Source organism: Eumetopias jubatus, unplaced genomic scaffold (assembly GCF_037043125.1).
Source record: "Eumetopias jubatus isolate StellerSeaLion01/CBP00866 unplaced genomic scaffold, mEumJub1_p1.0 scaffold_5, whole genome shotgun sequence".
NCBI classification, from domain to species: Eukaryota; Metazoa; Chordata; class Mammalia; order Carnivora; family Otariidae; genus Eumetopias; species Eumetopias jubatus.
The window spans coordinates 153,544,606-153,684,002 of record NW_028274811.1 but is presented as its reverse complement, the minus strand read 5'-3'; the positions used below and the strand labels follow the sequence as shown (position 1 = coordinate 153,684,002).

General features: G+C 62.1%; 2 protein-coding genes and 1 long non-coding RNA gene across 3 annotated transcripts; 2 read left to right on the top strand and 1 right to left on the bottom strand.

The window, feature by feature from the left end:
* The first annotated feature begins 37,721 nt into the window (after window positions 1-37,721).
* Window positions 37,722-65,588, top strand: NKD2 (NKD inhibitor of Wnt signaling pathway 2). Its single transcript, XM_028090021.2, has 10 exons — window positions 37,722-37,745; window positions 37,830-37,866; window positions 38,181-38,260; window positions 61,415-61,475; window positions 62,569-62,696; window positions 63,086-63,181; window positions 63,577-63,724; window positions 63,934-64,018; window positions 64,660-64,787; window positions 65,029-65,588. Exons 1-10 carry the CDS (start codon window positions 37,722-37,724, stop codon window positions 65,586-65,588), a joined length of 1,347 nt encoding a protein of 448 aa, XP_027945822.2.
* A 5,629-nt stretch (window positions 65,589-71,217) lies between these two features.
* SLC12A7 (solute carrier family 12 member 7) lies at window positions 71,218-113,026 on the bottom strand. Its single transcript, XM_028090002.2, has 24 exons — window positions 112,842-113,026; window positions 96,748-96,839; window positions 96,237-96,359; window positions 93,649-93,795; window positions 92,459-92,513; window positions 91,300-91,430; window positions 90,389-90,630; window positions 89,523-89,734; window positions 89,006-89,173; window positions 88,383-88,481; window positions 87,830-87,887; window positions 87,071-87,245; window positions 85,623-85,741; window positions 85,271-85,369; window positions 84,694-84,813; window positions 83,938-84,042; window positions 83,394-83,562; window positions 81,028-81,223; window positions 80,557-80,726; window positions 80,343-80,474; window positions 78,265-78,372; window positions 77,092-77,270; window positions 74,023-74,156; window positions 71,218-72,915 (listed from the first exon to the last, which is right to left on the bottom strand). The coding sequence occupies exons 1-24, from the start codon at window positions 112,987-112,989 to the stop codon at window positions 72,824-72,826; spliced, it is 3,273 nt and encodes a 1,090-aa protein (XP_027945803.1). The 5' UTR covers window positions 112,990-113,026; the 3' UTR covers window positions 71,218-72,823.
* LOC114198551 (uncharacterized) lies at window positions 112,216-115,033 on the top strand. Its single transcript, XR_003607136.2, has 3 exons — window positions 112,216-112,550; window positions 113,952-114,060; window positions 114,764-115,033. It is a non-coding gene; the product is annotated as an uncharacterized LOC114198551 (long non-coding RNA).
* The last annotated feature ends 24,364 nt before the right edge of the window (window positions 115,034-139,397 follow it).

The following is a 139,397-nucleotide window of genomic DNA, read 5'->3' as shown; positions in this document are numbered from 1 at the left end:
AGGAGTGGGACACTCGGGGCCACACCACCAGCCCTCCACACGGGTCCGCTGGGTGGGGAGCGCCCACCTGGTTTTCTCTCCCTGGGCTACCCTGTTGGAGACGGCAGCCCGAATGACCCCCTCAAGGTCAGCGGCAGTGTCCCTGTCGTGGGCCCGCCTTCCCCATGACCGCAGCAGCCCCCAGGCCCTCACAGGATGCCCCACCGTGGCCGTGGGGGCTCCAGGCATGAGGAGGACCCCCCCCCCGTGGGGCCGGGACCAGGTGCTCTCTTCTCCTCTGTCCAGACCTACCTGTCCTCCCGGACAGCTGGCTGATGACACTGCCCATGGCCGCGAGGTGAGGGTCCCAGCAGGGAATGGGAGTGGAGGGGAGGTGTGCTGCCTCCTCCCCCTCAGGGCCAGGGGGAGGGAGACAGCGACCCTGGAGAACCTAGAGGCCCCCACCAGGACCCTCCCTATAGGGAGGATGGCTTAGTTATCCATTGCTGCATGAAATTACCACCAGAACTTAGCAGCTTCTAGCCACAGATGTTTATTGGCCCTGAGAGTGAGGGCTCGGGACTGGCTCCAACCTGTGGTTACTCTCGCCCGCGGGCTGGGGCCGAGGCCACCTGAAGCCTCCCGGGGCCGGGCTCAGGTGCCGGTGCAGTTGGGATTGTTAGCAGATCTCACTTGCTCACCATTGGTGGCCAGAACCCTGGCCACTCACCAAGGGGCCTCTCCATGCAGTGGCTCAAGTGGTCCTCGAGGGATCGAAGCCCCGGTGTCTTTATGACCCAGACTCAGGTGCCCTCTGTCACCTCTGCACACTGTGTGGGGGTCACCAGGAGGCAGACGTCCCTGGGGCAGTCGCCCTCTGGCCCCCCGACCTACCTGCCCCCCACAGGCCTCATCTCCGCTCCTGGCAACAGCGGGCTGAGAGATGGCAACCCCATCTCTGTTCATCTAGGGTGGGATGGCAAGCTCCCCTCCATGTGGGCCCGGCTTCACCCGACACGCAGGCACAACTTCCAGAACATTCTGCCACGGACCCGGGGACCCAGAGGAGACCCTGGCCACACACTTCTGAAGCCCGCCAAGCAGAGGTTGGGAGCCCCTGGCCCAGATCCGGTCCCCCTGCAGCCGACATCCCCAGCCCTGGGCCCCTCGAGCCCATTCCTGTGGCCAGCCAAGGGACTTCTTCGGCTGTTTGCTGGGGAAGTGTGGGGGTCCGAAGGGCCCCATGTCCCTTGGCCCGATCCCTGTCTCTTCGGGACAAGCTAGCAGCGTTTCTCTTGACGTAAATCTCTAAGAAATACCATTGGTCTCCTGTGCATCTTTTGGAATTCGCTCCATCGGTCAGAAGTCAAAGCCCCAGTGTCATCAAGATGCCCCTCTGACTTGGGAGTCTGGAGGGGCCTGGATTTCCGGGGCCCTGCTGTCTGTGTGGGGGGTTGTAAGACCCGCCCCCCACCACCTTGAAGGCCTTCGTGTGACCCAACAACTCTGCAGGCATGGCTCGGTCTCTGCAAAGCCTGGGATCCTCCGTGTCCTGTTCCAACCGTGCTTTCCGGAAGGCACCGTGGACTCCATCTCTGCTCAGAAGATGTGTCTTCACTTCAGCATCGTTGGCTCAAGAGGCTGGGGTCCTGCTCCTCCTCTGTCACTGCGTCTGCAGGCTCGTCTCCCCTCATGGCATATGCTGTCAGCAGAGAGCAGAAACGGGTCACCTCCACTCTCCTCCTGGGCGCCTCCTCAGCCGCATGTCCTGCCCACCAGTGATCTCCATGACCTCTGTGGCCTTGGAAGCCCTCCACTGGCCGCCCCACCTAGGAGCCTGCCCCCGACAGAATGCCCCCAACAGGACCTTCTATCTCTTGATGCCCACCAAGGGCTTGGCCGTGGCATCTCCTGCAACGACCCCAGCACGAGTGGCCAGACCTCACAATTTTGTGGGTCGGGAGTCTAGGAGCTGCTTTGTGGAGGGATGGTGCTTGTGCCGTGGCCCTGCCGTCATCTGAGGCCGCGCTGGGGTTAGGGTGCAGGCGTCCCCGGCCGCTCACGGGACAGCTGGTGGGCTGCAGACTCCCGTGCTGGCGTCTGGGTCTCTCATAAGACACATGCTGTTCTCAGGACACAGCAGCAGGCTCATGCAGAGCCATGACCAGGGGACAGAGAGCACGCGATGGAAACAGCCATGTCTTCACAGCCTGAGCGCAGAAACATGCATCAGGCCTCTGCTTGCGCCCCTGGCCACGCACACCAACCCTGGACGAGGTGGGAGGCCTGTCCAGGGTGTGCACCCAGGAAGCCAGGCTGTGGGGCTCCCCTGCCCCCGGTCTAGCCAACACAGGAACTGGTGCCTTCACACAGGGCATGGCCGAAACATTTCCAAACTAGGATTACATTGCCTTTTTTTTTTTAAGGTTTTATTTATTTATTCATGAGAAACAGAGAGAGAGAGAGAGAGGCAGAGGGAGAAGCAGGCTCCCAAGGAGCAGGGAGCCTCATGCGGGACTCGATCCCAGGACCCTGGATCATGACCTGAGCCAAAGGCAGACGCTTAACCATCTGAGCCACCCAGGCACCCCGAGGATTACATTGCTTACACGTCAATTATATCTCAGTAAAACTGGAAAGAAATAAGTAGCTTTAAAAAATAAAATGAAATATGAGTATATTGGCGAGGAATCGGACAAGGCAGGTGGGGAAGGCGGGAGCCCCGTCTGCACCAGGGCTGTGGGAATGTGGACGGCAGACCGCGTGCTCCCACCAAGCCAGCCACTGCGGACCACGGCAAGCCGGAATGGTCCAGAAGGGCAGTGGGCAGCGGGTGCTGCTCACGCCCTCTGCTCTCTGTTTCCGCGTCAATGGCTGCTCCCAACCTAGACCTCAGGGGGCATTCCCGCGAGTTTGTCCAAGGCCCAGGTCTGTCAGGGCAGGCGTGCTGCCTGGTGCATCATGGTGGCCTCTGCATCTTTGAGCAGAAGCAGGAAGAAAGTATGTCCACGCTTGCCAAGGACGCCTTGGTCACGTTCTACTGACTGGCCCAGGGTGCCGAGCCCACGGAGGCGCTTCTGCTGTGCTGACCCTGCCTGCCATCCCGTGACCTCCCGTGGCCTGTGCCAGGGCCCACGGCAGGGAGCAGTGGGTGATGCAGCATGGAGAGCAGAGGGCCGAGCGCCCACCACCCACTGCCCTTCCGGGGCTTTCTGGCCGGCCGCCCTGGCCTGATCTTTTTTTTTTTAAAGATATGTATTAGGTCACCTTTATTTTGGGGGGGGGATTTTATTTATTTATTTGAGACGGAAATAGCCAGAGAGACAGAGCGCGTGCACAAGCGGGTAGGAGAGGGAGAAGCAGGTTCCCCACAGAGCAGGGAGCCCGATGCGGGACTCAATCCCAGGACCCTGGGATCATGACCTGAGCTGAACGCAGACGCTTAACCGACTGAGCCACCCAGGCACCCCCTAGCCTGGTCTTCATGAGCTTTTCTTGTTCGTGATTTCAAGGATTTCAAATGGCAGCCGTGGCAGGTCCAGCCTTTGTATGTTTCCAAACCGGCATCTTACCGCCAAAGGAAGTGTTGGGGGGGCAGGACGCAGCCCCTTTGTCTGCTCCAGGGCTCAGGGAAGTCCCAGGGAGCCCGGGGGGGACGTAGAATGCCTGCACAGGAGGTCCACCCCTGCGCCCACGTGGTGAGGGCCGGGGAGCACCCGGCAAAGGAAACCGCTTCCAGGAGGCCGGGCAGCAGAGCTCTACCCGAATCACACGGAAAGCCCTCGAGCCCGCGGACCCGGACACCAGCCAGCCACCCCCACCGCCCTTCTCCCGGCTCCAACCCCGCACCCAAGGGACAGTCCTTGTGTGAGGTGGCGCCTGAGGGAAACACACTGTGTCCAGCATGGCCCCTCACCCAGCTCTCGCAAGCCCGCTGTCTCCAGGGCGGCACAAGGTGAAGACGCCACGTGCGCGTGCAAGCACCTTCTGTGAGCATTGGACAGAACACCACTTGGTTTAGCTTTCACCACGTGCCTTGCGGAGGAGAGGGGCACAGGTGTGTCTGATCCACTCCCACCTGGGCGGAAGCTGCCTGGCATGGGAGACCCCCGGGCCCACCTCCCTCCCTGCCCGCTTGGCTGGGAAGGGAGCTACAACCCCCTGGGAGGGGAGGGCACATGTGAGCACCAAGTGGACCTGGGGAAAGTCCCAGGGGCTTTGTGAGAGGAAGGGGTCTTCTCGTGTCCATATATTGTCACTTACAGGATAGCCGCCTCCCCACTTCTTGGTTTGTGTCGAACAGGTGGCCTGGGACATGCCCCCTCGCTTCCCGAGGACCCACATCCCCTCTGCTCTGCTCAAGCCCACGGTCTTCTCTGAGACGTCCCCAAGCACGGAAATGGGCCTGTCTGCTCACCATCTGCAAGAACGCACGTCAAACCAGGCAGGAAACGGGTCACAGCACAGAACCCCACCAGAGGCAAGGGGTGGAATCATTTAGAGCATTTGCTCTGGCCACAGTGGAATAATTCTATCTAAGAAATTCTCAAATGTTTGCAAATTTAGCAATAACCTTTTAGATAATTCATGGGTCAAAAAAATAAACCACAAGGAAAATTGGAACACATTTGAACCAAATGATAAAAATATGACAAATCAAAAGTGGAATATGCAGTAACTTCATAGCTTCAAGTGTGAATATTGAAGGGAAGAATCTAGAAACAAGGCCTGATTATCCATCTTCAGAAACCAGATGGAGAAAAGCAAATCAAAGCGGATGAGAGCAGAAGCAAATCTACCACAGAGACAGGACAGAGGCTCACGCATAAAAGCCGCACGAGGAGCATAGTTTGGGAAGGTCGACTCTTCGTGGGGACCAACGGTACTGACGCAGCAGACGAAACGCACTGCTTACAAATGTTCTGTTTGATAGAAAGTAAACACAGACACGTTCCCAGATGCTCCAGGGACGCTGAGAAGTACAGCAATGAGATTTTTCTGAGTTGGGTTTGAAAACACAGAGGAAATGGACGCCTTCCTGCATACGCACGATTTTCCAAAGCTGACACCAGAGAAAAAGGAGAAACCGGAGTCCCCTGAAGAAAGGGGATCAGTCATTTAAAATCTCCCCACAGAAAAGCCTAGGCGTCAGTGGTTTTCCTAGCGAATTCCTCCAAACACTGAGGAAAGACTTAACACCGAACTTTCACAAACTGCTCCGTAGGATGGAAAGAGGACCTGCCCCGGAAGCCGTCCGTCCCCCTCAACCTCCGCCCGTGCGGAGACAGAGGACACACCGCGGCCGGTCAGGCTCGTGGGCTCGAGCGCAGCAACCCCCACGGAATAGCCAACCAAACCAGGTAATATGTTTCCTTTTCCACGTAAAAAGGATAATAGTCAACAATCAAGTTGTATCCTCCAGAAATTCATGGTTGGTGATTCCACCTATTAACAGAAGAAGAAAGGCATATACTCGCTTCAGCGGATGTTTACAGGAAGCGGTCGGTAGAGGTCGGCACCGCTGGGACAGACCTGTGAGGCCGGCAGGACAGAGCTCGGGCCCAGCCGGGGCCCAAGGAGGAACAGGCCGAACTGGCGCTCTCGGGAGACCACGAGAGGGAATCCGAATGAGCCTAGGTTACCGGAACCAGCAGGTCCACTGGGCAAGGTTATCGGCGCAGGGTCAGTAGGAGAATCACATTTCTGTGTCATGGCAGAAAAAAGTGCACGTTTCCAAACATCATGCTTTCAGCAGCGTGAGTGCAGGGTTAAGTCTCACCGAACCTACACGTTCGACCTCGATGCAGAAAACCGAGCCCTCATAGCACCTGCGTGGGGCTCAGCTGGTGAAGTGTTCGACTCTTGATCTCAGCTCAGGTCTTGATTTCAGAGTCGTGGGTTCGAGCCCTGCATTGGGCTCTGCCCTGGACATGGAGCCCATGTTAAAAGAAAAAAGGAAAGGAAAGGAAACAAAAGGAAAGGAAAGGAAACGAAAGGAAAGGAAAGGAAAAAAAGAAAAGAAAAAATCCCGAGCCCACAGGGGCATGTTCTAACCAAACAGACTCTGATGGGAACACCCGAGGTGCCAGCACAGGTTTCTGGATCCTGGGGAGGGTCCCGGGTTCTGGACACTGTCCTCAAGCCGGCAGTCGGGGGAATGGAGGCCACTGGTGGAGGAGCCTCCAGAGAAGAGGGTGGGAGGAGCAGCCTTGCTGGGCGAGGACGCTGGGCTCACGGTTCTTCAGGGACCTGGGACATGGCTGCCAGGACAGGGGAGAGAAGGCAGGGACAGCTGCGCCCTGCCCGCTAGGAAACACGGCTGGTGCGCCATGGCAGTTTGGGTTCTGCTCTCCCTGAACTGTGGCATCTCTGGGCACCATCACGGTCTCTGCCTTGTCAGTGCCCACAGGACCACTCCCACAGCACGTCCCAGGGCCCCCTGCTCTCTGCAATCCACCTGCTTGGCTCTCATAGCCCGCGGAGAAGGCCAGCCCTAATGGTGACACCCGTGTGGCTTCCTGCACCCTGTCCCTTGTGCCTGCCCCCTGGGGCCTGTGATGTCCACCATCTGGCTGCTCAGCGAGGCACCAGGGTCGGCGTGAGTTCCAGCAGGCATGCCACACTCCCCTGAGCACATGGATCCGGGCACTGCGTCAGAACCCGGAGGACAGCCCCCCTCCACGTGCTTAGTGTGGTCGCTGCCCATGGTGGGGTTTGCCGCCCACCCTGCCCTCCCCGTGCTGGCTCCAGACCCCTCCTGTGGTTTCCTCGGTCGGCCCCACGGGCGGCTGGGCCACCAGCACCGGGGCAATGCACCAGGTGAACGGGCCAACGACCTCGGAGCACATCCTCCATCCGCGGAGCTGGGGATCGGCCGGCGAGCACACGCTCCTGCAGAAGGGCCTGCTCTCCAGGCGGGAACCCGCCCCTCATGCGGCCCCATGGCCGAGCTTTGCTGACAGTGCACCCGCGTGCGCTCCCACACGAGAACGTTGACCCCCAATCGCCTTACAGCCAAACGTCCCAGCGACCTCGCTGGTGGCTCTCGCGGCGACAGAAGCGGCTGGCCGGGCATCTACGGCAGACGTGTCCCCGGCTGTGTCCCCGCAGGTGTCGCGCCGCACACAGACCTGAAGCTCACTTCCTGTTCGGTTCCACACGGGAAGTGGTGAACACAGACTCTTCCAGTCCTGCTCCCACGTTAGGAGCAGCTACCCCAGGGAGCAGCGTGAGAGGTGGGGGGAGGTCCACGCCCAGGGTCTGACACCCCATAAGTGTGCCCTGCCAGAGGCCACTCTGCCCCGTGGTCCCTCTACGAATATTCCCTTTGGGTCAGGTAGCATTTGTCCATTGGCATCAACCCGTGTTTTCGTGTGTTAGTTCCTACCCAGGTGGCTGGCGAGCTGGGCTCCAGGCAACGCCGGCCCCACGTCTGCACCCTCAGGAACGCTGGCGGGAAGGACGGCTGGCAGGAGGGGAGGGGCATGAATGGCACAGCAGGGGCTTTGCCTGCGCCCCCGCCCACCCACAGCGGGCCCAGGCCTGCTGGCCACTGCCCTCGGGAGGCCCGTGGAGGCACGACGCCCGGCTACGGTGATGCTGGAGCATCCTACCGTGACGGTGCCCCATCGCCAAGCCCCGAGCACACAAGGCATGCGACCGGTGACTCCGTCCTTGCCTCATTTGACGTCATGGTGACGCCCACCAAGAACAGCTTCCCGACGCAGCTTGGAGGTGAGGACAGATTCCCCGGAGACATGCGGGGCGTCTGGGTCAGCTCTGGGCCGGGGCACTGACACTCAGCAACTCACATCAGCAAGGGCGTTTATGTGATGCATGGGAAAGGGACCGTGGGCCTCCGGGCAGAGCCGCTAGCCACCACTGTGGTTCTGCTCAAGGCGCGTGGCAGCTCCCAGCGCAGGGGCTGACGCCCATCTCCCTCACACACGATTCAGTTAACACTCATTCTGTTTTCGGTTTCCGAGGGCATTTGGGAGAAACTTTGTCCATAGCCAAGCCTTAAACCAAGGTTTTCTAGAAAATCCCAAATGCAGAAGCTGATGGCTCTGAAGACTGATGCTCAGTTAAAGCAAAAGTTTAAACATCATTTGCTAAATTTGGGGACGCTCTCAGTGTGGACCCCTAAATTACTGTCTAATCTTTGCTGACCCCGCAAAGCCTTCCCCTGGGAGAGCAGGTTGATCCCCTGCACACAGGAGGCTCCGTTGGTGAGGCAGGAAGGCCAAGGACATGCACACACCCTTTCCCTCAAGATTAAACACTGGGCCACTGGTGGGGTTTCAAATCTGAGCCGGAAACATGTTTATTTTTTCTCTTTGATGAAGTTCTGCTGTTTCTTGGGCTTTGAAGTTTATTTTTCTCATTAAATTGCATTAATTATTTCTGAAGTTTATACTTTTGCCCATGACTTTAAGGCTTTGTAGAGAGCGTGACATGCACGTAGACTCAAATAATTCAAAGAAATGGATCCAACAGTTACTTTAAACTGGCAGCAGAATGCAGCACCCAATTTGTTACCAACTTACATGCTATGGTCTAGAACTAATTTTAACTTCCCCTTGAAGTTGGAATTCAAAACCTCACTCGTGGCCCCACATGGTATTATCCGAGGAGAATGTTCATTTCATAATTTGAAACAAGAACCTGGATCTTTTACGAGGCCCAATATTATTTCCATATGAGGGAGCTGAGCTGAAAGGAGCGGCTGATCAGACTGCCGAGCGCTGTGCCGCCCGGGGCTGCAGCTTCGGGGCTGTTTCCAGAGCCCAGTGACGGCTCTCCAGGGGCACGCGGCCTCCTCTCTGAGATCTAGCCCGGGGCACGTGCAAGGCAGACCTTGCTCCCCGGGTCCCTGGAAACCTGCCCCTGAGTGCTGACAGGCACATCATCCTGGCGGGGCTGGGGGTGCTCGGTGTTCCCTCTGCACTCCGTCTGAGCGGACGCCCCGGGGCTGCACAGAACAGACACTTTCCTGAACACCTGCTTGGGGGAGGGGCTCCTCCAGGCCCTGAGGCTCCCGCAGTAACATGAAGCCCCCTCAGGAGGGCCTGTCCTCCGAGGGCCTCGTGGGTCAGAGAAGGGTAGCGGGAGCTGCCGTGTCTCGTCGGCCCACGGGGTTGCCCCCCACGGTAAGGCAGGGCCGGGGGCGAGATGCGGCATCCGCAGAGTCATTTCAGTAATTTTTGTGGGAGGAGGGTGGAGGCCGTGGTGTGAAGTCAGAGGCCACGCCCTTTCTCCAGCTCTATGCGCACTGGAACCACGTGGCTACTTTTGTAAAACCCGTGATGTCCCGGCTCTACCTCAGATCGATAAAATCACAGTCTCCAGGGCTGGGGCCGGGCATCTGTCTGTTTTGAAACCCCCAGACCATTCCAAGGGCAGCTTGAGGACCAGCCAAGTGGGTGTGTGGACAACACCACACATCTGGGCCACAGCCGTGAATGCAGAGTTAGGGGGCTGCCAGGAATGAGGTCCACAGCAGATGTCAACCGTGCCCATTACAGGCTCGTTCAGGAAACAACCGTGTGTGCGCGTGTTCATGCACACCCCTGGAAACAGCCGTTATGTGTGCACATTTGCGCACGCCCAGGGGCATCTCCATCAGAGCAGGCAGGGGGACAGGGGTGCACATAAAGCGAGTAACTGAACCAGCAAGGATCAGACGAGAGGAGAATGGCCACATGTCCTGACTGAGAAGTCTGAAACGCTCCGCACCTGAGCGCTGAACGGTAAAACAAACATACAGCAGTGGAGCTATGGAGGATTAGAATAAAGACTGACGGATACTTTTATTCCATGGTCATGCACACGGCTTGTATCTTGGTGTTTGAGATGAAGTGGGGATCAGTGTCAGTTTTCCCCAAACCACATAGAAAACGACCCTTCCGGAATGCTGTCCTACCAACGGTGGCTCCCTGGACCCCAGCATCCACTGCAGACTTTGCCGTGATGTTGCCGTAGTCCCATCCGTGGTCCCCATGCTCCCAGAGCTCACAGGGAAAGCTACTCTTTCTTCTCAGAACGTTCCTGGTTATGATTGAATTCTTTTTTCCAAATGAACTTAAGGATTATTTTTTTTATAAGTTTCCAAAAGCTGCCATGGGGATTTAATTGATGGACTGATTTGAAGAATGTACAGCTGAACAAGAACTCCTGGAATGATGACGCATGCCTACCTTCCTGCACGGGGCTCAGTGGGGCTTTCTCTTCTAGGGTTTGCCTCACTGAATAGTTTAGGAAGCTGGCTGTGTGCTTTCTGAAGCACCATGAACAGGGCCTTCCCTCTACTGCATTTCTGACAAGTCGCGTTCCCCGGGGAGCCCCCTTGCAGGCTCTCTGAGAGCGGCGGGCTCTGCCGGGCTGGGCTGGCTAGGGAGGGGATGCCACCTCCACAGGACCTGCCCTCCTTCCAGAAACACCACCTGCTCCGAGGGGCGGGAGGCCACGTGCTCACCTCCAGCAGCAGCTGTTCCTCACGTGGTGGGGTCGTCTGGGGACAGCACATCTGATCGGGACCCTGTCCTTCTGCAGCACCCCCAGGACCAAGGACAAGAAGGGACCCCCGTGCTGTCCCAAAGGTTGTGCCGGGGGTGTGGGTCAGGATGAGAGACCATCAGATTCAGGTATGAGGAGCCACATCCCCACCCTCAGGAAACGTGTCTCCTCCCAAAGATCCAGCCGTGTTTGGGGAGAATCGCAGGGGCCAAGCTTAGCCATGGAGGGAGGGTCCACAGAGGCAGGAGCTCCAGCGGGATCAGGACTGGCACCCCCTCCCCACACGCCAGTTTCAGGCCACGCACAAGCTGGGTCCAGCTGTCCACCCTCCTGGCACAGATTCCGTCGGCCCCACTTGCCACGTCTGGCCCGCGGGGACCCACAGTGGACGGCTGCTCGCAGGGTCCCATGGCTGGTCCATGGGCCTGATTCCCTTTATGCCTTTGCTTTCGATTTCCTATTCTCACACGTTTATCCACGGGCCACCGAGGCTTTTCTCACCTACGTAGAGTCCGATCAGACCACCCCCCACCCCCTCGCCCGCCAGCAGCTCGGAAACCGCGATGCCACGGCCTGAACTTCAAATGTCAGCTTTGTTTCCACAAGCGGCCAGTTGGCGCTGCAGAAATTCCTCGCACTGCCTTTTAAGACGGGAGCCAGTCAAAAAAGTTCTAGTTTACTTGGTCTGTTTTCCTGTCCTCTGCCTTCAGTAGAAACCGTTTCTTATGCCTGCAATCGATATTTAATAACACTGCAGTCAAAGAGAAATGCCCGCGGCTCGCTGAGGAGCGTGAAACAAACGGAGAGCCGGCGAGGAGAACCGTGCCAGAGCGCAGTCTGAAAACACCAGACTCGGGAATGCTCGAAAATAAAGATCTGATTGTGCCTTATTTATTTCCCTTGTTCCATCTTGGCTGGCGAGTCTCATGAAACGCTTTCCTGGAAAACAATGCATTCTTCTTTCCGAGAGCTCTTTGGACATACCAGCAACTCATAAAGGGCCCTCTGTGGGGCCTGGTGCCCAGGGCTGCGGACGGCCGGGCTAGGGCAGCACCCACTCAGCCCGGGGCTCCTCTGCTGTGTCCTCACACCACCGACTCCTCATCCTGGAACCCGGTGGCTGGGGCCCCACACCAGGGTGAGGTGGGCCTGTGGGGCAGCCTCTCTGAGACCCCCGCTCCTTGGCTCACCCCTGCACTGGGGCGGCACGCACACCTGGGAAGGGTGGCATGGTGCTGGCCAGCAGGTGCCGTCACGCCCACGGCCCAGGCTCGCTGCAAACATGCCGACTGGGTCATCTTCGCAGGTGGTGCCGGGTCAGCTGTGTATCTGCACGGGAGGGAAAATGAACCTTGACCCATCCTTCACATCAAGCACAAAAATAAGATGGAGCGCGAAGCTCATGAATGAGAGTGGTAAGCCTTCTGCAAGGCGCCGGGAACCACGCTCACGACCAGGGGTAGGTTCTGCAGGCGGGCGGAGAAAGCACTAATGCGACTCCATTAAAATCAAGAGCCCCGTCCATCCGAAGACCCCACTGGGGCACGCCGGGGGCTCCAACCCCAAGGAGATAGACAGCGACCCGAAAACAGGCCAAAGGCCAAACCAGCACTCCCCAGGCAAGGACGCCCCAGTGACCAGCAAGGGCAGGAGAAGGGGCTCTGCGTGGCAAACAGCCAGGGGAAGCACCAACGAACCCCCGAGCGGACCCCCTAGGTGCAGGTGGCAGGTGTGGGGAAGGTCAGCCCCAGAAGGCACAAGAGCGCGGGAGGCTGGGGACAGTGCCTGCCGGCTGGACACAAGCCTGCCCCCGGGACCAGCTGCACATGCGGTGCGGTCAGAGGCCAGCACCCCATGTCCGCTCTGCTCTGGGAGGCTGAACAGGGAGGCGAGCCCATGGCCACGAGCCTTGGAGCCGCGGGGCGTCCAGGCCACATCTTGACTGGGGGGTGGATACGCGTGCGGTGCGGTGTGATCACACTCTCCCATCTCTCTCGGGATGAACAGATCCGCGCTGTGAGCCTCCCCTTCCCTGGAGCGCCAGACCGCAGATGTGTCTGGGCCGGGCCGGCGCCCCCAGGAGGTCAGGGTCTGGCATCTCCAAGGCCCCTGCTCGTTCAGTTCCCTCAGGTGAAGAGTCCCTGAGAAATAAACCACAAAGTGAGAATGTTCCCAGGGACACAGTCAGTCTCAGTTTTCCAATCTGACCACAGCTGTGGCCCCTGGGCTCCCAGGCCCTTGTTCCCTGGGGAGGGGTGGGGCTCAGACGCCCATCCTCACCTGTGCTCCTGCCTGACAGCTCCCGAGAAGCTGGGGAAGGCACTGAACATCCCTGGCAGCCTCCAGGAGGTCTAGAGCAGTGCACACCCAGGCCGAGCCCAGTCAGACACCATGGACACGTGGCCTCCAGAGCTGGGAGGCACAGCAACCATGGGAAGCTCCCCCTCAGGATACAAAGGGCCCACAGTTCCCGGGGTTTCCTTCAGCACAGAGGGCCTGGAGAGGCAGGGGGACAGAATGTGGCTGCTATTCTTCAATCAGGACCAGGGCCCGTCCCCAGACGTGGCATTTTCCCTAGAAGGCTGGGGTCTTGGTCTGCAGAGACAGCCTAGCCTACCCCCCGAGGGGCCGGAAGCAAGGGGTTTGCACTGATGACTCTCTGCTGTCAACCCGTTTACACCTCTCCTTGTGGCCCTGAATCTCACACATGTCCACTCTGCTGTCCTGGATATTTTGTTGTCAGCACGGGAGAGGGGCTGTGCTGGCCGTTGTGAGAGGCTGTCCCTCGGGCCTGCCCCCTTCAGACCAGAGACCCTACACCTCCCCAGCTTGGCCTGCTCACCATGTGACTCTGCTAGCAGGCATGTGTGCATATGTGGGTTAGTGTGTGTAGGTGTGTGCACATATGTGAGTGTATCGTGTGCATGTATGTGAGTGTATTGTGTGAATGCATTGTGAACATGTGCACACATGTGAGTGTAATGTGTGTGCATGTGTACAAGTATGTGAGTGTATTGTGTATGCATGTGTACACGTATGTGAGTGTATTGTGTGTGCATGTGTACATGTATATGAGTTTATTGTGTGTATGCATGTATGTGAACGTGTGCACATATGTAAGTGTATTGTGCGTGTACATGTGTATACATATATGAGTGTATTGTGTGCACATGTGTACAAGTATGTGAGTGTGTTGTGTGTACACGCATGTGAGTGTATTGTGTGTGTACGTGTGTGCACGTATGCGAGTGTATTGTGTGTCATGTGTGCACATGTGTACAAGTATGTGAGTGTATTGTGTGTGCGTGTGTACACATATGTGAGTGTATTGTGTGTGCATGTGTACACGTGAGTGTATTTTGTGTGCGAGTGTGCATGTATGTGAGTGTAGTGTGTGCAAGTGTGCACATCTATGAGTGTATTGTGTGTGTGCATGTACGTGAGTATTGTGTGTGTATGTGTGCATGTGTTGAGTGTATTGTATGTGCAAGTGTGTACACCTGTAAGTGTAGTGTGTGTGCACGTATGTATTGTGTGTGCATGTGTGCATGTGTGCATGTATGTGAGTGTATTGTGTGTGCGTGTGTGCACATACATGAGTGTAAAGTGTGCATGTGTGCACATATGTGAGTGTATTGTGTGTGCATATGTATGTATGTGCACATATGTGACTTTATTGTGTGTGTGCATGTATGTGAGTGTGTTGTGTGTGCGTGTGTACACGTATGTGAGTGTATCATGTGTGCCCATATGTGAGTGTATTGTGTGTGCATGTGTAAACATACGTGAGTGTATTGTGTGTGCATGTGTGCACATATGTGAGTGTATTGTGTGTCCATGTGCACATATGTGAGTATTGTGTGTGTCCATATGTGCACATATGTATTATGTGTGTATGTGTGCATGTATGTGAGTGTATTGTGTGTATGTGTGCATGGATGTGAGTGTATTGTGTGCATGTATACACATGTGAGTGTATTGTGTGTGCATGTGTGCACATATGTGAGTGTATTGTGTGTGCATGTGTGTGCATGTGCACAAGTAGGTGGGTGCACTGTGTGTGGGGGTGTATATGCACATATGTGGGCTTACATGCTGAACCATGCCTGGCATCTGCTCCTGGCCACACTGCTCTAGGACCCCAGGTCGGCCTGCTCCTCCTGGTCTCCTGAAGCCTGTGGGAGGAGCCTGACAACACACTATTGACATTTCCCCCATGAGAAGGGTGGGGAGCTGGAAAAGCAGGGTGGGCCCATGCCCAGTGACTGTGGGCCATGGTACATCAGGGAGGGAAGAGCCAGTGCGAGAGGCCCTGGGACAGCTGGTCCACAAGGTTGGGGACAGCACAGTTCAGCAGGGGCTCAGGGACAGTCCTGAGAGGCGGGCTGAACTCTGTAGGTAGAAGGCACAGAAGCCAATGGTTCTGGAGGCCTGGTGAGGGTGGGAGATGCTGACGGGAGCAAGGGAGAAGGGGTGGGTGGGCTGCAAGGAGGGCAGGGTCCTGGGGTAAGCAGAGGGGCAAGTGAGCCTGAGCTCAAACACATGGTCCGCTTCCAAGAGGTCGCACCAATTGCAGTGACCCAGGCGGCCTGCAGGGAGGTGGCGTCACAGGCTGGGTGTTCTTCCTCAGCTGTGTAGAGTCTTCCTGGAGGTCACCCTGCTCTTCACAAGGGACAGCTCCCTCCTGGTGAAATGCAGCATCTGCGGGATCAGCACGAGAGCATGCAATCCTCCCAGCGTCGGTGCCTAGTGCTGTCCCACCATGTGGCAAAGCTCCTGTCCCATGGCATCTGCAGGACACGCCAGCCCACTGCAGGCCCCCAGCTGTCCTTCTATTAAATGTGGGGTCCCCGCACTCTGCAGGGGCCATCCTGCTGTGCACCCCACGATGACTATGCTCTCTTCTTTCTTGGTCTTTCGGGGTTTTCAGATCCTCATGCACAGTTTCTGAACGATGCCTGCCACCTGCCCTCCCCTCTGCAGACCAGCTCCTGGAAATCGCCAGCCAACCCCGCCCGGTGCTTCCTCCTCTCCTCACGTTCACATCTGTCCCCTCTCATCCCAGATGCGGGGCTCCACCACATGCCCCTGCTCTGCCCAGTGTGTCTGCAGAAGCAGCTCCCTGCGACTTCTTGGGGAGGTGGGACATTGTAGGAGAAGCTGCCCTTCCATGATGGCCAGATTGGGTGCACGTCTTTTCTCGACTCCAAGTAGGTAACCCTAAAGCACCCAGCAGTTCTTCCCACAGGAAGCAGGACCCAGAACAAAAAAGAGGCGTTCTTCCAGGCACCCTCCTGGACAGATGGGCCACCCACCCGCCTGGGGTTCCCTGGGTCCCCCAAGGCCAAAGGGAGCCATTTGCTGTTCTTCCAAAGCCAGAGCCTCCCCAGGGACAGGGATGATATTGTGTAGTTGGTCTTCCTTCCTCCTGCGACTTCACAGAGAACCTGCCTTTTCTCTAGAGGCTGGCAGGACTGCTCACACCATCCCCCAGTCTCTGCCTTCAGTGTCCTTCCAAGCCACGCAGGACCTTTCCATGCAAGGGCCTTGTCCTTTAGGTTAGGCTCCTGGGGTGGGGGATCTTGTCCTCAGGGTCAGGCTCGGGGGGGGGGGGACCTTATTCCCCAGGTGAGGCTCCTGGGGGGTGCTTGTCCTCAGGGTCAGGCTCTGGGGGGGTCTTGTCCTCAGGGTCAGGCTCTGGGGGGGACCTTGTCCTCTGGGTCAGGCTCTGGGGGGGACCTTGTCCTCTGGGTCAGGCTCCTGGGGGGGGACCTTGTCCTCTGGGTCAGGCTCCTGGGGGGTGCTTGTCCTCAGGGTCAGGCTCTGGGGGGGACCTTGTCCTCTGGGTCAGGCTCCTGGGGGGTGCTTGTCCTCAGGGTCAGGCTCTGGGGGGGACCTTGTCCTCTGGGTCAGGCTCTGGGGGGGACCTTGTCCTCTGGGTCAGGCTCCTGGGGGGTGCTTGTCCTCAGGGTCAGGCTCTGGGGGGGACCTTGTCCTCTGGGTCAGGCTCCTGGGGGGTGCTTGTCCTCAGGGTCAGGCTCTGGGGGGGACCTTGTCCTCTGGGTCAGGCTCTGGGGGGGACCTTGTCCTCTGGGTCAGGCTCCTGGGGGGTGCTTGTCCTCAGGGTCAGGCTCTGGGGGGGACCTTGTCCTCTGGGTCAGGCTCCTGGGGGTGCTTGTCCTCAGGGTCAGGCTCTGGGGGGGACCTTGTCCTCTGGGTCAGGCTCCTGGGGGGTGCTTGTCCTCAGGGTCAGGCTCTGGGGGGGACCTTGTCCTCTGGGTCAGGCTCCTGGGGGGTGCTTGTCCTCAGGGTCAGGCTCTGGGGGGGACCTTGTCCTCTGGGTCAGGCTCCTGGGGGGTGCTTGTCCTCAGGGTCAGGCTCTGGGGGGGACCTTGTCCTCTGGGTCAGGCTCCTGGGGGGTGCTTGTCCTCAGGGTCAGGCTCTGGGGGGGACCTTGTCCTCTGGGTCAGGCTCCTGGGGGGTGCTTGTCCTCTGGGTCAGGCTCTGGGGGGGACCTTGTCCTCTGGGTCAGTCTCTGGGGGGTGCTTGTCCTCTGGGTCAGGCTCTGGGGGGGACCTTGTCCTCTGGGTCAGGCTCCTGGGGGGTGCTTGTCCTCTGGGTCAGGCTCTGGGGGGGACCTTGTCCTCTGGGTCAGGCTCTGGGGGGTGCTTGTCCTCTGGGTCAGGCTCTGGGGGGGACCTTGTCCTCTGGGTCAGGCTCCTGGGGGGTGCTTGTCCTCAGGGTCAGGCTCTGGGGGGGACCTTGTCCTCTGGGTCAGGCTCTGGGGGGTGCTTGTCCTCTGGGTCAGGCTCTGGGGGGGACCTTGTCCTCTGGGTCAGGCTCCTGGGGGGTGCTTGTCCTCAGGGTCAGGCTCTGGGGGGGACCTTGTCCTCTGGGTCAGGCTCTGGGGGGGTCTTGTCCTCAGGGTCAGGCTCGGGGGGGGACCTTGTCCTCTGGGTCAGGCTCCCAGTGTCCCCTCCCCATTTACCTGCTATCCTTAAGCTCATCAGGCCTGAGGGAGGGTTCGGGTAAAAGGGAGAAAGGGAAAATCGTTTTCCCTCAGCTTCTCTGTAGCATGAGCCCTCGTGTTCTCAGAGCCAGAGGGAGGTTCTGTGTTTCCTTTTCTTTCCTGAAAGAAGAAAACACAGGTTTTCTAGCACAGCCTTCCCGGAGAAGTGACAGGTCCTGTGACAGCTGATTTGTAAAAACTCCTTCAAAAGCGAACGAGCTGCTGTCGCCGGTGTCCTGGCCGAGATCCCGTCCTGGTCTGCGGCGGCCCCCGTGTGCGCCCTCGTACGTGCTGCCCGACTGCTGGGGTCGAACCCACGGCCTCTCGTGCCAGGACACCATTAGTCAGCGTTCAGCGTGGACTTCGGATTCCTGCTCCTTTAAAGCAGGACGAATGATAAAAGAACCTAAATCACAGAAACTCGGTTCTCAAGAACCAGCTCTTCCCTCTCAGAAGGATTTCCGTTTCCTCCACCTGCGGGCGGAGACGTCTGCCTGGAGCTCGTCGGTCCCTTAGAACCAGAGTGAACAGCTTCAGGACTACTTAACCAGTTGACCAGGCCTCTGAGAGGACTGAGAAGGACCCTGGCCCCGGATCAACTCGGAGCGCGTCCCTCCATGTGAGCCCACAAGCGCTCGGCCATCTGCCTCTCCTTAAACTTGTGCTTGTTGCAAGCTTTCCCCATCTTTACAACAAGCACATGTTTCCTGTAAAAAGTTAACATTCAGAGCTGAAACAAGAAAAGTCCTCCATCCTCCTTCTAATAAAAGTAACTTCTGCTAACAATTTACTGTGCGTCTGTCCAGACATTTGCCCGGCATGTGCAGAGAACCGCAGCAGAGCGTGTGGCCTCGGGTGTCCTCCCGTGGGAGGCTGCGTGGACCTGGACCACGTTTCCAAGCTGCGTAAGCTGTCCATCAGGTGGGTGTGACACACACGATTTCCCTTTGGTGACAGTTACGGAGTTTCCCGTGATCTCATCTCTCTGCATGCAGGGCACACCCCCAAACACTGTCACACACACACACACGTGAAGACGCGTGCCAACACGAGGCTATCTGTGGAAAGTTCCCGTGAGTGGTGCCCTGGCCCGAAGGACCTGCATCAGTCTCAGTGCTGAGCTGTGCCTCAGAGGTGCCGTGCTCCCAGCTCAAGCATTCCCCAGCAACAGCCTCGCCTCCCGAGAACGGGTCACTGGCCAGAGGCCCCTTCCTTCCTCACTACTGTGTCTAGCACCAGCCCATGATCCAAGCCATCACTACACATGTGAGCTCATGCTAGCGCTGGGCTCGACACAGTCCCCCCCAGAGCCACTGGCGGTCAACAGAGCCAGGCTGAGGTTGAGGGGCTTCTGGAAGGCCATCTACCTCCCCGTCTCAGCCCTGGCACAAGTCTCCATGAATGTGGCGTCACTGTTCCGGCCAACAGACATCAACGTTACAAACAGAACCAGACTCGGTCCAGCCTCGGTCCTGAGTGGCGGACTCCCGTGTCACCCCAACACCATGTCATCGGTCCCAAGAACCCCCAGGGCAGACTCGGTGGGTCTTTGCCAGCCCACGCCGCAGCATCGGGGACCCGGCCTGGACCCGGCTGGGGCAGCAACTCGAGCGGACTTGGCCCTGAGTGTCACCTTGGCTTCCCTGCCACCCGCAGGAAAGACGGGATGGGCACCATGGTGCCACGGCGGCCCGGCCATGCGGTGTGGTCCACGGAGGACTCTCCCGGCAGTGCCAGCCCTGCGGTCAGCCTTCCTCTCTGTTCTGCCTTTATTTGCAAATTCTTCTCGGGAGGCGCTTGACCAGCGCTTCCCAGAAACTGGTCCCCAGGCCAGCAGGAGCCCGTAATGAAGTTCTCCTCGGTCCGTGGTCAACATGAGATAAGTCGTGCCAGGGAAGTTTCTTGGCCAGGCCACAGGGAGTTCACGGAAAGGCTGTCCTTTTCCTGAGAAGCTTCTTCCCACTTTCCCCATGAAGAAGGACGAGGGGTGACAGGGCCTCTCACCCACAAGGGCCGCCCCTGACAGCGTCCCCGCACGTCCAGATGCTCGGACTGTCCCCCTCCCTTGTCCAGGCCGTTCTGACAGCCACAAAGAGCAGTGTGGCACGAGGGCCCTGCCCAGCCTTCCTCCCAGGACCACGGCTCCATCAGGGCCTCCTGGTGTCCGGACCAGGGAATGTGGTGCTTGGAGCCGCATGCCCCTGGGGAGCCCCGTCCATCACCCCAAAAAGCAGAGGTGAGCACAGGGGAACGCAGTGCTGTCCACAGTCAGAAGACCCCAACCATACCCATAAGGCTCCTGACACAGGCATGGGTGCCTCACGCACATAAATCTGACTGAGCCACGTTTCCACCATGACATGACGTGGATGCTCATCCATGAAGTAGTACAACCTTATCTTCTAACCTGGGTGTGGAAGGTCCTGGGGGGGCGGTCCTCTGAGACCAAAGCACCCCCCAGGCATCCAGACTGCTCAATTCATAACAGTTCCCTCGAGCAGATGTTACAGACTGAAGGTTTGTATCCCCAGTTTCATACACGAACCCTACCCCCCCGGGTGGTGACACCTGGAGGCTGGGCCTCTGGGCGTTGAGGCCACAGGAGGTCACAGCTGGAGCCCAGGAGGAGGGAGCTTGTCTCCGCAGCTCCCCCTCTGCCCGTGAGGACACCCAGAAGGGGCGCCCTGGCCCCCAGACCGAGAGAAACAAATGTCTGCTGTTGACGAGCTGCCCAGCTTGCCGTGCTCAGTGGTGGCCGCCCCAGAGGGTGAAGGCATTACAGCCCCTCCAGGATCTGTCAATTCTGCAGGAAGAGCCGATTCTCTAGATGTCATCCATGGATGCAGGTTTAGACAAGTCACTCTGAAAGCTTCCTCATGCTTTTCATTCTTTCATTCATTCATTCATTCATTCATTCAACAGGTAAGTACTGAGTGCCTGCCCTGGGCTGGGCAGCAGCCCAGACACTCAAATGCCCAGGCTTTATGGAACCTACAGTGGCCAGAGGGTGTGGACGGGCAATAAACAGACACACAAGGAGAGGGAGGCTTTGCAGATCAGTGGCATGGCCCCTGAGCAGGAGGGGAAGGAGCCTTCATGCAGAGGGGCTGCATATGCAAAGGCCCTGAGGCAGGACCGTGGTTGGCACACTGCCACATGGCCACGAGGCTGGTGCTGCCGAGGCAGAAGAGACACGGGGGCAGCAAGGTGGGGGTAGAGTCAGAGGGGTATAGACGGGGAAGTCTGTGCAAGGGCCCTGAGGCCAGTGTGGACATTCGGCAGTTACTGCTAGGGAGACGGGAGATCTCCCGGGGCTTTGAGCAGAGAAGCCCTGGGGGCAGCAGGGAGACCCAGGCAAGGCTGTGGCTGTAGCCCGGGTGGACCAGGCTGGGGGAGCATTGGGCCCAGCCGGGCATGGCGAGGAGTGGCTGGAGGACTCCGTGCTCTGGAGGTGGAGCCAAGAGGTTCACTGGTGCTGAGCTGGGTGTGGGGTGTGGGAGGCAGGAGCAGCTGGGGAAGGGTGAGAGACAGCAGACTGTGGGGCACGGGGGTTGGGCTGGGACGTTCTGAGCATGCTGTGCCCTCTGCACATACACGTCACTGTGGCTCGCTCCCCCCACTTGCTGTGGGCACCAGGGTGGCCTGGGGATGCTCCTTCTTGGTATGCACTGGATCCAACGGAGGACACCACCTGAAACAGGCCGGTCCAGTCTGGGAGGGTCCTGTCTGAGCCGTCCCTTCAAAGCCGGACCACGATCTGCCGTGCTGTCCTCGGCAAATTCAGCCCGTGCTTGTCTAGATAAGTGTGTGCATACAGCTGTACACACATGTTTAGGGGGCATGGATGGAGGACACTTGATGGCCTCCAATTCCCCCGGACCTTCAGGGGGACACAGCGAGAGCTACACACATGGGCTTTTGGGATGAAGAGCCCATCCTGCTGTTTGTTGAACACACGCGGGGCACTGGCCGTCGGGTGGGCCTGGGCGCCAGGAATGGACTCGGCGGCCAAGGGCCAGGGCCCGTCCAGGCAGGAGCACAGGGAGAAGACCGCAGGAGCCGCGGCTTCCAGAGACTGGGATGTGGCCACTCCCCCGCCTCTGGCCGCAAGCCGGGCCTGACAGAGAAACGGCCTCCTGCCAGTGGCTCCAGGGGCACCGCGTGGACAGGGCCCAGAGAGGCCTCTGCCAGCGTAGCTGCGGCCACTGGCCCAGGGTGTGTCCTGCCACGTCCCACGGCCCCCCGGAGGGAAGTCAGAACTGGCCTCGGGGACCTTCAGCCTGGAATCATGGAGCGGCTGCGTGCCCCAAGGAGTCTTAGGGGGACCTGGGCCAACCGCGGGAGAGGGGGCCTCAGGAAAAGCACAGAACACCCCTCCCTCCACGCCTCCTCTGGGTGGGGCTCTCTGGGAGCAGGGCCTCGAGGCTGCCTCTGCCCACCCCAGTGTCCCCCCTCTGGATGCCCATCCTGGGCCCCTCCACGTCAGCTCTGCCACCAGAGCAAAGGTCCTTGCACGGCCCACAGGAGAAGGTCTTTCTCCAGCCCTGGGGCCCCCAGCACGCACTCACCCACCCCTGCAGGCACACATCCTCTGCGGGCTACAGACTTGTTCTTGGCCTGAGGTCCAGGCCCCCCTCCCCTCCTGCTGAGGCTTGCGTTTCAGGGCAGCCCTGCTGGACTCCCAGGTGGTCCAGCAGGGCCGGTGGCCCTGGGGACATGGTGGGCCTGTCCACACCCAAACTGTAAAGCAGCCCACTCCAGTGGGCAGAGACGCTGCAAGAACCAACACAGTTCAATTAAAGAAGAAACGTTAAACTTCTGTAAATCAGGAAAAGCTTAAACAAACCTAAGAGGAAATGGGGAGAACATCCTTCATATGTGAAAAGCTCTTACCCATCAACAAGAACAACACCTCAATAGAAGCAGAAATGTAACTGCAGACACTCAGCACCCATGTCAGCCTTGACCAGAACTGAAGAAACTAATACAGAAACAAACCAGGATTTCTGTTCTTAGTCCATCCTGGTTTTGGAATGGGATGGCCTGGCCTATGTGCTGCTGCCGGACTGTGAACTGGCAAGAACAAGGCTCATCACTGGCTTGGCCCCACTCGGCCCCCTCACTGCTTTCTCGTCGGCTCTTAGGACACCTGGTCCCCCACGTGCTGGCTGGCGGCAGCTTCTGGAGCCAGGTGGCAAGGACATTCTGGGCAGAGGGCCACACTGACCTGGCCCAGCCCGACTTTCCTGCATCAGTGTGCGGGGGTCCCCAGAGCCACCCAGCATAGGCAGGAGGAAGCTGCAGGCCACGTCCCTGGCCCGAGGCAGTGGAGTCACTGACGCTCCGGTCGAGCAGTGTGAGCTCCCGCACCACAGAGGGCTTGGCTCTGGAAACACTGCTTGCAGATCCCATGGGCGCTCACCGGCTCCGGAGCCAACACTTCCTCAACATGAAGGTGCCGGGGCCTATGGCGTGGGAGCACGGCGGCTGGGCACAGAGGCTCTAATAGGGTCGGCAGCACTTTACAACAGAGATCCAACTCCAACCCAATATGGCAAGACACAGAAGAGATCTTCATTTTACCAAGAGGACTCCACACAGAGGCCCACACCGGGAACGGCTCCCCTGCCTGGTGGAGAGCCAAGTCCATCTGGGGCCCCTAAAGCCCTGTGTGCCCCTTCCCGCGGGCCAGGGGCCCTGTGTGGGGCACACCCCCTGCCTCCTTAGTTAGGGAGTGCGCATGTACCTCTACCATGAGGAGGACAGGTGTAGGCCTGCGGGTCCCAGGCGGCGGCTGAGAGGCCCATGGAGCAGCCCAGCTCTGGCCAAGCCGCCCGGCCGGGCCAGCACACGAGAGCGCCGATGGCACATCATTGCTACTTTAGCCCCTGGTGGGGCGGCGTGCGTCACGCCGGGGGCCTGACTGACACAGCGCCTTTGAACCCAAGTAGGCACACACCCTGTTCTCTCCACCACTTTATTTTCTTCACAAACCCTGCATAGTGTTCATCTATGCGTTTATGGTCTGATGCTCCGCTTGGCGGGTGGCGGCCTGGTCTCTCTCCTTCATGGACTGGTGGACACTCAGTCAATACTAGTGGACAGCTGTACACACGAATCTTCCTGGACACGGACACCCTCACCCCCCACCGCCCCGGGGACGTGCCTCCTTCCCCGCTAGCGAGCCCGGGAGGTGCTCTGGTTCTGGGCCTGGTGAGTGATGCAGTGGTGACTATGCAGTGCACATGTCGTCCCCCGGACACAACCACTGGGCCCAAGTCCAGCCTCACCGTCGCTCTGACGTGCACCCCGCACAGCTCCCCAGGGCACAGAGGTGCGGGGAGGGTTTGGAGCAGCTAATTCAGAGACAGAAGGGAGACCGGCAGGCACAATGGACCCCAAAAGACAGAAGGGCGCTCAGGTCGCACAAGGAGGGCGATGGGCTCAGAGGCTGCATCTCCAAAATGGGCATCTGTGACAGTGCAGTCCAAGAGACCGTGCTGGGGGCCCGCCGTCCCTCGGGGCAGCCTGGCTGTCTGTATGGGCTTGGGCCCAGCAGTTGGAGTAAGTGGAGACTCCAAGACGTAGCCCTCCGGTAGTCGGCGGAGCCGGGGCAGGCCCAAACTCACACTGAATGTGTCCTTGGGCCCCGGGGTCACAGAGGCCCAGGCAGGGGCTCTCCCGCTCGGGGCCACCCAGGACCCCAGTAGCCTCGTGGTCTGAGCTCCTCAGCAGCAGGGTCATGAGAAGGCCGGGGCTGGGGGCACAGAGAGCACAGTGACCCACGCGGTGGATGCATCTGGGAATAATTCACTGAAACCTGGAGCCAATGTCCCCTGGTGAGAGCCAGCGGTCATGTGTGAGCATGCTTGCTGTTTACATTTTATGTCTTTCAGAGACAAACTGTGCTTTTTAAAGCACTCAAGAGCGGAATTTGACACCAGTGACCCAATATGCAAGGTTTTCCTCCTCCGCTGGTCAAGAAATTTTCTGAGTATCCCACATTCGTTTTTGCGGGATCTTCCAGCAGCTACACCAGCAGCACAGACAGGCCCGCTGGCTCCAGGCCGAGGGAAAGCCTGTCCCCATGGTGACACGGAGCTCAATTCCAAAGGATTCTTCCTGTAAACACAGTGAGCACCCAAGGTGACACTGGGCAGACAAGCTGCGTGGGCACACAGCGTCAATGGGCCGTGCCATCTCCCCGCATCTGGACAGGCCTAGCAACACTGTCCCCCTCGACGGTCTTGGCACCCAGTTGCTGGACCACAGATCCCCTGATAGACACACAGACTTGAGCTCAGTCCAAAGGAGAAGAAGGGAAACTCTCTGAGGTCTGACCCCTTCCTCCCAGATCCCAGCTCTGGCAGCAAAGGCTCCCAAGCCCAGCCTCGGCTCTGGGCAGGCCCTGTTCCTCTGAATCCTGGAGTGTCACTGCAGCCTTTCCCCATGCGGAAAACCTCGGGCTGCTGGCTATGGGCCTGAGTCGCAGGTGTGCTCCGCCTGGGCCTGGTTCCCAAGGTGGGAAAATGCGGTGTCTGCAGCGGAGAAGCCAAGAGAGTGTGGGAGGAGCAGTACTTAGTGCTCTATGAACGGTGACACACTGTTCTTCTGATGCTTGCAGGATGACCACTCTGGCGGCACCGAGCAGTGTGGACCCACTCCTAAGGGTCCCAAGCCTCAGCTGGGACAGTGTGTGTGGCCCCAAAGTGCCCAGCCAGGGTGAGGTGGGGGGAGTGCTGTGGGGGGCAGCCAGGGGCACCTTGCTGCAATCCACCCCCCGGGAAGGGCATTTCCTGCCGGCCACCTCACTGGGCACAGGCGTGGGAAGGACCCTGTGCAGGGTCTCCCTGGACACCCAGGAGGGGAGCTGCTCCGTGGGCATCACCAACCTCAGCACCAGGTCACAGCTCACCCCAGCTGGACGAGGGACCTTGGGTGACAGTGCGCACCTCGACCAAAGTAACTCCCGGAAACTGGACAACTTGACCTTGCAAGGTTCCTGCTGAGGACCGCAGCGCACAGCGACTACAATGGGGCAGGCGGGCCCAGGGCAAGGAGGGGCTGGCCCTCTGCTCCTCCCTGCCAGAGCAGCCCTCAAGAAACAGCCAGCAGACGCTTCTCCCCGGGGAGGTTGGAGCAGGGCCTGGGGACTCCCCTCGAAGACCTGGGGGCGCACGGAACTTCCCGGCCACCAGGCTGGGTCACCGCTGAGGATACTGGAGGCCCAGCGCGCCTCTCCGCCTAGGAAGTTGTGGGAGAGCAGGATGGGTGCCTGACACGCCCCTCGCCCCGCCCTCCCCGCCACGCCCCCCGCGTGGGACGACCCGACGCCACGCCCATCTCCGCGCCACGCCCCCTCTGTGCCACGCCCCCGTGCCGCATCCCCTCGGTGCCCCGCCTCTCCCAGCGTCTGGCCCCGCCCCTGCCCATCTCCCTGTGTCATGCTCGGTCACCTGGGGATGCTAGCAGCTAATTTCCTGGGGTGCTCGTTGGCCTGCTGTCCAGAGCAACAGGGCTCAGCCACTGACCTGGTCTGTGGTGTCAGGAAGGGAGTACAGAGTGGGCTTCCCTGCATTCCAGCTCCCTGGGGCGCTTTCCCTCTGGAATGTGGAAATCGCCCTATTTTCCTCCTGCTCATCAAGGTTCCCTGGAAAACCTACCAAATGCCTGCTGTCAACACCCCTTCTCCAGGGCGAGGCTGGGTGTTCCCAGTGACCCTGGATATTACTCCACAGATTAGCAGTTTTCATGAATAACCAAGTATTTCCAGGTGCCTCACACACTGGATGTTTATCACACATCTAGCATTCAGCGATTAAGACACCCTTCTCCCCACGGAGACCCCACTCCTGGGGAGAAAATGGGGGATGGTGCTGGTGCCCCAGAGCCCCAAAGGACAAAGGTGCCAGGATTCAGCTCAAATGCTGGAGGCAAACAGGCTCCCCTCTGTGGGTCCCAGGTGTGTCAAGATTCACATTGGGAATGAGAGAGATTCCTCTCTCCCAGCTACTAACCCTAAACAAACACCTGGTCTCATCCTGGCTCCTCCCACATCTGGGAGGTAGACAAGCCTGGCCAAAGGGTTGGGGTCAAGAGGGGGAGGGGAGAAGGGAAGAGGGAGGGGGAGAGAGGGGAGGCGAGGGGAAGGAATGGGGCAGAAGGGAAGGGAGGGTCCTGCCAGCTTCCATTCCTCCAGCCCCACCTCTGAGTGGCCGCATTTTGCCTCTGGGCTCCTGCTGGGGGACAGATGGGGGGTCTTGAAGCCAGCACCCCTCCCACGCTGAGCCAGATGTAATTGCCCTGCTCCTTTGCAAGAACCCCTTGTTGGGTCAAAAAGCTGGCAGCCTCAGTTCCCTCCTGGAGGGCTGGGAGGGCTTCGGGAAGAATCCGTCTCCTGCTCTCTGCCCCTTTCCAGACCATGGGTGAGGGTGAGGGTCTTCTGTCCTTGCTCTGGGGGAGCAGGTAGTAAGTCCTGTCTCCTTGACTCAGGTTCAGTGGCCGTGAATTATAGTCTTGGTTCTGTTTCCGTGTGTTTGGGGAAAGGTTCAGTGTTGGCACTGACTCTTAAAGCCCTCAGATCTGGAGCTTTCTTAATTGGGGGTTGCCACCGAGGCCAGAGGCCACATGGACGCATTCTGGAGGCCGTGGGTGGGGTGTCGGTGTTGAGGGCAATGGGGGTGACAGTAGGGCTGCACGTTGGCTTTGGTGCCCTTGGGCCCCCCACCCTGTCAGACGCCCTCTGCCAGGCGGAGAATCTGGGTGGGGGCTTGGAGGGGCAAGCAATAGAGGCAGGAGCCGTCTGCACAGGAGGGACGAGCGGACACGGCGTCGATGTGTGGCCCACACACTTCCCTCGGGATTGGGGCTCAGTCAGCCTCCCGGGGCTGGGACCTGCGGTCTCTCCACGCAGGCTGGCCACATGCACATGGCTTATCACCCTTGGTGCCCCCATGCCCCTTTCAGGGCATCTGGGCCCCGGCTCCCACCCTCGTGGGCTGCACACTGTGGCCCGAGCTCCAGCTGGTCCCCACACCTTGGCACAAAGGGGTCTGACACAACGTCTGTCACAGTCCCGTGAGTCTCTCCCTACCGTGCGGCTGGAAGGACGTCAGGTCAAGCCCTGACACACACCATGGGGCTCATCCTGCTCGGGGCCTGGCCCATGGCCAGAGACCCTGCCACCACCTCACCACCTTCACCACCATCACCCGTTCCGGGCATCACCTGCGCTTCTGTCCCTCCAGCACCACTGGCCAGGCTGCTCCCTTGTCTAGAACCTTCAGTGACTCCACATTACCTACCTGTCCTGAGCCCAGACCTGAGTCCAGCCTCACAACAGCCTCATATGCCTTTTGTCTCAACTCTGCGCGGGCCACGGCCCCCTGCCCACCCTCAGCCTGAGTAATGTCCCGGACCGAAGGTCTCCTCCCAGATTGGGACTCTACGGCTGCCTCCAGCCCGGGCCCAGCCCCCTCCCCGAGGTCTTCGCTCTGCACCAGCCAGACACCACTTTCCTCCCCCAAGCTCCCCTCCAGGACAAGTGTTTGCAGGGCCCCCACTACACAGGTTGTGCTCAGCCCTCCGTGGGTCACCTCACTTAGTGCTTTTCCAGATGTTCTGGGCAGATGCTGCCCCCACCCCACCCCCTCCTGGCACATCCTGGGAGCTCCTTGTCCCTGCACAGATCCTGGCTCTTCTCAGCTGACCCACCCAGTAAATGGGTGCCGTTGGCCTGATGGAACGCTGTGCCCTCGTTCTCCACCGGGACACTGGGGCCGAGGGCCATCTCTCTGCAGGACTCTGGGGGGCTTCTGGGGATTCAGCCTGGGACCCACCGTGGGGTGTGAGCCAACAGAGCTGCAGCCCCTTGCCCTCTTGGGTTTCCAGAGGCTGAATCTCCCCATTTCTGCAGGAACCCCAGTGATCTGTGAAGGGGTCTTAAAGGGAAAGTTGTTAGTGGGGGGCAGTTCAGAGCCATCCTGAGGGTGGGACCCCATTTTGTGGCAGGCAATGGGAAGGAGGGGTTGAGCACTGATGTGCCCGTGTGCGGTGCCGCCCCCTCCACGTCTCTGACTGCACTCCCGGGTCTCCTGGGACTGACTCGCCCCACACTGTGTGGGACCCCTGCGATGGGCTGGTGGCCGTGGAAGCAGACCCGCACCGGCAACACGGCTTGTTAACTGGGCGCTGGAGACGACATGGGGCTGTGTGTGCACCAGAGGGGCAGGCAGGCACTTGTCTGACAAGCCCCTGGGATTCTGAGACGGGAGAGCATCTGTGTCTCAGGTCACCCTGGCAGCCCCACGGGGAGGAGTGGACACAGCGGCTCAGAGGTCCGTTCTCACGGCTGATGGGGAAGCAGGCACAGAGCACCTTCTGTATGCACTCTGGCCCAGGGACTGGGTGGGAGAGAGGAGCTCTCAGCCTCGGCGGGGCCGCCGGCAGGATGGAGGAAGGCGTCCGTGGCGAGAACCATCGCAGCAACAGACATGGGCAGACGTGGCTGTCCGTGGGCTGTCATGCAATGGCAGAACATTCTAGAAGGACCAGCCATTGCCTGGCCTTTCCAGATTTGAGCCTACGTCCATGACCTGGAGCTGACCGTTCTCCTGCTCATGGCGAACTGATTAAGGCCAGGTTGGGAGAAGGGCCACTCTCACCACTCTCCCAGCAGTGCTGTGGGCAGGAGATCCGGAAGAGGCGTTCACAGCGTGCATGGCAGGCCAGGTGGTCTGAGTGTAGAGGAGACGGGCTGCGTCTGTGCCCTGAGGTCTCTGCGGCGCAGCTGTAGGGCGACCCCATCGCGCTGCCCCACTCCCTGTGAGGTCCAGCAGGGCATGGGGGTCCTGCAGGCAGAGGACCGTACCCACATGCGTGAGGCCGGACGGAGTGTGCTAAGCTCTGCCCCGCAGGAGGTGAGGAGGAAGATGCCCAAAATGGCCTCCTCCACCCAGAAAGGGAACATAGAAATTCCATTTCCTGACCTGGGGGGTGGCTGATGGGTCCCCCCAAGCCTTCCCAGTGCTTCTGCAGCTTTCAGACCAGCATCTTCTAACACCTGGCTGAGTGGCCGCCCACGCGGCCGCACACGAGCACAGGAGGCCCACCAGACACAGGTGCCTCGGGGCCATGGGAGAGGCAGTGTGCCAAGCCCAGGTGTGTGGGAACCTCCCTGCCCAAGAGCACTTCTCTCCCCTGCCCACCCATGGACAGCCCCACGGATCCTTCCGGAAGCAGCGACAGCCTGAGTGGGGAAACGCTGAAAGATGTGGAAGAGAAGATACCAGGCTTCCCAGGGACGGTCCAAGCTGCCTCAAGGAGCTGCCCTCTGCTGCAGGACAACGCGCCACCCAGGCTGTCGTGGAGCCGCACAGCCACGCTGGTCACGTGGACAGCTGCATTCCTGCTCCCCGGTGCCTCGGGGAATTCCAGCACAAGCCCGGTACATGGGCCGTGGCTGCGGCTGACACTGGCCTCAGTAGCCACCTGAGCCGTCCATGGCAGCTCGGTCACCTCGGGGCCTGGGCGCCGCGCAGCCAACCACACTCAGAGCTGGGGGAGGGGAGCCAGACTGGCAACTCGCGCATCTGATCCACCCTCGTGGCAAACCGGGGAGGCGTCCCTCCACATTAGAGCCTGCAGCAATGGGAAGAATGAGGGCTCCTAACCCCCAGGTGGACACCAGAGACACATGACCTGGTCACTGGAGCACATCCACGGCGCCGCAGCATCCACCGCCTCCCGGAGACCCTCACGCTTCCTTCACCGCTGTGCAGAGTCGGGCCTTGTTCTCAAAATTAAGCAGGCGGGTTCCAGGAAGGTGCTTCTCAGGGCCATTGCCATCTGTCCTGCGTCAAAGACGACTCCAGCCAAAGTGCTTACAATGGCCTGTGGGTGCACGCTCTGACCTCGGGGACTCCCGGGCTCACTCATGACTTCCACCTGCTCTCTGACTCCGAGCTCACAAAGCCCTTGCTCACACCTTAGTCTGTTTTGATTGTGATTAAAACAAAACAAACAGGGAAACCCATAAAACAATGCATATGAAATTATGCTGAGAATATTTTTGAGAAAGTGTTTTGTGAATTGGGTGCGTCTGTCTGTTTGGTGGGGTGGATCCCAGCACATAAGTCTGCAGGAAAGATGTGCACAGGTATTTCTCTGAAGCTGAGAGTGGCGTCTCCTCCCCCAACCCAAAGCACAAAACCAGCCTCGGTCTCTTGGGGGCGACTTCCCTGGAGAGGTGCATAGTTACACCTCCGAAACGGCCGGGGTGAGTGAGAGTTGGCGTAAATGTAGGCGCATTAGGACGCAGGTGTGAGAGCCTCGGACCCACTTCCCTTGGATGGTTTTAATGGGGACGCACCAGAAAGGCTGTCCCAGTGTGTTTGTGATTCACAACAAGCTTGCACGTGGGAACCCTGAAAAGAGAGAGGGGAGCATGTTTGAAACGCTTGACCCTGTGTTGCATTGGCCGCGGTGAGCCGGTGCCCAGGAAGGAACCCAAATGCCGAAAAGCACTGGTCTGCCTGGAGAACGGGGAGCGTGCAGGCCATCCTAAGTCAGTGTCCCACAAGCACACGCCTCTGGGCCATCCATCAAGGGGGGGGCACCAGAGAACTCGGGGCTGGGGGTTTGTGGGCCATTCTGGGGTTATTCTATGCCCCTGACAACGTAGCAGCCTGCTTACGAAACGTGGAGCGCACCCCACAGGAGTGGCTCAGACTCTGACACTGTCCTCGGGCGTGTGACCGATGCGTCCAGGCTGCCACCCGCTGGAGGGAAACTGGCCCGGGGGCTCCCTAGTGGGCTCTGTCTGTCCTAGCAAGCCCCATCGGCGGGGGTGTGAATGCGGGTCTTGCTTTTGGCCTCGGGGGCCTTTTCCTGTACCGGTGGACAGAGCACTCCGAGGGAAGGGCGCCCCGCCTGAGCGCGTGCGTTCTTTGAACTGAAGCTTTGTGCAAAGAGATGTTTCTTCAAACAAGGCCCATCTGCGCTGCGTTGTGACAACAACTTGCCGTGTCTTCCAGAAACTTCCTGTGGCCAGGAGGTGAGGGGAGCTGAGATGCAGCTCACAGGCGGACAGGATGGCGGCTCCCGGCCGCACACACCCCTCCAGCCTTGGCTGCTGCCCGTTTCCCACCTTCTGCTTCTTTTCTGCCAAGAGGCAGAGACGCTGGAGGTGTCGCGTGTCGGTCCTGGGGCTCAAGTCTGGCTCTGCACACACAGAACGAGGCAGCCTGCTCGAGGGGAGGGTCCCTGGCCACAGCCGGCAACCGCTTTTCTGTAAAAAGTTTCTAGTGTGTGGTTATGGTCTGAGGTGGACGCCGCATCACACCATGGACCCTCATGTGGCTTCTCCTCAAAGGCGGTGGTGGACGGTGGCGGTGACCACCCCAACAATGACAACCACAGGGGCTGACACGCCCACCGCTCTGGACGGCTGTGTGCTCCAGTGGGACGTTTGTACTTTGCTTCCAAAGGCTCGCGGTGCAAAGCTGGTCCACTGGACACTCGCCTCCCAACGCCCCAGCCCGGGGCTTCCGCCCCCTGGCGCCGGCAGGAGGGCCAAGGGGAGGAGCGGCGGGCACGCAAGCCGCCGGTGGGCAAAGGTGCAGTGTCCCCGTTTGGATGAAGGGGCCGCCAGCCCGCCCCATCCCGAGGCTGCGCTGGGGAGACTGGCACGCGTGGGACGGACAGTCCAGCTACCCTCCCATGCCCACGCGCCGGGTCCCGGGGCCGCTGATGTGGTCGTGCCTGAGAAGCACTCGGAGAGCACGTGGTGGTCAGTGTCACGGACGCAGCACCAGTACAAACACAATGCTGGCGGACCAGGAGGGCGGCAAGGAGGGGCCGCCCCAGAGTGGGAATGTCAGGCACCTGGACCAGCACCTAGCATATGCCTGCTGATGGGAATGACAAAGGGGATGAGGCCACATTTTGCTGTGAAGGGTCACAGTGCGCTCGAGGTCTGAGTCTTAGAATGCTCAAATCAGCAGCTTTGCAAGGCCCTGGAGCGGGTGACCCAGGTTCTAGAAGGATCCCAGGCGGGCTCTGCCTCACCAGGCCGGACGGTCAGAGAAAGGAGGAGTCTGGCGGGCACCAGGGTATCGGGGGCCACTGCATCTCAGGGCCATCCTTTGATCTGGGCCTGCAGAGGGGTGGAGGTGAGGTGGCCGCCTAGGGTGTCCAAAGTAGGGGGCAGGGTTCTGGATTCAGCTCTGGGGTGCCCCATCCCCTGCTGCACCAGAGAGTGACATCCTTCTGGGCACAGCCACGGTGAGGCTGGGGCAGTGGCACACGTGACTCCCGGGGCTTCTGGGGGGAGCTAGGGAGGCGTCCACGCCTGGGCACCCGGGTTTTGAGTTAGAGGACCACCCCTCCACCCGGTAATGGGAGTTGCTTGTTTCTACCGATGTCTCCCTTTCGACGGAGGGCAACTTCCTGCCCTGATGTTGTCCGGGGCATGGGACGTGCCCCGTGGAAGCCGTGTCCAATGACACTGACTTGGCACGTGGTCAGATTTCTGGCACCGCTGCCCCTGGCAGCCAGTCTGTGAGGAGCCTGAAAGACTCCTCACTTGGAGGCTCCTCCTTTGAACTAAAGCAACTGATCAGTATTTGGAGCAGATAAAGGACTTGTCTGTGCTGTCTCTCGGGAGCCCCAGCCTGGCCAGGCGTCTGGCGGCCACCCTGCAGCAGCCTGTGGGGCTGGGAGGTGGGCCACACAGCACCCCACTCAGGGCGCCGTGGGTTCGCACAACACACAGGACTCGGCTTGAACCAGCTTCCCCTGAAGGATGGATGGCCTGTGGGGCCCAGCAGCTGGGTCCGTGCAGGAGGCCTCGGCCTCGCCGGGAGCTGTGGCCACCGTCGCCTGACCCCACTGTGTCAGCCGGCACCCAGTGCTTTGGCTGAGAGGCCCGTGAAGGCTCAACATCAGGACCAGGACTGGCCCAGTTACGAGATACGAGTTTTAGTATTTTTATGGAAGGAGGGGCCTCCAAAAGCCAAAGTGCCTGCCACCCACAGGGCCCCTGAGAGCCTGCAGACCTGGTCTATGCCAGTAGGTAGGAGTTCGAGACGGATGCCCCCAGGGAGCGGCCTCGGGCGAAGGACAAGTGGACACATCTTTTCCAGGCCGGCATTCCGCACCTGCCTCCTGAGCTCAAGCAGCAAGTATGTCCCCAAATCGGAGGCCGGTGGGGGCATGGTGATGCCTCTCTCCTGGGTGAATTTGGATTCTCTGATGATGATGGCCATCGTCCCAGTCAGGCCAGATGACTCTCTTCTGCTAGCACAGGGGTGACCAGGCCGCCCACACTGCCCTGTCTTCCTGCCCCGCACCCCGGCCGGTCCCCAGGAGCCTCCCAGTGAAAGATGCTGGTCTTGCTTCTTCCCCGTTGCTGGGTATGGGTGGGGCTGCCAGGAGCTGACGCGGGCATCTCTACACCCACAGAGGCCATCCAGAGGTATCTGGCTGAAAAGGCCCTAAATGTCTTGGTGGGTGAGAGGCCTGCCCGGCCGCCTACAGTCGGCCTGCCTCTGCCCACCCTTGGGTCCAGCCTGTTTGGACCCCAGTGAGTCAGAGTCAAGTTTCTTGGGGCTTTCTCCAATGGCTGGCTGTGCTGTGCCCCACCTGCGGCCACACAGGCAGAAAATTAAACATTAAGACCCAAAAAGTTCCCAGGTGTGCCATCGAAGGAAAGCAGAAACAGCAGAAGGTAAAGTAAGTAAGTTGGATTATGTTAAAATAAAACCCGTGCTTCAACGGAAACCATCAGAAAGTGAAAAAACAAGCCACAGAATGGGGAAGAATGTCTGCAAATCACGTATTTCAGAAGCGACTTGCATCCACAATATGTAAGAACTTTTACAACTCCACAAGAAAAAGGGTGAAGGATCTGAACAGACATCTCTCCAAGGAAAGTGAGCGAAAGCATGCTTGATGTCATGAGCCACCACAGAAATGCAGACGCACATGGGTAGACACCATGCCACGCCCGCCGGGCTGGCTGGAATAAAAAAGTCAGGAACGAGGGTGGGCCGGCTGTGGAGGCCATGGGAGCCACTGTGTGGCTGGTGGCACTAGGAAGTGGTGCGTCCTCTGTGGAAAACCCACCGTCAGGTGGCTCCTCACGAGGTTAAACAAAGGGCTGCCACATGACCCCACAATTACTCCTCCAGGAGAACTGAGAACACATTCCCATAAGGACTGTGCATGAATGCTCACAGCAGCCAAAAAGTAGAAAGAACCCACTGTCCATCAGCAGAAGAATGGGGTCTGTCCACACAGCAGAACATGATTCAGGCATAAGAAGGAACGAAGTGCTGACCCTTGACAACCATGCAGGGACTCTGGGACATATTAGGCTGAATGAAAGAGGCGGACGAACAGCCACATGTCATATGGTTCTGTTCACACAAAATGTCCAAAACGCAGAGGTCCACGGAGACAGGAAGCAGGGAGTGAATGGGAGATTGGGGGTAAGCGCTAAGGGTACAGAGTTTCTTTATGAGGTGACGAGAATCTTCTAGAATTGACTGGTGATGGTGGTGTGCATCTATGAAGAGCCTAAAAATCCGTGAATTGTACACTTCAAGTGGGCGAGTTGTAGGGTATATAAGTTACATCTCAGTAAAGCTGCTAAAGAAGAAATGCAAAGCCTTGGCCGGGGAATCCAGGTCAATATGGACCATGTGTGAAATTTCTGCTTTACAATCCGGCTCTCTCTGTGTGACAAAGCAGATGTGATGACAGATGCTGTCCAGAGCAGGGCCCGGCCTCAGGTGTGGCCCCAGCAGTCCAGGGCCACCTTGGGGAGGAGGAAGAGGGCAGTGGACTGTAGGACTGCTTCAGAGGCACCCTCATTCCACCTGTCTTCCCAGGACACACACTCATCGTCCCGGCCCTCGACAAAGACCAGAGCCTCAGCCAGAAGGAATGCGACTCTGCAGGCCCCACCAGCACCCCTGGGCGGGCGTCCCAGCCACCCTCCCCCCGTGGGAGGGCAGGGTGGCGGGCTTCCCGGCGTCTGCGGGGCTGAGCTGTGAGTGAGGACAGAGGAATCTCCATCACACGGCTCCACACACGAGCATATCTGCACAGGAGTCGCACGCCTGCCCTTGAGCTGGTGTCTGCTGATGGTTATAAACATGTGCGTTTGGAAGGGCTTCCATTTCCAAGGTGTCGCAAACACAGTAATAGGACACATGGAGCACAGAAGATGACAGATTGGCCGACTCTAAGTTGGGCATTAAAAGCTGTATGGGTGGATGGGAGGCTGAGGAGGGGCTGGGAGAGCCTGGGAGGGCTGCCCAGAGGTGGAGGGTCCTGAGCCCTGGGGCCAGGGGCCATACGGAAGGCACTCCTCTGCCAGCCCAGTGCCTGGGACGTCCGCGGCCGGCCTTCAGCTGGGCTCCTTCGGCATGCATCGCCGGGATGGCCGGGAGCCAGGGTTACCCATGGCACGCTTCACATGGCCTGTATTTGCGCCCTGTGTGCAGCCTGGGTCCTGGCTGACGGTTGGTGCGGGGGTCTGCCGGGGTCAGGAGTGGGACTCTGATTCGATCGCAGTCTGTGGTTGACGAGCTATGCCCTTCGGGCTGCTGTAATGGGGGGTTAGCACCCGCCCCTCGCCCCTCGCCCCTCGCCCCTCGATGGCTGAGAAGTAGACAATGATGCTTGGAAAGCACCCTGAGGCTTGGCTGGATGTCAGCTCATCAGTGCGTGTTGCCCCAGGGTAGGGGGGTGGGTAGGGAGGGTCCAGGCAGCAGTGGGGGCTGCAGAGGTAAGCTGGGGAGTCCCAGCCACATTGAAGAGGTGGGCCAGGCCTGGGCAGGTGAGGGACCTTGGGCGTAGCAGCCCATCTCCAAGGCTTGGAGCTGGCACTGGGTCATGGTGAGGATATTCACAGAGATCAGAAATGGGCGAGTGACCACGGGGTGACAGACACCTGCAGAGCTGAAACTGCTCTGGGAGACACAGGAGCTTGGTGGGCAGGGAACGCTGAGGCCAAGTGAGGGGAAAAGTCGTGTGGGAGCAGCAAGCTGGGGTCCAGGGCAGAGGTGAGGAAGGATGGTTTTTCTGAAGGCAAGTGGAGAAGAGGGGGAGGGGAGGGGTCCTCCCAGGGCGAGGGCTGCAGGGAAGGGCACAGATGGGGTGCTGAGGGGCTGGGCATGAGGGAGGGGTCAGCGGAGCACCTGGACGATTCTAGGAAGGAGGCAGAGCAGAGGAAAGGGGTGCAGGTGGCCCTGTCCTTCACGGGGAGGAGGCGGAGTACAGGTGACCAGGGCTGTGGCACCCCAGGGCCAGCTGATGCCCTCCACCATTGCCCAGAAGTCCAGCCAAGGCCAAAGGAGAGGGAACGCAGGGTGTGCCCAGCACGCGCAGGGTGCTGGTCCTTTCTTGTCCTTGATTAATGGGAGGCAGAGTGTGGGGCTGGGCCTTTGGAGAAGAAGCCAACGGCTTCATAGAAGCCAGGACAGGACTATGAGTTGGTGCTGTCTGGAGACCCCTCCTTGGTCGCCCTCTCCAAGTCTCTCCCCGCAGACCTCCTATCCTCTGGCTCGCTCAAGCAGCTCGCCTCCCACCCCCGACCAGCTACGGTGCAGATTGTGTTTCTGAAGTCCTGGGCGGTGCCCCGGGGTCCTCTCCTGCAAAAGGAGGTGCTCTGGTCTCCTCTAGAATGCGGGATCCCGACCAGAGATGGCCTGATGAGGAGGGGGGTCGGGAGCTGCCCCCAAAAGAATCCGCCCGACACCGCGGGCCACTGCAGCCCCTGCCCACCCTCATGGCGGCTTGTCCCAGGGCCTCGCGCTCGCGGGCGCCGTTCTGCCACGTCCCCATTTGGCAGCCCCCCCACCCGCCCCCGAGGGCTCGCGGGCAGAGTCGGCCCGCGGGGCTGGTGGGGGGCGGGCGGGCGGGTCCACGGGCGCCGTGCGCTGCGAGCGGCGGCCGCTGGGGGCGCTGCGGGGGCTGCACTTAAAGCCCGGGAGCGGGCGCGCGCGCTCAGAGGGAGTCGGACCGCCGCTGTCGCCGCCGTGGCCGAGCTCGCCCGCGTCCCCGCCGCTGCGCCGGCGCTCCCAGCCTCCCGGTTGCTCCGGCCCGGCGCCCGGTGCATGCGACCCCCGCGGACGCCCGGTCCCGGCGCCGGAGCCTCGACTCGCTTCTGAGCGCGGCGCCGGGCGCGCGGGCGGCGGAGCCCCGGGGCGGCATGGGGAAGTGTCACTCCAAGCACTGTGAGACGCGGGCGCGGCGGGCGGCGGGCGGGCGCGGCCACTCACTCTCCCCCGCCTCCCCCCCGCGCTCCGGCCGCGCCGCGGCCGCCGCAGCCCCCCAGCGGAGAGAGAGCCCCGAAGGTGAGCGTGCCGGGCGGCGGCCGAGGCGCGAAACTGCCACCGGCCGGGACCCCGAGCCCGGAGCCTACCGCGTCCCGCCCTCGGGCCCGCGGGGTGTGGGGACGATGCCGCGGGGTCTCCGGGAGCGCGCGGGTCCCCCCGCTACCCGGACCCCGGCCCGGCCCTGGACCTGAGCCCTGAGCGCGGGGCGCGCGGAGATGGGATGCGCGCGCCGGGCGGGTGGGACACGGCTCAGGCTCAGCGTCTGGGGCTCACGGCGCGTCTCCTTCTTCCTCGGTGGCTCGTTTCCCGCGCGTCGGCTCGCGGTGCCGCAGGGGACAGCTTCGTGGTGTCCGCGTTCGCGAGTGGCCGCAAAGGCACGGAGGACGCAGAGCGCAACACCGGCAGCAAGCAGGTAGGCCTGTGGGCCAGGGAGTCGGGGGTCAGAGTCGTGACCCCGCTGGGACCCCCGAGTGGGCATGCCAGAGCGATGCCAGCCGGACCCAGAGCCTGTCCCTCCCCGGCCTCTGAGTCTCAGGCTAGGGTCTCGTGGCAGCAAGCCTCAGTCTCCCAGGCTGGAGGCTTTGGTGGGGAGGGTTGGCCATCCATGTGTGAGGGTCACTGGCTGGGGTTGGAGACCACCATGCCTCCCACGTGCGACCGGGTGACCACCAACCTGCAGAGGGGCCCAGGCTGTGGGTGCTGCGGCGTCTGGCTCAGGACCCAGTTGACCCTGAGAGTGGGTTTGAAAGGTGATCGATCGGTCTAGAAGCAGAGAACAGCCCAGCCTGGGGTACCAGAGGGACATTGAGTAAACTAGACCCACACATATGTGCCAAGCAGGACCAGGGGGTCCTTACACGGTTATCAGCGTCCATGGGAACTGGATCCGTTGGGATGGCAGAGACCCCTGCTCGTGCTGGCTTGCCCCCTTCGGAAGCCCTCAGCAGCAGAGTGCACCAGCTCATGGGGATGTCCGCTCCCTTTTTAGAAGGACGTCCTTCTGGCCGGTTGCTAAAGAGAAATGCTAAGTGTGTCTGCAGACACTTGTGCAGTGTCCTGAGAAGGGCTCCAATATGCCCTGAAATGAACACTTGCTGGAGTTAGAAGGTTCATGCCTTCTGGAAGTGACGTTTCTGTGCGCACCCGGGAAGGTAGGAAATACTTTTTAAAGCATTTTCTGGGTACACCATAGCAACGTTGGCTGGACGTGTGCTCCCCTGTGTGGGGGCCCAGGGCAGGACGGCCCCAGGGAGCAGCCCAGGTCTGTCTGTTTGCTTTGCCAGAGGGAGGGGGCGTGTCGATAAGGGGATGGGGTTAAAGGCTCGGTTTTGCATGTGATCAGATCATCTGCGTGTGCATTCACATCGTGCTCAGGCCGGGGGGCCTTCTCCTGGGCGCGTGGGTACAGGGCCTGACACTGTGCGTTGGGTCCTGGGCGGTGTCTGGGTGAGTGCCCTCACTTGTTCAGAACATGGCCGTGACACTCCAGGCGTCAGCAGCTGGGGCCAGAACAGTGTTTCCGTCTGATGGATGCCACACTCTCGGGACATTTTCAGGAGTGGGGTGGGGTATCCCTTTCTATTTTGTCCCCTCCGCTACAGTCTGAGTGTTTGTGTTCCTCTAAAATTCTGATGTTGAAACCTCACCCCTTAGGTGACAGTGTTGGGGAGCTGGGGGCTTTGGGAGGGGATCCAGGCATGAGGGTGGGGCACCGATGGCAGGGTTAGTGCCCTTACGAGAGGCCTCAGAGAGGTGGGTCCCTGTTCCGTCTGCCATGTGAGGGCGCTCGGGAACACGCCATCTAAGAATCAGAAAGGGGCCTCACCAGACACGGAATCTGCGCTCAGCCTGATCTCGGGCTTCCAGTCTCCAAAACTGTGAGAAATAAATAGCCATGTTCCTAAGCCCCCCAGCCTGTGCCATCCGAGTAGCCCAAGCTGATGTGGAAACAAGGTGCTTTTAACACCAAGCTACAGAAAGAGCACAATCTCAGAACACAGGGTGCCCCTTCCGTTAGATACATTCTAGCTGAAGATGGCAGCATGACTACTGTGTCTCCCGCAGTCGGCTGTGGGGGTGTGAGCCTCTAGCCAGGCACCGGCCTGGCATTGACCTCCGGCCCGGGTTCGCCGCACACTGGCAGGATGCACATGTGTCCTTGCTGCCGTCACCCAGCGACCCTGGGGCGGTTCCTGCCCAGCTCGAGCTCTGTCCAACACCCCTGCTCCCGGTTCTGCCCCGGGAGATTGCTCAGTCAGGGACAGTGGGGGGTTGGGTCGTACGTCCCTTCTGCCCAGCGTCCTGCAGCCTTCTCCGTGTGTGGTGTCCCGAGCTGTGTCCTCCCTGGCAGTGCCTGGCAGAGGCCGGCCTGGAAGATGCAGCACCCCCGGGAGGGACACGGTCCACTCTGTCTCCATGCAGACTGCGGTGCCCTGTGCTGAGTAAGAACGGTGCCAGATGACCTTGTGGAAATCAAATGTGTGTCCACCTACTGTCACCTGCCCTCTTCCCCCCCAAAACAAAGGAAATGAGGTTGGTTTTGCCAGCAATGCTGGCTCCTGGCGCCTACTTGGTGCACATCAGAAACACTCACCGATATTAGCATTTTCTAGGCAGGTGGACTGCCTGCTTCGAGGTCTAGTATACTCGTCCTTGCTGATTCTGGGAAATGCTGCAGTTTGATCTTGGCAGGACCTGCATCACTTCCTTGCCAAGTGCCCCCTGAAGGGCCAGGGCTGTGCTAGGGTGATGTGGGATGCTGGCAGGTGTGGCATGGAGGATCTTGGAAGGGGAGTAACTGAGGTTGTGCATGCATGAAAATTATGAGGAATGAGGGCAGCAGGGTCTGGTAACAGGTGGGGACAGCCAGTGGTCAGCAGGGTCCTGGTTGCAGGTGGGGACAGCCAGCGGTCAGTAGGGTCTGGGTTACAGGTGGGGACAGCCAGTGGTCAGCAGGGTCCTGGTCACAGGTGGGGACAGCCAGCGGTCCGCAGCGTCCGGGTTAGAGGAGGGGACAGCCAGCAGTCAGCAGGGCCGTGGTTGCAGGTGGGGACAGCCAGTGGTCAGTAGGGTCCTGGTTGCAGGTGGGGACAGCCAGCGGTCAGCAGGGTCCGGGTTGCAGGTGGGGACAGCCAGCGGTCAGCAGGGTCCTGGTTGCAGGTGGGGACAGCCAGCGGTCAGCAGGGTCCGGGTTACAGGTGGGGACAGCCAGCGGTCAGCAGGGTCCTGGTTGCAGGTGGGGACAGCCAGCGGTCAGCAGGGTCCTGGTTGCAGGTGGGGACAGCCAGCGGTCAGCAGGGTCCGGGTTACAGGTGGGGACAGCGGTCAGCAGGGTCCGGGTTACAGGTGGGGACAGCCAGCGGTCAGCAGAGTCCTGGTTGCAGGTGGGGACAGCCAACAGTCAGCAAGGTCCGGGTTACAGGTGGGGACAGCCAGTGGTCAGCGGGGCTGTGGTTGTAGGTGGGGACAGCCCTGTCCTAGAAGCATGCCCTTCCCTCTGCACAGTTGCTCACCATCTGCCTGCAGATTTGTCATTTCTGTAATGTTCGCAGAGGCTGGCAGGAAATGTTCAAAGGGCAAGAATCACTAACAATTGAAATTTTGTTGCAAGTGAACACATTTCCTTTAAGTGAGCTAAAAGGGGATGTTCCGCCTAACTCCGAGCTCGAGCTCGGGAACTCTAGAGGTGGCATTTTAACAGACACTCGCTCGTGTTGTGGCCAAGACTGCTGCATAGGACCCTTGAGCTGGCCTCGCGGGATGTGGCTGTCGAGCCCCCAGGGCTCTGCCCATCTTGAGCAGACCTTAGCTCCAAGGACGCACATGCCAGTCCCACACACGTGTGTCCCCCCCGGACAGGCCGTGTGTCTCGCGGCACATTGCATCTTAACCACAGGCAAGCGTTCATCTGAAATCTGGGGGCTCAGCCCCGTGGCACCGTGTGATGTCTTCCTGGTGAGCCCTCCCCAGAACCAGGCTCCAGGGCCTGGGACCCTGCAGGTCCTGCCACAGGCTTCACCCTTGCCCCACCTGTGGGGGAATGCAGTGTCCACCCCGGCCCGTTGGCCGCCACTCACCTGCCCGCCTGCTCAGCACATGGCCAGAGGACATGGCTGCAGTGGGACAGGCACATCTCAGGGGAGTGGCTGTGGCTTCTTCTAGAGATTCCTGGGAAATTCTTCCCACACCGGCCGCAGTCAACGCAGAGAGCTTGGTGTGGGGAGTACACCACACGCTTGCAGGACAGTGTGTGTCCTGAGACTAGCGTGACGATGCCATTGGGCTGTTGCATGGGCCACGGGCCTCGTGGAAGGAGCGGACTTCCCTGTATGACCCTCAGTGGGACAGGTGGCTGGGGCTCCGCAGGCTGACCTTGGGTCTTCTGTGACCCATGCCCTGGGGATGCTGTGACCTCCTGGAGTCCTGGCCTGTGGGGTGTCTGGTATCAGGGCCAGGAGCCCTCTGCTCTCCTTTGGGTGCCCACTGTGTGCCTGGCCCTTGGGTACCAGCACTGTGGCTGTGTCCTCAGACGTGGCCCTGCCACGTGGCAAGGTGGCACAGATGTTCGAGGTCCAGAGGAGCCAACAGTAGTCATACTGGGGACCCAGGCTTCGCTGAGCCCCAGGGGACCCCTCCCCAAGGTCGGGTGGCATCAGCCCCTCACCCCTACCCATTCTTCTGAAATTGCAAATGCCCCCCCCCCCCAGCCAGGGCCCCATTCTGCCTAAGGATGAGCCCAGTGATCCTAGCTAGTCCACGTCTGAGGAGCCACCGGAATGGCCCCAAGCACCTGTGCAGGGGCTGGCTGCTCTGAGTGGTTTCCAGTGGTGGAGGGGCTAAAATTTGCCCCACGGCCTAGCTGGAAGCGTGGATGGATATAGTCTGCAGGCGGGACTCCTGAGGAGAGGGAGACCCACCATGCCCACATGGTCATCCCCTGGGTGCTGGGTGGTCTGTGGCCTGCAGCATCAGACACTCCGGAGGGGCCGGGGGACACCTGGAAGGGCCGGACGCCGTGAATGCAGTGTCCACCCCAGTCAGGTCCCTGTGGAGGGCGGTGGGGCTGCTGTGGGGGCCACTTGGCCGCCAGGGGGCAGTGTGTGTGCCCGCTTCTTGTGTGTGCGGGCACCCTTATGTCGTGTGGCCAGGACTCTGGGGTTGACCAGGCGAGGCTGCAGCCGGCACGCCAGCCTTGGGGCTAGGGCACAGGATGCACCTGTGTTGGCCGTGGCAGGGCCATGGCGGGGCTGTGGCGGGGCCGTGGTGGGCCCAGAGGCTGCCCCTGGGGAGCAGAGCCTCTCCCCCATGCCAGGACGGTGGTCATGACTGAGATGCTGGTCTCCGGAGAAGCTCCCAGGAAGCTGTTGGGGACAGTGCGTGCAGCCGCCCGCCCTGGGGACACTCAGGTGTGCGACGGCCTGTGCCCTCTCGGGCAGTGGCTTTAGGGAGCATGGAGCCTCCATATCCACGGGCACACTTGGGGCAGCTTCAGAGAAGCCCTGAAGCAAACGGGACAGGTGTGTAAATGGAGGATTCGGGAAGCACCAGGAGCGTCCACACTCGGGAAAACAGTGCTGTGGTCTCCTGCCCACAGAGCGGAGGACCTGCCGTGTGCAGAGGCCTCTGGGCCACTGCTCACACAGCCAGGCTTGCTGCTGGTGAACCCACGGCTTCCGGAAGCAGAGCAGGCCTGACGTCGACGGCCCTCATCGTGGGCGCGATTAGCTGCGTGCACACGCGGGTGCCACACTCAAGTAGCTCCGTCACCTGTCTCTCCTTCATTCTGCTGGAGGCGGCGCTCCCACGGTTGGAATAGCTCTGGGAGGGTTGCTGGTTAGGACCCACCAGACCTCGTTAACTTTCACGGGGGCATAAGCCCAATGCCAGAGCCGCATAAACTCCAGGTGTCGGGGTTGGTGGGGACCTGCTGCCCCACTGGTGGGTGCAGCCGTGCCAGGGTGGCCATGGGGCTGGCTGGGCCAGCATCTCTGAGCCAGTGTGAGCTGGGGATAGGGTCTTGTAGGGAGAGTGGGGCCCAGAGAGGGGTTTGCCACCAGCACACCTGGTTTGCTTCCCCTGCACGATGGGGTGCAGACCCCCTGGGGCCACCGAGCAGCTGGGGCTTCCCACGCACGTGTTCGGAGGGTCTGGCCACCCTGCTCTTCTCAGGGAAGACCCCTCGGCTCCTCCTGCCCCTCCACTCCCTCTCCGGTTCCTTTTTTCTAGGGTTTGTGAGAGGTTGGCCAGCTGACCCTGACCATCTTGGGGTGCGGCGTCCTCTGGGTCTGTGGGGACATCCACGTGTGCATGCTGAACCCAAGAGGGGCTGGCCACCACCATAGGGTCCCTGAGTCCCCAGATGAAGTTTGGGGCAGATCCTTTCCTGATCCCACCAGGAGGGTTTGGGTGATTCTTCAGTGAAGGAAGCTGGACCCTTCTGTGCGCACCAGCCCCAGTACGTTTGACGGTGCATCTTTCTGGAGTCGATCAACAGCTAATCAGTGTAAGCACATGCCGGGAATGCCTTAGAATCAAGTACTGAAGATAATCATGTAAAAAAGCAGCCTGAGGGGATGCCCGGCTAGCTCAGTTGGTAGAGCATGAGACTCTTAAAAAAGCAGCCTGTGTTGCCACGATTGCCTAAAACCACAGACATTTATCCCGTGAAGATTCTAGAGGCCAGAAGTCCGAAATCAAGGTGTCCACAGGGCTGTGCTCTCCCTGACAGCTCCAGAGGAGGGTGCTTCCTTGTCTCTTCAGCCCCTGGGCTTGCAGCCACACCTGCCTGATCTCAGCCTGGGTCTACACGTGGCCTCCTCCCGTGTCTCTGTGTGTCCCCCCTCTTCTTACAAGGATGTCAGCCACTGGTTAGGGTCTGCCCAAATCCAGCGCCACCCCCATCCTAACCGAGCACGCATGCAAAGACCCTGTTTCCAAATAAGGTCTCATTCCGAGCTTCTGGTGAGGCATGGGTTGTGGGAGGCACTGTTCAGCCAGGTGCGTCACCCGTGGACATGCAGAGGCCCTGTTTTCTGTGTTGTGTGGCCTCTGAGGGACTAACAGCCACGGGCAGCAAAGCTCTCTGTGGAGGATGGGGCTGCCTGCACAGCGAGGCGTCAGCGGAGGTCCTCATTCTGAGGCTGCCCCAAGGACGTCCCCACACCCCCACCGAGCAGCAGCTGGAGTAGCTCGATCCCGGTGTTTGCTGATCCCAGAAGGCATCTCCACGTTCCCGTTCCCCGCTCGGGAAAGCAGAGCGTTGTTAAGCCGGGCACGCAAACAAGTGCCCGGTGTCGGTGTGTGGGACACAAGGGCCGTGCTCCCCAAATGCCCCCCTGGCTCCCAGGCGTGGCGGGCCCCCAGCCGGGTCAGCTTTAGTGTTCTTCCGTGGCCAGCCTGGGAAGGAGGGCGGCTAGCAGGGGCCGCTCCCACCGAGCCTGTTGGAAGCAGGATCGTGACACGGTCGCCTTGTATCTGGAACCCCAGTGAGGAGCTCAGGACAGTTTCAGGGCGTTGAGTTGCCTGACTCAACAGGAAAAGCCTTAGGAGGCCCCTGCAGACCAGGGCAGGCCCTGCGCTGGGCTGACTCTGAAGGGTGCTCCGAGTCAGCCACGTTAGCATCGGGTCCTCTGTCCCCAGCCTGTCCCTCCCACATCCCCGTCCTCGGGAAGCCCCTCAACTTGGGCTCTTGATGCCGAACCGGCCATTTCCACCCCCTTCCGCTGTGACCCACTCCTCACTCCCTCCCCTCCCGCCAGACCTCCTCCACCTGCCTCCCCCGCCTCGGAGCTGGGGGGGCCTTGGGGACACAGGGCTGATGCCAGTGCCTCCTCAGTGGAGGTCTGGGAGGCTGACACCCCTCACCTGCATCTCACCTCTGAACCTGCTCAGTGGCACCCACTCTTCTCCTGCTTCCTTCCTGGTCCTGCCCCAGGGCCTGTGCGTGTGCTGCCCTCTGCCTGGAAGCCTGTCCCCACAGCTCGGCTCACTACCTCCCCTCCTTCAGGTGTCTACTCGCGCGTCACCTCTCTGGAGGCCTTTAAAGACCCCAGCCTGGACCTTCAGACCCTCCCCACTCATTTCCCCCCCAGGTGCTGGGCTGGTGCTCCCCAGAGAGACCGTGGGCCTTCGTAGACTCCGTTCTGCCTGATTTGTGCAACTTGACCCAGCGGCACCTGCGCGGTCCCAGCGTGTGGGGTTGCTCTGAGTCTGCCTTGTCGAATTTCCACTCAAGGTGGGGGCCATCCTCCCTCGCTCTGGACCCTCCACCATGCTGACCATGACCTGTACGCGCAGAGCACTGGCTTTTGTCAGGACCCTCCCCCGGGCTGCATCTCTGCAGAGAAGCCTGGGTGGGACGGGTGGGTTGCAGGGCCTCGCAGGGACCCCACCCATGTCCCGGCAGCCTCAGGGGCACCCCGCCGGCTCCGCTCAGACTGAGTGCCTTCAATCCCCCGTGCGGTGCCAGCCGCAGTTTGCTCCGGCGACAGGCAGCCCTGAGCAGCCGGAACAGGAAAGATTTGTTTTCCTTTCATTCTGCAGTGTCTTCCAAGGAAAGCACAACTAGTTTTAAGCTCCAAAATCAGAGAAGGGAGGAAGCAGGGCATGCTCTAACGCAGAAACTGAACCTGGAGACATGTTAGCGCCGCCGTACAGCATCTCGGAGGTTGGGAATTCAGATTGCGGCCCGGACTCAGCAGCCCTCCCTGCCCCTGCTGGGGAAGGTGAGGCCGCCGGCCTTTGTCCCGGCACCCCTGCCGCGGTGGCAGGACCCTCCCCAGGCCTCGGCCTTCCTGTAACCATGGCTCTCAGGTCCCAAGTCTGTGTCCATCTGGGACTTGGCCTCTTGCAGGAGCTCAGGGACAGAGGAGGCCTGGTGCAGCACTCTTTGGCTTCTCTCTGCCTCACCCTGACTCTCCAGAAGGACGCCCTGAAGCAGACACAGTCCTTCCTTCCCTGTTCTCCAGGGCCCAGGCAGCCTGGCCCTCCTCCAGGCACCTCCCCACCGTCCGGCTCCCCAAAGAAGCTCCTCTCCACACGCTCTGGTCTGCAGCCTGCCACCCACAGCCTCCCTTGAAGGCGCCCCTGCTTGCCTGCTCCCTGCCCTTGCACCTGCTCCCAGCACCCCCACCTGCTCCCAGCCCCCCACCTATTCCTTGCCCCCACCCTTGCTCCCAGCACCCCCACCTGCTCCCAGCCCCCCACCTATTCCTTGCCCCCACCTGCTCCCCACCCCCACCCTTGCTCCCAGCACCCCCACCTGCTCCCAGCACCCCCACCTGCTCCCAGCCCCACCTGCTCCCCGTCCCACACCTGCTGCCCACCTGCTGTGCAGACAGCCTTGGGGCCTGAGGTGGGCCTGCCCAGGTGTAATGGGAGGGTTTCATGTAGCACTGACCTCTCTCCAGACCCGCCGAGATGCTGCCCATAGGCTAATGTGGCACATTCTAGCACATTCTTTGCTTCCTACAGGTGAGGTCAGGGTTTCATGCTCAGTGTTGTAGAGCAGGATCGTGCCACAGTTCCATCCTGGGCACCTGGCCTTCTGACTGGCAGCCTGTCCCCCGTCCCCATCTACTCTCAGGGGATGCCCTCCTACCCCCTTGGTAGCTCTGCCAGGCATCAGTGTCGGCCTCACACGGCCCAGGAGCGTCTGTCCAGCTGCCCACTGGTCTTGTCCTCCAGGGTCATGCCAGGAGTAAACTCCCGAGCTGTCTCCCCAACCCTGTGCCCACACCCTCACCTGCCCGGGACAGCGGTCTGGTCACCCTGGCCTCCCTGCCACCCCCATCACGCAGCAGTTCTGCCAACCCCTCAGACCATCCAAGGTGGAGAACCTCTTGTCGTGGCCAAGCCATGCCCATTCCCACAAGTGCTGACTTCACACTGGGCCCCTGCCCCTTTGCTGCCCCCATGGCCGGGTAAGTGCAACCCTCCACCTGGAGCCACCCTGCTCCCCCAGGAGTCCATGTGTAGCCACGGACCCCCACCACCTGGCCTCCTGCCTGCCTGCTGTCCCAGTCTGTGGGTTTCACGTGTGTCTTCCTGCCCTGCCTGGGGATGTCAGCTGTCAAGGGGGCCTCAGGCTGCTCCCCTGGACCATCTCCTCTTATCTCTTTCAGACCCCTGCCCTCCCACCTGCCCATTTAACCCATCTTCCCAATACCCAACTGGCTGTTCCCCACCGCCCCGGCCCAGCCGGAGCTGGGTTTCTGAGGTTCCGTGGGCCCTGTGTACCTCCCGGGGTCCCTACTGCCTCCCTGCCCACTCTGCGCTCACCAGGGTACCCTCCTGGTGGGACAGATTCCTCCACCACTCATCCTGGGCCTCCTCAGACCTGCTCCTTCTCTGCACTTGGCCACAGGCCCCTGTGGGCAGGCTGGACTACAGAACCTTCCGGGCCCCTGCCGCTCTGCAGAGCCTTGCCCAGTGGAAGCACATAGGTGTGGAGTGATCCTCTTTGCGCTGGGGGACGGGGGTGGGGGGGTACTTCAGGACTGGCCTTCATTTGCCCAGGAATCCTGGAGCCTGGTTTTCCAGATACGGAATAGGATTTCCAGAAACATTTTAATACAGCTACACTTGTTTTGGTAAATTCCCTGGAAATGGGGTAAACTGCTGGAAGCCAACCCCACAAGAGCACCAGACAAAAGCTGCTCTGCTAGGTGATGTGAACCAGCCACAGGCTTCCTGTGCAAGGTCTGGGGTGGGTTGTTAACTGCCTGCCCCCTGTCCTTGCTCCTTGTGAGGGGGCGGCTAAAAGCTGTCTCTTGTGAGGCAGGGCCTTCAGCGGCCCAGGTCATGCCCCAGCCAGCCTGCATCCATCTTCGGCGTGCGCATCCACGCAGCCCTCCCACGGAACGAAAAGGACCTCCCCCGGATGGCAGTGTCCCATATCCATCTAGTCCTGCCACAGAGTGGCGGAGAACTGGAAGCATTGTCCTGCTCGCTGTCATGTGGGGACCCCGGCAGGGACAGGGACCAGGGCAGTGATGGGGACCACAGGTCCGCTGTTCAGCGTCCCCCGAAGGAGGCATGCATGTCCCACATTAGGTTTCTGGACACTTTGGTAGCTGTACGGACATTAGCATAATTGGCTCTTTGGCAATCTTGTTTGCTTGTTTGCAGATGAAAACCTCTTTCCCGGTGGGGGATGGGTGTGAGCCTCTACCGTGGGGTCACCCGCCAGGTATTCAGGCCCGCACCACACTGCTCTGCTAGCTGCTGGTATAGAGAGCCTGTGGGTGGGCAAAGTGTGGGGCCGCCCTGTGGACACCCTTCCTACCCTCTGCAGCCCGTGTACTGGCCCCCCTCCATGGGCACTGGGGTCTCTCCATGTCCAGCACCTGCTGGCCCCTGCCTTGCCCAGGTTGCACGGCCCATACCACAGTGTGACTCGAAAAATCCAAACACTATGGGCCCAGGCTGTGCAGTGCAGCTCAGGAGGAGCAAGGGGCCAGGTGCCTGCCCCCCAGGGCATCCAGGGAGGGTGCCAGGCAGGCCCTGCGGAGGGCACTGAGGTCAGGGTTAGTGCAGCACGGCCAGTAGCAGTCCACTGCCAGCCCTGTAGCAGATCAGACGTCAGGGCCTCCGGATGTGGAAGCTGTCTGTGTGGCCAGGAGCTGGGGACGTGGGGGCCACCTCGCCCCAGCCCAAAGGAGCTCACTGAGGCCCTTGCAAAGCACTGTCCTGTGAGCTGGAGGCCGGCTGACTTTCCCCGTGGCCCTGGCAAGTCAGTGCATGGCTTGAGGCCTCAGTTTCTCCATCTGTAGGTGGGGGCATGAGACTAGATACCGTCCAGTAGAAGGGGGCACGGTGTGTATCCACGCTGCCCACAGGGTCACTGCTGACCACATCTGTGCTTGAAACGTGGTGGATGCAACAGAGAAACGGATTTCTAGTGTGGTTCCATCTTAATAAATTTAAATTTAAATAGCCACACGTGGCCATGGCTGCCACGTGGACAGCACAGCTCCATCTGAAGTGTAGCAAACACTCGAGTGTCCCTCTGTGGCTGGAGGTGGAGAAGGTGGTTTTCCTGTGTTTCATAGAATCGTCAACCAAATCAGAGCAGAGTGTTGCAGGGGTGTAGGAACCCCTCTTCACTGCTGAGTGTGCTGGAGGTTTTGCTGTTTAAACTGTCGGACACTCTTGCAGATGTAAGAGGCAACTCAGATTATTCACACTGGTGTTTCCTGTCTCTTTGTGGGACGCACGTGCGTTCTCAGCATCATCGGAATGATGCGCACCTTGCCTCCTGGAAGGAGAAAAAGCATCGTAAATGAGCGTGAATGTGAGCCTGGCGCACGGGCCGTCCTCTCTCCAGCCAGTGCCATGCTTTGCCCATCTCCGCGGCCCCATCCTGAGAGAAATCCATCTCACGCCGCAAGTTGAAGCCGTGGTGACCCCGGGCCATGGTCCATGGTGGATCCAACCCGCGGGAACACACAGGGAATTGGGATCGGCGAACATTTTGGTGCCACGGCACTTTCCACACTGTTGTGTAAAAATGTCCCTAGTAGAGTCAGAAGTGCCTGAGCTTGTGGATGAGGAGGGAAGACTGCCTACACGGGAGACACCCAGGTCCAGACGCCACAGTGCGGAGGGCCGCACACACGGGCCTGCGAACTGGGCTGGCCAGACGGGCTGCTCCGGCCAGGATGGTTGGACCGGGTCTGCCCCCCCGCACCCCGTCTCACACAGCAGCAAGTCTGGACAGTGTGCGTGACACCACGATGTTCAGGCGATGATCCCTGAGAGGTCGAAGTCGGCTTGAAGTTCCCGGGCCACAGCACGGAAGGAGAGACACCTCTTGGGGTCTTGGGAGCCGCTAAAGAGGAGGGGCTGCCTAGAGAGTGGGGGGCAGTGCAGGGGTCCCCGCAGGTCCATGGTGGGGGCTGATCTGCACACAGGTGAAGTTGGGAAGCAGCCGCTAGAAACATGTGGATACCCCAACTCCTGGGGTCCAGACAGGGGTGGGCACTCTGCTCCCATCGGCCTGCGCGACCAGGCGGGGTCCTCGGAGGGCTTCACCTATGGGCGGGGCCAGAACTGCCCCAGCCCTGCCCTCACGGAGCTTCCAGGCAGCCCCAGTCCAAAGAACTGCAAACTGTCGCAAAATACAACACTGTATGTAACAAAATCCAGCCCAAACAACGCAAGACGGAAATGTCCAGCATACAAGCAAACTTGTTCAGCCATGTGAATAATTGAGAAATCGTGACCCGTGACCTGAAGAAAATCTATCAACACAGACTGAACCGTGACGGAGGGGATAGCCCACAAAGACGTAAAGCCGTGATTAGAAACACGCTGCACGTGTTCGAGAAGGGAGACGTCACAGGGAGACAGCAAGTGCGAGAAGATGGAAGGAAACATAAATGCAAGTTCTAGACGTGAAAACACAGCGTCGGGCCGAGCAGCACGCGATGGGCCTGCAGGCAGGTGGACGCGGCGGGAGGAGAGGTTAGTGGCCTGGAAGGCGGAGCCACGCACGTGGCCCAGGACGGAGCCCTGAGAGGACAGGGGCCGCAGGACAGCATCGGCGCCTCAGAGGGTAGAAGGAAGGGAGCCAAGAAGAATTTGAGGAAATCTGGCCCCGAGTTTTCAAATTTGATAAAAACTCTCCACCGCAGACCCAAGACACTCCGTGCATTCCAAGCACACAAAGAAAGAACCACGTCAGGCTGTATGGATGACAATCAAATTGCTAAAGCCAGTAACAAGGAGAAAAACGTTAAGGCAGCCTGAGGAAAAAGCTTTGTAAATGTCATGGCAGGAGAGCAGGGCAGGAGGGAGCGGGGGCAGCGGGCAATCGAGGGAGCCCCTGTTGTGCTAGGGGGGCACCGGGAAAGCCAGGGGCATCAGTCCCGGGTCAAAGGGCAGTGTGACCAGGCCTCCCTGTGGGATCCGTTTGTGTTCACCCAGGGAGTCACCGTGCTGTGTCATCTTCCAAACGACAGGAAGAGGTTGTGACCGTGGGTGTCCCACACTCAGGGCCCGGCCTAGGCACCCACAGGTTCTTTTCTGAGTCAAGATCCTTGCTTAACAAAGACATGTGAGGTTTCCTCCAAGTGTGAGAGGGGCAGGAGGGTGCAGGAGGGCCCCGCTGCAGCAGGGCGCCTGCTCCCCATTGAACTCAGGAGCCTCCAGTAACAACCGCAGAGCCGCGTGGGGCTGTATGCCGTTGTTTCCACATGACGCTAGGAAGGTGCTTTCAAAGGAAAAAAAGGGCTTGTCACCTCTCCCCAAGTAACCCAGGCCTCGGGGTCCTGTTGCTGTAACCAGATCCGAGCCCTTCAACCTTTCCAGCCTGAGTATCTCTGCTCAGAGTACGCACTGTGCAGGACCATCTAAATTAAAACAAACAAACAAAAAAAAAAACCCAAAACGAACTTAAAATGCATGGGTTCTTTTCCAGCGTTGGAATTAGTCTTCCTCTGACATGGAAACATAAGGCTTTAATACAAATGAAAGGAAAAGTGAAGTCCAGGGGGTTCCCGCGGGAGATTCAGAGGGAGGGGAGCTGGATTCTGGGTCTGCACTTGACACCCGGTGCATTAAACATCTTCTGCACAGGAAGGGGCGGGGGTGGGGAACGGCCCAGGCTTTTGGGGAACAGGGGTCCTGTTTGTGTTCTGTGGCCTCTGTGGTCTCTGTGGCCAGTAAGCTCAGAGGACGGCAGCAGGATTTAGGTCAGTCACCCTTGATTTCCTTTCTGTGGAATTATGAATCACTAGCTCTGAAGATCAAAACAGTAGCGGGCATGTTTGGGAGAAGAAAACCAAGTCTGCAGATGACCTGCAAAAGGATTCTCTAACATTTAGTGCTAAACAGAAAACAGAATTCCAGTGTGCTGAGAATTGAAGTCACTGAAGATGTTTTTGACATATTTATGGTCCCGTCTCAATTATCTGGGGGTAGAAATGTGTGTGTGTACCTGCGTCTGCACGTGTGTGCATGTGCATGTGCTGTGTACCTGAGTCTGCACGTATGTGCATGTGCAGTGTGTACCTGTGTCTGCACGTATGTGTGTGAGTGTGCTGTGTGCACCTGCATCTGCACGTATGTGTGTGTGCGTGTGCTGCGTGTACCTGCATCTGCATGTATGTGCGTGTGCTGTGTGTACCTGCGTCTGCACGTGTGTATGTGCTTGTGCTGTGTGTACCTGCATCTGCACGTATGTGTGTGTGCGTGTGCTGTGTGTACCTGTACCTGCGCCTGCACGTATGTGCATGTGCATGTGCTGTGTGTACATGCGTCCGCACGGATGTGTGTGTGTGTGCTGTGTGTACCTGCGTCTGCATGTATGTGTGTTCGTGTGCTGTATGTACCTGCACCTGCACGTATGTGCATGTGCATGGGCTGTGTGTACCTCCGCCTGCATGTATGTGTGCATGTGCTGTGTGTACCTGCGTCTGCACGTATGTGTGTGCATGTGCTGTGTACCTGTGTTTGCACGTATGTGCATGTGCGTGTGCTGTGTGGACCTGCATCTGCACGTATGTGTGTGTGCATGTGCTGTGTGGACCTGTGTCTGCACATATGTGTGTGCATGTGCTGTGTACCTGTGTTTGCACGTATGTGCATGTGCGTGTGCTGTGTGGACCTGCATCTGCACATGTGTGTGTGTGCATGTGCTGTGTGGACCTGTGTCTGCACGTATGTGTGTGTGCATGTGCTGTGTGGACCTGTGTCTGCACCCATGTGCGTGTGCATGTGCTGTGTGTACCTGCATCTGCACATATGTACGTGTGCGTGTGCTGTGTGTACCTGCGTCTGCACATATGTGTGTGTGCATGTGCTGTGTGTACCTCCGCCTGCATGTATGTGTGCATGTGCTGTGTGTACCTGCGTCTGCACATATGTGTGTGTGCATGTGCTGTGTTTACCTGTGTCTGCATGTATGTGTGTACGTGTGCTTTGTGTATAGTGTGTGCACATGCATACCTGTGCCATGTGTGTGTGCAGATGAGATACAATCACACACGTGCGTACACTCACATGCATGTGTCGTCTGTGCTGAAAACTTCTCCCCCGCCCCCAGCAGCCTGCTCCCCTTCTGAATGTGGTCGGGGACTCTGGGAGGGGTGTGGATGCCCGGCGACAAGCATGCAGTCTGTGGCTGGGCCTCTGACAGCTCTCTTCCCGGTCGTATCACTCCCTGTAGCTCACAGGCGCCGCAAGCACCTGTCTCTAGGTGTGGCGGGGGGAGTCCTGGCCCCAGGGGTCTGCACCCGGCTTTTCACTGACCGCTGGTGATGATGTCTTCCCTGACGTCTTAGGGGCAGGTATTCCTGCAGCCGCGGCCTGGGCCCACCCCTGGGGATGCACGCACTCGCTAATTCATTACGATGCGCTTGGGTGGACTGCCGGCTGAGTCTCCCACGCGGGTCCCAGGGGGCACTCCCGACCCCCATCGTGCGGGCTTTCAGCCATTCTGCCGCACGTTGGGCAGCCATCCCCCAGCTAGGTCCGTGTGTGGGGTCCTCGGGGACTCTCTCAGGGGTCAGGGCGTTTTGGGGGGGAATGGGTGCTGTTAATCTCTGTAGAGCAGGGTAAGTGGGGTTTGTAATATATCCCATATCTTTTCTTAATAAAACAAGCAAAAGTATGGCAAACCACACTGGGGACAAAGGTGGAGGCAGAACACTTTTAGTTGCCTGACCTCATTTGGGAACTAAGTTCCAGCAGAGCGCTGGCCTGTGAAGAGACAGACATATTTATTTCAGGAGACCATTTGATCCCAAAATTACTGCGTTTCTAGACATAAATTCCAAATTTGGTGATTACCAAGTCTGATTAAACAGTCCTAACCAAGAAGTACTGACGGACAAAATCGGGGCTTGAAGCCTTGTAATTTTGAAAGAAAGAGCCGGAAACCATGTGCACTCCCGTGGGAAGCCTGCCCTCCCGTCTCCGCAGGAGGCTGTGGTCTCGGGGTCCTTGATCTCGGGACTCCGCCGCCTCCGGAGTCCGGCGGCCCTCGGGCGGCAGAGCGGGGCCTGCGGGGCTCAGCACACATGTGTCAGAATCCTCAAGCCTGTCAAACCGCTTTGGCACATCTGAAACTGTTTAGCCGCGGAAACAGCCGCGCACTTCAAAGCCGCCATGGAGCTTCCAGACAGACGCGCTGGCGGGTCGCTTCCAAGTCCGACTCCATCCGACAGCAGCCTCCACCTCCGTCTCGGGTGTTTCTTGTCAAAACAGACTCTGTAAGGAGCCCTGCCTTCACGTCCTTAGACGTGTGGGGGCAGATGTGCCCCAAATCTTCAATCCGGTGGCGTTTGGAAATGGCCTCGGGTTCCTGGCAGGCAGGAGTCGGCCTTCTCCTTGGAGGGGCCCCTGCCCATCTCCTCCCTACACCTGCAGTCCTGCCCGCCCCCTGCCTGCCTCCTGCCCTGGCCCTGCGCTCTTGACCCTTGCCCCTGCTGGCCCTGGCACTCGTCCTCACTCCTCTGGGGGACCCCGGCCTTGCTCGCTGCCCTTCCCCACAAGGTCCAGTTCTGCATGCTGACCCCAAATCCCCACCTCTCACCCCACATCAATCCCAACCCATGTCCTGCACCCCGACAACCAGAGCAGGAGCCCAGGCACTTCCCAAACTGCCCCAAAGTGGCCTTGGTGACTTGCAGCACAAGCCTGCTGTTGGACCGCCTAGGGGACCCCCCAGGCTGGGCCTCTCCTCTGCAGCCCTCGGCCTCCTCTCTAAGACTCACAGACCCTCACCTGCACTGTCACTCCGCCACCTCCTGCAGGCAGCTCCCTGCCCCAGCCTCCACCTGGCACCTGGCAGCCAGCACCCAGCACCCAGCACCCTCCACCCGGCACCCGGAACCCTCCACCCAGCACCTGGCACCCGGCGCCCAGGGCTGCCACTGCCAGCAGGACCAGCCCCAGCAGAGGTTGTCCTAGGGGCTCCCGACGCCCTTTGCTTCTGGGAGTTTCGGGGCTGGTCAGGCAGTACTGACTGCAGAAGCCGAGGGCTGGTGGTTGTCGTGGGTCCTTGCCACGCAGCCACGCAGAGCCACCTACCTGCTGCACCTGTCAGGACAGGGAGGGGAGGTTAGGCTACATCCCTGAGGGTCAGAAACCCTGGCAGGCTCGTCGGAAGCCCCCACGGTGAGGGCCGAGGTGGCGGAGTGCTGGGCAGCTGGGGGCACGGCGTGGAGAGGCGCTCTGTGAATCCGGGAGCACTGTCTTCCACTTCATGGGGACACTTGGTGAACAGCAGCTCTAGGTGGGTCTCTGTTAAAGGGCCAACCTCCCCTGAGGGTCTGGGAGGCCCCGGTGGCTGTTACATCATCGAGAGCATTTGGTTCTGGAAAACGGCCAGCAACACACCTGCCTGGGGAGGCTCATCCTGCTCCCCCACCCGAGCTCCCTGTCCCCTGCTCCACAGGGCGCCCCCTCCCCTCCTCTACTCCTCCCCTCCCCCATCTCTCTTCTTCCCCCATCCCTGCCTGGACTCCCTGCCGCAGCGCGGCCCGCCTCCTCTCCCAGGCCTGCCCCTTACATTCAAGGAACCAGAGTATTTCCAGGACCCTAGGGGTCGCAGGGGCTCCAGGTCATGAGGGAGCCCCTCTGCATTTTTAATGCAAAAGAAGGGGCAGTTCACAGAGTGGCATTGGGCAAGGGTGGTTCCCCAGTGGTGGAGGGAGGCGTGTCCCCACCCTGTGCCTGCAGCCCAGCCCTCCATGGGGACACGGTGGAATGTCCTTGGATCCTTGCTCTTGTTCCTCTGGACTCAACACGCAGTGGGTTTCTGGACAGGAAAACAAATTCTCTGGAAAAGCCCAGGGAGTCCTCCTGGAGTCTCTGGAAGCAAACCCGCAGCTGCCCTTCCAGCGATCTGTCCCCTCATTTTTGCTAGTAGCCTGGCTTTGAGGCAGGAGCCATCTCCCCATTGTATTCAGGATGCTCTCATGGGGGCCTTGCGTTTACAACAGACCCGTTCCAGAGTGCCCAGCGTTCTCTGTGGAGAGCAGGTTTTGAAACGGACGCTCTAACAGGTTGAGAAGGAAGAGTTCCTAGAAAGGCATGTGCGTGTGCCACGCACTTTTCCTCGGGGTCTTTCCAGGAGTCGGGGAAATGGATTTCCAAGGAAAATAGACCACTCTCAAAACCCGGGAGTATGTTTGCTGAAATACAGATGCACCGAATTCTGGAGGCTAGGAACATTGAAATTTGAAAAGCACACTCCTTCTGGGGGGGGATTGTTTGCATCACAAAACGCTTCTCCTTCCCGTAACCTCAACACCCCCACACCCACGTGGCCTTAGTTAGGGGCCGGTCCCCTGCCCTCCTCCGGGATGCGTGTGATCTCAGACCTCCCGCCACGGGCTGGATGGCTGGCATTGTACAGTTCTGGTGGCGTGGGTGTCTCCAAGGGCAGTGTCTGTGGTCTGGGGTCCGTAGGAACGTGTGACTGGACCTTCTGGCTCTTCAGGGCAGGCCAGGAGCTGAGATTTTTCTTCCAAACTCCCAACACCTCTGCACCCACGGGCAGCTGTGCGGGCGCCTGGCAGGTTCACCCGGGCAATCCGGGCTCCTCCAGGACCGGGCCAGGCTGGGGGCTGCTTGTAGGGAGGACGGGGACCTAAGGGGTCTGAGCTCAGGGCAGAGTCTCAGGAAGACATGTGGACGGTGGCCTCTGGGACAGCTGCCCAAGGGCCCACATGGCCTCTTCTGAGTCCTGCAGAGGGTGAGAGGGACAGGGATGGCACCATGGGGACGGTGGCCGAGGCCACAGCCACCGAATGTGGCTCGTACTCCTGCCCCGGCAGCCAGCAGTGCCCGGCTGAGGCTGGACGATGTGTGGTTGGCAGCCAGAGGCGGGAGCGTAGTCCGGGAGGGAGCTGCCCCGTGGGTCAGCAGGAGGCCTGGCCAGCACTGGGTGGGCCGAGCCGCCAAGAGGCCCCTGCAGCAGGGACAGAGCCACCGCCAGTGTGGGGAGCAAGAAGGACTCTGTGCAGAGACCTTGTGTTGGGAAAGCCAGGAGGGCAGGGGCAGCGGGGGAGGGCAGGGGCAGCCGGGGAGGGCAGGGGCAGCCGGGGAGGGCAGGGGCAGCAGGCCGAAGGAGTGAGAGGCTGGCAAGGGGCTTCATGTTCACTGCAGGAGGCTGGACTCCTCCGGGGGGAGCGAAGGGCCTGGGGGCCGCTGCTGTGGGAGGCGGGCCCTTGGGTTCCTGGGCAGGGCGGGCGGCGGCTGGCCAGGGGTGGTGGTAGGTTTGGTCCGTCCCAGAGAAAGCTCTCGGCCCTTGGTGTAGCCAAAGCAGCACAGATGGAAGGGCATTTTGTGTGACCTTTGCGACCGGGACGAATTTGTCTGGAGTTGGCAGTCTCAGGGACCAGAATCGTTACTTTTCCCCACAAATGACCCCCTTTTCCCTGTTTGACCCCCTCTGTGCCTCTGGGGCAGTTCCCGTGTGCTCCTGCGTCGGGGCGGATGGAGTTCTGCCACGGAAGCTGGCCGAGCCAGGCCTGCCACCCCGTGCCACACGCCCGTGTTGGCGCTGCCCCACTTGTGCTGACCGCGTGCATCCTGGTTACGGCCTCGTTACTGTGGGAGACCAGCCGAGGGTCCGTGCTCCCGCTTCCGGGTCTCGGGCCCCACTGCCCACCCGGGAGCCAGCGGCTCCGCCAGCATCACTGGGCTCGGGCACGGGCACGGAGGCGGGTCTCGGGGTGACTCAGCGCCTTCCTGCAGAGTTGTGCACATCTGGGTCTCATCCTTACGTCCACGGGGGCGTGGGTCCTGCTGCTCTTTTTACTTCCGGGATTGTAGAGGGGGTGAGCAGAGTGCTGGGTCGTGGCAGAAGCATCTAGAATCCTGCTGGATCTGAGCACTCTGACCCTTAGCCTGGCAGGGACCCTGGGGGATGCGTGGCGCGGGGTGGTCAGAGCCCTGGGGACCTTTCACCGGGCAGGTTCCGGGCCACGCAACTGGGTCCCGTGGAGAAAGTCTGATGGGGTGTCCCCTGGGGGCCCCCCGGCCTGGGCCTCAGCCGACCACCTTTTGTAACACGACTTCTTTCTCAGGTTCTGCGGACATAACCCTCCCGTGCCCTGTCCTTCCCCAGAGGAGGCCAACGCTGCACAGGCCACATCCCGAGACTCAGGTGCCACCTCGCTCCCCACGGATGCGGGGACCTCAGCCTCGTGGCTTGTTCTGTTCTGCAGAAAAAACTTGGAAGTGCTGGGTCTCTCTCTTAATGTCCACCGGGGACAGAGCTCAGCCTTGCCCCCACAGGGGAGAGCGGGCCGCGTGCTCCCAGGAACCCCTGCGGCGGCACAAGGACCCCGTGCGCCCCGAGGGGCTCCTTAGCGCTGCAGCAAAAGCTGCCGATGTCAGCGGCCGCACAACCGGGCGTCTGTCTGTTATGAGGGGTGCAAGTGTACTTCCCCACTGGCGTTCCGAGAAGGAGCTTCACAGCGGCCTGGTCCTGGGGTGGACGTGTGGGGACTGGGAAAGAGGGAGATGCCAGGAGGGGCAGTTTGTGTGGGCTCCGGAGGCGGCCGGGCAGGGGTCCTCCTGAGCCGACCCCCCAGAGCCCTTCCTGGGCCCAGGGACCCGCGGTGGCGCCCATGGCCCTGTCCCGTCAGAGCCCGGTGCAGGCTCCCTCCTGGCGGGCGTCTCCTCGCTGCTGGGCCCCACCTGTTGCAGACCCACCCGCTCAGCCCGCAGATCTTCCGAGAGCCAGGAGTGCTCCGTGGGTCATGCCTCCCGGGAGACCCCCTTCTCCAGGTGGAGGGGCCGTCTGGGCTTGCCCTCACCAAACCCCGGGGGCAGCGTGCGCCCAGGATGCTGGGTGTGTGTGTATAGGCTCTGTTTCCCTGTGCCCGAGTATTTAGGCACATTAGGAACATTTCATGTTCCTCTTTATGCCTCCTGCAAAACAATCAGTTTGTGCATTTGGGTGAATGTTCCAGTTTTTTTTCACGGTTTTTGTTTTGTTGGTTGTTGAGCCTTGCATGCAAAAAGAACATGCTAGAGATGCTGTGCTTTTTAAACACCTGACGTGCGTATTCTGGCTTTGAAGAGGGCCTGGGTCCCTTTTCCTCCTGCTGTGGACACAGGCCACCCTCGAGGGCATGGTCAGGAGGGTGCTGGGAGAGTCGGGCTGGCAGCACCAGGCCCCTCGCTGGGCGGCCTGTGAGCACACGGCAGGTGCCGTGAAGGCAGATCCAACGCACAGCACCCCGTTTGTTTCATGTGGAGCCCAGCGCCTCGGGCAGGCCCCTGTGGTCCCCTGTGGGCCCCGGGCCAGTGCAAGGATGCTGCCAGGCTGTCCCCGGAGGATGGGGGGCTCCGGATGGTTTGGGCGAGCCCCGAGGGGCCGGGGACGAGGCTGCTCCATGGCTGACTGTGGCCTTGTCCTCCCATCGCTGGCCCCCGAGCCGCCCATGCCCGCCGACACGCCCTGGACAGCAGCTTGTAGGTCTGACCGCCCCGGGAGAATGCTGCTCATTCCCAGTCCGTCTGGGGAGCAGGAGGAGAGCTGGCCCCACGTGCCCCCGCTGTGGCGCTGGCTTCAGGCCCATTTGCGGATGGGAGCGGGGTCCAGTCCCCTCCCCTGCCCATAGCCTAGGGGTGGCAGTGGGTCCGTCGGAAACCTTCCGCCATCCCTTGCAGGATCCTAACCAAGCAGTGTGGTGGCAGTGGGACCCCCATCCCCCCCTGCCTGCTGCCTGTTGAGCCAGAGCATCTGGGGTGTTGGGTGCCCTTGGGGGATGAGCCTGAGGGCCCCTTGCCAACTTGGAAGCCAGGCCAGGGTCTGCAGGGGCGCCCGGGTGGCCTGGGTGTCCCATCAGGAGAAATGATACAGCAGTAGGGCCCAGGAGGACTCCAGCCACGGAGTGAGGCCTCTCCTTCCCACCCTCTGCAGGGCTTGGAGCCGGAGATGTCCAGGTAGCCCCTGGTGCCTGGCTGCCGGAGAGCCGCCCTGGGAGGTGCTCTGCTTCCTGGGGAGGCCGGTGTCCACGCCGTCCGGGGACCCTTTGATTCAGGGAGGCTTCCCTGATCACATCATTGCTGTTTCTTTGTCCACGTTGTTCACGTCTGTGAATTATTTTGGAGGCCACAAACCACTCTGCAGCTTCCCTCCCTAAACCACCCCCCACGCGGGCCGCGATCCTTTCCCATTTTTCCGCAACTGGTCTTGAGATGGGCCGAGGAGGCCGAGGGGCTCCTGCCTGGCAAGCGTGCCCATGCCCTCTGCCCTGTTCTTGCAGGAAGGGCCGGCAGTGGCTGGGGAGCCCCGCGTGGACAGCCTGTCCTGTGCCCGTCTCGCTCAGCAGACGGAGCCGCTCGGCCAGCGTGTGCAGGGCTCACTTAGCAGCAGCTGCTGTGGTCACAGGCGGCCACGGCCTCTGGACACGGTGCCGAGGGAGCTGGGCAACGGGGGGGCGGGGGCTGCTTTCTAAACTCCAAGGCTCAGCGTGGCCTGGAGGGGTTGGCGCGCTTCTGGGCCGAGAGTGCCTGACAGCCCAGGGGGCTGGAGTCCGGCGCGGCCGCCCGGGGCTCGTGCCGGGGTCTCCACCGCTGAGCCTCCCTGTTGTCCCTGCAGGAGCCGCCTGGCGGGGACCCGAAGGAGGGGCCTTTCTGGGAGGACCAGTGTCCCCTCGAGGGTAAGCCGTCCTTCCTCCCCAAACCTCATAAACTAGCCGTGCCCAGAGCACACGCCAGAAGCTGCCCTCAGAGCTCTGACCACGGGGGCCCCGCTCCTCAGCGTGTCCCACCAAGCCCAGACCAGCGCAGGCGGACCACGGTCTCCGCTCTCAAAGGCAATTTGGTCTTAAAATATACTTGGAAATACATTTCTTCTGGGGCCCCTTACATGAATTAGGAGATTTGGGTTTTGGATCTGGGGATCTGAGAAGCAAATGTTGGAGTCTCTGAGCTTTTATGTCTTCGGAGTCGCCACGAGCCTGTGCACGCAGGTGGGACAGCAGGGCTTTGTATGGAAGCCATTCGGCGAATCCGCGGGTCAGGTCTGGGCGCCTGAAACGGTCAGCGTGTCAACTGCTGACCAACTGGAGTCCCTGCCACACGTGAGCTTCTGCCGCGGAGTGTGACGGGCGATCAGACGTGCGTCACTCGGGGTGGGGGGTTGTGTGGGATGCGAGGAGGCTGACCGGAAGGCCACCTTCAGGGCTCCGAGACCCTCGCCACCGGGGACTCAGGCCTGAGCAGGTTCCCCACTCCACCGGCACGAACATGTGTCGGCCACTGCTAAGCTGGGGTGGGCCTGAGCTCCAATCCTGGAGAATAAACAAGTGCAGTTGTCCATCCGTCCCCGGAGCCTGGGGACGAGGGGCTGCCCAGCGGACACGCAGCACACACATGCCCCTGGGTCCTGGCGTCCAGGGGTAACTGGACTGTGTGGATGGGGAGGGGGCGCAGGGCGAGGCAGTCAGGCCGGGACCTCCCTGCCACAGCCTGCCGGGCACCTGCTCCTCACCCTGTGTGCCCGGGCCCCCGCTGCCCGGGCGGGGGCCCACACACCTGGCCCTGGCTAACCCAGGGGAGGGCCGCCACGCCCTCTGCACGGCTCCCTTGACGCCCCCTTGTTCTGAAGGACGGGCTCTCAGGTCAGGCCTTGGTGGAGGGATCAGAGGTTGGCGTGGACTCTGAGGCTCCCCGGCCCCACCTCCTGCACCCCGCTGCCCCCGTCCCCGTCTGGCCCAGAAAGGACCCTTCCCAACCCTCTCCTCCCTCCAGTGGCGCTCCCCCCGGAGAAGGCGGAGGGCCGTGAGGGCACAGGACCGATCTCCAGTGTGGTCGATGGAGAGAGAGCAGCAAGCCGGGAGGGCCCACGAGGGCCGGGCAAGAAGCACCTCAATATCGATGTAGGTCTTTGCTCCCCGTGCCCCTCGGGAGGCCGTGGGCCGGGGCGGGCGCTGCCCTCGGGAGGCATCGGTTCCAGGCAGGCGCAGTGGGCCCTCAATGGGCGTCTGTGGGCCCTGCAGTCTGGCAGGTGCGGCTGCGGTCGGGTGGCTGGAGGTGGTTTAAAAGCTCAAGTGTGCTTCCAGTGAAGGTCAGCGGGCTCCAGAGGGGGGGTGTTGCTGTGAGTTCAGTCAAAACTGACCACTCTGACACCAGAGAATTTGAGGCACTTCCGGGGCGTGAAGGACACAGAAACCGGCCTGGGGCCGTGGGGGGGGCTGGTCTTCCCAGGAGGGCAGGGGGCCCGGGGCCCAGGGTGAGCCAGCCGTCCTCTGCCCCACGTGCCCTGCAGGCGCTGCAGTGTGACGTCTCCGTGGAGGGGGACAGCCACCAGGAGTGGACGTTCACGCTCTACGGCTTCGACCACAGCGGCAAGGCCACCAGGGAGGTGAGGCACCCGGCCGCCCTGGACAGGCAGATGCTGCCCCCGTCCCAGGAGGCAGGCGGGGCGGGGCTGGGGGGGGGCCTCTGTCTGGGGTTCGACTCCCCAGGGCGGGCGGTAAGGGCACCAGGGGCCCCCTGCACTCTCCTCGGCTGGCCTGGGTGCAGAATGTGACACCCGACTGCTAATCCCTGAACATAGATTCGGGGTCAGATTTAAGCATCCACGAGATGTGATCCCGGTACCAGCAGGGCTGCCCCAGGCTGCCCGGGGTGCACACAGGGCTAGATGCAGGGGGGCAGAAAGGCCGCTGGGACAGGTGTGTGTGTGGGAAGCCGCCTGGAGGCAGCCGAGGGCCCCCCACCCAGTCAGCCTGTCAGTGACGTCGGGGCCGTCCTCAGGACATGTCCAGCCTGGTGCACACCATCTACGAGGCCGTCGATGCCTCCGTGAGCCACTCGTCTGGCAGCAGCAGGACCCTCCGCGTGAAGCTGACCGTCAGCCCCGAGTCTCCCAGCAAGAGGAAGGAGAGTCCCCCCACAGGCCAGGGTGAGGGGCTGCCCTGCTCAGACACCCCGGAGACCCTGCTTGAGACGGCAGCCCTGTCCCCACAGCGCTCACCGCTCATTCCCCGAGAGCCTCTTGTTACTGGTCAGCTCCATTTACCGGTCAGCGCCCCAACCCTCCGAGGACGGAACGCCTGTCTGGTAAAGGAGTGCGTGAGTGGATGAGCAGGGAATGCGCCGCCCCTCTTTCAGACCGGGAGCCCACTCGCTGCAGGACGGAGGCCGAGCTCACTGGGGACCCCGGGGGGGCCGACAAGAGGCCGTCCGCACACGCCAGGTGAGGGACTGCGGTCCGGCTCCGTCCTCTGGCTTGTCCTCAGTGGGAGCAGCCCGCCCACCCTTGCCACTTGCAGGCCTCAGGGCTGTCCCCTCAGGACGGGGCCACCAAGCCAGGCACCTGGCGCAGAGGGCGGGATGCTGACCGAGGGGCCTCGGCATGGCCCACCGTCAGGGCGAGGGCAGCATCTTGGGGCCTCTGTGGCGGCTGACGCTCTGGCTGGGGCTGAGTGCACTTGGTGTCTGAGAGGCGGGTGAGCTTTGAGGCGCTGTGGTGGGTTGGCCTTGAGACCCTCCATCGCCACGCTCTGGTGCCCTGTGGGTGTCACTGGGCAGTGTGGAGGGCCCGGCGTGGTGACCCGCTCTCTGCCGCAGACTCTAACGGTCCATCTCTCGTGAGTTCTGTGGGGCATCCCCGACGGTGGTGCTGGGGTTTTGTTGGGGGCCCCCGGGGCTGTCTGGGGGCCTTGCTGTCCTTGGTGGCCTTCCTCCTGTTGCCCTTTGGAGCAGTGGGTGCTGGTCAGGGCCCCCTGCCCAGGACCCTGAGACCGCCCACCGCAGGCACCCCTTCCGCTCCAAGTGCCCTGCTCTGGCCTCGTGCGGCCCCAGGAGCTCAGGCCCTCATTCCTGCAGTGCATGCAGGAGGCCTGGTGCCGCCCCCCACCCCTGCTGCGAGCGCGGCCCGTACTGCGTGGACGAGAACACCGAGCGGAGAAATCATTACCTGGACCTGGCTGGGATCGAGAACTACACATCTAAGTTCGGAGCTGGTAGGTGCTGGAGACCAACCCTGGGTATGAGGCCCTGGGTACAGACACCTCGGCAATAGGAGCCCCACCTGAGCATCCTGGGGTCCCTGCAACGAACCACACTACAGTATTGCATCCAAAGGTGGGCACCCTGTTCAGGTGTGTGGGTCGTACCTGCTCCAAGGTGAGACGTCCTGGGCCCTGGGCACCCCGTGTCCGCAGGGGCCCCGCCGTGGGTCTCACAGGCACCCTGTCTCTGCAGGGGCCCCATCGGCACAGGCTAAGCAGGAGCACCCGGGCAAGGCCGTGCACCCCCAAAGCAGGTCCCGCTCCCAGGAGGCGGACACACACACTGCCCTCCAGCGCAGGTCCCAGGTGCTGGCCGACCACCCACTGCCGGCCACAGAGCCCACCGTCAGGGCCCTGGATGTGCAGCCCCGGTTGAAGGGGCAGGAGAAGCAGCTTCTCAAGTCCCCCAGGGGCTCAGGGCGGCCACCTGGGGCACCGGGCGCCTGCAAGCCCGGGAGAGCCTTCGGCTACGCCCCGCCGGCTGCCCCACCCCAGGCCTCCCAGGACAGCCACCGCCTCCCACAGCCCCCACCACAGCCCTACGGCCACAGGCGGTCCCGGCAAAAGAGCAGGGAAGTCCACTCGCCGCTCAAGGTGGCGCTCGGCCAGCCTGTGGCGCTGGAGCACCAGGTGGTGCGGGACTTGCCGCCAGTGCTGGTGGGGGAGGCCTATGCAGTGCCCGTGGTCCAGCGCCACGAGCACCACCACCGCCACGAGCACCACCACCACCACCACCACCACCACGCATCCTAGCGCGTGGCTGGGCGGGGCCGCCATGGAGGTGCGCCACGGAGGTGCGCCACGGAGGTGCGCCCCTCTGGGCTCCGCACAGACGCCAGGCCCACGTGGACATGTGGGATGTCACTGGCGGCTCAGTTAGGAAGCTCTTTCATGTCACCCTTAAAACCAAGTGCGGAAAAATACACGAGCATCTGCTCGGATTCCAAACGAGGCCCCGTGGTGCTGGGGGCTCCGCTCGGGCACGCCGCATGCTCGGGGCGCACAGGGTGGCGAGGGCTCCCTGTTGGGCGGCCCTTCCTGTAATTTGGTCATTATGAAGTCAGAAGGGGTGAGGTCGGGGCAGCCTGTGTTCAGGGTGCATGCGGCCCCCATGCGCTGATGGACAGAGGGCGGGCGGCCTTGCGGGACACAGAGCCATCGGGAACCGTGGCGGGAGACAGTGGGGCAGGGTCGAGGCCCACGGGAGGCAGCCTCTGGACTTGCGTCATCAGTGGACAGCATCTTCAGCATCTTCCCAGCGTCATCTGTGGACAGAGACGTGGACAACGGGCAGGCTTCTCATGCTTGGTGGACACACACACGCAAACATCCAAACACTCGGGCACAGCCTCCGTGAAGCTCCCCTTTGGGAAAGCGGAATTCCCTCTGGGACATCAAGAGAGGGGCTGCAGACAAGCAGGAAGGCCCGGGGGTGCGGGCAGCGGGAGGCAGGAGGCTCTAGAAGAGCAAGCTGACCTGCCAGCAACTTGAGGTCTGTGCCGGCGGTTCCACATTGTCTTCTGGGCGCCATGGTTGAGAAAGCCCTGGTGGTTGAGGCATGAGCAAGCCACCCGCCCCGGCTCAATAAAAATACGTGCATTTTGTACCGTGTCATACCTTGTAGTAAAACAAGCATTTCAGAGACGTTCTGTCCACCTGCACCGGCAGTGTGTGGGCACACGTGTGCGGACCAGGCCGCCCCACCGGGTGCGTGGGAGAGCCGCGTCCGTCTCTTACGCACACGTACGTGCACATTCCGTATTGATGGATAAGCTTTCCCCCCATTTTACTGCATAAGCAAACAAGAAACCCCAAAACCTAAGCCCCAAATTGGGCTCATGGTAACGGGACACTTGGCACCGCATCTGGGGCCGTGCGGACCAAGGCTGACAGACAGTGGCTGTGTGTAAACGGGACTCCGTCTGGAGAGGCCAGAGCAGCACCTGCCCCCATCCTCTCCCCCCAACATCCGCACGCCATGCCTGCCCCTGCGAGACCCCCACGCCACCCTCATCCCAGGGGGCCGTTCTCGGCTGTGTTTCCTCACCGCACTTGGGGAGACCTGGGTCCCCACCAGCACGCTAGCCTCACCCATGCCTGCTACCTGGAACCTCGTTCCTGTCTGCTCCTGGGCGCCAACCCACGAGCTCCGAGGCCACACGCCTTGTCCTCAGTACCAGGCACAACACCACACACAGGGGCAGCCTAGTGGGCACTGGAGGGTGAAGGAATGAGTGAGCCAGGAGTGTCAGCCCAGAGTGCATGCTCCCGAGAAGCCTCGCTCCAAACAGAGCCCCCTCTGGCCTCAGTGTGGCCTGCCGCGGGAAGTGCCCACGGAGGCCAGGAGGGACAGTGGGCCTGGAGGTCAGGGGAAAGCAGGAGGCCTGGGTGCTGCTCAGGAAGGCGGGCAGGAGTCGGGTGCCTGGCCAGCCCTGCCCCGATGGGGTCAGGCGCAATTGGCACCCCTGTTCCACAGGGCAGGGAAGGTGGGCAGTGCCGGGGACAGCCTGAGGGTTCCGTGTTGGGGCTGTGGGCAGGGGCGGGTGGCATGGAAGCGCCCAGGCGTTTGTCAGGGATGCCCGAAGCGCAGCTGGCCAGAATCGGCACGAGACTGAGACCCGGGGCTTGGGGATGAGAAGGTGCGCTGCAGGGGACTGGCCTTTCTGCATTTGCTCCTCCCTGAGGCAGCGGCTGCCTTCTCCGGGTCCTTTCCTCAGCCCCAGCCGGGGCATGGCCAGTATCTAAGGAAGCCACAGGAAGCCCAGCGTCTCCTTCCCAGCTGCCTGCTGGGGCAGTGCTGCCCCCCCCATCCGTCCAGGCTGACTGGGCGACCATCCTGCAAATTCTCGCTCTCTCCTTGAGCTGGGGCGTCCACCTTCTGTTCCCAGGCATCCGGGAGCTCTGGGATCTCAGGATTCAGGGCTCAGACTGATTCAGCCCCACGGACTTGCCGGGGCCTCCCAGCCCCAGTAATCATGGGACCCAATTCCTGTATCTCTGTGTATTATGCTTCTGTTTCTTTGGGGAACCCTGACTACTGCAGAGACCACTTACAACAGCACCCACAATGCCAAACGCCTGGATGGCCAAGATCTCAACTCAGGCACCATGAACTTCATCGGGCCTCGTCTGGAAAGATCTAAATGGAGGGGCATGTGCACGGGTGGGTCAACACAGGCAGCTCGAAGCAGCAACGCGGTCCCACACTTGAGATCTCAGCCAGATTCCTGATGCTAAAATGCCTGGAAATGCAAAGGGGTGAGAACATGTGCAGCGAGGTGAAGGCACTGACCATCGCCAGGACACGCTGCGGCCACGAAAATGAACTCGGCGTGCCAAGGGCAGGCTAAGCGAGCCACGGAGCAGGGCAGGAGGCCCAGACGCAGCCCCTACAAACACAGCCACTACATTTGGGACAACGGTGGCCCTACGGAGCACGGGCTGGGTGCCCACGTAGAAATGGTCCCCTGACCAAAACCCGGATCCACTCCGGGTGAACATACGACGTGAAGGATGCTCTGGGGTGCTGGCGGGCGGGCGGGCGTGCACACTGGTGCGAGCCCCTGGAAATGCTGAGTGGGAGCTCCCGTCCTGGGGGTGCACCAAAGGCATGCACGCGCCCACGGGTGGCTCACACGGTGGGGCGCCTCCCGGAACGGAGATCCACACCGCCCGCCATGCCTGCCTGGGCCACTCCCACTGGCAGACCACCCGTGGCAGGCAGGGCCACTGGAGCCACACCCTGCTCATGGCCTCTGAGCTGGCAGAGTGTTTCCCACCCGAAACCAGGAGAGAAAAGGGGGACGCTCCTCGAGACGCTTCCCCAGACGCTGTCCACTCGCGAAGGACAGTCAGGGAGGCGATGCTGTGCAGAGGGCGTCCCCGGATGAGGGCTGGGATCAACGGGCTGCTCTGCTCTGAGGCAGAAGTCCACGTGACCCCACCCAGCGGTCAGCGGCGAGGGGGCAGATGCTGCGAGGAATTGTCTGGGACCTCTTGGTTCCCGTCCCCCTCACCTTCACCCCTGTCTCTCCGTCGGGACACGGAGCCCACCGCAGAAAAAAACGCAAAGCCAGAGAAACCGTCTTGTCAGCGCCCGGTGAGGTCCTGGTGAAAGCAAGGAGCCCGGGAGGAAGCTGGTGGGCACCTGCCTGGCACCCGGCCGCCCCAGGAGAGGCACCAGCAGGGCCAGACCCCGGGGCCTGGGTGCAGGAGCCAAGGGACGGGTGCCAGCAAGGACCGCACGCAGGGTCTGGGCCTGGGAGGAAGGGGCCCCGGCAGTGCCAGGCGCAGGTAGCAGCCCCAGGCAGGCAGTCAGCCCAGCCCAGCCCTGCAAGGAGGGGGCGCCGGTCCGCCTGGGGTCCCCGCATCAGCTGAGCATGAATCCTGAGGGAATGTGGGCTGCTAACGCCATGGTCTCACCAAGGACAGAACCTCACTGTGACCATCTCCACCTGGGAGGAGTACCTAACACCAGCACCACTTAACCCTTTCCTTACCGCCCCCACCCCGTGGGGCCGTGCCCGTGGCACAGTGAACACAGCCACGTCCCCGATGCCGGCGGCTGGGCCACGTGCACGGCGCGTGGGACAGGGCTTCATTCAACTCCCAGGCCAGCGTCCCCCAACCTGCCCTACCCTCACGGCCTTCCCCTCCCACCAGCTTGGAACCGCAGGCTGAAGGCTGGAGCCTGGAGCGACAGCCCAAAGCACGGGGCCCTCGAGCTCCTTGGGGCTCGCAGATCTCCTAGGCCTTGCTCCCAGTGCCCAGAGGCCCCGTCACCCCAGTGCCGGAGTCTGGGCCTCCCTGGCCACAGGCGGGCTGTTGTGCCCTGCCCTCACCTCCCTCTCCAGCAGGGCCCCCATCTCCTGGCCCCCCACCCCCTGCTGTCGGCTCCGCAGCCTCCACCATCCACACCAGAGGCCCGGCTCCCGCTGTTCTGACAGTCCCCTGCCCGGTCCCCACCTGGGAGCCCCTCCCACCCTCAGGCTGTCCCTGCCTCGGGGCCTTGGCACGTGCCGTTGCCCATGCCTAGAACTGACCCTGTCTCTCCTCTGTCATCCGGTCACAGCTCCCCCCACACGCGTGTTGGTGCTGGCTAATGCCTCCTCGCCGAGGCATGGATGGCTCACAGCTGTGCAGAAGGGTCTCGGGCACGTCAGGGCACGACCGCCGCTCAGGCCCATGGGGGGCCGGGATCCCTCGTGGCAGTGATAGGACTCGATAAACTTCTCTGAGGTTTGACACGGAGTCTGAAGCCCCACGGGGGCCTCTCGGCTCTGCTGCCCACACTGCCCAGGCTCGCTCGCTCACAGAACCTGCCCCATGGGCCCCCCGGGCACCGGTGGCTGAGTCAGGACCCTCGGATTCTGCTATAGGTCCTCCCCGTGCGGCTCCATCTGCGAGCCCCACCCTGCCCTCTGTGCCCGGGACATCTGGGTCCCCTGCCTTAAAGGCCAGGCCTCTGCTCCAAGTCACATGTGTGGGTGCCTCGGGCCCAGCCAGCGCTCACAGCAGGACCAAAGGAGGGCCACTCCTGATGGTGCTGCAGCCGCCACGAGCCAGGCCCCCAGGACACAGGGTGCGCGCCCAGGCCACACGGCTCCGCCACGGCCTCCATGCTGAGCGTCTTAGTTGTTCAGGAGGTGCAGACTCCACAACCCCTGTAGCACACCCCCGTCACCCCCAAAGCAGCCCTGTGCCCAGGGTCACGGGTTCTCCCTGCCCCCGACCCCACCCGGGGGGTGGTCACCAGCACAACGTCTCTCTGGCTTTGTCCCTTCTGGGCATTCCGTGTACACGTTAGCATAGGACACGTGCCCTGACTGGCTGCTTCTGCGTGGCCCCACGTCCTCAAGGCTGCTAGAATTTCATTCCCTGGAAGACAGAGACCCCGTGGTCTCCCACTCACCAGCGGCTGATACTGGGCGCCCGCAGTTTCGCTGCTGTGAACACGTGGGGACACAAGGTCCCTTGGCTATGGCTCTGGGAGTGGGTTGGGAGGCCACAGTCTAGCGGTTCAGGATCTGTGGCACCTCCTCGCTCACCCCCAGCCACATGGGAGGGCTCCGGGGTCTCACGCTTGTTCTCCCGTAGGGCGTTAAGTGCTCGCGCCGCGAGCCTGGATGCTGGAACAAGGGGTCCCCTCTAATGACAGGTTTTCCCTGCGGATCCCACCCTTCTGGGAATTACGACTTCAGCACCCGGCAGCATCACGTCCTCGTGCTTTGTTCTTTACTCCTCTTGGGCAGTGCAGGTGATGTGTGAGCCACCCTGTGTGCCGTGGCCTATCAGACCAGAACGCCCACGGGGAGGGAGGGAGGGTGCTTCTCCAGCTGTCCCACCTTCACGCTGAATGAGACACGGAGACTCGTCCACGTACTCAGCTTTTATACAATTTATTCTTCTACCAACAAATCATAAAGACAAGGAAGCTAGGAAACAACGTGGAACCAACTTTAATCGGCTGCCTGTGGGGTTCAGTGTGGAGGGGGGCGCGCACGAATGCAGCCGAGCCCTCTCACTGCAGCTGTGCTAAGGTCTACGCCGTGTGAACAGGGGTCGGGGGCACGGGGGAGGTCCTGCTATGCAGCCCTTCTGCAGTGTAGTGTCAGCGCCATGGGGCCCTGGGGACACGGCTCCGCTCCCGACACATGAGGGGGACCGAGGGCCAGGGAGCTGGGTTTCGCCGCTTCACTTGGTGCAGAACCGCAGCGGGAAGAGTACAGAGGCCCAGGCCTGGCTGTAGCGGTTTGGCACACGCTCTGGCCGGTGATCACTCTGACGACGCAGACCCTCTGTGCTGCCCAACAGCTCCTTGAACGTCTGGACGTTTAGCCTCTGCCCTGACCTGAAATCTGTGGACCAGGTGACTTCCTTGGAGTCCGAGGAAGCCAGAGAAAGCCAAGGACGCAGCCGTTTGGGGCTCGTTCGCAGAAACAGTCTCTTCACTGATGCCCTAATTACCACTGAAATCCCCAGGTGCTTAAATAAATAAATACACCGCACACACGAGGCACAGGTCACCGCAAGCTACAGCGGCATGATCGGGACCACAACCACGAAGCAAGTCCACAGCCCACTGAAACAGCTCACGGTGCCCTGCGCGTGGCTGTCACCGTCCCCCATGCGCTGGCAGGAGGGGACAGGCACATGGGCTTCGGCTCGCTGACTCAGGGCCGCTGAGGCCCCGGGCACCCCCTCCATGGAGCCTGGCACGTGGAAACCGAGGGCCACCGGTACGCACACATCAGGCGGGGAACTGTGGGTGAATTCTCAGAAACGGGGCCCAGCCGCCTGTGCAGGACGTGGCTGGCGTCCCAGCTGCAAACCCTGCCCAGGCGTGGCAGGACCCTCGCCTGGGCCTCTGCCCCTCAGGCAGCTTCCTGGAGCCGAACCCCCCAGAATGTGCCCACCCGGGATGACCACCCACGTCCACGTCCCCAAGGAATTGGGGTTCCCCTCCTAGACATTCCTGTACCAGGCAGGCAGGCTGAGGCACGCTGACCAAGGCCACCTAGCGAGTCCGGGGTGGATGGCTCTCCTCGGCCTTAATTTACAGGAACACAAACAGGGACGCTGCAGGGACAGGCGCTGAAGAGGCTGACCGAGGGGCTGAGGCCCTCAGCCACCTTCCTGAACGGATCCCTGTGGCCCAAGGTGACCTTCAGTTCAAGCGGGGGTTTCTCGTGAGCATCCTGGACGAGGCAGAACTGACATGCAACCTGACAACCAGACAGGTCTGGCCAGGGAAACTGCTTCTGGAACCCACAGCCTGAGTGCATGGCCAGTGCCGCTGGTCTCTTCCCGGGTCACCGCGAGCCTCCCTCAGGGGCACCCACGCCTCCCCCCACGCGAGGAAACCACCGCAGCTGCGGGCTGGCTCTGCGCCTGGAGGGAGAGCTGTGGGGCTATTCTGGAAACTTCCATAGGAGGCCACGTGTAGCACAATCCCCAGCCCGCCCAGCGTGTTCCTGGGTGGCTGAGCATCAGGAGTAGATGGTAACCACCTCCCGGCCGCTGCCCCGGACCAGAAGGACCCTGTCAAGCCCCTCGGTCAGGACCTCAAGGAACTCCATATCTGGGGTGACCTGAGTTAAGGACAGCTGGTTGCACTCACAGGAGTCCCGGGCAGAGGGAGGTCGGTTTTCAGGCAGAGGCCCAACACAGGCCTCAGCCAGGTGCCTGGCGGATGCACACTCAGGACCAGCACGCGCCCACGGCCAGCCTGACGGGGAACCAGAGCCCCACCCTCACCCCGGGGCTCTGGCACAGATAGGAGTCCATCGAGAAGCCAAACAGGCCCGCAAGTCCCAGTCTGGTCACCAACCAAGCACAGGGTCCTCAAGCTTGTGGTTAGATCAAGACTTTTAAGCCCAAGAGCCACCTGCTAACCCCACCCCCACCCCCACTACCCGCATTCCAGTGCCAGAGGGGAGGGCGGGGGCCATACCCCAGAGGGCAGCCCCCAGGCTGCACACCCACTAGGCACCCAAGTCCCCATCACAGGACACACGGTTAAGGGTGCGAACCCAGCTCATGGTAGAGCTGACTTGTGACCTCTGAGGTCAGGCCTGGCAGCCTCCAGCCAACCAGGAGGGGCACAAGCTGCGAAGGGCTGGGAGGCACGTGGGGGACCACCTGTGCTATAGCTCATCCGGGATGAGGGTACACGGTGCCCCCACATCTCAAGGAAGACGCCCAGCACGGGAGTGGGCCAGGCAGGAGCTCAGAGCCAGCACCGGAACCCACGGCGAGCAGGGTCTGGGTTAGGGGTGTGGTGACTGCCCCCACACTGGGCGTTTCGGGGCCGGGGCTCTGTGTCTGTGTTCGTCTCACCCGTGGTCCAAATTCCTGTGTGTGCCAGGCTCTTCACGGAGGGCCTGAGCTGCCCAGGATACCCCCCACATTTACGGCTTCCTCAGTCACTGATGCCCCAAACCAATCAAGAACCATTCACCTGGGGCCCCCAGTTTCTGGCACTCAGACTGGGGGGGCCAAGTTTGCCCCTCTGCCTGGTCTGCGTGGGTTCAGCCCAGGGGCTGGAGGCTCTGGCACCGGGAGCCACGCTTGGGGCCCCACTGCTCCTGCCCCCAACCCAAGAATCCTCCGGGCAAGACAGCCCTGTCCCCGGGAGGTAGAGTGGCCCAGCCTCCCCAGCCTGCTGGGCTGCACGCACAAAGGATACAGTTCTCATCCCCCTGCCGGTTTCTGGGGGGCCCCGGCATGTTCAGCAGGACAAGCTGTGCGCCCCGGGACCTGCTGAGGACGACACCGTTGAGCTTCACGGCCGTGTGCATCCTCCTGACGTTGGACTGGTTCCTGTGGGAAGAGGACCACTTGGTGCTCTGGCCCCACAGCTCTGGGCGCCAGGCCAGCCCTGAGCCCATCTCAGTCCCAAGGAGAAACATCAGGATTCAAACGGCGTCACCTCCCCCAAAGACCCCGTGGGGGAGGGTACTCCATGTGAGAGGCTGGTGAGCACTGACCGGGGACATTACCCACCAACAAGAAGAAGGCTCTGGTCTCCAAACGTTCTAAAAACCGAGCTTTTCCATCTACGAGCAATGTCCCCCGCTGCAAACAGCACACTGTTGAAGGTGAAAGGCTCTAACCCCACCCCAACCGGGCGCCTCGGCGTCATGGCCCAGCCCTGCTTCACACTGGCCTTGAGCTAAGCTTGCTCAAGCAAGCACACAATGGCATCTCACTCGTCCTGACAGGCTGGGGGCAGAGGAGAGCCCAGAGATGCTGTGCAGGGAGAGGCCTGGGCACCTGGTGCCCAGGCTGGAGATGCTGGTCAAGAACGAGGCTACAAGGTCCACCCCAGGCTCGGTAGCCTGGACACTGCTGCCCTTGGCAGATGGCCGATGGACAAGCGCTTCCAACGCTCAGCAACCCAACCCCTGCCCCTTGTCCTTCGCAACCACCCGGCTCCGCGCACTCCACTGGGCACTGATGGTCCTCCAGGCGTCCGGGGCGGACTCCTGCCCGCCCACCTGCACTCCCCGGCGCTCACACGGGGTCTCGTCCTCATCTACCCCATGTGCACCAGGTGGCCACGGTCCCCATGGGTCCCCACGGGCTGAGTGTGTCCCAGGAAGCACACTCAGGAGAGGCAGCCTGGGCGAGCTAACCGTCTCCAAGACATCCATCCTCCTGAGCTGGATAACCCTGGCAACTCTGCCAGTTCTCGGGTGGCCTGCACGATGGAATCCGCAGGCAGCCGGCTGTGTAGGCTGCAGCCCTGCCAAGAGCAAGGCACCGTGCCCCAGACTCGCAGTGGGGGTGGGGGACAGAGGCCAGGGCACAGGGTCAGGGGAGGGCCCGCTGGGGCCGCCTCCGGGCCACGCCCTGTCACCAGCTCAGCCGTCGAGCCAAATACACCAGATCACAACCACCAATTCCCAGGAGAAAAACAGGGAGCCGGGGCTCTTTCTGTCCAGTTCCACCTGATAAAATTACAGACTGGGCACCTGTCCACGGCACAATCAGGGATCTTCCATCACAAGAACCATGAGTTAGCTGCCTGGACAGAGCACAATTACCAGTGTTTGGGGACAAGAGTCACTCCAGAAATGAGCGTCTGTGTGGTATTGAAGGATCCCTTACGGCTGAAAGTCTGAAAACACATATAATCTGAAAATCAGGGGTTTGGGTCTGGCTGGAAGGGCCCTGGGCTCCAGGGTGACATGCCTTGTGGAGGTCACAGAGGCGCGGAGACGGCCAACGTGTGGCCCTCATGTTTCCAGGAAGCCAGTAGAAACCTGCATTTGCTCCCCACAGCGGGCCGTAAATGCACAGAGTAAGGGAACCGGTCATGCGTATACTGAATCTGGTGGGGCAGAGCCTCCACTGAGGCTGGGGGTGGTGGGCCGCCCGGGGCAGAGGAGGGGCAGGTGAGCGATGAGCATGTGGCCGGCATGGCGGGGAAACTGGGGTTCCGGTCCCTGGGCTCCTGGGGGCCACATGGCACGGACAACGGACCAAACACAAGCAGACGAGCACCTGCACGCACCAACGCCCCAGGGACAGCCAGCCACCCGTCACTCAGTCCCCTGCCACCTACAGGCTGACCTTCTCCCAGCCTAACCCTCAACCAGGAGGCGCCCCAGAGCCCCGGGGACAGGGTCAGCAGGCCCACAGCTCACAGCGTTTTTGGGGAGAAACCATATTCCTGTGTCTCCCTGCTTTTGTTGTCTTCGGTGACTTTACGTGGGGACCTCCCCGCGGATCCCTGATGTCTACAGGCTCTACACCCTCCACGCCCAACCCCTGCCCGTCTCCGTGGTGTACACCCAAGGGCTGCAGAAGAGCAACCCCCGGCCTTGGCGCTCTGCTGTGGACGCCGCCCGGCCACCCCTCCGCGGGGGACACACCCGCAGGTGCTGGGGGAGCAGGGGTGCACAGCGGCCCATCCAGCTGTGCCCCCATGTCGGAGCATGCACAGGGTCCGTCCACACCCCTCTGCACGCCCGGGCCGCAGCTTCCTGGGTGAAGAGCACCCAGGCCAGGGAGCAGACCTGTCCAAACGCTCAGCCTCCAGGGATGTGGACGGAGCAGCTAAGAGCTACTGAGTGCCAGCTCCTCTCTGCTCCAGCGGCTCAGGACCCGCCCTCCCTGCAGCGCAGTCCTGGCGCTGCTCGAGGAGGAAGCTCAGCTGTGTGCCCTGAGCCGTCTGGACGGAGGGGGGCTGCAGCACGTGCACACACACAGGGCTGTCCACACGTGCACACATGCACACACGGTTCACAAGGCAGCACGGGCCAAGCATGCATGGTAACAGGTCTAAGAAGCATCCTAAATAAAGTGAGAGGACTTACAGATTTCCCCATTCTCTACATGGGAGAGAAAACACAAAGAACGAGTTACTTCGGGAGTGACCATGAGGAACTCCCCCAGCCCACCTGGTCCTTCTCCACGAGGGTGTCTGATCCCCGGACCCTCCCCTCACTGAAGACCCTCCAGGACCAGCCGCACCGTGCCCCCCACAGGCACCTGTGCCAGCGATGGCGGTGCTCAGCCCAATGCCACAGGCAGAACCCGGGCCCCCGCAGGCAGCCTGCGTGGGCAGCGGGGTCCCAGCTGGGAGTCCCCAGCCCCCCACGAGCCCTGACCTCCAGCTGCTGGGATCCAGCAAGATCACAGACGCCCGGATCCCAGTGAACGGTGGTCCTTGGGCCCGCGCATCAGCAGGGACATGCCTGCGGCCAGTACCAGACCACGAAGCACCCCCAGCCCCCCGGCCAGCACTCACGGCTTCAGGCTGAAGAGGTCCTTGAACCCGGACATGCCCGCCTCCTTGTTCTTGTACTTCTCTGCGATCAGCTTCTCCTTGGTCCAGGTCATCTGCACTTTGTCTGGGGTGGACGGGGCCTGGGTCCTGGTGGCCACGACGGAATGGGACGCAGTGTTCCTGTCGTGGATTAGCTGAGCCTGGCGGGAGAGCAGGGCACGGTCAACAGCACCCATTCTGTGACCTCACGCCTCCAAAATGCTCCCAAGAAGAATCAGGTGCAGATGAGAAGCTGGGACCCCGGGACCAGCCCCCCTCGCGGGGGACCTGATGCCACCCCAACCCCCGGCCAGGGCCTTCCTCCTGGGCATCCAGACCCAACTCGGCCCTCTTCCTGCCCCGGCTCTGAAGGCCACTGAGAGCAGCCCACAGCTCCGGGCGGACGAGGGGATGTATGCACCCGGAAGTCTGCACTCGACGTAGCTCCAGCCCACCCGCTTGTCCATCGGTCCATCCATTCCTCACTCCCTTATCCCCCGTTTATCCGTCCACCCGTCTGTGCCACCCCCCTCCCCTCACTCGTCAACGGCACAGAGTGTGTCAGGGAGCCCATGTCCTTGGGGCGGGTCAGGTGCAGGATGAGGAAGTCAAGTGCTGCCCGAGTCCGGCTGGACAGGCCATGTGGGAGCAGGACCACGACCGAGGCCCAGAGGGAGCTGGCCTGAGGGGGCGACAGGGCTCAGGGCAGAGCTGGGTGCTGCCGAGAACCCGCGCAGTGACGTGAGGGGAGGGCAGGGATGGCGCCCGGAGGGGCCAGCACGCTGGCTCTCTGCAACCCACTGTGGCTCTCAGCCGGACGAGGGACGGAGGGAGGAGAGAGGCCAGGTGGGGGCCGCTATGGTGGTTCAGACAGGAGCAGAGCTGGGAAGAGGCCAGAGGACGCTGGTCCGAGCAGACCCATGTGTGCGGACAGGGTCCCCACGGCCCCGACCTCAGCCTGGGTGTGGACCCCGGGCCGTGAGGGCAGAAGCGTGCCACCGGCATTCAGAAAGCCAGGCGTGGGGACGGACGGCTCTGTGACCGCCGAGACCTGGTCCTGCTGGTCAGGCCAGCAAGCTGAGGCTGGACACCCCAAGGGCAACTGCCCCGTGCAAGTGGGGCTGCCAGGGGCCCGCCCGCTCCCCGCGCGCGCACCTCCCTCTCCCGCTCCGTCTTGGACAGCTGCATCTGCTTCAGCATCTGGGACCTCTGCTCCATCATCAGAGTCTTCTCGTACGTGAACGCCGAGATGTCGTTTTCAACCTAGACAATGCGGGAAGCGCACGAGTCAACACCTGCCGTCCGCACGCCGCCTGTCCCCCCGCCCCCACGCTCGCGCCCTCAGCCCCAGCAGCCCCTGAACGGTGTGTGTGGGGGTGATCACGTGAGTGGGAACAGTGGCCACAGCTGAATCCATGTCTGCTCCCATGCCTGCTCCCAGGGGAACCCCACACCAAGCACGCGCCGCGTCCTGCACAGGTGTCTGGAGCTCGCCCGGTGACAACAGGGCCAGCATCTTCTCCAGCCCCTGGCCTGACCCTTGGCAGATATAGCCCTGGGTCCTCCCGCCGGTCCAGGATGGGGTTGGCATCAGGCGAGCACCATGTCCTCTGCCTCTTGGGCCCGAAGACAGGGAGCACCCTGTGACCCTCCGTGGAGCTCTCCCATCGTCCGGCAGGGCCACAGGCCCTGCTCACTGCTCCTGCAAGCTGGATCCTGTCCCACAAACATGCGGAGATGTGTTCTGACGCAGTTTCTGTGTCAATCCACCTTACTGAACTCTGATTATTTTCTCAGGTTTTCCAGATATTTAAGCGACATCTGCACAAACGTCACCTTGCTTCCAACACTTAAGCTCCAGCATCAGCTTCCGAAAAGGGAGACAGGTGGGCAGCCTGCTCACCGCTGACCTCCGGAGACATTCGTGGGGGGCTAGCTGTTGGCCGGGTGTCTTTGACTCTGCCGGCCAGATACGCACTCTTACTCCCTGGTACTTGTTACAAAATCTATAAAGTCTACTCTTTAAAGTCACGTCTTAACGATAACCCCCAACCCTTCCTGCTTACGCGTCCAGGCTCAACACTTGGACTGGCTTTTCTAAGCCTTGCTGGCCGGGAGCATCTCCCTCCTTGTTAGTGACCCTGACTTCTTGCTGTTCAATGTTGGCCTTTGACTCTGGCCTCCCCTTCCGCTGTGGGGCTCCCTGGCTCCTGGAGACGGTGCCCCGGGCCCTTGCTGTCCACGAGGTGGGCTTGCTGTGCTGGCGGGCTGGGCCCGGGGTGGAGGCTGGCCTGGCCAACGGCCCAGAAGTACAGCAGGGAGCACAGGGACCCTGCCCACCTCCTGATGGAAGGAACTGGCTAAGCAGGTTCCAGCCACGGTCTGCTCGTGGCCACACCGGAGTGCGTGGCCACGCAAGGCTGGACAGTGGCCCGCTCTCACAGAAGAGATGCAACTGCATCCCTAACGCCACTCCCAATGAAACAGAACTTGCAGTTGTGACTGAAATCAATCAGGGACACGGATTTTAACCATAATGCACCAACCACCTACTTGGAAAACTGAGTGAAATTAGCAGCCTTGATACGCAAGTACAGTCACTGCAAACCACGAGAGTCCACGCCTCAAGGCGCGATCCCGCCACGCTGCACCCCACGACCATTTCCACCCCGGTTCTGTTCAGCTTCTGGGACCTGACGTCACGTAAGGTTCCTGAACACGGACGGGAATGGCTGGCAAGGGTGACAGGCAGGACACGGGCGCCGCCTTGAAGACACCAGAGTGGCCACGGCGGAACAGCGCGAGCAACAGAACCACCGTGTGGTCCCACGTAAACCCCGACGTGGGGAGATCACGGGAGTCCACGTGGCTTGGCCGTGGCCAGGGGAGACACAAACAGCAGCCCTGGGAGAGATGCCATGGGCACAAGAATGCTCCCCTGCCCCAGGGATCTGCTCCCGGGCAGAGTCTGCAGGCAGAAACACTGGGATCTGCAGGCGAGGAGCCTGGACTGCGGGCGCACGGCCTCTGACAGGCCGCTGTCACGTCCGCCCGCAGGACATGCTGAGGAGCCGCGTTACATCGGGGTCCCCCTCCCATAAACCACTAAACCCACCAGCCCAGCCCCGAGCCTGGCAAAGGTAAACCTCTGCAAAGTTGCCACAGCCCATGGAGCCGAGGCAGCATGGGCCCTGGTGGGAGCCCGAGCCCAGGACCATGCCAGACTGCCTCACCATCTCCACCACCTCCACCTCGGCACTGATCCTCAGGTGGTACAGGAACATCTGCAGGTCCTTCTTCATCTGGATGCTGTTGTCGTCCACCTGGGCTACCGTGAAGATGCGCATCCGGCACTTCCTCCACACCTGGCGGGCAGGCCACGGGGCTGGCATCTGCACACGGCAGGCGAGCCCTACCCCCCACCGTGGGACCCCGCCCGTGGCCCACCTTGTGCTGCCGCAGCAGGAATGGCAACAGCATGAGGAGGCCCCCGTCGTGCACGACCCACCACACGTCAATGTCCCCGTCGCCAAAGCGCTCCTGGTTTTGTGGAAACAGGTCCACGTTTTTGGCCACCAGCAGGGCCTGCTGGGCTGTTGTGGTGTCTCGGACGGTTTCTGTGGCGAGACAGCGGCGGGTTGCCCCATGGACTCGCGGGCTCCAGCCAGCATGGGAGGCAGGCAAGGCCACGGGGTCCCCGGGAAGCTCCACCCGGGGCCCACGCTGAAGGTAGTGCAGGCTTGTTCGGCCAGCCACTGTGCCACCGGCCCAAGGGATGTGGGGCTCCCAGGAATCGCTGTACCGCAGGGCTGGCCGGAATGGCAGTGAGGGATCACACTGTGGGGTGCCTTCCCACGGGACGTGGGACACTCGGACGCCAGTGGGAGCCCCACCCACGGGCCCGAGCACAGCACCCACCGACAAAGTTCTTCCAGGAGAAAGTGTTGGCCTCCTGCTTCCAGGACGCGGGCCACGCCATGAGCACCGTGTTGTGCTTCATGCCCCCCAGGCCGGCCGACTGGATCAGGTGGGACATGCCATCCCGCAGGCTGGAGGATACCACCAGCTGGCAGAAGCCCTTGGTCTTCTCCACGCCCATCAGAGACCGGATGTTCTGGGGAGATGAGCTGGGTCGGTGCCTCCTCGGGGAATCCTCGCGCATTCTCCCGGGAGACGGAGGGCCTCCCCCTTCCCCACATCCTGGCCGGCCCACGAGCCAACTCTGTGGAGGCCACATCCCTCCGTGGGAACCAGCCCGGCCCTTCCCCAGTGAGGCCTCCGCTCCACGCGCCGAGACACGAACACAGGCAGGAACGGTGAAGGACAAGGTCGGGGTGCACCAGCCGCTTCCATTTACGAAGCCAGGTGAATGCCGTGCCCCCACCTGGCCGAGACACTCCTGGCCAGCTCACGAGTCAGGCCACAGCAGCAAGCCCGGTAACAAGGGGACCTGGGTCCTCGTCCTCTGAGATAACAGCCATGCTCCACCAGCCCCACGGACGGCAGTCCCCTCCCCTCAGGGTTACCACGGCTCTGAGTACCCCACTGGGCTGTACGTCTGGGGTGAAACCCAGCTGTGTTACCTACACTCAGCCCTTTCACCTCCCAGCACAGCGATGGGGCCGAGCCACCAGCACACAGCTGCGTCCCCAAGAGACGGAAGAGCGGGGCCAGAGGGGCCCCGTCCCCCACGTTGCTCACGCAGACTGGCAGGTGGACCAAAACACTGGAACCTGGCCCAGACCCTCGGAAGTGCACACCACCACCGACAACACGACGTCCTCCTACAAACGACCCTACGGGGGGCCGAGACATGTCTACGGACCGCTCGCCGTATCACTCGGGACACAGAAACACCGAGACCCCCAAACACAAGCACAGCAGCAGCGAGGAACAGAAACCGAACACACGCACGACACGGACCACCAAGCTGATGCAGACACACGCTGCCCTAAAACGGAAAACCACCTTTTTACAGTAATAAGAGCGTGTGAAACACCTTCTGTAGGATTGGGTTTGTTAATGAAACTGGGAAAGTCCGGGACCGCGCGTGTCAAGATGACAACAGCCCCCGGTGTCGGCAAGGGGGCAAGGATGGGGGATCTGGCCACGCCACAACCATCCCGGGCCATGGCTGCGGACTGCTGCCTTCCACGCGGCGGGTCTGGGCCGAGCATGTCAGCACCACGGGAGGCAGTCCCGCCCAAGGACAGGACAGCATGCACAAGGACGGCACTGTCTACATCCACATGCCGTGGCCAGCAACTGCCACGCTGGAGCCCACGGGCTTACGATCCTGCTGAAAGAGAGCTGCTGGTGCCTCAGGGACAGCACCTACCACGTCGGCTGCCTTCCCTGAGCGAGGAACCTGCGAACCGCCGACAGCACGGAACTGGCTTGTCTAGCTGAGGGAGGCGGGGGGAGGGTCGGATGCTGGCATCTGCGACCCCTGCTCTGAATGCGAATGAGCCTCTGGGTGCGGCGCAGCTTGGACATGCAGCCGCAGTGCTCCCGGACACGGGGACACAGCGGCCCCTCCCCCACCCGCCTGACTGCCCAAGGGTTAGAAGGACCCACCCTGGAGCAAGGGACCGAGCCGCACCACCTGCACCGGTGGAGAAAGGGAAGACCTACGCGTGGAAGCAGGGAGGCCGCCCCCAGAAACCAGCGCTGACGTGCCTCCCACTTTGGACACAGTCCCTGACCGTCAGAGACAAAAGCACAGGACCTGGTGGGTCTGCCTGGAAACACGCAGCCCCCGGGCGCTCACAACACCAGCCGTTTCCACGTGTGCCTGAGACAACCTATGCAGGCCGAGGTCAGCGTCTCCTCCAGCCAGAGCCCCTGGACACATGGGCCTCAGGCCGCCATGCGAGACTGGGAGCATGCAGGGGACAGAGCCCAGGCCAAGCCATGGAGGGCGCCGGGGGAGCTGGGCACCAGGGGTACGTCTCCAAGGCCGGGACCGAGCGGCCTCGGAACCGGCCTCCAACCCACACGCTCTCCATGAGGTCTCAGCCCGCCCACCCCTGCCAGGTCCCTTCAGCAGCCTCAGTCAAAACCACACTCGCAGAAGGCAGCAAGGGAAAACGTGCTGATCCGACCTTTCTGCAGAGGGCAGGCAGCAAGCGGCGGGCCTGCCCCTTGACCGCTTCACCCGCCACCCGTCCCCACCCTGCCCGCGCTCCCTGCTCGGACCTCTGTCCCGCGGCCGCCAGCCACCCCCTCCATGCCCACCGCAGTCTCTGCCCGCCACCCCGCAGACCCGGCCCGCGCCTGCCCACCTCCTCGGCCCGCTGGGCCTCCACGTGCTTGTCCAGGTAGGTGCCCTCCAGCACGGAGCCCACAATGGTCAGGCCCTTGCCAGCCTTGAGCTGGGTCGTGAGGGATAGTAGGCGGGGGTGTTTCACACGCTGCTCCTCATCCAGGCTCAGCATCACCAGCACCTGGGGCCTGCACCACAGACCGCGCTCACCAGGCGAGCCTGCCCAGGGCTACACCTCTGGGCGCCTGAGGGATGGAGGCTGGGGGGCTCTCAGCACAGAGGACATCCCTGACCTCCCAGAAGTGGGGAGACGTGCGGCTGGTGGTACACACACTTACCTCCATCCTCGGCAGGACCCCAGGGAGGTCCACTCACCCCATGCCCCACCCACCAGGCTGATCACGCCACGGCCAACCACCGTGCAATGAAAAGGTACTAGAACTTCCGAGACAATCACTCCCCAAAAAGAGAGCGCGACTGTTTCTGTCTCTGAAGTGTGAGGTTAGAGATGGCGCTCTGCACTCAGTGCGCAAGGCCAGGTCGGGGTGGGCTGGGGGGCTCACCTCCAGTTCTTGGTGTGGGGGGGGCCGTGCTCCACACGCAGCAGAGCGTAGCGGGCTGCATTTAGTGACAGCCCCCTGATGCCATCACCCCACTCCTTCTCAGCCCTGCAAGAAAGGGGCAGCATTAAGGAGCCTGGGAAGGGACCCTAAGGCCAGGGCCCTGAAGCTTCCCTGGACCACAGGCCTCCAGGGGCAGTCTCCCTGAGAAGCCAGCCTGGGGTTTCTGTGACAGGACAGGGTGGGACCCTGGAGTCGGAGACACTGATGAGCACAGCAGGCTTGGTGGGCCTGGCCTCACCAGGAGTGGTCACACGCCTGACGGTCCTTCTTCACCAGCTGGGAAGAGCTGGAGGGGGCCTCCAGGCAGCGGCCAGGACCCCTCAGACCCCACCCCTGGAGGGAACCAGGCCCCAGGGACGGACCGGTGCTCTGGGATGCGCTCTGGGACGCAGCACGCTCTTTGGAAATTGTGAAATCCCTCACACATCACTGCTTTCACTGGATAGACTTCAAAGTTCTCAAAAACCACAGAGTAAAAAAGTGTCACAGGCGTGGAATCAATACAAGGTGGCAAACACAGCTCTCCACCCGTCATGCTGCCGGTGTGCAAGCCCAGACAGCAGGGCCCAGCTGGGCCCCTACACGGGGGCCCGACTCACACCGCGACCACCCCCACCCCTGCACTGGGCTATGCAGACCCCACGGAGACACCCCTGCAGGGAGCACCGGCCGGCGAACTCATGCACAGCAGCTCACCCGCGGTACTCGATGTACTTGTAGATGCAGCCAGCGATGAGCATGGCGAAGAGAGCGTAGTACCAGGAGCAGATGAACATGAGCGCGAGGCACAGGCTCATGCCCAGGAAGGACAGCGCCCTGGAGAAACACGAAACTCACATTCCTCCCACGCCCAGAACCCCGGAAACCTTCCTGGCGCCTTAACAAAGACCCTTCTCAGCTACAGCAAGAAAGCAGCCATGATGCCAGTGACCGGATGCCCCCCCCCAACCCGCCCCGGACACTGAACCCCCGAGGGCTGAGCCCGCCATGTCTCCGCGCCCATGGACGTGGGACGCCCATCAAGCACCCCGCGGGCCACACAGCACAACAGGCTTCACTCGTCCACCACACACACCGGCAGCATGGAGACCATGCGGCCACGGTCACACACGGAGGCCATCCCCCTGGCAGGGACCACGTGCCCCGTGATGCCTGGGTGGCCTGGGTGACATACACAGGTGCTAGGCCCGCCCGGCTCGGCTGTGGCGCAGGCGGCAGCGGCCATGCAGATGCACTGGGGACCCGGGGCCGTCCTGGTGGTGGGAGTGCTCACCAGTGGTAGTATCGGAAACGCGGCCGCCAGTTGGGCGTGCGCAGCAGGGTCTGCACCGCGCAGGCCAGGTTCACAAACATGTAGCACATGAGGAAAAACCTGCAGGCGTAAGGACAGGACCAGAGGGGCCAGGGGTCAGGTCCCACGTGGCCTCCCCACCCCCCACTACAGCACCGTCCCTCCCGTCCACCCCTACCCACGGCACCGCTCCATGAGGACCACCTGGCCCGCATGACTGGGTGTCTGCTGACCCCTGAGCGGGCCAGCCCCACTTGCCTCCTTGTCCACAAGCAGCAGCCCCATCTCCGGGGCCTGCCCCCACACCCCTCCCACCAGGCCTGCCCCCACTCACATGGACAGGATGGGGGCCACGCTGTCCAGGGAGGCGATCAGGATGCCGGTCTCACAGATGAGGGCCGTGAGCAGCAGGGCCCAAGTCGGCTCCCCATTGGCCTTCCCGTGGCCAAACACCTGCGGGGAAAGGGCAGGTGGGCTGCGAGCGTGGGGGGCAGAGGCCACAGGACAACAGCCCACGTCCCGGTGAGAAGGCCAGCTTCCCAGGGGCAGCCCCAGAAGGGCTCAGGGACGGGACAGAGGCAGAAGCGGACTTTCACAACCCGTCCTGAACCCTCCCTGGCTCTGGGAGGAAAAGCTGATACCCAGAACCGAGAAGGCAGACAGTGGCCGAGGTACCATCAGGCCTGGGCCTCACAGCGTGGGGCGGAGGTGAAGGTGACCCCTCCATGCGCTGGACGGGGGCCTCCGGGGCATCCTGAGGCCAGCCTCACAGGGGCAGGTGCAGGGTCCCCCGCAGCACACGCACACGGAGAACTGTGAGGACCCTTCGCCCAGAGCCACACAGGGCAGGACCACGCGGAGGCCACAGCTGCCTCCGGACACCAGCTTCCAATGCTCTTCTAGCACAGTCCCTGCTGCCCACGGGCTCTGGGAACAGACGTGCGGAGCACCCTGCAGACACTGCAGACACGCGGAATGACACCAGAAACAGACCCGGGGTGGGGCACCGGGGACATGGCAATACCCCCAGAGCAGGACCCTGTCTGCGCCGAGCCAACAGACAGAGCTGTGAAGTGTGCTGGAACCTTCTGGGGAGCAAAGGCGAGGACAGCGTTCTGGAGGGGGGAGGACCAGCCCCAACCCTGACGATGAACACGCACGGAGGGGCCCTGTGCGCCCCTGAGCCCCACAGTGAAGCCCTGGCCCCGGCCCCTCAGAAGGCTACTCGACCACATTTGTAGATGTGAGCTTTACGGGCGGCCCTAATCCAGGTGACCGGTGTCCTTGTGAGAAAGACGAACACAAAAGCACAGGCAGGCCACATGGGGACTCGGGGAAGCTGGGGAAGGTGGTGACACACCAAGGACAAACTAGCTTTGCTCCCCCCCCCCCGCCCCACGCATCTGGGACTTCCCGCCCCCAGCAGTGTGGGCAAATCCCCGTGTGTTGTCTGAACCCCCAGCTTGTGGCATGTGGTGCGGGGAAGACGCTGTGCCCAGCAGGACAGACACCAGCCCTGAGAAGATGGAGGCTCCCCAGGTTGCTCCTCTCAACTGTTCCCACAGCCCAGGGCGGTGAGGGGCCACCCCGCCCCCAACATGTACCTGCGCCCTCAGCACCGTGACCACCCAGGGCGAGGCTGCCAGGCTGGCGGTGGGGACCTGGGTCTCACGGTCTGTAACCGTGAAGATTGTGCTCTGGGGGCAGACCCTCAGGGACCCTCACAGACACACCCCTTCCCGCGGGGCCCCCTGCTCTCAGAAGGGCAGCCACCCCGCTCACCTGTAGGAAGGGGATGATGCCGTCGCGGGCGATGGCCTGCAACAGGCGTGGTGCCCCCGTGAGGCTCTGCAGGCCAGCACCACAAGTCGAGAAAAAGGAGCCGATGACGATGACCCAGGGAGACGGCCAGGCCAGCATGCCAATGACCAGCTTCCCCTGCAGGGCCTCCCCAAACCTGTGGGGCAGGTGGGTGGGCTTTCAAATGTGAGCTGAAGACATAAACATCTTCCCACGCTCTGAGCTGGAGTGAGGCCACTGCCACCCTCACTCCTTTCTCAGGCGCAGGGAAACCAGTCATTCCTGAGACGTGGCATCGGCATGGCCACGCCGTCCCAAACCGCACAGAACCCCTCACGCTCTCTTGGGCAGGAGACTGCTCGGCAGTTCCCCAGCTCCAGGCTGGGGCAGGACAGGACCACACACCAGACCGAGCAGAACGCCCCGAGAGGAGCCGTGGGGCTCAACCCTGGGGGAGGTCCCAAGATCAACGCTACCACCATCCACGAGAAAACTGATGCTGACCTGGAAGCTTCTAGAAGCCACAAACAAAAACCAACGTACTTGGATGCCTGGGTGGCCCAGTTGGTTAAGCGACTGCCTTCGGCTCAGGTCATGATCCTGGAGTCCCGGGATCAAGTCCCACATCAGGCTCCCTGCTCAGCGGGGCGTTTGCTTCTCCCTCTGACCCTCCCCCCTCTCATGTGCTCTCTCTCTCTCAAGTAAATAAAATCTTAAAAAAAAAAAAAAAAACCAACGTACTTATCTCGTAAGATCACGCCTTCGATGCAGGCCCCAAAGAGCACAATGCAGGACAGGTCTGTGTCTCGTGTCAAGGAAGCGGCGGGCCAAACGTCATCGGCAGGGTCTGGTGGCGGGTGGGCATGAACCAGCCCTGCGCCCCACCTGCCCGGTCCCCACTCCCCGCCTCCCCGCCGTGACCCCACGGCCCTCAAGGCGGCGCCTTCCTCACGGCCCCATCCTGGTTCCAGCTGAGTCAGGCTGCACACGGCCGATGACCGCCACGGTCACCAGGCAGGGGATGCTGGCTCACTCGGCAAGGACAGACCTCAGCGACAGCACGAGGACGCTGTGAGTGTCGCGCCCGCAGTTACGGGCCACCACCACCTGTCACGTGTGAGGATGCAGGTGCTACACGCAGTTTACGGACAGTGGCTTGGGAGGCAGCCGGCATGAGCTCAGCAACCTGGCGTCCCTCATTCTCCCTCGTCAGGCAGACGCCAGCCCGGCTCCCCCCTGGGCGGCAGCGGTCAGAGCATTGGGGCCTCCCTCATCTCGGCCCTTTTGAGGATACAGATAAAAGACGTCGTCACGATGGCCAAAATGGTCCCTGTGGGGATCGACTTCTGGGCGTCCCTGAGGTCCCCGGACCGGTTTGAGCCCGCCATGATTCCTACAGAACCACCAGGAGAGCCCCCAGTTACCACAAGCCCAGAAAACGCCACCAGCCATGCCCTTGGCCACGACACACAGGGAGAGCGTGAGACTGAAGAGAAGCGCCTGGAACCCGCGCCCGCCTGCAAGCTGTGGGGCTCCAGCTGGTGAAGGGGAAGCCCGAGCAGCGGCCTAGCGCCCAGGCAAGGGCTGGACGTGCCAACGGCGCCAGGCCAAGGTGGGGGCTGGGGGCTCCCGCTGCGCACCGGGCCACTGAGGGGTGTCCTGGCAGGGGCTGAGGCACTGGCGCGCGCCGAGAGTAGTCCCAGAAGGTCAGATGAATGTCGTGTGAGGATGGCCCTCGGGTCCACGCCCAGCCGCCAGGGTCAGTGACCTCAAGGGCTGCTGGTCAGTCGGGAATGCTTGGGACAGAGCTCCTTCCCACACCGCAATCAGCACGTTGAGGGGAGCAGAGACCCTGTAGCTTGTTTCCTGGGGGGGCTGGGGCAGGTGTGTGCAGTGAGGGACAGGGCAGGGCCTCACCGGTCACGGAGGGGAAGTAGATCCCGACCAGCATGGTGAAGTAGGTCATGATGTCAGTGAGGACGTAGGGCAGGCTGCTGGCCCTGCTCTCCTCTGGCACGGGGACCGACGGCGTGCTCTTCCTCTCCACAAACGCCCCCTTGTCTGCATACGTGCTCCACAGGTTATCTGCGGGACACAATAGGCCGGTAACAGGTTCCAGAACCTTCTGCCGGGCTCCTGCCATCAGGGAGGCCCCTGCAGAGGCGGTGGGGGTGGAGGGCTCACCAGCCCCCATGGGCTCCAACTTCACACAAGGACGCGTAACCTCTCCTCCAAGAAGACCAGACGGACCAGCCCTGTCGCCCCCAACCACGACCCCATGTGTACCCAGCAGCAAACCCCAGAAAGGGTCTGCTGACCCGCAGGCTTTGCCACCCGGTGCTGACCATGGCTCCAGCTCCAGGGGCGGCAGCCGCCTGGCGAGCCCCCATGGGGGAGGGCAGGCACGGTCCCACGTGGACCCTGGGGCGCTCACCCAGGAGGACGCCACTGGCCACGCCGGGGATGCCCTGGATCTCTGTGACATTGTTCTGGGCAAAGTACTCATCACAGGTGGCGTTGGGCATGGAGCTGTTGCAGAAGAGGCCCCAGAGTGCGGTGGGCGTCGTGCTGTTGTTGGCGGCGTGAAACTTGGCACAGACGTCGAAGCCACGTCTTGACAAGGTGCGGTTTCCCAGGAGACAGACCCTAGCGCGGGGGTTTGGCGTGAGCACATGCGGGCGCCTTGTGAAACACCTACTCCTGCTCTCCTCGGGCGACCGGGCTGGGGGCTGCTAAGCCGCTTTGGACACCCCACCCTGGGCGACGCGAGTGCCGCATGGGCTGTGAGCGGTGGCTGCTGCTCACACCAGTGGCCACCCAGCCCGTCAGGGCCCTCCTGGACCAGCCCTGCGGGCGCTGGGCCCACCTGGCCAGCCTGACAGGCCATGTGCCAGACATACCGCGGCTCGCTCACTCGCTGTGACCTCGGGCCACTTCCCTGGGACTTGGCATCCACGTGTGTAAGAGAACAAGAAAGAAACCCACTGGGGGCGGGGGGGGAGCACAGACTAGGGGAGCCGGGGAGCCAGGGCATAGGGCGCATGGAGGTTGAGCCACCCAAGGAGGAGCTCAGTGCTGCCATCCTTGGGGCCAGCAGCACCCCGTCCACCCCAGACCTTCACCGGACCCACCCCACCCACGCAGATGGCGCAGCCGCACGAGCATCCTGAGGGCTCACCCCCGAGCCCAGCGAGAGCAGGGGCATCTGCGTCCCACGGCACGGCCACCCCAGCCAGGCAAGTGGTCACGGGCACAGACAAGGTTTGCAGGACGGGCCAGCTCTGCAGGCCCAGGACTCACGGGATGTCCGGTGGGTCGAAGGCGGTCTTGATAACACCGGCATAGATGGCAAGGATGGACAGCACCACGCAGGCCAGGAACACCAGGGCCAGCTTGTTGACATACTTGACGCCCACGAAGACCACCATGGCCATGAGCACCAGCGTGCATGTCCCGTACACACGCATGTTGTGCAACATGGCCGTGGCCTCACCTTCCACCGTCTCTGCCTGGATGATGGCCGCACTGGGGGAGATGTAGGTCTGCGGGGGACGAACGGGGTCAGGAAGGGCCGTCAAGCACCCCTGCCTGGAAAGTGGCCCCACGGGGAGGCACCTCTGTCTGCAGGGGCTGGTGCTGGGCTCCCTCCCCTGCTGGGGGCCCCCCACCACCAGAACGCATTCACAGTAGGCCCCGGGGGTGCCAAGAAATGAGAGCAGAGGAAAGACTGCAGAGAGACGCTGCCCTGGGGTCAGTGTCGTAGAAGCCGGCCTGTGGACAGCACCCCCACCCAGCTCAGCCTGCAGGCCGAGGGCCACCACGCCCTGACAATCTGGGAGTGAGAACGTCTCTGGGGGAGCCCCTACTGAACACGCACAACACAAACTGAGTGGGGACGACGGGACGGACCAATTCCTGGGCAGCCCTCCCCCTCCAACAGCTGAGGCCCTGAAGGCCATGGAGGCACGGCTGACCCCGGGCTCAGGTTTGCAGCCTGTCACACAGACGTCGACCTGTCGAGAACCTTGGTGGCTGAGCCCAAGGGCAGCCGGGGACACGGGTCACTGCTGCACGGGCAGGGTCGCTAGCCACGGCGGAGCCCCCGAGAGCCCGAGGCAGGCGTCAGAGTGAGGGGGCCGGCTGAGGGGGCCCACGTGCCTTGGGAGGGACTCCTCGGCGTCCGGAAAACCAGCCCAAAACAAGGCACTTACCAAAAAAATCTCAATGGTCCCCAAAATATACATGGCCCCGGCGAAGGTCGTGCCCAGGTAGAAGCAGAGGCCAACGGCGCCCCCGAACTCAGGCCCCAGGGACCGCGAGATCATGTAGTACGAGCCACCAGCTGCCAACGGGACAGAGAAGCTGCAGGTCAGCGGCACACCGTTTACTGTGAGGCCAACGCTGGACCCAACACCGCGATTCTGTGCACTTTGCCCCAGAAAGGCTGAGGAAACCTGTGGCTGCTGGAGCACCGTCCTGCACCAGAGCACGCCCGACCCCAGACCCGGCTGGTGGATGAAGACACATCACTGTGGCTCCACACATCCACACCACTGCCATGCGCCGGGGCACGGAGCCTCTGGGGACGGGCGGCCTCCCCAGGACCTGGAGATGCAGCACAGCGTCCCTCCCGGCCCTCCTCGCCTGAGGCCCCTGCCCACCCAGCCGAGCACCCCCGGCCCAGACCGAGGGCCATCCCCAGAGCCCCCACAGCCCCTCCGCTCTCCAGGCCTCCACACGGGCCACACGGTGCCGGCGGCAGGCGATGCCCACCCTGGCGCTTCGGTTTATTTCCAGATAATGAGGGTCTGGGAGAAATTAACTCCAGAACCAAAAGCAGGAAGCAGCTCCTAAAATGGCAGTATCTCCAACCACAGATCAAAGGCAAGATTTCCTAAGAAAGTTCGGGAAGTGTTCACATAGGTTCCCACAGGGAGCAGAATCCCAATGTCACAGCACCCTGAGCGCAGTGTCAGGCGCTGCGGACAAGTGTGCGCAGGGGCCCCACCTTGGTCTCAGGACAGCCCGTGGTGCCCTCAGGGGACACAAGACGCCTCCCAGGACACCAGGCACCAGCTCTCGGTGCACGGGTGAGAGCCGGGAGCCCGTGAGCACCTCTGCCTGGAGGCAAGGTCCCTGCTGATGGCTTCCGGGGGAGCCTGACTGTGCAGAGGTTGTCCCCAGTCTGCCTGCCTGCCCAGCAGATGTGGAGGTCTCTGTCCTCTAGGCTGGCCACCAAGCAGGGAAGGGCACATGCACACTGGGGCCCTGTGGGGCAGAGTGCTGCCCGCCTTGGCGGAGGCCGCCCTGGATGGGGTCCCCGGCAGGGCTCAGCTCGGGACCCCACACGGCCTGCCCCAGCACCCTTACCTGGGACCACACCGTTGGTGGCGATGGCACTCATGGAGATGGCCGTCAGCATCGTCTGCAAAGACACAGGTGATCCTCTCACAGGAGAGGGCACCTCGGGGGCCACACCCGGCCCCATCGCAGAGGGGCTGCGGAGCAGTCAGGCACACGGGCTCCAGGATGCTCAGGGCTGCCCCCAATCTCCCACTCAATGCCCCAAGCTGAGCTCCTGCAGGCCACCCAGAAATACCCAACTCAGGACCCCACCTGGAATGAAAGGCCAGCTCCTGCCTAGGTGCTCACCCGCCGTGGGGTGCAAGAGGGACCCCATCTGGGTGCCCGCCTGCCGTGAGGTACAAGGGGGACCCCGTCTGGGTGCCTGCCCTAGGGGCTGGATGCAGGACCTCCAGAGCTGTCCCAGGCGGGTCTGCCTCCAGTGCCCCCAGCACAGCTCAGAAGTGACCGCATTACAGGCTGGGGGGCAGCCTGCAACCGAAGGACCAGAAGGAACAGCCTCGGGAGAGCTTAGGGCCTCAATGGTCACCGTGATCCCACCGGGCACAGCTTTGGCTGAAGGTCCCACTTGAAGAAGCCCCTGGTCCTTCTCCTGATTTTTATCTGGTTTTATGGCAACTACTCCAGATCCGTCCGGATTTCCCCAGTGAAAAACGCCACAGGAGGAAGGACGTGACGCAGTTTAGAAGGTGAGGCCACAGCCCGCGATGCCGCGGGGGGCACAGCCCGCGTTGTCTGAATTCTTGGGGCCAGGGCACTCACACCTGGCGGATGGGAGGAGCCGAGTTCCGGTCTCCACAGCAAGAGTGGGGCAGGCGAGCCTGAGGCTGCCACAGCAGGTGCCCAGGACGTGCGGGGGCCACGGCCAACCCAGGAGCGGTGGGAAGGGGGCCTGGTTCACTGAGCGCCACTGGACACAGACGCCTGGGGACGCGCGGGGGTGGGGAGCCAGGATTGGGGCTGGACAAGCCACTGGCATGGGCCCCTCCTTCCAACAGGAAGCCCAGGCGCTTGTGAACTGGAAGGGACCGTGTCAAAACGCGGGTCCTCACGCATGCTGACCGTGCCCCCGAAAGCCCCCGGCCACGTCCTCCCCCCAGGCGCAGGGATGGAGTCCCACCAGCCCCGATTTCCCTCCGCGGCAGCAGCGCTCGAGGAGGCTGCCCTGGGCGGGGCCCCGGGGCCTCAGCACTCACGCAGGTGCAGCACATGAACACAATAAGGAAGGACTCCAGCACGCCGGCCGCCCCCACGATCCACGTCAGTCGCAGAAAGAGGATCACCCCGAGGATGTTCTGGAGGCACGGCAGGTAGACGCCAATGAAGGTTCCCATGCGCGGGCTCTGAAAGAGAGCACAGCAGTTCCGGGGGGCCGGCCACGGCAGCCACCCGGGGACGGCGGATGCAGACGGGAGGCCGTGCAGGCTGCACGGCTCTAGGAAGCCAGGCCACCCCTGGAAGGGAGGCTTTGGGAGGAATCCTCAAGAGGGCGGGTTCGGGAGGACCAGAGACCACGTCGCTGCCAGGGAGCAGGGACGGTGCCACGAGGACAGCCACGGCAATGTCGGGGAAGCCGAGAGCAGGACGAGCCAGGCCCTGTCCAGCAGGCGGGCAGCAGCTTAGGGTCCCGGAGGCCCAGGCGGCCACTGACGCAGGAGGGAGATGGGCGGCTGCCCCCTAACCACGCCAAAGTCCCCGCAAAGTCAGCAGTGCCTCAGTCAAACCCGCCGGAAAGTCCCGACAGGACACGAGGCCGCGTGAGCCCAGGGGGCCGTCTCCAGGGTGACCGAGAACGCAGCGCTGGGAGGTGCCTGATGGGGTGTCCCCTGAAATCCTGGAGGCCACCAGGGCTCAGCACGCCAGCCGGGCGGGCAGGCGGCCGGCAACCAGGCCAGAAGCCAGCACAGAGGGCAGACCCCGCTGGGGTCCCAGCCCATCCCACAGGTGGCGGAACACCGCGGTCAGGGGCACACTCGAGATCTCGAGACTGACTGAAAACAATGTTCAACGGGAAAATATCTCAAACTCAGGTGAGTAAAAGAATCCACACAACTGGGGAAGATTTGCTTTGGAAACATCTGCTGCGAGTAGAGGGGCTGCAGACAAGGGCCTGGGAGTTCAAGGGCCCAGGAGGCGGCTCTGCTGGCCTGCACCCACATTCAGGGAGGCAGGCGGGCTTCTCAGTCCAAGGACTGGCGTGCACCCAGGAACGCCTGTCCCCGTGAGCCGGGAGGGGTCAGGGCCGCAGAGCCCCGTGGGATCCCCGAAAAGACTCTGAGGCACAGGGAATCCCTGGGTCCAGACGGGACACTCAGCTCCCTTCTAACGCAGGGCCTGTGTGGCGCCCCCAGCCCACACCCTACCCACCCACAGGGCCCCCAGAGTGGTCACAGGGCCGGCAAACACCCCAGGGACTTCCCCGTTGTGTGAAATGGGACAGTGGTGCCAGGCAGGGTGCGGCTTCTCGGTCACGGTTCGATTCCCGCGCTAGGCAGCCATCCCCAGCCGCTGCAGGGTGTCCACTGATGTCCTGCAGGCAGTGGCTGGGCAGACCCCGAGTCACCCTGGAAGGGCAGGGCCTCCCACTCTCTCCTAAAGGCAGCTTTGATGATCAGCCCAGCTGCACGTGAGGTCCAGAGCCCTGGAAATGGCACCCTGCAGGGGGGCTGGGTCTCTGGACACAGCCTCCTGTGCTCGGGGGGACACGGTGGACGTCAGGGCAGTCTCCACACCACCAGGACCTGATCAGTCCCCAGTGGGGCGGATGATTCATCCCAACCAGAACCCGTCCACCTGTCTACAGGATGACTGTGCTGGCCGCTCCTGCGACCGCAGGGGACAGGGGAGACATTGAGGGGCCAGCGGGGGGCCAGCGGGGGGCAGCGAGGGGGCAGCGAGGGGCCAGCGGGGGGGCAGCGGGGGCTCCACAAGGCAAGCAGAGCCGGGCCAACCACAGGAAAGCCCGGTCCTGCAGGCAGCGGATGGCACCCTGGGACACAAGCTCCACTGGACAGACAGACCGACAGCTCTGTGCCGGCCGCACAGAAAAGGCCCGTGGCGCTCAATCCCACAGCGTCCACGACGGTCGCCTGTCCACACGGTGTCACGGGGACCGCTGTCCCCACTGTCCTCTGCCCCAGGAGGGCGGCCAGAGCGAGGCTGGGCCAGGAAGCCCTCACACCCCACGTCTACCGCTCCGTGCAGAACGCAGGACAAACACCCCCGAGTGTCAAGGAAAAGCAGGATCTATCCTGCTGCATTTCCGACACGAAGTCTCCTCTGTGGCCAGACTTCCTAATGGCCCAGGTCAGGCTGGACACAGGTGCTCGGGGAGCAGGCAGGCCTCCATGCACGCAGGGGGCCTGGCACCCCAGCCGCGTGGCTGCTGCCAGGCAGGGTGGACACAGAGGGGGAAGGGCCGGCTGTCAGGAAACCCAGGCCTTTCACCGGCTTCCACGCTACTGCACCCGATGGCGGGAGCCCCGCAGGAACGCCGACCCCCTCGTGGGGCCAGGCACTCCGACCTCAGCACTTCCCATGCTGCCTTTGTCCCGCTCACTGCAGAGGCCACTTTTCACCCGCAACCGAGCCACGTGCAGCAGAGAGGAGAGGGGTCACGTTTAACTGGGACTTGAGGAATGCCCCAGGGAGGACGACGGCAGGGGGATGGGGGGACGGGGTAGGGGGGGCGTGGGGCAGGAGAGCAGAGAGAGACGGAGGAAGGGGGAAGGGCTGGGGCCTGGGGGGGGGAGGGGGACGGGGGCGGGGGCCGGGGGCGGCACACCTTGACCTCACGCCTCCTGCCGTCTTCGTGCTCCTCATGCTCCACCACGCCCTGGCTCAGATTGGTGTAGTTGGCCAGCTTGTTGAGCAGGGAGGACACCATGGGGTTGCTGTCCATCTCCTCCTGTTTGGGGCCAAGATGTGGTTAGTGACCTGGATCCCCAAACCCACAGGAGCAACGCCCCGCGGAGCTGCCAGTGTCTCCAGCTCCAGATCCGAGGTCCACAGGGCTGACATGGGCCCACGTCACCCGACACGTGCACACCAGGCCCCAAGTCAGGGGTCAGGGGCCAGGGGCAGAGCTCGGGGCTCCCAGCCACTCAGTAGGGGTCCAGGGTTTCCCCGACGGCCCCTCCCGAGAAGGTGGTGGCCAAAGAGGCTCCCCCCGTGCACGGCGTCCAGTCAGGCAGGCAGCCCTCCGCCCGACCCCCAGGTCTCAGGGCCATAGCCCCCATGCCGTGTCCGTTGAAGTCACGGCCCTCACGCGTCTCGGAGGAGGAAGTGTAAGTCACCTCAAAAAGCGCCATGTTCTTTCCTTCAAAGCTCTCCTGCTCCACCTCCACATGATTGATGAACGGGCTGTTCTCTCGAGGGTTTCCATCTCCTGGAGGGGAAACCGCTCAGGTCACTCCTAGAAGTGGCTGTGAACAGGACCGGCGCCCCTGCAGGCCTGGGGAGGGGGGGGGGGCCTGTGGAACACCAGGACGTCGGCTCCGCCCAGCCAGGCGCGGGGCAGCGGGGGAGGCCACTGGGCTCCAAGAACACAGACATGCATGTCACCTGCAGCTGTCACCCCGTGCCTGGGACCCCTGCCAGCAATGCTCCTCAAGGTCGCAGCCCTGGCTGCTGGGACAGCTGTTTGTGCCTGAGCAGCCCAGCCCTCCCCGCCTCAGTTTCCCCACCTACGAGACAAGACTCAGGAACACAGAGTGAGGGCAGGTAACAGAGGTGGAGCTGATGGGGCAGGATGGGAAGGGCTGCCATGCCCAGGGCAAGCTGAGGCCAGGTGCAGATGTGAGCCCAGGCCCACAGGGGAGCGGAGCGGCCTCAGCAAATGCAGAGGGGTCAGGGCCCCATCCCTGCCGACCTGGGGTCCAGGCCAGCAAGTCAGACCCTAGTGCCCCCCTGATATCAGACCCCCACACGGGGAAGTTACACCATCCTGTGAGCCAGTCCCAGGTCTGGCACGTTCAGGCCCTTGCAGCAGCACCACCACCCTCTTGGCAGGGAAGACCCCACCCCCCCACCACCGACAGGCAGGACCCCCACCCCCCAACTGTGCTTCCCCACCAAGTCAAGCTCAGCCCCCACTGACTCTCATCGAGACCCAAGCTGGAAGCCAGGACTGGGGGCGGCTAACACAACACCCAGGACCCCCAGCAGGACAGCTCCCCAGCCCCCGGACAGTGGCCTGACCGCAGGGAGATAGTCCACCTCGCGGGAGCTGCACCTTGCGGCCCTGGTGCCCCTACAAAGGCCCCAGGGCTGGGCCGAGGTGAGGCTGGAGGAGGGCAGCAGCCCACACATGGGCATGGGGTGTGTCCTCGTGCAAGACAAGCACCCACAGGGTCTGCCGGAGCCCCGCTGCCCAGGGGCTGCTGACCTCTGACCTTTGTTCCCTGAAGCCAGGGTCCCGGCCCCAGCCCGTTGCCCCCCTGGCCCCCCACAACCATTCTGCATCCCATCAACCCTCCACCAAGAGCCTGGACGCAGCACAGCCACCACCCCGTGCCAGTGACCACGTCAGGAAGGAGGTGACCTCCGTGTGGGCAGGGGTCATGCCCAGGCCCTTGGCCAGTAAGCCAGGGACGGCCACCACTTCTCCCTATTTCTCAGACAGGCCTTAAGAAGAATGCACATGCCCAACACACACGAAACACGTCAACCTCACATGTGATGTGTTCACAGAGCAGCACCACAACTTCACCCCATCCTTGGCAAGAGCGCAGGGGCCAGGGCGCAGGGGAGGGCAGGCGCTCCAGTCCCAGCAGTGCGGCTCGCTGAGGTGGTTCCAGACTGGCACGGGCTTTCAGATGCCACAGCCACGTCTGCAGACCCCCCCAGTTAGCCAGACACCTCCAGACCAAGACACCCTGCGTTTGTTAGAACAGAAAAAACCCTCTGCCCCCACGTGGCCCATTCCCGGGCACTGGGGTTTAGACATGGCTCCATACACGATAAAGCCCTGCGCGTATTTCAGATGCCGGGCAACGGTGGACACAAACGAAGCCCACGGATGTCAGGAGAAAACCAGGGACCAGAATGTGTCCTATCACGGGGGTTCAGCCTCTGAGCAGCACGCAGCGCCCAGCCCCCAGTGCCGGGCTCACGGGCAGCGCCGGCGCTATTTGCAGGGGGTCGGGTGAGAGGGCCCCATGGGCGGCCGCCCACTCGGGATCTTCAAGTCCCAAGCTGCCCCCCTCGGGTCCTGCGGCGCCTCCCCGGAACACACATCTGGACAGACCCTGCCGCGGCCTGGCCAGAACCATTCCTAACAAGAAAGGGTGCTCACACTAGGCCGCGCAGAAGACTGACGCCACCAGGTCACGGAGGAGCACAAAGTCCTCAGGCCCCAATCCAGTACCAGACCTCGAGACTGAGCACCCGATCACGGGCTCCAAATCCAAGCGTAGGGAAAAGCCACAAGCCCTGGGTGACAGGAGCCCCAGCTCAGCCCCATCTCATCAGGGATGGTGATGGCGCCCCACACGCAGAAGCCACAGACAGGGTCGGGTGAGATGAGCAGCCCAGGGGCCGTGCCCCCTCACCGGCACCCACTCGCGTCCCCTCAACACCGTCCCTGCCAGGGAGTCACCACTCCCAAGGGGGGGCTCCTGCCTGGACGTCCAGAGTCAGGAGGCCGCGGCAGGGGTGCAGACGTGGACACTCGCACGCAGGAGGACCTCCCCCCAGGTCTGTTCCTGATTAGTGAGGCAGGAGGTCCTCAAGCCCACCAGCACCAGCTCAGGCCACATGGTGTTCTGACCTATGACCCAACACCACACGGAAGGCTTCCTAGCACGGAGACTCCAGGGCCCCGGCGCTGGGAGAATTCACGGCAGGTCCTGTTGGTCCAACTTCCTAATGATCCCCAAAATCACCTCGTGAGTGGGGAGGCTTGCGTCACGGTTCCTGTGAGGAATAACCATGGGGACGGTGGGTGCAGGAATGTCACCTGAGGACACTGCGCTTGCGTCTGGACTGCACGGTCCCCAGCCCGCAGGGTCACTGGTAAGACCTGTCATCTGCCGGGATTTGGTCCCCATCCTGCCCGGATGCTTGGGGGTGGGGGTGGGGAGGTCCCCAGTGGTGGCTCAAGAGACAAGGGGTAGCGATAGTGGGCCGCCATGGGCACAGTAGAGAACCCCCCTCACCCCCCGTCAGCTGAGCAGCCCCTGAAATCCAGGCAGACCCTGCTCCTGAATGGCACACCCAGCTGCGCAAGGCCCCCCAGACCCTCAGGGTCCCAGCTCATGGCACCCAGCCCCCCACACCTCCACAACCATCGCTCGCCCGCCTGGTCTGCAGTCTGTGCTACACGGCGCTTGTCAGGGGACCGCCTCCCTGCTCGGCTTCCGAAACCGTGCCCTCTGTTTCCCACACTTAGAAAAAAATGATGGACAAAACACAAATGACCATATTTCAACTGGACACTAATCACCCCACGCAGAGATCAAGGAAACGGCCCAAGTACCGAGACTAAATCCAGTGCTGAAGACTCCGGGAAACTGGGGACCCTGGGAGGGGGTGCCCTTTCCAGAGATTCGGGTGAGCACTCCTAAAACCAGCATGAGTCTGCGAGCGCACCGTGCGCATCCGAGCGTCACGTGAGTGCACCCTCGCTGCTGGGACAGGCGGTTGGGGGGTGGGCTCACCACTACCCACACACCCGCATCAGGACGACAGGGCACCAGTGACAGGGCTCCTGCTGGCCACCTCCAAAACACTGAGAGTCAGAATGAAAGGTCATGGTACAGATCCAGGAACGACTGGGGAAGGGCAGCCACACCCAGCCGAGGACAGACGGAAAGGCCACCGAACGATGGCCACTGATGGCCGCGTGCACCAGACCCGCGAGCAGACACAAGTTGAGGTGTACAGCAGCGGACACAGGGCCCGGGCCCACGACACCTGCTGCACATCACAAGGCAGGGACACCCCAGGGGAGAAGCCGCCCGCTGACCTAACCAAGGTCAAGGTTAACAACAGGGTCACACCCAGGGGAGAAAACTCCTGCCAGCCATGACATGAGGAAGCGTGTGACAACCGCAGAGAGAAGCTGCCCCTCGGGTAAGCGATACCGCAGAGGACAAAGAAGGCGCGGAAGGTTCTGGAAGGTGGGAGACAGGGAGAGCAGAGCAGCACGTCCTCTGATAAAGGACACGGCTGGGCCAGCTGAGCCAGAGGACAGCTGTGTCACCTCCATGCGTCCTGTCGGCCACCCACCCAGCGGCTCAGGGACACCCTGAAGGGCGGCAGACAGGGAGAGACACAGCTAATGTAGCCAAACGTCGACATCAGGCAATTCGGGTCAACGGGGTACGCAAGGATCCTCGAAGCGCTCACAACTCCTCCGCGCTCACAACTCCTCCGAACTCACGGCTAAGGCAAAACCAAGCTTAAAAATAGAAACTATTCCAACAGAGGGGAGACCGCTTCTAGAAGAGTCCTCCCTGAAGAGAAAGCCCAGGCTAGCCACACGGGCCTGGACGGCCGCCCAAAGACCCCCGTGCGTCTCACCTGAACCCTGCCAACTGCGCGGGGCACACCACCCCCACAGCAACTCCGCGGGCGCGACCCAAGAAAGCCACGTCATCCTGGGGGGTCGGGCGCTCCCAAGACCCCTGCCTTCCCGACGAGTCTGAAGATTCTGCTCGCTTGATGACGGGCCCAACGACAAGCCTGGGCAGAGGGCAGCCAGGCCCTGCCAGGCCCCACCAGGCCCCACCGCGTCCTCCTGGGACGGGTTCCCCTAGGTGACCTCTGCCAGGACCATGCGGAGGGACAGACACACACACAACGCACCGGGCCGGCCAGGGGGTCCACCAGTGCCGCAGCACGAGGTCACAGGACTCATCCCCACACCGTCTGTGGCAAGCTCCTCTCCCACTTTCTGCCACAGGGAACCCACGTCAGGCTCACCTGCACGTCTAAGGACGGAAAACACTCACTCGCCTCCCATTTACAGAAATCATTTTAAAACCTGTTTGTTATAAATGCTTGTTTGCAGCGATGTCACAACTCAGCTGAGCCCCGCGATCCCTTCGGAGAGAGACACAGCGACCCGGAGCATGTTGAAGCCAGAGCAGAGCACAATCAGCACCCCAGGGAGCAGGGGGCCCCCGAGGCAGGCGGCACTGCCGGGGGCGGGGGGGCCCTGAGGCGGGCAGCACCACGGGGGCAGGTCTTGTGCGCCGAACCCCAGACACCAGCAGCGCCCGGCCTGGCTCTGGGTTTGCAGCTCTCGGGGGTCCCACTGCACGGCTGGCTGTGGACTCCAGGTGCTCCCACACTGGACCTGCTTTTCTGTGACCAGGCAGCCCCTTCCCAGAATGGCACGCTGAAGGGCCCCACGGCAGCACACGGCCCACGCTCACCCACTGCCCCACGGCCATGGGCCCTCTGAGCACTCAGGTCCGAGTCCACAACCTCATGAGGAAGCAAAGCCAGAGAAACTGCCACGGGCCAAGATGCCGCAAGGACTCCTGGGGCAGAAGAGACACAGGGAGGACTCGGGGGCAGGCCACGCGGGGCTGGGGAGCGTAGCCGCAAGTCCAGAGCTGTGCCAAACATAAAGCTCACCCAGTAAATGAAGAGGTAGTTTTTATCTCAAAGAAACCACAAAGAGGAAACTTAAGAACTGAAGCCTGGAAGACACAGACAGGCAGGCACCATTCATGAACACGGGTGCGTGTGTCCACGTAACCACCACGTGAAGCAATTCGGGGCAAAAATCCACAGGACCCTGTAGCTGCTGGGTGAGAGGCAGAGACGTGGGTCCCCACAGCTTCAGGACAAAGGGGAGGTGTCCGGTACCAGGGTCGCCTGGGGTCACCTGGGCAGTAAGACAGCGACAGGACACCCTATGGCATTCCTGCTACAAAGCATTTCTCCTGAAAACCACCCCAGGAAAACCGCCACATATAAATTCTGCAGCGTTTTACAAGTAAAGACTCCTGACCCACATCCTTCAAGCATGCTGATAGCAGGACAGACATGGAGGAAGGTTCCAGACACGGGACCAGCAAGCTTCCTCTGTAAAAGGCCACAGTGCCATCACAAGCACTTGCAGCACCAAAGATCAGGTGTGAACAAGCCCAACAGCAGGGCCGTGTGCCAATAAAACTTTATTGACAAAAAGCAAGCAGCCAGGCCTTGGCTCGCAGAGCCCAGCAGCAGGTTCTCAACACACAGCTGTCTGCCGCCATTCTCCAGGAGGCCACAAAGCAGGCAAGTGGCCGTCCTTCCACCGTCCTTCTGCCACCCACCCTGCATGTTCCCAGCCTCAGTAGCTGCCTCTGCCTCTGCTCCACCTCACAGCAGGGAGGATCAGCCTGTTCAAAGCCCCTAGCTCAGAGACATCTGTGGAAACCAGGGCTTCACGGGGGAGCACTCCTCTCTGCACCCCGAAGGGGCCGCAGTGACCACACACAACTGTCGGTCTCCCCGGGTTCTAAGGGAAGACCCAGCAGCACACCTTCGGCACCTGATCACAGGGCACACGACCGGTGAGCAGGCCCCATCCAGGCCCTGGACCCAGAGGCCACAGTTGGGCCCTCCCGGGACAGACCAGACGTGTGGCGTCTGCTGGGCCAGAACCAGTTTCAGGAAGGACTGGAGCCCGGAAGGGGCACAGGTGGGCACGGGCTGTGAGGCCCTCGCTGTCACTGCGTCCTTGTCCCCACGAGGGCTGCTTCGGGTGAACGACCGTGGCTTCACCTTGCCGCCCCATTACAAAATGTTCAACACACGTTCTGTGAAAGCCACCGCCCCCCCCAGCGTGGGGCACACATCCAAGCAGGGCTCTGCCAGACGCCTCTCTGAGCTTACAGCAGCGACCAAGGCTGAGTCCCTGACCCCGCTGGGACACAGAGTCCAGGAAGCCCCCCATCAGTTCTGACGTCCACTTGGACCCCACTGAACGCACACGTAACCCCGAGGTCCGTGAACGTTAGATGTGACCAGGGACAAGCTCATTCTGGCAGACTGCGCCCCTCCCCCAAGCCTAACTGGGTTACTCCCCAGACTCCAGGCTCGCTTGCTGCACGGCCTGGCTCCGTCTCCCCGAAACAAGCACGTGCACCCCCGTCATGCCCAAGCAAACACAGCAGAACCTAATGAGGGGTGGGCGGCAAGGCCCCGGGGGAGAGAGGTGGGGGCTCATGGAGGCAGGGAGGCGACCTTGGACCTGGATGCCTGCTCAGAGCCCACGTTCCTGCAGAGGGCTGCAACCCCATGTGGCCCCAGGCACACCCAACCCGGGCCCCTTCTCAGGTTACAGCGTCCATCAGCTCATCTTGCCTCCTCCGGAGTGTGCCAGACATCACTCCCTGGCTCCTTCCGCTTCTGCGTGTGTAACTAGGATGTTACTGACCTCCCCCCAAGAATGGCTCCCGAGGCGGGTCACCCCTCTCCCTGCCGCCCAGCAGGACGGCGTCCCCCTGGGGGACCCCCCAGTGCAGCCCCAGCGGCCAGATCTCTTTGACACGGTTATGGCCGGAATGAAGTGTTTCTAGGTTCCGCAACCCTGACAAGTGGACTCGTGACCCCCGGCCCCTGCTGACCCTCAATGCTTCACATCCAGGACCTCCGCTGCAATCTGAAATCCGAGCCAGTGGGACTTGCCCTGCGGCGGCTGTGGCACCGGCATTCGGCGTTCAGGCCAGAAAACCAAGACCAGGCTCGAGGTCAGAGTCCCCGTGACTTTCACGGCAAATTTCTGTCTAACACAGAAACACTGTGTTGAAATCAGAGGAAGTATCATGAGGACAAACCCTCAGGGCCCCCATGCCAGAGACGGCCGCTGACACCTCGCACATCCTCTGTGGGGAGGACGGACTAGCCTTTCCCGTCCTGGGTCTCCGGGAATGCGGAAGGAAGGACGTCTTGGGAGCGTGCCTGCCCCACTAGGAAGCAGAGGGCCTCAGGCTTGCAGGAAAGTGGACGCCCTTCCTGCCTGCCCGGCACTGGCCCATCCCAGGGCCTCCTTGGTGCCCACCAAGGTTGCCTGCCTGGGCCTGCGGGGCCACCACTGGGGTCACAGGGAAGGGACGGATGCCAGAGTCACCTTTCCTGGGTTCCACATCAGCACATTAAGCCTGGTTTCCTTTGCCCCCACACCCAGTACACTCACCAAACTCAAGGCCCTGTACGTTAAGGCCGCGTCACACGTCTCTTCTGCTCTGGGGTCCCTGATGCAGGACAGAGGCATGAGTTCCCTAACGCCGGGGTCCACCCACATGAGTGACGTCCACGTGTGCATGGCATCTCACGGAGCCCAGCACCCCGGAGGGGGTGTGTCCAGCCCGCAGGGGCAGTTGGGCCTGCTTACCGCTCCAAGAGGCCTCCCCTCAAGGACAGAGCCTCACTTGTAAAGCATCAGAAGCATCCTGACCCAGCACACTCCTGTGACACCAGGTGTGACCCGAACCAGCCGACCCCCACGAGCAGCCTCATGGCCGGAGGGCGGCGTGGCCTCGGTTCCAAGCCCAGCTGCATCCAGGTGCACCCCATCACACTCCCCACCGACCAGCACAACCCACAAGGCTCCCCCCATCTTCCACTTGCCCCACGCTTCCAGAGGGAAGGTTCCCTTGGGAAACACCTCAGGGACCTTTGGGTTGAAGGGGTCAGGAAGGTTTTGGACACTGGAAAAACACAGCCACCTTCCAACCCAAACCAAGGCCACCACAGGAACTCATGACTGCCACTTAAAGGGTCCTTGGTCCCCAAGCCCAGACAGAGACCCCACATGCAGCACATTTTCTTTAAATCTGACTTGGTCCAGAAAAAGAGAGGACGTCCCAGGGGACACTCAGCTACCGAGGGGCAGCAACACAGAAACACTGGCTGGAAAATCCCAGCCGGCTAGACACACACGAGCATTCACACTGCACACGTTGTGTGCACGCAGATGCACGCACACACGTTCGCATGTTTCCTCCCACATGTGCACACGGGGCATCTCTGGGGACCTGCACTCTGAAGGCCTCACCAGCCTCTCCCCCTAAAGGGTGTGCCCCCAGCGTGGGAAACGGGGGGACCCCCAACCCCCATTAGTCCCTCATCTGCGCCCATTCTGCTCTGACCTCTCCCACAACCTCTCCACTTCTCCTCAGTCAGCACCTGGAGTTGGTGAGCTGGGCCCCAAGGAGGGGGCGGCCAGAGTCCGCCAGGGGCACCGAGCCCTCACCGGCCTCCTGGGGTGGCTCCTGTTACCCACACCGGCTCCCGTCTGGCGGCGACCGAGACCCCGCGGCAGAGGGAAGAGGGAACCCAAGACTGACCTGCAGCTCCTCCGATTTCGGCCCCACTCGATCCCTCCCCAGTGACTGTCCAGCCTCCCTGGGAATCAGCCAGCCCGCGGGCGCCGCAGCCAGACGGAGCAGGGACGGCAGGGCCACCTCTGGGCCAGGCCAGCTCCCGGACGGGGAAACTGAGGCACGAGGAGCCCTCCTCAGGGCCCCGCCGCACCCTGGGAGCGGGGTGGCCCGTGCCCACAGGGGAAGCCCCCACTCACGCCAGCGCACGGCCGCCCCCACCTCGCAGGCAGCGCCAGGCCACGGCCACTGAACGGACACAGGCTCAGCTTCCCGCTGTGCACAGAGCCCAGAGCAGCTCCCGCTTCGTGGAATCGGAAGCAACAAGCAACTCTAAGTGGCAAACAGGCCGAGGCCGTGTGCTCTCCTCCCCCACACAGAGATGCACGTGGCCGAGAGCCACACAGGCTGACCACGCCCGGGATGCCCCCCTCGGCGACTCAGCCCAGACCACACAGGACTCAGGACAGGACCTCGGCCTCCTCCCCCAATTGTTCCCCAGGAAGAAACCACCCAAGAACTGAAAGGGAACACGCCCAAGGCTCCCCAGGGCTCCAGAGCCTGCACAGGCCCAGGCCAAGGCCCCAGCACCTACCCCCCCACCAGGGACGTAGCCTTGCACACCACCCCCATCTCCCCAGGACACAGGGGCCGCGTGGTTGGGGCCCTCACCGGGTCTCCTGGCAGGAGGCTCAAGGACCCACATGACGGCAGCAGCACCGACACACGAGCTGTGGTGCAGACAGGGCAGCTGCGTGGGGACCTCACTTCGTCTGTCCCTGGTCTTGGTTCTGCTGAAGCTGCCAGGCTTATCTGCACAGACCAGACCTCTCTCTGAAGAGGGGACTTCCCTTTCTCCTGAGAGAAGGATATTAACCGTCTGCCGTATCTCCACCGCCACCACTGCCCCAGGGCCCCCCGCAGGCCGCAGCTAGCGACCTGAGAGCCTGGGACACCTGCCCCACGGGGTTCCCGTCAAAGCCTCCCCCACCCCACAGCAGAGGGGCCTTCCTCCCACCACCCCCACGGGCTCACAACCCCAGAGCCGCGGGGAGACCCTGCCCTGCTCAGCACCAGGGAACGCAACCCTGAGGAGTGCTCAGCTGGCTAAGCCCACCAGATGGAAAGCACCTGGCCTGGCCCTGTGAACGGGAGTTAATATCTAACGTCAAACTTTGCCCTCTGGGCACACATCTGCAGCGGCTGACACTGAATTCATGTCCTAACGTGGGGGGCAGCAGGAGACCCCCGACACAGGCCGGCAGCACACACACAACCAGCAGACTGCAGGCCCCACGTCCTCGGCCTCCCCACCTGCCGACCAGCGCCCCACAGGTGCCGTGGTGAGGAGCAGGGACAGCAGCCCGGGGAAGGTGTCCCTGGCCCAAGCTCACCCGTCCCGATGCAGGAGCCTGGGCCAACCCGGGAGCCACAGGGCCGGTGACCCTGACAGAGGGGGCTCCAGGGGGCTGGGGGGGCAACAGTCACGCGCACCTCGGACCCACTCCAGCCACCCCGTGGGACACTGACCTGCAGCAAAGACAACCCCGGAGCCAGCCACCTTCCCGGCTCCCGTGTGGCCTCAGCCCTGACCAGCTCTGTGCTCACACGGGGCCCGCACCCCTCTCTACAGCGCCCCCCAGAACTCCGTCCACACCCCCAGAGACACACGGTGAGCCTGCCACACACCTCTAAGTAGGAAATATTTGGGGCCATTTACTTTAAACACCCTGAACTTTGCGTGAGCCTCAACCACAGAGCGGGAGGCGTGGGCCATGCCACCATGGCTCCCAGACCCTTGGCAAGGGTGAGGAGGCTGCTCCCGCTTTCCGACAGTGCCCACAACACCCACAACGCACCGGCCCCACTGAGGCACTGGCAGTGATGGGGGGTCCACAGGCCCACCAGGCCCCACAGATCTGCCCAGCAGAGAGAGGGGGTGAAGGCGTCCAAGGACACACAGCACAGAAGCCCCCCGAGCCCACTCCTCCCTGCAAACAGGCTCGAGAGCGCAGCTGAGCACACGGCCCAGGGGCCCAGGAGCTGCACACCCCACACCACACGTGCTCCTCCAGCCACGCCCCCGCCCCCGCCCCCGCCGGCCCTTCCACGGAATTCCCCTGGGCCATCTCAGTGTCCAAACCCTGACTCATCGCGCCTCTCTGTCTGGGGCCAGGCTCACCCCCCAGGCCGCCGCTTTTCACGTTCAGCCGGGGGCTGCATTGCGGGGGGCAGGCTGCTGGTCCCCATCACCCTCAGCCAGCCATAGGCCCCCCCCGTGCCCATCACCGGAGAGCGCTGCGGGGCAGAGGGTCAGTCTGCGGGGCCAGCTGCTTCCTGCTCCCAGCCACAGCCCACCTTATGAACAGCAGCTGGTGGGTGGCGGGTTCACCAGGCGGGGCCAGTTCCAGGCTCCAGGGTGCCTCCACGCCACGGGGAGCTCCGACACGCCACACAGCCAGAGACATCAGAACTGAAGAGGCCCCAAAGCCCACGGTCTCCGCATGGAGGGGCCTAGCCCTCCTCCTGGCCACTCTCACTGCTGGCACCGCCATGCCCAGCACCCAACCGCCCCTCAGGAGAGGCCACGCCAACAGCCATCACCTCATGGCGCTCCATCCTCCCCAGGGCACCATACATCACATGCCGGTCCCTGCAGCCTCTGCGCGCCCAGAAGGGGGGCACCCAGACTGCTCTGCTCACTGACGCACCCAAGGCCGTGATGGACCAGCGTGGCACACATGCAGTCTCACAGGATGGACGGCAGCTGCCGGTGACCAGCGCCCAGCGGACCCCTGGGCGGCTGCCATGGGGGCCAGACCCTCAGAGGTGTCCCTCGTTCCCCTCATGGCGGACAACCCCCTTCCCCAAGCAGTGACCGCCACCGCTGGTGTCCACAGCTCAGATACCTGCTCCAGCTCAGTGGGTATCAAACTGAGAATTTCTGAGGAACTTTCCTGAACACGGACCTAGCTCTATGTAGCAAGGCTCCTTGTACTGGTCACGGAAACAGATCTCAGATCAGAGGCACAGACGTGTCTCACCACTGCTCCCACAGCCCGGCTGGCACCCCCGGAGGCGCACCTCCAGCCCCCTTCATGAGCCGGGGTCCGCTGGGGGCTGAGGGAAAGAACATCCCAACACCACGTGACCACCAAGCCCCTGTACCCGCCTCCGTGTTTATGCACACAAACATGCACACGTGCCCAGAGACCCACATGTACACATGTGCAAACATGCACACACCCACATACACTAAGACCCACATGTGTACACATACAAACAAGGCTCACATGTGTGCACACGCAAACATGCAGACTCACGTGTGCGCACAGACGCAAACATGCACACACACATGGACTCGGCAGGGGGACTTATTCGAGAAGAGGGCCTGTCCCCTGAAGACCATCTGGGAACGTCAAAAGGTGCACAGAGGCTGTGTGATCAAGCACTCAGCTGCACACTACTCGGTAAACTTCCCCTTTGCTCCTCGCACACAGAACCGTGTGTGGTAGCCCTGCCCCCCACCCGGGGTCTAACACTGTGACATCTCCCTGAACAGCACATGGACTGCTAACAGCTACTCCCCAGGACGGTGCTCGGAGGCGCTGTCAACAGGACAGCCGCATGGCCTGTCCTTCCTACTCAAACAGCCACCGCGACACCGTCCTCCTGCCCTGAACCAAACCTGGAAGCCATGTTGTCCTCACTCCTTGACCACCCTGTTCCAGGATCCCCCCACACAGCCCGTCAGCAGCCACACGCCAACAGAAACGCTGCTTGAGGTCTGGGGTCATGGCCTCAGAGTGCGGCCCACTGCCCGATGGCCAGCCCGCCACACGCCCTGGCAGAGCGTGGGTGACGCTGCCCGGGGACCGTCCAGATGAGTGCCTCCGGGAAGCACAGTACTCCCGCCTCTTAGAGGGAAGAGACCCCTGGGTGCCCAGCAGGAGCTGAGCTGCAGAGCGGAACTCACCAAGGAGACGAGGCAGCTGGACAGTCTCAGCCAGGGACGGGGACACAGGGCAGCGGTCCAATCAGCCCTCCACGGGCTGAGCCCGACCTCCGTTGGGGGCCCACAACCTGTGGCCATGCCTCACATGCACACCTGCCTGATCCAGGGACCCCCCCCCCAAGGCCCAGGAGGGGCTCCACCCAGGCCCAACAGCCACCTGGGTTCCCTGAAGTCGGTAAAAACCCCACACCTGGAACTTAGGAAAGCACCCTACTCCTCGCCACCCCCCGAGAGGTAGCTCACCAACGCCACAGAGACACACAGAGTCCATCCTGCCCACCTGCAAGCTCCAATCACAAGAAAACACAGAATAAATGTCCTGACAAGGCACAGGACCCCCAGCAAGGCAAACTGTCATTCCAGAACACACCGCCACCTCACTGGCAGAGGGTGGGGAGGGTCCGCAGCAGGATGCTGAGCCTGGCCTCCACCTCCTGTGCCAACCCTCCCTGGGCCCAGGCCTCCCCAAAGCACCAGCTGGGTCAAGAGCCCCGTCCTCCTGGCTCTAAAGCACCTGCCACAGGCCTACCGGAGGGGCAGGGCCAGGGGTAACGCGGCGGGCCAGTTAAGGTCAGTGCTTGGCTTCCTCCAGCCTGCGCATTGAGGGCCTGTAGCTGGGGGTGGGGGGAGACAAGCCCCGGCCTCAGGAGGCATTTGACACCAGCATCTGCCTGGGGTGTGTGGAACAGCAACGGGGGGGAGGAGGGGCATGCGTTCAGGCTCCTTCCAGCCCTGGGTCACGGTTCACTGGCCCTCACCGAGGCAGGGCAGACCCCACGGCCCCACTGAGCTCTGCCAGGCCAGGTCGGCCTGCTGAGGAGAGCGCCACTCCTCCGGGCCTGCCAGTCACTCTCAGCACACCCTGGGCCCTCAACCTACGGGGTCTCAGGCCTCCTCTTTCCAGACAGCCCAGGGCTTCCAGAAACACCCCAGGAGGGTCTCCCCAGCCATGCTTCACCACCACCAGGAGGTCCACCCAGAAAGGCGGGAACATCCCCGGGGGGACTGGCCTGAGTGCCAGCAATCCTGTGATGGGGCCAGACGTGGCCACTGCTGGGACCTCAGGGCGTGCACCCTGCACCCTGAACCGCAAAGTGGGCCTTCAGGAGGGGCTCCAGTCTGGCCTTCCCAGCTCGCTAAGGACCTTCCCTGACAGCCCCCTCGTCAGGCTGGTGACACGGTGCCAGTCACATGGCACCTCTGAGCACCAACTACACTCCAGAACCTCATGTGAAACATCAAAGCCCACCGTAGCAGAATCCCCGAAAGACAACCACACAGTGACACGCGGGGGACGCTACCCCGTCTCTTTCCGAGAGAAAAGGAAGAGTGTAGAGCACAAAATGTCGAAGACCCAGGTAACTTCTGTGCTGGCTCAGCTCAGACGGCAAGCGTCATTACAAGGTGAGCATGAAACCCTTGTCTGCGTCCGCCCACACTCCGGGAGTCAGAGATCACGCGAGGCCCTAAGATTCCAGGCAAGCCCCTGGCAGGAAAGAAGGGGGATGAAGGTTAAGACCCTGGGCAGCACTCAAGTGAGGGCGGGCGGGGGCTCAAGACCCCGGCCTCCCACCGGCCCAGATGGGCAGGACGCCCAGCCCTCCTGGCAGCTGCAGCACCTGACTCTTGAGCCCACGGGCCCAAGACCACCGTGTGGAGCTCCTAAGTGGAGGGACAAGGAAACGAGCAGGAAGAAAATTACCCCGGCTTCAAAACAAGACACACTCCAAGTCTGGAAAGAAGGGACCACAGGTCCGCCCAAGAAGGGGCCAGCGGCGGGGAGCAGGATACGCAGGCATGGAGGCTCCCCGGGAAACGTGATGCACTTCTGCTGGCCGCTAGGACGCGGCTCACCCAGGACAATGCCAGAGCGTGCTCAGAACCCGGGGGGAGGCTGGGTGCACAGACCTTGCCTTCATCTGACACCTGGTCTGGTGACCTGTCCCAGGCCCCAGGACACGCACAGGAAAGCTGGACAGGGGCCTCACCCCGCAGACAGAGAGGACACCTAGGGAGGGGGTGCACCTGACGGTGGGTGCTCTCAGAAGGTGCCTGGCCTGGACCCAGGGGTCTGGGCCACTGGGAGCAGGGAGCCGCTACCCAAACGCAGTGGAGTGAGACCCGCGGCTGTGGGCTGTTCTCGGAGGACCCCCCAATTCTAGAGGATACCTACTGGGGGTGACCCATTCATCTGCTCCAGGGGACCTGGGGTTTGGAGCCTGCAGGACAGAGGGAGCAGTCCTGGGGGATCCCCCCAAGAGAAAGTGAAAGCGCTAGACGCCTCCCGAGTCCAGAAACAAAGAGGGTATGGAGGACCCGGGGGCAGAGCACAGCTCAGCGCGGATGGGGCGGCGCCTCCCCCAGCCAGCCGGGGACCGGCCGACCTTCCTGCGGATGACCCCACAAAAGAGCGGGTTCGGCGAGTCGGGCGGCGCGCAGACCTGGGCTCTCAGCCGGGCTTATCGGACCGGAGGCCCTTTGCCCCAGCGCGCAAGAGCAAAGGCAACAGGAAGGAAGCAGGAAGGCACTCTGGCGGCCCTACCCCGACCCGCCCGGGACCTGGGGGGCCTGGATTTTCTCACGGAGGGGGAGGCCTCTCCCCGTTCCCATCGCTACCCCGGGCGTCCCACCCAGAGTGGGAGACAGAAGGTGCTTCCAGTGTCCCAGTGGGGGTGGGCCAGGCACGGAGCAGCCAGGCTGAGCCCACAGCCCCTGGGAGCACTGGGCGCGGCAGGAGCCCTGCGTCCCCGGGATAAGCCTGGTGAGGGGACTTTGCAGGCAAGAGGCGTGCGGGGGGCGCCAAGAGGGGGTTCGTGGGAGGTGAGACGTAGTGGCGAGGGAGGAACGGCTGGGGGGACCCCGGAGGGAAGGGGTTGGGGAGAGTGCGCGGAAAGCAGGCTGCCTCGGGACGACCTCGCTGCGTCCCCCTCCTCTGGGCGCCCCCCGGGTCGCCCTCGGCCCCCCTCCGGGGCCGCCCCTCCTCCCGGCCGTCCCCGGGCCCCGCGCAGCCCGGCTCCGCCTTTGTCCGGCGGGCAGGTGCGGCCGCGCTCACCCGGGCTCTGGCAGTCGGGCTCGCCCTCGGGGGGGCCCGGCGCCTCGGCCCCCTCGGCCGCCTCGGCCGCCTCGGCCCCCTCGGCCGCCTCGTCCTGGCCGCCGTCCGCCCCCGCCTGCACCGGCACCACAGTGAAGTTGGTGGGCATGGCGCTCCGGTCTCCGCTCCGGCCCGCGCTCTGCCGACGCGCCGCGGGACTTGGGCGCAGGGGCGGGGTCCGCGCGGTCCGCCCCCGGCCTGGCTCGCCCCGCCCCCTGGCCACGTGACCTCACCTGCCGTCCCTTCGGCCTCCGGAAAAGTTTGCGCTCAGCGGGGCGGGGCGGGGCGGGGCGGAGCGGGACGGGGCGGGGCGGAGCGGGACGGGGCGGGGCGCCTTCCGCAGAGGTCCCCTCCCCCAGCCTGCCCTCCGGGACCTCCCGCGCCCTCAGGGCGCCCCCTCCCCCAGAGTCACCCAGCCCGCCCAGAGCAGGCCTTTGCCCGCCCTATCCTCCCCGCCACCGTGCCCCCAGCTGGCCCCTGCCCGCAGGGTCCCCCCCACACGCAGTCTGGATCCCTAGAGGACAGAGCAGTACCCCCCACCCACCCACCAGACCAAGTTGGGATCTGGTCTCGGCTCTCCCTCCGTGCCTGGCTCAGGCGCCCCCAGCGCAGGGGTTTCCAACCGGAGGGAGCCATGCTTAGCAAAGGCACAGGGTGGGGAGCGGAGGCCGCTGTGTGGGCAGCTGTCGGGGCTGCTGTGGGGGCTCCGTCCTCAAGGGACATAACCCAGACAAGTTACCAAGGGCCTGAGACAGGCCCCGGCCCGCAGAGGACCCCAGGCCTCTCCCCTCTGCTCAAGGGAGTGATTCCCAGCCTGTACCCTGGGGAGCCCTCCCTTTCCTTGCCTGGGCCCTGCCGGGCCAGCCAGGCAAGGGAAGGAAGGGCCAGGGAGGGCAGCTCGGACCCCAGCCAGGCAGCCCCCAGGCCGCCACTGGCCTGCGTCTTCCAGCTCCTGAACAAAGGACACGTGGAAAGAACAATAAAATGTTAATCAGAGTGAAAATAAGTTCCAACATCCAAGCAGTGATGGCGACTAGGTGCAACGAGCCCTGAACAGATTGTGTTTCACAGCCAGGAAGCAGCAGCACAGGAGGGCAAGCAAGGTCACGACACTGCAACGGATCACCAGGAGGGGCCATCACAGCTGAAAAATGCGCCCGGAACAGTCCACCGGAGGAAGGTCAGCGGTTATCTCTGGGCCTTGGCATTACAAAGATCTGCATTTTCTTTGCATTTTTTCATATTAACAACAAACAACATAAAACCAAATTCAGAAAGTCCATTCTCAATTAAAATCAAAAGAAGTCGGTCAGGTGTCCCCAGGCTCCCGGCCCCACCCAGCACCAGCACCAGCACCAGCTTCCCCGGGGGGACCTGGGCCCGTGGGCTGCCCAGGGCTGCCCTTGTGTACCCTCACACCCCAGCTTCCACAGAGAGATACGGAATCCTGTGGCAGGGGTCAGGAGTGTCAGATGGTGGAGGTGCCTTCAGCTGCCTTCTTAGGGCAGCAGCAAGAAAGGTGGGGAGAAGCCCCCCCCCCAGAGTATAGAAGGGTTTCCAGGGGTCCTTCTCAGGGAAGGGTCGGCTTTGTTGAAGTCTGGGCGTTGCTCAGCAAAGCTGCAGAGTGTGGTGCTGAAGGGTAGGAGTGTGGAAACAGCTTGCCCGGCCCTAACCGAGCCTCTGCACTCACCGCTGGTCACCAAAGCTATTGACCCTGGGGTTGGGGAGCTTTCGAGCAAGACTAAGTGGCCTGTGACCAAGGCCAGGTGACCACAGGAGCTCACCAGTGGGACCCACGCCTTTACAGATGAGGAACTGAGGTCCAGAGGTGAAGGGTCATTCACAGGGGGCTGGGGGGTGACTCTCTTCTCCCTTTTTCAAAGGCCATGGCTGATCCTCCAACTTTCCTGGCTCAAGAGTTCAGCTCATCCTTCCGGGCTGGGAGCCTGCTGTCCAGGAACCACCAGGGAGGATGTGCGAGGGATGGGGTGCTGTCTGCCCCGGGTCCAGGAGGCCAAGACCACCTCTCCCAGGAAGTCGGCGCCTTTAGGCTGGAAGAGCCTGGCCCCCACGCGGGTGCTCACCTCTGTGGGCCTGGGGCCAGTCCTGAAAAGGTCAGCTCCTGCCACAGAGGGAGATGCCCCACAAGGCTACTGGACTGAAAGCCCAGCCCGCCGGGAGGGCGGGAGGGCAGGGAGAAGGGAGAGGGAGGAAATGGGGGGCGGGGAGAAAGGAGGGGAGGAAGAGGGGCGAGCAGAAGGAGCCCCAGATGCTCCAGAGGCAGGGGGAGGGGAGGGAGGCCCCTTTACTTAAAACCAAAGTCACTTCTTCAGAGCAAACAGTGTGTGGTGAGCCATCTGGCAGGGGGCAAGGTGAGGACAGCAGGGGACAGAAGTCCAGGAGGGGAGAGGTCACTTCAGGAGCCTTTCACGACTCTGTGGCAATTGGACTCTCCTAGCTGGCAGGGCGGGGAGAATTCTCTCTGAGGGGACCACCCAAGATCCCATGGCTCCTGCCCTCCTGCTGTGGCTCAGGAAGGGGGCTGCAGCAGTGGGGGGTGGCGGGCAGTGGACGGGCACAGGCCAGACTCGGTGTCTGCCCCTCCCCCGGCCCCGACTCTCAGCAGGAGCCCTCGGCCCCAGGCCCCAGGCCCCAGGCCCCAGGCGCACACCCTGTGACGGCTGCGTCTGGGTGGCTTCCCGGCTCACAAGCCCTGCAGCCTGCCCTGGGGACACAGCTCGGGCTCTGAGGAGGGCGGGGCAGGCTCTCCGCCCTGAGCACTGGACCGGTTCTGGGGTTCTGCAAACAATGCCTGATTCCTCCAAAACGTCACTGTCACCTGAGGACACAGAGGCGAGAACCTGCCAGCCTGGCCAGGGAAAGCTGCGGAGGACGTTATGGGGCAGGCTGGGTTGTGTGGCTGTCACAGTTGTCTTGCACTTTTCTGTAGGTTGGAAATCTTTCAAAATAAGACAATTTTATAGCTGTAGGAAAACCTCCTGGTTTTGAAGGGACAGATGGCCAGATCATAAAAACCCTGTCCTCTGCATGACCTCCAGTGCCCCCTGGATGGCCGCTGCCAGTCCCCAGCTCAGGACGTCCTGTGGGGGACTCTGGGGCCACCCACTCTGGGGGGCAGCTCCCGCCGAGGCGGTGCTGAAGGAGGGCCTGCAGCCAGGAATCGGAAGCCAGAGCTCCTTGGAGACTTTGCTGGGTTTTATTTTTTGAGATAAGAAAGTCATGTTAAGAGAACCCAGAAGTTAGAAAGCATATAGAACTTGAGTGCTAAACAGGGTTTATAATCCTTTAACACGGAGGGACTCCACTTCAGCCAAAGGCCCCCTCCCTGGGGACCCCATGGTGGCTGGCGGAGACTTTCATACCTCCTCTCCAGGGAGCGGGTGGGAACCCTGTGCCCCTGTTCCACCTCGCAGTCAGGACACTGATTACAGAACAAAGAAAGGCTTCCTTCCCACTTTCTTTAGAGCTTCAGACTCCAGAACACTGCTTTGCCCTCACACCCTGTTCTGGTTTCACATGTCACTTCTTTTCAAATAAATCTTGGTGGAAATTCGAGAAGCCCCTTGCAACACAGGTGGGGTTTGAAAGCATGCTTGCCACTGATGGCTACCGCCACCTTCTCGCCAGACCCCTCCCGGGGCCTGGACGCAGGGCACCCTCGCCGCTAGGCCAGCACCGGGCACCGGCGGGGACCCTTCTGCCTCCCTGCCCCCACATGGCACTGCCCAGACCCCTGAGGGCCATCAGCTCGGCAGTGCAACCCCCTCCAGAAACGTCTGAAGCCACGTAGCCTCCGCATGACCTCTGCATCCATTCCCGCCCATCTCACCACAACAAGTGTCCCAGGGCCCACACGGGCCAGTGCCCCGCCCTCAGCCCCTCCTGCAGGAGCTGGGGCGACAGTGCTGGTGGTGAGGAGCACCAGAAACCTTCAGGCAACAGGGCTTTTGTGCCAGGCCCTCCCTTGTACACCAGGCTCCTACACCCACACTCTCAGCCCAGGCCCTGGCTCCGTGGCTCCGGCGTGGGCAGGGCAGGCCCCACCCTACTCCAGAGGCTGTCAAGGATCCAGGAGTGCCCAGTTCTCCTGGACTTCCCCCAGGAAGTTCCTGAGAATGGACGAGGTGGGGACAGGAGCATCCGGCTTTGGGCCTTTTGGTGCCCAAAAAGCTTCAGACCCAAGCGCCTCGTTGTCCCCCCCGGGGCCCACACGCAGGCCGTTTCCAGCCACCCATCCCTCTGAAGGCCTCACGTGTGACTCCCAGGTTCCGGTCCACTCAGGATCTTTCTGCTGACGGGGCTGGTCGGGGTCCACCCCTCAGCCTGCCATGGAGCCCCCTGGTAGGCTCGCGGGACATGCTACGGGGCCCCCACGCTGGGCTGGGCCTGCGTGTGAGGTGACGCCATCAGGGAGCCCCCGAGCTTGCAGGAGCACAGCCTAGAGTCAGGGGCCACGAGACAGAGATTTACGCTAAAAATGGTGGATGTGGCATTCCCTTGTGGCCTCGAAGGTGCTCTTCCTGAAAGAGAAAGTGCCTAAGTGGTCTCTGCTCCTCACAGAGCTCCATGCAGAGTGGAGAAGAGGGCCCCAGGGTGTCAAGACAGTTGTGAGCCACGCGGCCGGCCAGGCGTGTCCGGATTCTGAAAGGACAGCCCTCAGATCAGTAAAGAGAAGGCAGCGGCAGGACCGAGGTCGCCCGGCCGCCGGCAAGGGCCCCAGCCCACGGCCGCACTTCAGGCTAAGCGCGGGCGTGGAAAGTGTGCAGCCACGTTGGGAGACCCACACTCGCCTTGGCCAGGAGCCCCAAGCCCCCTCCCTGCAAGGAGTCACGGGCACCAAGGACATGCACCAGGACGCTTGGAGCAGGACATTCGTGTGGGCCACACCGGAGACAGCCCACAAGCCCATCAACACAACGGGCAGAGGGACGGCAGCGTCCATGAGAGGTGCCAACCACGTGCACGGCTGGCCAGCCCCTCACCGCGTCGGTAAAGGAGGCTGTGTGACCCTGGCCACCGGCAGCTCGGGGCGGACAGGGCCAGTCCAGGCCAGACGTCAGGACGGCAGCTCCAGGGGCGCCTGCTGGGGCCCAGAGCACAGAACTCACCAGTGTAGCCCCATGAGTGCTTCTCACTGCAGGCTACACCTCGTGGGAGAAAGAAAGCATAGCTCCGCCTGATGCCCGCGGATGGGGCAGCATGCACATGAGCCCCGACGCACCTTCACCCTGCCTGAATCCCTCGTTTCCCGGGCAGGGGGCCACCTGGGCCGTGCCTCTCACGACCTCTACCAACAAGGGCCCCACAAGGTCCCAAGGCTTGGAGGTGGCAGAGGGGATTCCCACTGGTGGGTGGGTGATGGGCTGTCAGCCCCATGGATATTTGGCCCTGACAGGGGCCTGCACCAAGGCCAACAGGAGAGCCTAAGCACCTGCATCTGCTCCCTCAAGTGGCCCAGAGCCTCGTGGGGGAAGGGAGGCCAACGTCCAGGCCCCTCTTGCCCATTTCCCTCATCCTGACCCCAAGCCCCAGGGTGGGGACTACCCCAATACTCACTATATGGCAGGCACTACTCGGGATCTTTTTCTGTGAAAAGTAGTCATGGAGAAAGAAAAAGACAGCCATCTGTAGGCACAATAATGACCTCCATTCTGTGGGAGAAGCTATGTGGCATGCCAGACACCACCCAGCACAGTGGTGGGGCTGGGACAGGAGGTGGCAGCAAAAGCTGGGTGTGTCCAGATGGAGCTCTGCCTTTCCTGGGACTCAAGCCCCCTGCCCACCCACACCTAGCCTAGGCCCCGCAGTGCGGAGCCCCGGACGCCCGTCTACAGGCTACCCTCAGGAGTTGGTGCAGGCTCTCCCAGGAACGGGCAGCAGCTTCGTCCTGTGGCCCTCGGGCGGTGGGGTCCCGACAGGCAGGGCGAGGGTAGGGGTCATGTGGACCCCAGGGCAGATCAGCTCCTTCACTGACCAGTTCCTCCACGGGCTCAAGGCTCCATCCCCGAGCATCACTGTGCCAGGAACTGTGGCCATCCTTGGACACACAAAGTGGGGCAAAGTGGGTCCCACATCCCAGGCTTTCTCTGCGTCGGAGACGAGGTCTCCAGGCCTTGGGGAGGGAGATGGACTATGCATAGTGCTTCGAGGGGCAGGCACTTGGGGGAAGGAGGCCCTGGCCACGGGCCTGCAGGGGTGCCACCTTGGGGACCAGGCCAAGCGGAGCTGACTTCAGGTGTCACCCCTGATCAGACCATGGCATAAGGAGCTAGATAGGAGGTGGGTGGACAGGGCCCTGTCCTAGGGGACAGCTGCCTTCTCTGGGGCCAGGATCTGCTCCAGGTGTCTCGGCTGGTCACTCGGGGGTCTGCTCCCTGGACTCTCATCCCCGGGAGGCTGAGTATGGCCCCGGAAGCCACTGCACAGCCACCCCCAGGGGACCATCCACAGGAATCCCCCCTGGGCAGGCGCAGTGGGAACCGCCCCCACCCCCAGCCAGTTCCTTCTTTGGGCTCGCGGTACTCAGGGAGTACCAAACTGTCCCGGGGTCTCCAGGCAGCCCCGGACTGAGGGCACCAGCTTGGAGACTGCTTTGCCACACCAGCTTCGCCCGCAGGTCCACAGTGACGGCACCCCGCTCCTGCGAGCTTGTCGCTCCTGAGGGGTCTTGGGGAAGGCCAAGGGTGGGGCACCGAGGCCTAGGGCCTGGGCGGGGCTGCGCCATCCTTTGGCTGTTGTCCATGGGAGCCGGTGGTGACCCCGCAGTCCCCAAGTCCCATGGCGATGGTCACTGGGTCACCCTAGAGTCCCCATGACCAGACCAGCGTCCCCTCTGAGCACAGGACCCCCACTCACAGGGCTGTGGTGACAACGGGGTCAAACTTTTTCGGGAGGGGGCAGCTTCCAAACCCGCCAAGCCCTGGGACCTCAGACAACGCAGCCGGTGGGGGTGAAGGCCATCCACTGCCGCGCCGTGACGTCTGCGGGACGCACAGCCCTGCGGTTGAGGATGCTGAGTCCTCGTGCTGTGGGGTCACTGGGCCTCCTCCACCAACCTCAGGGACTTGACAAAAATGTCACTCGTTTTGACCTTTCTTTCCCTTTCCAAAAAACTGACTTTGTTTAATTGTGGTGAAACATACAGAATATTAAATTGGCTGTTTTAACCATATTTAACTGTGTAGTTCAGTGGCTTAGGGGCGCTCCCTAGCACAACTGAGGAGGCCGCGGGGTGGGGTGGGCTCTGAAGCCTGGGGGAAAGCAGGCCTGCGCACAGCCACCCACACCACGGCGGATCAGATCATCGCCCGTCTCTCGCTCCCGGGGACACCCCCAGCCGCTTCTGCCCAGCCGAGGTTTGCTCAGACGAACTCTTGAAAAAGTAAAAATTGTGATGTGCCTCAGTGTGCCTTTCAACACGTTGCTGTGCAAACTGTCGCCACCGTCCGTCTCCGGAAGGCTTTCCATCTTGCTAGATGGAAGCTCTGTCCCCAGGGAACACTCACCCCGGCCCCCAGCCCCTGGAAACCACGTCCTCCTTTCTGTCTCTGGCGGCGGCAATCTGAGCACCTCACAGACAGGGATCGTGTAGTACTTGTCCGTTTCCTTCTTAAGGCTGAACGATACTCCAGCATGCCGATGGACCACATTTGTTGACCCAATCGTCCGTCGATGGGCGCTGGGGTTGTTTCTACCTTCTGGCTACCGGGAGTGGTGTTTGCTTCACTAATAGGATTCCCCTGTATGGAGTGAGGTGTAACAGTTTCCAGAGAACACATTTAAGTAAGAGACAAGGCATCGAAAGCACATCGCCGTGTCTGTAAGGCATCCCACACCACGCAAGCCCTTTGGGAGGAGACGGGACTGGACGGAGACGCTCCCAGCACCTTCTGCTTTGGTGGCCAGAGCCAGCGTTGCCGAGACAAAAATACTTCACCACCATTTCAATTAAACAGCGGCTGCCCAGAGATAAGCAGGTCACACTCAGGCGCCCGGGGCGGTGATTTCTATCCTATTATTATCCACAGGAGATAAGGTGACCAACGGCCTCCCTCAAGGTCACACCTACCAGGCCAGGAAGGTGGGGACCTGCCCAGGGCTTTTGGATTCTGTCTGGGGGAGGGTGGGGGGTGACTGCTCAGACCCCAGCCCGAGGAGGGGTCTGCACTGGGGGTGGGCCCCGGCACCCTGGGGACCACACCAGCCGCCACGCCCCTGATCGCTGGCCTCGGGAATCGAGGCAGAAGAACCCTCCACCTAAATGAATAAAGCCTCCCGGCCAGCGCGTCCCCGGCCCCCCGCACAGAAAGGCCACGAGGCCGAAGACAAGGCCCGAGCAGAGGCCGCCCCCCACCACGGGCTGACAGAGCCACTCGGCCCACCCAGGGCCTGCAGGTGGTGGACCCCGTGGAGCCGGGGCCGAGGGCCTGCGGAGGCCCAGCACTTGGTTCTGCCGGACGGTTTCCAGCTGGGGGGCCTCAAGCTGACACGGCCAGTTCTGCTCGGCAACCTGAACCAAAATCCACAGCTTTTTTTTGACTTTCTTCTGTTCCCGCAGGAGGAGAGGGAAGGGGCAGGGTGTGTGAGCCACAGTTTGAGTTAGATAACCATCTCAGGGCTTGAGTACCTCGTTCAAACATTAACTATTTGGCTCAAATCAGTGGGACCCGATGGAGGAAAGCGCTAGCGAGCCTGGCTGGGGTCTACGGAGAACTACTTTTTGTGTAAATACCACAAGTCATTAATTTCTATTTTCTCAGGGCAGTGAGTTAAAAAATACATTTTAAAAATAAGCTTGACTGCTGCTGAAGTATACCAAGGCCACTTGGGCCTGGCAGCTCAGCACCCCGGAGTCTGTCCACCCTGGCAGGAGTCAGGTCCTCCCAGAGCCGACATCACAGGCCAAGAACGTGCGCGCGGGTGACGCGCATGGAGAAAGGCGATAAAACACAGGCTGATGGAGAGCATCTGGTTGCCAATCTCAGCTTCTGGGGAGAAAGGACCCACACATTAAAAGGGCAGAACAGGAAGATCTGCCACTTCAGTGAAATGCGCAAGGAAAACGGCTGCCCACGTTGATGCCCACGTCGATGCCCACGCCACCAAACACAGTCCTTAAACATGGGGCAACACGATGGCATTTCCGGGAGACAGAACCTCTTCCCCAGCTGAAGGCAAATGGCTCCGGGTAGAAGCCCAGAGATGCAGCCTCAGCAGGGAGGTAGGACATTGGTGTGGGGTCAGGGCGCGCACAGCAGTGGCCACATGGCGTGGCACTCTCATGCACAAAACATGCAGTCCAGGTGTTGAACGAAGCTCCTTGGCGACACGGGCCCGAGAGGCTTCCTGGCTGCCGCGCTCACTCACACACCCCAATGAGCCACACCCCCGAGACAGGAGAACAGGGAGCCCGTGGAGGGAGAAAACGGAATATCGAAAATACACGCTTCATACCAAAGAAGGCAAGAGAGGGCCCTGCGCCGACTCACCGGGTGAGCACGCCACAGACCAGCCCTTCTAAGGGCATCGCTCTGTGCCGTGGCCGCAGACGCGGACAGAGCGTCCACGCCAACAGGGGTTTCAGACACGCCTCTCAGGAACTGATAGAACAAGTGGACGAGGGAAAAAAAAAAAAACCAGTGAAGATAAAGTAGCTCTGCACCACACATGTAATGCAAGTGACCTAACTGACAGATGCCAGAGACGCACGCACAGCCAAGCGCGCACCACAGGCAAATCTCACTCCCCTGCCAAGCTGGGAACATGGACTTAGACCCAGGGTCTTTGCAGAAGTGATCAAGTTAAGGCAAGGTCACACTGGGGTATGCAGGCCCCGAGCCAGTACGGCTGGTGGTGCTGAAAGGAGAGAGAGATGCTTGAAAATGCGGAGGGGCACAGAGGCGGGCTCGTGGCTGCACTGCCAGAGGCTGGGGATGCCCCGGAGCCACGGGAAGCTGGAAGAATCCAGGCGAGACCCCCTGGAGCCTCTGGAGGGAGCGCCCACACCTTCCTCAGGCCCTGTCGCTCCCGGAAGGTCAGAGGGGAACCTGCTGTTGTCTGAAGCCACGGGTTTGCGATGATTTGTTATAGCAGCCTCAGGACATAGCTGCTGATCGTCAGGAGATTTTAGGAGTCACTTCCCCGGAAGCATTTTGAAATTGTACATGACATACACCAGTTCTTTGGGAAACATGCTCTGCCCAAATTTTCACAAGAAGAAATAGCAGCTCTGGATAGTGCGATATCTCATGAGAAGAGTCAAACCCATACGCACACACGCACACGCGCACACACGCACACGCGCACACACGCGCACGCACACACGCACGCACGCATACACTCCCCCCAGACAGCAGCGCTGCTATGATTTTCCAAACACTTAAGAAATAACGCCAATTAGAGTAAACTCCTCCAGTTAAAAAAAAACGAAGGAATATTGCCTAACTCGTTTTGTCAAATCAACGTTTGTCATCAAGGAACCGAAAGATGAAACCGCGATGAGACGAACTACACCCCGTGAAAACATCTACAACGCTATTAACTGCAGGGGCTCAACGTTCTATTTTTATCCCAAGGGATGGTTTCTCAAGAGATCACCTATTGCTCATAGGTGATCTATGAGCACCTATGCTCATTCAAGAAGAAGTAAAAGCAGGATTTGTGTATTCCTGACTACCTGTGTTACCTGTCGGTACAAGTTTACTTAAAAACGGATGTGTCCAGGGACGCCTGGGTGGCTCAGTCAGCTAAGCCTCTGACTCTTGGTTTCGGCTCAGATGGTGATCTCAAGGTCGTGGTTTGAGCCCAGCATCAGGCTCTGCGCTCATCGGGGGTCTGCTTGGCCCTCTCCCTCTGCTCCCCCCACTCATGCTCACTCTCTCTCTCTAAAATAAATAAAATCTAAAAAAAAAAGTATGTGTCCCCGGGAGGGACGGGCAGGGACGGTGGTGGCAGGGGTGCGCTCGGGCTCGAGGCTGCAGGTGCTGCTGCTACAGAGCCAACTGGTCGTGTGGGGCAGGAAGTTAGCGGTACCCGGAGTCCAGTGAATCAAGGTCAGCTAGTCCCAGTTGCCTAGATAAAGCCTTTGTTGTCCCGCAGCACGAGAAACAAGACCTGCAGGACGGTGCAGCTCTTACGCAGAACCCCTCGGTCCGAGAGGGGCCGTGGAGACCCGACACCATGTCTCCGAGAAATCAACTGCAAACAAGCGCCCAGCCGACCACCAACCAATCAGGGAGGCCTGCGCCTCAGGCTGGTCCCCATCCACCCGGTCTCCCGATGCCCTGAGCCACGCCCACGCGTGGAGGCCCAGGACGGTAGTTTCTTTCTTCCTCACCCTGTTGATGGAAGGTTCTAGAATCAATTCTCAGATGCAGGAAGTGTGTCTCACCCAACGGTGCTCAACGATTATTTGCCAACCACTGAGCTTGGCTAACCAAGACTGTTTCTGCCAGAGGTGGGAGGTGGGGGGTGGGAGGCAGCCTGCCTGGTTTTCATCCATCCCCGCGTGTGTGCGTGTGCGGGTGAGCATGTGTGAGCGGGTCCACCCAGGGCTCTGCCCTTCCTGGCATACAGCCATGTCTTCTGGACGTCAGGGCACCGTCCAAGGGCCCTCCTCCAGCCACCACGAGGCCATCCTGCTGCCCCCCTGTGCATTCCCAGGGTACGTAGCACAGGCCGGATGTGACATCCACCTAGGCACCTCACGGCTTCAGGGAAAGCCTTGCCTCCTGCCTCTGTATCCAGCTTGGACACGCCCGGGTGGCACCAGGTGGGGCTGCGAGTGTTTGGAAAGTAAACAGCTCTGTCTGAGCAAATACACCCACGCTGGGCTCTGTGGCCACATGTACCACACCAGTGGCCGGGCAGGGACACTGGACCCCCGGTCCAAGGAGCAGCCCCAGCCTTTGTGTGGAGGAGGGTCAGCCGGGGGACGGTGAGGTGGGGAGGGGGCCACGGACACGCAGGGCCGAGCATGAGTGCGCTTTGTGTATTTTGCCGCAATTGAAGACTAAATGTTGGAAGTCCGTGTAGTTCCAACTAAGCAAGTCTGAGCGTGGGGAGAGTTGCCAGGCTGGGCAGGGCCTCGGGCCCCTGCAGTGAAAGCCGGAGCACACGGGGGCACCTGACACCTCTCCTCCCCGGGGGGCGGGGTCCCGTGAGGCCCCTGCACCTGCCCCAGGCCATCAGGAGAGTCACCTAGGGACCATGCAGGGTCAGCCCGAGACCCCAGGGATTTCTGGGGCTTCCTGCTCTGCCCTCCAGCCCCCCCTGGGGTACCAGGCCCCACCAGAGTAGGAGAAGCCGCAGGGCCCCCAGGGTCCCACCGGCCTTGACCAGGGGCCTGGCCAGAGCCTCCAAGCCCCACACGGGTGAACCTGCAGGCCCCCAGGAGCCAGCGACAGGGACGCTGCCCCAGGGCAGAGCCCCAGCCTGGACCCCGGTGGGTGTTCCACGGGAACAGAAGGTTCTGGGTGGTGGTGCTCACAGATCCCGCGGGGCCCTGCGCAGACCTGGGGCTGCAAGAGGAAAAGCTGCTAGGTGAGAGGTGGGAGGTCCTGTGCTGCCCGTGGTCACCCGGTTCTCAGGTTCCCGTGCCAGTGCCACCGCAGAGCCCACGGGCCCGGGTCGGACGTGCGGGGGTGGGGCGTCCACGCAGGGTCAGCCCCGCACACACCCCACCTCTGTCCCAAAGAAGGAAGTTAGCAAACCCCCCTCCATGACTTTATCTCTGGATCTAGTTGAGAAAATACGCAGAAAACCACCTGAAACTGCATTTGTTTGGTGCACACGAGGCTGCCGTGGTGACCACCCAGCTGTCCCCTCGAGGCTGCCACCATGGGCAGCTCCAGGACCCTCAGAACCTTTGGAGGCCACAGCACTTGCTCCAGCCTGGGGCGGGGTCCCCAGGTGAGTGTCCTGGGCCAGAGCCTCCGCGGCTTCAGGGGCAGCGCCACAGACCCTGGCAGGACCCTGACCAGGGAGGGTGGTGGGGCTGGATTCGCAGGGTGGGGAGAGGCCCGAGCCCTGCTGGGGGAGGGGTGGGAGCCTGGCCTGGAACTTTCTGGAACTCCTCCCTGGACCCCTGGCCTCCCGGCAGGATCTCAAATGAACAAGGGGTCTGGTGTGCAGACAAGTTCTCAGAGGTGACCCAAGGACAAGGCGGCCGGGCCACAGGACACAGGGCTGACTTTGACCCCTCTTCCCGCGGTGCTCGCCTGACCCCTACTGGTCGCCCTGGTACTCGCCTGCCGGGCCCGGCGCTGCCCTCCAGTTTCAGAAACCTCCCACCTCCACGGAGCCTGCCCTAGAGAGCCAAGTGTCCCCACTGCGCGCAGAAGGTTCCGGAAACTCCGCATCTCGCCAGCCTGGGATACACACAGGCCCGCAGGGCCCCGCATAGCCCCCTGTGGGCCATCACCACAGGTCCCGGGGGGCAGCAGAGCGGGCCAGGCCCACGGTCTCCTCTCCGCACAGCCCCGGTCTCTGGGGAGATGGGCAGTGTGACCCCAGGAGCCGACCCCCAAAAGCGACACTGGACTCAGGGCCCCGAACCCCCTGCGTCAACGGCACCAGCTCCTGCCCCTATCTTGCCCTTCTGCGGTGACCCCCCCACGTGAGGAGCCCTCACCGTCTCTCGGGACCAGCCCTGGAGCCCACGCTTGCCGGCTGGGCCTGTCCCAACATCCACACACGTCCAGGTCGCGTTCACTACGCGGGCTCCCAGCCTCCTCCCCTTCAGGACCCAGGGCCATCACCAGCCCTGAAACCAGCCAGCTCTACAAGAACCTCGTGGTCGGAGGGCTCCCCACGGGGGTTGTGAGACCGACACAGGGCACTGGGCCAAACTGGAATTTCAGATAAATACTGAGCTTTGCTTGGGTGAGGTCGGTCCCGCATCTTGCTTATGCCAAGAATTACTTGTGTCTACTGAAACGGGAGTGTCACGGGTCCCGCCTGCGCGGCTGGTTGCTGGGTCTGGCCACCCCGTGCTCAGGGCATCAGGTGGGCGCGCAGGTGGACAGGCTCGGCCTTCTGAGGTGTGGCGGCCTCAGGGTCCCCGCCAGCCTGCCTCTCCCAGGGAGCGCAAGATTTTCAAGGACTCCCTGGACACCCTGCCCTGCAGGTCCCCGGGAGGGAATTAGGCAAGAGCCCGGTGCGGCCCGGACTAGCAATTACGCGCATGTTTTCCTCATGTTTTAGAGTCAACAGGATCTCCTGCAAGACAGGCAAGGGTGCCCCCAGCAGAACGCTTCCCGGGCAGGCTCCAGGTGCGAAGGACAGGCCACAGTCGTGGCCGCGGAGCCGCGGGCCAGTCACCTCGCCCAGGACTCAGCATCCGCGGGACCTTTCCTCAGAACAGAACCCCCCCCCCCACCAGGGAGCCGAGAGGGAGGCCACTGGGGCCCAGAGAGGGAAAGAAACCAGCAGGCCCTTGTCTGTCTGCTTGTTTTCTCATTCTGCCAGCGCATGGGGTAGGGAGGAAGAACCCCCCAAACCTGGAGAGTGAGCCCTCCGCACTGCCCTCCGGTGTCTCCTGCCGAGCACTGAGGCCTCCATTCTCAGGAGTCAGCCTCCACCTGCAAACCATGCCCCACACTGGCGGCCACAGGGCCTTTGCTCTTGGAGAAAGTACTTCTCGGGGACTGTGGCGGATGTGCCCCATGGTTCACGGCCAGCCACTTTCCACCGGTCACCTCGAGGCTGCTGTGTCCCTCCCCTCCACTGCAAGGGCTGTCCACCCACCTCTCAGAAACCTGAAAACAAACAAGCAAACAGAAGTCCGAGTCCAGGAATGACCCAGAGCCTGCTCCCCTCACCACACAGAAACGGACGACGGGACCCTGCCCACAACCTTGGCAGCGATCAGTCCAGACGGTCAAGACTTGGTCAGTGACTGCCCCACATCCAACTCAGGACCGACCACTCGATCGCCTAACCAACCACACAGGAGGCTGGCTCCTTGTCTCTGGCTCCGCCGCACTACCCCCACATCCCGAGCGGACCGAAACCCCCTCTCTGCCGTGACGCTCTCCCATTCCCCGGCCTGCCTGGGCCTGTGTGCCCTACAGGTGATGGACCACCCCCTCCCCACAGTATGCTCTGCCAGTGGCCACCCCAGGTGTTCTTCACATCCAAGGCCCCATCCTGACATCAGCACTGCCCCAGGACCTTTGCACTGCTGCCCTTGGGCTAGACATCTGGGCAGCTTAGGGCACCTTTTCCCGGAAGCGGCCTTTGCACTCAAGGCCCTTCCTGCTCGCTCCAGCGCATCATCTGAACTCACAGTCAGGGCTGAGAGGGAGGCGGCTCCTCACGCCTGGATCTGAGCCAGGCCTGCCCCCCTCGCATCTGGTTCAGGGCCTGACCCTTGGTAGGGGACACACACGTTTCTGAGACCACAGAGTGCATTCTGCTGGGCCATTTCCCATGATCACTAAAGCCACACATCCTTCACTTGGGTTGGGTGACTATCATCACGTTGGGGCTGAGAAAACCTGTGCAGAACGCCGTTCATGGGGAGAAGCCCCAGCCCCGTTCTCCAAGCCGTGCCCCACACCTGACGCTGTGACCCGGACCCGCCCAGCCCCAGGGTGGTGGGTGCCCGCCGGGGCCTCAGCCAGCCCCAAGGCCCTGCTGCCGTGCCCTCGTCCCCCAGCCCTGCCCAGACTCCTCAGACCACCTGCCACGCTGCCCCTGGCTATCCTGCACCTGCAGTGGCCTCTCCTGCACCCCCCCTCGGCCTGGGGGGCCCGTCCAGGTGCCACCCTCTGCAAAGTGGACTGGGAGCCCCTCGCGGGTGTGCGACCCCCTCCCAAGACAACTGCATGCAGTGCACAACCGGACGTGTCCCCGGAACTGGGCAAGTCCACACCTCAATGGGGTTGCCCTTGGCGCTCTGCCACGGTCAGCCCGGCAGGATGGGGAAAGCACCAAGCCAGCACACGGCAGCTAAAATGTACGCCGGTGCCCCAAGCCCACAAATACCCTACCTGCACATAAAGTGAGAGAGACGTACACAGCCTGCCGGGCCCTTCCTGTCCGAAACCCCCACACCTGCTTTGTGCAGCGGTCTCACCCCCAGGCACCTGCACACGGAACTGGGCTGTGTGCACACAGGTACGAAAGGACAGGTGGCCGGCAGCACAGCCCCTCCTGGCCCCCGCCAGCACCCCGAATCCTTCGTCCCACTCGGGTTCTGCTGCAGGCTCCACACCAGCGTCCCCACGGGGAGCTCACCAGGGGCTCGATGCCACAGTCACAGCCTGGCTTCCAGGCAGCGCAGGTCACCCCGTGTCAGCAAAGGTCAAACGACTCTTGGTGATAAAGCACAGCCGGGCCACCCTGGGGGGGGGCGGGGCACAGGGAGCACGGGGAGAGGAGCAGCCTCTGTGTCTGTAAAGGCGGTCACTGACTTAGGAGCCTGCCCGGCTTCCCTGGGGCGCTGGCCGAGGCCCGTGCAGGCCCGTGTTCCGCGGCACGTCCGTGCAGATGCGCGTGAGGGGCAGGCAGGGCCGGCCACGTTGGTTCTGCAGGGGACCCCACTGCGGGGTCCTGTGGGGTCTGCGCAGGGAGGGGCTCTGGTGGAAGGGGACACAGGGGTCCCCGCGGCCTCGGCGGCAGAGGAACCTGCTCCGGGGTTTCCTAGGAGGCTGGAGAGCGGCCTGCACTTCAGGGTCGGGTCCCAGCCTCCGCAGGCCCCTCCAGTGCCCCTCAGCCCTCTTCACTGGCCACTTGCTCTGGGACACAGCTGTCACTTCCCTGCTGGGGTCCAGTCTCCCCCTCCAGGGACTGCTGGCTGAGGCCCCACGAAGCCTGAGAGAAGGTGCCTCCGTGGGGCTTGGCACTCGGGAGGATTGCCCAGCTCCCGGGCCGAGGGTGGGTGCTCCAGGATGGGCTGGGGGCTGCTCGCCCTTGGCTCCCCTCCATCCCTGCAGATGCAGTGGGGCCCGAAACCAATCCCCAGAGAAGGAGCACCTGCAGGAGCCCCTGTGCCGGCCACAAAGATGCCACGGACTGGGGCACGCTGAGGGTCCGGGGAGGGAGGGCCAGGACTTTCTTCTGCTCTCCTTCTGCACCCGCATCCCCAGAGCCCAGGAGCATTCCAGAAACAGCTCCCAGGTGAACCCAAACAGCCCCTCCAGCACCACTGAGAGCCTGGACCAGTACCTTGGGGCGGCTGTAACGCAGAGCCACAGACCGCAAGGCTGGCTCTCAGGGCCCTGGGGCCACACGTCCGACAGCCAGGTGTCGCAGGGCCCCACTCCCTCGGGAGGCCGCAGGGGACGGTCCCTCCTGCCTCTGCCTGGTGGCCCGGCACTCCGACCTCTGTCTCCTCCTCAGGTGGTCTCTCCCCGGTGCGTCTGTGTCTTCCTCTGGGTCTCTTTTACGGACGTTCGTTGTTGGACTCAGGACCACCAGATAACCCGGGATGACCTCTCACCCCCATGTCCCTAACCTAATCCCGTTTGCAAGGACACTTTTCCCAAATCAGGTCCCATTTACAGGAGCCAGGAGTTAGGATGTGGACATATCTTTGGGGGGCCACCATTCAGCCTACCACCAGCCTCAAAACTAACGCAGGATAAGGCCCAAACCTGGAAAAACTTGGTTCCCAGGGAGGGGGCTCAAGGAGGGTCATTCCCCAAAGCTCCTCTGCAGCCTTGTGCACAGAGTGGGACCATCTCGGACTGTGGGATGGGCTGGTAAACCCCGGTTGCCATGATCTCACCTGGAATGCTGGGCTTTCTGCCACATTCTCACAGTTCTGGTCATAAAACATGTGTCCTCAAGGGAGCAGCTCCCAGGCAAGAGATCCACTGTGCCCTGTCCCTAGTGGGCCCCCACCCACCGTCTGGCCTTTCAAAGGGGGACAGCTGAGGTCCCCAGTTTGGAAGGGCTGCTGGGCTGGAGGGGCTCAGGCCACAGCAGGTGCATTCTGGGACCCCCGATGGTCCCGCAAGCCAGGCTCCATTCTCTCCCTCTGGGCCAGTCCTGTCTCCCACTCAGAGTCCACAGGCAGGAGGAGGGGAAGGGGGGCCTTCCTGGGCCTTGGCAGGAGGCTGGCAAGGCTTCCCACAGAGGGGAGCCGGGACGGTGACCCATGGGCCCACACACAGAGCGGGGGCTGAAGGCAGCACACGGGGAGGCAGGAGGGGGCAGGGCAGGAAGGCAACCTCATCCTCAGGAGGTCCCAGCCCCCAGCCGAGAGCAGGGGACAGCGAGGCCCAGCCCAGCCTGAAAGAGGTGGTCCCTGGAGGGTGGGCACAGAGGAGAGGGGGACTCAGCAAACCCCAACAGTCCTCGGCAGGCATCCACTCTCAGCCCCCTGCCCACGGCAGACAGCATGGCCTTGCTTGGCCCCTCGGGCAGCTGTTTCTGCAACCCTGCCCCCTCCCACCAGCAGGCCTGCTTGCCTTTGGGGGGTGGGGTCCTGTGAGCCCCCTTCCCGCTCTGTCCTAGGGCGCATCTCATTCCTACCCTCTGGAACACCTAGGTGGGCTCTGAAGCAACCAGAGCAATTTCTCCACGTCCCTAAAGCAGTTTCTGACGCATATGACTCGGGTCACCAGTCCCAGGAAGGGCTCAGCGGAGCCTCTGGCCACAGGTGCCGGGCATGCCAGAATATGCCCTCTGCCTCCCAGAACATCGCTGAGTCCCCGTGCATCCTAGGCATGGGACAGGCTTAACGCCAGAGGAGCAGTTTCGGGCCAGGGTGCTCGAGGGGGGGTGGGGCAAGGGGTTCACTGCTTCTCTGCATCGGTCAGCACCCCCGAAGGAGCCATCCTCAGCAGACCCTCGGGAAACACAGCTCTCGACCAGGGCCTGGCTGTGTGGACCAGGGGCCCATGTCTGTAGCTGACTGGCGAGCTCCCAGGGGTCCCTCAGCCCAGGCCGGATTCACGGGTGGCTCTGAACCCTGCAGAGAGGTGTGTGCGTGGGAGCAGGTCCATACTTCCTACGGCCCAACGTGGGGGGCCTTGTCCACAGCCGTCTGGGACGTGACCTTGTGATGGCTCTAAGGGGACACCCAGACCCACAGGACCCTACAGCCCCCACCCAGGGGTAGGGAGCCACAGGTCTGTGTGAGTTCAGGCAGGCTGCTGTCCGGAGGAGGCAGCCCCTGATCTTGGCCAGTTTTCCCCAGGTGGTGGCATCGGGCGGGGTGGGGGGCCCTGGAGTCTCCAAAGGGTGATGCTGACCACTGATCTGCATCCCTGGGCAGCTCTGTGTCTGGTTATCCCTCAGGTCATCAGCGTCCCCAGGCCTGGTGGGCACAGGTGCATGGGATGGAGGAGGGCTGCTGGCATCACCTGCTCCCCTCAAGCCCCTCCCAGCAGCCCCCCAGGGAGGCGGGTGGGGGCTGACCAGTGTGCCTGACCACGGGCGTAGCTGGCCCTCGCCACCCTCTGCTCTGTAGTCTAGCGGGACAAGAACTCTCAGGTCTCCAAGCAACAAGAGGCAGTGAGGAGGAGCCGGGCCCTGGGGAGGGCTCAGGTGGCCATGGGGGGGAGGGGGAGGGGAGCCCGATGCAGGTGGAGCAGGGAAGGGAGCTTGGTCCAGGTGAGGCAGGGTCCCTGCGCTGGCTCTGATGGGCTCAGTGACCTCATGGTGGACCACAGCGGGAGGCTGCTCGCGGGAGCTTCATGGCGGAGGAGGCTGAGCCGACTCAGCCCCCGCTGGGGGAACGGGGGAGGGGGCGTGCACTGGCTACCGGAGCCCACGTGTTATCTTAGCTGCGGCAGCAGAACGGACAGCCCCGGCTGGGGGCACAGACAACCCTCCTGCGTGGTCTCACATCCTGGAGGCTGTTACTCCCGAGGCCTCTGTCCGTGGCCTGTGTCCTCATGTGGTCGCCCCTCCGTGGCTCTGTTCATCACCTCTTTAAAGACCATCTCCAAGTGCAGTCCCACTCTGAGATGCCGGGGCCAGGACCCCCAGAGCCGTCGGCCGTCTGGGCCGCACCACCTCCCCGCGCCCCTGCTCACAGGCCGTGGCCTGGAGTGCAAGCTCCTGGAGCTGCGGGCTTGGGCATGTGCTCCCCTCTGCCCCCAGCACCGGGCCCACGCTGTGCAATTCAGCAGCCACCGAGCACAGGCGGTTGGTTGAGTTTAAATTCGAATTAGTTAAAAATTCAAAAGATTTAAATCCAGTTCTTAGTTGCACCAGCCACATTCCACGAGCTCCACGGCCACCCGTGGCTGGCAGCTGCCATAGGGGATATAGCATGGGTGTGTGGGACAGCTCAGGCCCCGAGGATGGAGGAATGAGTGAGCCAGGGAATGACTGAAGGAAGGAACGGGGCTCTGGCGCCACGTGGCAGGAGAGAAAGGAGCTTTGTTCTGAGTCTGTTCTTTGGATGCTGTGGCGCGACCACGCGAGTCCTGCTGGAGCATGAAGGAGTCGTGGACTGTGTCACCCTGGAGAGACCACCGCTCCCCGCGCCCGAAAGAAGGCACTGCCCAGCCACGCGAGCATGCCCACCGTGTCCCTCCCGAGCCGCACCTGGCCCGGCCTCCCAGCCCCTGGGCCCTGCTGGCCACCCGAGGATGGGCCACGCCACGCTGCCAGCCTGAGCGGCCTCCACACCCTCCCCAGGCAGGGACGACCCCACGGGGAGACGGAAGTCACCGCCGTCCCCTCCTCATCTCCAGCTCTGTCTCCCCTCCCCGCCACTGAGCTCACGGCCCACAGCACCACCTGCCGCACACGGACCACCGACCCGGAGGGGTTACCACGGCCCCCCCACACCCCCAACTCTTCCGGCGGCTCCTGCTCGTTGGGCCACGTGTGCGGAGTTCAGAACACATAAAAGCACACGGACAACGGAAGCCTACAACGGACCTCACCCGGCCCATTCTCCACTTCCGTGCGCGAGCTCGGTGAGGCTGGGGACAGGGCAGAGGAAGGCACCGATGCAGGGTGGGGGGTGCGGTCAGAAGACAGCCGCGCGGGGGACACACGTGCCCTGGAAGCGACTTCTGGACGGCAGAGTCTCCCACAGCCCGGGAAGGTAAGCCTTTGGAGCTCCAGAACATTCCATGGCATTCCTCTCAAATGAAAACAGGAGACGCTTTGAGGTAAGTAGCCTATGTGAGCTCCGTTGGTTTTCTGGGGTTCTCCCTGACATCCTGGCTTTTCCACGGACGGTGCCCTGAACCTGCGTCCTGAGCTCAGGCAGGCCGAACCCCACTTGTCCTCACAGAGAGCATCCGAAAAGGCCCGCCAGCCTCCACCGAGGGCAGTCAAGGGGTGCGGGCCGCGGCAAGGGAGACGCCCGGTCCCACCGGCTCCACGTCTCCTTGGCCCCCAGGCCAGTGCAGGGGCGTCTTTGGCCACCTGGGCCCTGTGACCCACTGGCGTCACCCATTCCAACCCGACTTTAAATGGCCTCCCAGCCAGGCCCTCCCCAGCCCAGCCTGCCTGGGTCTGAGCACCGGTGTCCCAGGGATTGAACCAGAGAGAGAGGTGAGTCCAGCCCCAACTGCGCAGGGGTGGAGGGCAGGCCGACTGCCCGTGGGCAACTGCCAAATGTCGCCCAGGGAGCAGACGCCACAGCCCCGCACCGTCAATTAAGTGCAAAAGCTCACCACCCAGTGTGTGCACGGGTCACGGTGGGGGGGGGGGCACTTAACTCCCGACGGAGACACGCGGCAAGTTGCTGCAACGGTATTTCAGAAGTGACCATCTGAGTAAACAGGAAAAACAGGCCCTGGGTCCCAGCCTCCCACCTGCCGCCTTCCCTGCCATCTGAGGCAACCTCACCGCCACCCCCAGGCCGTGTCTCCTCTCTGAGCCTCTGAAGGTAACAGACTTTCCAAGCTCACGAACGAATACTAAGGTATCCGTTCAGCCCTTGACACAGAGCCCATGGGACTAGCGTCAGCCACAAACATGATGGGTCAGGGACACCCGGCCCCACCACCGCCAGGGCACACCTGCCACGGCCACGGGCGAGCCCCACTCCCACAAAGCCTGCTCTGCTGTGTCCACGGCGGCCACAGGTCTCGGCCAGCAGCTGGGGACACGTGGGAGCACCCCTCTGCAGGGGTCACGGTGTGGGAAGCGGGTCCCTCCCGAACAGCGGCCGCTGAGATGCGACACAGGTATGTTTCTCCACAGCCCTAAAAGGAGTAGCCAGCAGCACAGGTTTTGGAAAAAACCTAAAACACCCAGAAGGACTGGCAACTAAACAGCCAGCTTGGAGGTAGACTCACCGAAAGCGAGAAGTCTTACTGCCTTGAGCTTTGTGTTCTGTTGGTTTCTAATGCCGCCCTCTAAAAGCCAGAGCCAAAGAATAAAAAGAATAAAGGCATTTTTATTCAGAAAAAGCATTTCCAATACATTAAGAGGTAAAGTGGGAAAGAGCAGGTACACCATGAGGATGCAGCCACGTGACTGTGGACACGCAGACACAGCCCAGAAGAGGCTTTTTCACAGGGACTACTTCTGAGCATGTTTTCTTTCCATTATTGTGACGGTTCACTGTGCGTGTCAGCTTGCCTGGGCCTCGGTGCCCAGTACGAGGTCACACATTCCGGGTGTTTCTGTGAAGATGCTTTTGGATGAGATTAACATTGAAAGCGATGAGCTCTGAGTCCTCCCTGACACAGGTGGGCCTCGTCCAATCAGTTGACGGCCTGGCAGAACAGGGGCTGACCTCCCCAGGCAGGAAGGAACCCTGCCGGCAGGCGGCCCGTGGGCACTGCAGCCTTCCCCGCGTCTCCTGCCTGCTGGCCCACCCTGCAGACTTTGGACACACTAAACCACGGCTGCACGTACTACTCCAATCCTTGGAATCGCTCTCTCTCCACGCACACAACCTGCTGGCTCCACTTCTCTGGGGCCCCGGAATACAACACTGTCCACATTTTCTCAGGTGAGCATCATGGCTCTATCACAGCTTCCAGGGAACTTCTCCCAGCACCCGATGCCCTGAGGCACCCACTCTGCCCACTGGGGGGTGGCACCAGGCCCAGGGCTGCGGCAGAAGGAAGAGCTCAGACTCCCTGTGACCAGCGAGGACCGGGGGCCACGTGGGCCTGAGGGGGCGGGGAGGGAAAGAGAGAGAGGGCAAGCAGGGGCATGGGGCACAAGAGGGAGAGGGAGAATCCCAAGCAGGCTTCATACCCAGCGCGGAGCCCTACACAGGGCTCGACCCCACGACCCTGAGGTCATGACCCGAGCCGAAATCAAGAGTCGGACGCTTGACCGACGGAGCCTCCCAGGTTGCCCCTGCCTGACTCCTGATGACATCATGCAGAAGCAGTCTCCACCAGGGGGCAAGCCCTGTCCCCTGGCTCTGCAGGCAGGAAGGACTCACACGCACGCACACACCCGATCCTGCCTGTGGCTGAGACACGGCCAGACAGCCCAGGGGGCCGTCTGGGGCCACGGCCCGTCTTGCCCCCTGTGCGGGGCTCAGGTCTCTCCAGGGGCAGGAGGCTGGGTCCCCACCCCCCACCCCCCCAAGGCCAACTCGGGCAAAAAGCCCCTCTGTGCTGCATCTGGAAGGTAGAAGGGCAGCCCGCAGCGCTGTCCCCATTTCTAGGGACCGGCCAGCATGCCGAGCAAAGGGCAGACCCAGCAGCCCCTGGTGAGGGAGGACCCGGCGGCTGGAGGGGCCACCCCAGTGCCCTGCACCTGCCCTTCCTTCCCACCGGAGAACTCGGCCTCCTGCTCCTGGGTGAGGGGGGCCACGGGCCCAGCGGCCAGGACAGGCTGTCCCTGGGGTGTCCAGGGAGAAGGGGCCTTCCCAGCCGGGTGGCTGAGGCCTAGAGCTCCTTCTTGGTCCCTGCAGAAGCAGGCTCAGGGGGATAGGGCGAGGAGGGGTCTCCCAGGCCTTCAGCCATGCCCGAGCCCCTCCCCGACCCCAGCACTGCGAGCCTGCCGCCCCTCTCCTACTCCAGGACCAGCCCGGAAAGGCCACACCAGCGCCTGCTTGAAGCAGGAAGGTCCCTGGACAAAAACATCTCCTGCAAAAGGCCTGAACTCGCACCTTTTGCAGAGAGTAATTTAGATGAAAAGGACCCTGGCGAGAGCCCCACCGGGGAGAAGGGATTTAATCAAAGTGACCTCCCCCTCCCCCGGAAAACCAGACACTGCTGGCCTGCCTGCCGGTAGCAGCGGGTCAGGGAGGGGACGAATTCGGTTTCCACTCACCCTCTCTCCTGTTCGCTCTTTTGATTGTGGTAAAACAGATCTGACCTAAAGCCATTCTGTATACAGTGGAACTCAGCACGTGCAGCGTTGTGCAGCCATCCCCACCTCCCCTCTCCTGAACTTCTGTCCTCGTGAAACCCTCTCCCAGCCCGCCTGTAGCCCCCGGGCCCTCCCCTGTGTCTCTGTGGACGGGACTCCTCTGGGGGCCTCCGGTGAGGGGCCCTGTGTCCCCCGTGACAGCCCGGTCTCACTGAGCAGTGTCCTCAAGTCCGTCTCTGCTGTAACAGGTGTCAGGACGTCCGTCCCTCCTTTGGAAGGCGGGACAATACTCCAGCGCGTGGCAGGACCACATCTTCGGTCCACCTTTCTGCCACACTTGTATGGTAGCCAACATCCGCGGACACACGTCTGGGACCCCCAGCCCGAGCCCATGTTTGTACAGTGCAGCCCTTGCTCACGGGGCCAGAGGCCCAGGTGGGAGGAGGCGCATGCAGGGCCACTCGGGGCCCCGGGTAGGCACGGCACACAGGACTCCTGCCGGGGTCCTGGGCCTGCCCACGCGCAGCCCCCGTGGGTTAAGGACGGCGGTGTGGCCAGTTGAACACAGACACAGTGTCATTCTGATGTTTAATGGGAGTTAGTGCCTCCAAAACCACGACACCACCCCATGAAAAGGATGCCAAAGGGAGCAGAAGTAGCAAGGAGGGAAGTGAGGGACGTGCCCTCAAGTGTTTTTGTCAGCGAGCTAGAAACCACCAAGGGGAGAGCTCCCCGGCCGACTGACAGAGCCTGGGAGTGTGCTCTGGACAGAGCTGCTCCATAAGAACCAACACGAGGGCTGCACCCATGAAATATTTAAGTAAAAAGAGAACAGAGTCTGCCCAGCGGGGTGGCGGGTTCTCTGACACCAGAGCTGGGCAGCCCACACCCTGGACTCGGGCTCATGGCTTCCTGGGCAGCCAGGAGCGGGGCTGAGCCTCCTACCTGACGAGAAAGCACCAACATCGGTCGGGGAACCGGGACGTGCCCCTGACACAAATCCGAAGCAGAAACCTATGACCCACTTGTGAAGTCGCAAGAAGTGCAGACGCAGGGTCCGGGTGGGGAGGGGGGCTCTCCTGGGGCTCACAGACTGCGCGGAGGGCCTGGCTCAGACGGTGAGCGGGGGGGCCCGTTCCCCGGGGACAGCAGTGTGGGGGGCCAGCCGCGTGCTGGATGACGGCTCCCAGCCTCGTCCCGTGTTCCCAGGGTCCCAGGTCCCGGCTCTTGAGGGAGCGTCCCCCTTCAGACACACGATGCCCCTCTGGCCGAGCAGGTTCTCAGGCTCAGCCTCACCTCCCCCTCCAGCAGCGAAGAGCCACACATGCGGTCACGCCCCGACATGACAAGAGACACTCACAGGCACACGCACGTGGACACAGATGCACACAGACGCACATGCAAACCCACTCGAACGTTCTGAACAACAGGCCTGCGCGACCAGCCCCCCAGGTGTCATCTGAGCGTCTGTGGGACTCTGAGGCCTCCCCCCCCAAGGCACCTTCAGAGAAACAGAAAGTCGACCTTGCAACAGGGGCTGGAAACGGGCCTCCACCCCAGTGCAGGGCGGAAACCAGGAGCCGCGTGAGGGTCCACCTGCCTCAGCGAGGGGCTGCCCTGGCCTCCCCAGGAGCACGGGCTCAGAGCGCCCGCGGAGACAGCAGGGGCCGGAGGACCTGTCTCAGGGTCAAGCCTCTGTCTGATGCCCCCCCCAACCCGCCCAGACCTGAGACGGGGAGGGGGCTGAGGGGAGTCGGGCCTCTGGGGAGCCGAGCTCCAAGGAGTGTGGCCCTGCGTTGCAGGGGCAGGTGGGTGGCTGTGGCCTCAGGGCGGCCTCCTTTCAGGCCAGGCTCCCTCTGTCCCTGCCCTTCCTGCAGGGCAGGCTGGGCGGGCAGGGCAGGTCCTCCACGTCTTGACTCTGGATCTAGGGCCCCCACTGCGATCCCACAAAGGAACGGCACTGGCAGCTTTCCTGGGAATGGGGTGGGGGGCAGCCCCAGTTCAGCCACCTCACCTCTGGCACCTCCCAAAGTGGCGGTGCTATGGCAGCCCATCCCTGCCCAGTTGCACGCTCCCGAGCTCATCTCCCTCCCGCCTCGCACATGCAGACCCGTGGTGCAGCCAGGAAGGGCAGGCAGGTGGCCTGGCGACAGCACCCCCGCCTCCTGGGGTGAAGAAGCCTCCCCTCACCCCCAGCACAAACCCTGCCACCCTCGACGAAGGAACGGGACTCGGCACAGTGCGCAGCAGACCGGTGTGTGCCCAGGAAACACCGGCTCGCAGGGACACAGGGAT

Bases quoted from the DNA above. Each gene is read 5' to 3' on its own strand.
- NKD2 (XM_028090021.2), top strand. From the start codon at position 37,722: ATGGGGAAGTGTCACTCCAAGCAC. The intron at 64,019-64,659 runs GTGAGGGACTGC...CAGTGCATGCAG, and splicing joins AGGCCGTCCGCACACGCCAG to GAGGCCTGGTGCCGCCCCCC. The intron at 64,788-65,028 runs GTAGGTGCTGGA...CTGTCTCTGCAG, and splicing joins CACATCTAAGTTCGGAGCTG to GGGCCCCATCGGCACAGGCT.
- SLC12A7 (XM_028090002.2), bottom strand. From the start codon at position 112,989: ATGCCCACCAACTTCACTGTGGTGCCGGTGCAGGCGGGGGCGGACGGC. The intron at 88,482-89,005 runs GTGAGGCCCTGC...GTGGTTCTGTAG, and splicing joins CTACTTCCCCTCCGTGACCG to GAATCATGGCGGGCTCAAAC. The intron at 80,475-80,556 runs GTGGGCCACGGG...CCTGCCCGCCAG, and splicing joins TCCTGCTGCGGCAGCACAAG to GTGTGGAGGAAGTGCCGGAT.